Raw genomic sequence first — 144,179 nt, 5'->3', positions numbered from 1 at the left:
TGACCAATGGTAATTCAGGTGACAATATATTAACCAAATTGTAGTTTTAGTACAGTAAACTTTTGTTGGTGAGCTGAATAGAAAGAAGGTGAATCTTCATTGATTCATGTTCTGCATGTTGTTTGTGTTCCAACATTATCAGAAATGAGGATAATGAAAATGAAAAGCACTTCCACACCGCCAGCAATGAGGATAATTTTTATTTTCAGTCAGTAAATATCCAACCTGATTGGTTATTTAGTGCAACGGTATGTAGAATGTCAATTTCTTTGAGCTCAATGCTATGGAGGGAGATGAGTGGATCAATTTTCCCAATATTGCAGAATCAGTAAAAATAATCTCCTAGTTTAGGGGTTGGGGGGTGGGGGAGGGACCATTTGCAATGTGGTCCTAAGATTTTAGCCTTAGTCAAATGATGAGGCATGGCAGGAATCTGGAGTTATTTCATTGTTTTTGAAAAGAGAATTTTGAGAGTCCTAACTCCTACATTTTTTTTTAATTCTACTTAAATATTAAGGCCCCAAACATTCTTCACACTCCCAAATATACGTATCTAGTTAAGGGAATCATGTAGGGATTTGTATAATTTTCCAGCTGGCTCTGATAAGTAGCTTTCTTAGATTATCTGAAACCACATATTTATTGAGAAAGAAAGCCTACCTCCCATCTTTCTTCTTCAGGGAACATCTAATTGATAAAGTTGATAAAGTTGACAATTGCCTCAGGTGGCAAAACAAATGGAATCAGAACAGCTGCAATTTTTTATAGGAATATTACCTAATAAAATATACTAATGTGTGTGTGTGTGTGTGTGTGTGTGTGTGTGTGTATACAGTTAATATTTCGGGTTTCTTCCCATGTAAATGTGAACATATCCCTAAAAGGGTAGAAGCGACCTTTCGACAGAATCTCATCTGCCATCATCAGGCTTATGTGAAGGGTCTTCTTCTACCCTTTTAGGGATATGTTCACATTTACATGGGAAGAAACCCGAAATATTAACTGTACACACATATATACCCGTGAAAACTTATATATATATTTGCAACTACTGTTATGAGATCTGTATGAAATAGTTTCTCTGAATATGACAATTCTGTTATGCCGTATGTAAAATTAGGCAGATTCTAACTGTCCATTGATAATCCACCACCAATCGCAATATATTATTCTGCCTGTCTTTTATTTTTATTTTTTAAATATTATTATTGTTTTAACACTTCTATTTGTAATGCTGGTCTGTGACCATAATAAAAATTGATTGATTGATTCATAGTTATACAGCATTAAATTAACTTTTTTTAAAAGACTGAAAATGACAAATATTCAAAAGAAAGGACAATGGCTCCAAATATTTAATTTTAAAAATATTTTCCAAAACCATATAAAAGCATGTAAGTGTGTAAAACAAGAAAAAATAAAATGTTCAGATTTACCTCAAAATAAATTTTAAAGCCAATTTCAATTTTTGGTGAAATTGTAACTGGAAGAATGAAGAATTCACAATATTATGGATTATTTATTTTATTTATTTATTTATTTATTTATTGCGATTTATATGCCGCCTTTCTCCCTAGGGACTCAAGGCGGCTTACAAAATGACAGCTTCAATACAAATCACAATACAATACCAAATTAAAATCAGTAACCCAATTAAAAACGATTTAAAATTATACCAGTGTACCCCCAAACGGATCAGTTTAATTGGCGGAAGAGCCACGTCTTCAGCTCGCGACGGAAGGAAAGAAGGTCGGGGGCTGTCCTGAGCTCAGTGGGCAATCCATTCCAGAGGGTCAGGGCTCCCACAGAGAACACCCTCCCCCCGGGGGTCGTCAGCCGACATTGTTTGGCCGACGGCACCCTGAGGAGGCCGACTCTGTGAGAGCGCACAGGACAATGGGAGAACGGCTGGAGATGGTCCTGCAAGTACCCCGGGCCTAAACCATGATTATGGTTTAGGATTATGGCTTCAGGATTATGTGGTTACATGCATTTTCAAATCTGAAAGTTTCTAGCAGACTTTTATTTAGCTGTTGCTTGATTACCTTTACCTGCTGCTGAGTTTCAGAGCTGCTAATTTTTAAGAAAGACTCATGGACTGAAAATATAAAATTATCCAATGAAAATCTAAAATACATAACCATTCAGAATATTTTGCCTGAAGAGAATAATTTTGCAGACATGCTTTGCTTGGATATCATACTAACTTGTTTTGCCATTCTAAAACAGGATATTCATTATAACTGGTATGTGAAGTTCCCACATCTGGCACTAAAATAACTTGTCACTGATGTTTATGCAAATCTCTTTAATTGTCAGAAAATAGTTAAGTAGAAGGAATATGGCACGCATTCATATTCATGGGTGTGTTCGCATGAAAATGCTTTGAAAAGATAGATCAATGCCTGAATCTCTTCCTTTAGGCTATGACTTTTTTAAAAAAGAAGGCAACATATTTTTGTGATTTCATTTCCAATTGGGGTTCTTTTTTTTCCATACAGCACATAAGGTAAAAACCTGTATAGGAAAGATGGCCCTACCCAGCCTAGAGATAAAAGGCATAAACAAATGGATATGTGAGATCTATAGCTGATATTTGTATACAGCCAACTGGACATTTGTTCTGGCCCCTGACCTGAATGATACTCTCTTGTCCAATATAGAGGGAGAAGGAAGTGGCACCTTTAGATGCCAAAGCAGATGAACTGAAGGCCAAGGTAGAAGAAAACTAAAAAGCACAAAACCTGATACTTTTCAACAGTTAGAGATTTGCCTGGTGGGAGACCATTGAACAGCTGCTCCACCAAGAAGAGTTTAATTTGTTGTTTCCTTATTGGATGCTTGTTTGTTTCTGTATCTTTTGCCCTAACCCTCCCTATTGATGAGAGCAGCAGAGATTCTGCTAGGAAATAGGAACAATGGCAAAGGCAACTACAGAGGGGGACACCAAAGGGCAGATATCTAAAGCATCGCTGTCTTATTTTTCTCTTGCTCACTGTGAAATGCAGTGCAGATCGTTCTCAAGGATGCATTGCATTAGTCATGTTTTCTTCAGTGCAGATTGCCACAAGACTTAAACAAATGAAAAAGCTGCTTCCTAAGGCATCTCACTTCTGTTCATATACAACTAAGCCAGCATTTCTCTCTGTGATTAGAATTGCCCACTTGAGCTTTGGAGGAACAACAACCTAGCCGTGCTCAAACAGAAAACATGTGCGACACACATTTTAATTTTGCAACGGAAAACAGTAAAGTTTCAATTCATCTCTTGGGCTAATGCTGCTAGGAAAGAATTTTTGTCACCAGGAAATCTTTATAGAGATGACATAGGCTAAGCAATCAAAAGAGTGAACTATTAAGAGAGAAACCATTCAGTCCATTTACAACAACAAGGAAGGCATTCATTCCAGAAGATTTGTTATGCAGTGAATGACTGGCTATGAAATATGCTATACATAGTTATTATTCACACATAATAATTGGAAAAAAATCAAATAGCACTTAAGCAGCACCTGCTCCACAGAGGGTGAATATCATCAAGTGATTATTAATAAAGCAATGCAGTTAATGACGCATCACAGTGCAAAATTTCTTCATACTGAAAAAAACCAACTATTATATGGGTAATACCCAAGTATGACCAGTGAGCAGGATACATCTGCACAAATATTCTTTTCAAGATTATGGATAGTTTTTAAAATTATTGTGAGATGTTAGATCCCATAATATCCATCCTACGTGGGCTTTTGGAAACTGAACCCTAACTGATCTTATTATGAACATTGCTATCAGCATTGCAAGGAAAGCTGGCCATGGGCATTGGGAACAGACTGGCTCTCAGAATAACTCAGGGAAGCGTTTCCTGTTGCTGATCCATCACAGGACAACATTCCTGTTGTGTTGCTTTTGGAAGCCATCAGTATAAAGCAGAGACTTGGCAAATTTCATAGTTGGATAATTTGATGATCATTTCTGCCAGAACAGAATTATAGAAGGGATCAAAGAGTTCAAATCCTATGTGTGAAAAAAGGTTCATATATTTGGATAGTAATATTGGATTATTCTTGCCTTGAACATTGATCCAATTCTTATAACCCAATTGATCATTAGAAGGAAACCAAACTGGGAAATTCACAGTATTTTCATTTACATTTTAGAAGTAATTGTTTTAAATTATTGTACCAACCAGTTGTAATTAATTTTGAACTGTAATGAGCAACATACCTGACTGATGAGAAGCATATCTGAAACCATAAATGACAGAATTTCAAGCTGTGGCTTTTGCTTTATCAGTTCAGAAAAGAAATCTAACATCTTTGGAGCCCTGAAGCTTGAATGTACAGCCGTTTCTAATTCTTCTGAGAGACATGATTTGACTTCTCAAGAAGGAAAATGATGTAAGCAAATAATTTGCTGACTATTTAGACATCAAAAAAGAGGAAACCTATTAACTAAGGATGAATGGGATTTTTTACATTCATAGATATGCAGGTCAACTTGTTGAGAATTTCAGTCGACACAGCCAATTAGCCACAGTACTGTCAGTGAAGTAGGATACAAAAGAATTCTTTATGGTTTTATATAATAGTATAGTGTGTGTGTGTGTGTGTGTGTGTGTGTGTGTGTGTGAGAGAGAGAGAGAGAGAGAGAGAGAGAGAGAGAGAGAGAGAGAGAGAGAGAGAGAGAGTAGAGGAGGGTGTGATTGTATAAAGGACAGGCAGAGGGGGTAATCCTATCTCTGTTCAATAATGGGATGGAAAATTAATTCCAATGAAACCCTGAAAGGAGATGGGAATTAGGAGGAGTTGAGTAATGAAGTAGTGTGAAAGATTTATGTATGTACTGTGTTTCCCCAAAAATAAGACATCCTCTGATAATAAGCCCTTCCCTAAAATAAGCCCTCCCCCCAAAATAAGCCCTCCCCAAAAATATTTAAATGCATGCACAGCTGGTCCCCACCATTTCCTCTGGTTAGAGTTAGGGAGACAGAGCTGGAAATCAGGACTCCTCTTGCTGTCTTACCTGATTTCCAGCTCTGTCTCCCTAACTCTAACCCCAAAATAATAAGACCTCCCTGAAAATAAGGCCAAGGACTTATTTCGGGGTTCAGAAAATATAAGACAGGGTCTTATTTTCGGGGAAACACGGTATCTGAAAGATCCTGAGCTCCCCCACTTCTCCATAGGGGAAGATTTAGGATTGTTCTCCACTATACCTTAAGCTATTCCTGTTCCATGTTGGTGCTTAGCTGAACTCCAAGCTGGTTTAAGTAATTGTTTGCTAGATGTTTAGCCTAGATTGCCAGCACCAGCTACTGCAAAATACAACCATTCATCCACCCATCTCCTGGATAATTTCTAGATTGCAGGTCTAACATTCCACACCAGAAAAGCAATCTCTTTTCTTACTTTGAGCAGATTTTACTACATATGGATTTATTTTTATTTATTTTATTTTATTTTTTATTTTAATTTGATTTATATGCCGCCCTTCTCCGAAGACTCAGGGCGGCTTACAATGTGCTCAGCAATAGCCTTCATCCTTTTGTATATTTATACAAAGTCAGCTTATTGCCCCCACAAACTGGGTCCTCATTTCACCTACCTTAGAAAGGATGGAAGGCTGAGTCAACCTTGAGCCTTGGCGAGATTCGAACCCTGCAGTAATTGCAGGCAGCTGGTCTTAAGCAGCTTAATAACAGGGTGCCTCAAACCCTTGTACTACCAAGGCTCTGGGGAAAAGTGTTATTTGATGCAGTTTATAAAATTAAAGTATCAAAACGCATTTTTATATATAACAATCATTTTAAAATTTTCCTTCCCTAATCACTGCTGTAGCAACTCTCAGACTACTCTGTCTGCAGTTTTATGTTGTAATGTTTCCCTGACAAGAACAGGATCAGTGTGCTGAAATCCAGCATAATTTTTAAAATTATTATTTCTCTTTCCTTGGATTATCCACTTCACTACTTTCTAACTTTTAATAAGGTCACTGTTGCTGTATTTTATTTTATTTTATTTGCTATTACTTGAATTAGAACATTTATCGTAGCTCCCAAATAGCTTTATTTGCAGCTTTATTTGGGCCATCTGAGTGCTTATAAAAAGAAAAAAAAATTGAAGCTCCAGCATTTCATCAACATACTAATAAACTCTTGTTGTTGTTGTTTTTAAGCAAGCACAAGAGACTGGTAGCTCAAGAAAATTGGTGATTAGGAAAAGAAATTGTTTCTAATAGGCCCAACCGGTGACCTATGAACATGAGTCACATGGTGTAATGAGTACATTACTTAGAGATTAATAGTAGTTGCAGCAGAGTTTATGGAGCCAAACCTAGGAAAACACAAGGAAGGACTGTTTATTAATGGGGCAGCACCCACTGATCTGGGCAAGCAGATATTCCTGCCCCTGCATCTAATAGCCAATCAAAGCACAGAGATTTGCCCCAAAGAAGGTAAAGTGTGGCACGCAAACTCCATTACAATACTTTAGATGCTGGAAGCCAGAACCCCACTTGAACTGAGGATAGGTAAAGGACTGTATGGTCAGTTTCTGCCCTCCATAATTGATTACCAGTTCTTGTGACAGCACAATCTGGCAGTGTACATATGCCTTTAGTTCTGCTTTTAATGGGAGAGCAAAAAACATCCCAACAACCCTAGAAAGAGCATCAAATTTTGTTCTTCCCCAAGTTCTATCCTATCAGCATGAAATTAAAAGATCCTTCCAAAATTACTGAATAAATAATAGGGTATCCCACTTGCCTGTTTATGAATTTTGAATATATTGTATCAACTTTCTTACTACATATTCATCTGCAACACTGTCAGATCTATTTATACATGGCATCTGCAAATTATGCCCAAAGAAACTCACAAAAGTTTCATAAGAGATATTATTGCTATCAGAAGATTTGCTATTTATAGATTTTTATCAACAGGGGAAACCATTAACAGAATCTAATTTAAAAAATAGAGATTAAAAATACTTGACAGTTGATTTTTCCAGTATCAATAATTGGTTGTTTGTATGGGAAACTAATTTAATCAGTGTTTTTCCAGAATGAATTTCTGTGCTTTCAATGAAGGAATTGTCAACTGCCTTCTGCTGCTACATGGTTTCCAGAATGCTATTTATGATTCACCTAAAAGGAATCGTACGGATCAAAGCTTTTGGCTGAGTATTTTCCTTAAGAATTTTTGTTCAGACCTGGAAAACTACAATATGACACAGGGAATCTGTTTCTTTTTGTGATTTTTTTTCCTCTTGTGGATCTGTGCCTGAGTAGTTCTGGGAAACTAGCAACCTCATTGTACTTTAATTAGAAGATTTAATTTTTCCCTAGCAACTTGTTTTGACGTAAAATAACAAAGACATCAGAAGCTGTCAAATCAAGCAATTCTGTGGGAAAAACCTGCTTGAAATGTCTGAGTAAGACTATTATTATAAAACTCAGCTTCACTAAGAAGCAAATAAATATGGCAGAATTGCATGTTTTTAAGGCAACAGCAGATCAAACATTGTGTTCATATAATTTCTTATTCATTTGTTTTCACAGACACTGAGTGGACTTTGGGCCAGTCACTCTCTCTTAGCCCAACTTACTTTATGAGGTGAGTTTTGAGTCATTTACTAAAATAATAAAGGTGGCATTAAAAAGTCTTTAGAAAGCTGTGGCATATGAACCAAGCTTGCCTGGAAATAAAGCACACAATAGAACCGCTGTCTTGGGCATTGGGTTGGGACAGAAAATAGAGGTCAGCTCCAGATGGCTGCCTTTCTAGTCCACTATCTGAAGGAACTGCTTCATTCAATTTAATGTTAAGGTTGAATCTTGTTCCATTTTCAGAGTTCCTCAAAGGACACTATAGCTTAGCATGATTTGAACTGCTGGCATTGTCCCAACAGTGCAACAACAAAGCTGTCTGGAGGAGCTGCTAAACCATCCTTTCAGTCCAACAAGGCATGCTTTTATTGGACATAGTTCTTTCCCTTCAGAATGAACATTTCTATCAGCAAAGCATATGAGCCAATAGATCTGCAGAATCCAACATAAACATATCACAACGGTTTGTTAAAAACCCATAACAGCCTACATCCAAACTAAGTAAAAGAAATCATAAAGTGTCAGGCTGGAAAGCAGAGCAATCAAAAAGAAAGAGATGGCTATGTGAAGACTGATAAGAGATTATGAAGAAATTAAACAGCTTTCATGTGACTTTTGAGGGGGCATTTTTCACTCCATTTTATAACAGAATAACAGAGTTGGGAGGGACCTTGGAGATTTTCTAATCCAACTCCTCTGCTCAGGTAGGAAACCCTATACCATTTCAGACAAATGGTTGTTCATTTGTCTTTCTTCTTAAGAAAGTTCAGTCCATCACTCATCAGTTCTATCATCTCTGAATCTTTTGTATTCATGTCCCTTTTAGCCTTCTCCACCAAGCCTGCAATCTTCAAACCATCCTCCTTTTCCTTCACATATGCCACATCTGTTACCCTTCTCTTCCTGTTTCTCTAATTACAATTGTATGGATATAACACCAAACGAGAGAGTAGCTCAGCCATTGCTCTCTTTTTTTCTTCCATGCTTTAGGTGTGCTGTCCTGCTTTTCATTTTTAAAAGCATTTTATTATCATTGGTTTATTAATGGACAAACAGTTTTATAGTATATGTACAATGCTCTAGACTAGAGACATTGGGATATTTTTTTGGTTGTTGGAGAGGATATAGTGCAATTGATAGCTGATAGCTGGATATAGAATAACAAACAACTCTTCCTGCCCATTTCTTCCAAACAAAATCCCTTAAATGGAAGCTACATTAGATTTGAACATATTTAAATATATAAAAAGTATTTCAAAGCAGAACCATTATTTTAGAGCTGTTACAGCTTTCTCCATTCATAGACTGGTTTCACAAAACACATTCATTTCTCTTTTTCTGTTCTACAGTCCGATTTGCATGCCTGGCAGAAAACTTAATCTGATTTTGAGGGAGGAAGATCAAGCACAGTGAGGCTTAAGAAAATCATCATAGAATTGGTAAATATTGTAATAAACAACCAGTAACTTGGAATTGAAATTCCTGTCAACGTTCCAGGCATTAGAAAGACATTTAAAGCTTTTCTGCTCACAGGAAAGGCATTACTTGTGAATAGAACATTAGTCATGAGGTGTTGTGTTTCTCAAAAAGAAAAACATTTTCTTTATTAATTTTGGTTATGCTTTCTGTCCGTTATATTGTTTAAAAACTACTTGTTCCACTTCAGAATTTCCAGAAGTAATTTGCTAGTCTCACAGAAAGAATGTGCCCCAAAGGTTTTTGCTTTTTCAAAAGGCAATTGGGCTTTTTTTCCCCTTGAAGACATTTTGCTTCTCATCTAAGAAGCTTCACGTCTTCAAGGAAAAAAACCAAAGAAAGTCCTGTTGCCTTTTTAAAAAGCACCTTTGGGACAACCATGACCTGGATGGCTGAGAATCTCCATAGACATCATAGAAGAATTTCAGTTCTCTTTCTAAGAGAAGGCCTCCAGAGGGAGCATGACATGTTTAAAGACTTAATCTTCAGAACTCTATGTTTAGGAGTCCTGAATTGTCTGTGAAGGACTTGTAATTCCTTACATTGATCAAATTTAAAAAAATAACTGAACCTTTGTGTTAGGAAAAAAATCATTTCTTCTTGATAGGAAACTCTTCTACAGCACATGCCATCCAGAGGAATCTCATAGAATACAATATCAGAAAACATAACACAAGGCAGTTGGATGTGCCAGGTGTTTTCGCTATGCAACCACTGGTCCTTTTGTAAAGGGGAACTAAATGACAACCACTAAGAGGAGTTTTAGGCATCTTACATGTAAAGATCTTCATGCTACTACTGTAGCAAGATTGCATTTTTCCCATTCCCTTTTGTGTGAGAAAAGTTTCATATTCATCAGTCTAGTCAGCTATCTGTCAGCTACAGATTTTTATAGGTTGAAAGTTTTGAAAGATTAGAAACAGGAACCTGCTATTACTTAGTCATGGCTCACAGAGATCTGGAGTCAATTCTGTACAGGTCCTGTAAGTACTTCTTACTTATTTCTTCCTCAAGGGTTCTTCCTTCTATCAGCAGACCCCTTCTTTTTCCCAACTTCTTTTTATTTTCTAATACTGCAGGCTCACCCAGCATCCAGTCCCCACTGCCAGCCCATTCACTTTTTTGGTCAATGTTCTATGGTAGGTCACAGAACTGTTTATGAACTCTGAACAGTCTGAAAATCATATGATAACTACCATTTATTGTTTTACAATAAATGGTAGTTACCATATGATTTTAGCCTAATAGGTATTAGCCTATTACCTTGATGTCTAACAGATATCATTCACAATTATGCTACATAAGAATATTTAAGTAAAGATACCTCACAAAAAACCTGTGACCATGTCATATACTGTTTTCAGTTTAGCCACTGATACAGTACTAATCTATTCTTCGACATTTCTCAGTGTTTCCCATCCAAATTCCACTTGTTTTCACAGCTGGCTGCTGACACTCCCAGCCAACTTTTATAGCTAATGTTGGTTAGCGGATTCCCAACCGCATACTATTTTTACTGTTTATTTCATCATCTTCTTGGAGTTTCTCATATATAAAGTTCACAGAATTTCCATTTTTCCATACAAAAGTATATTGAATTAAGAGAGATCAAATAGCATGCAATTCTCAGCATGCAATATCTGTTACAACTATATTGATGTACAGTTGAAATGTATCCCAAAATTTCATAGTTTTCTTATTTCCCATGGACTTATTAGTGGCACTTATTTGACAGAAGTCACGACATAGAGATGGAATTTTTGTCATATCTGTTTTTATATTTTGAACCCAAAGTAGAATCAGTAAAAGGATATTTCTTTATCACTTCAGCTGTTCATGTTATTCATTTCTATATAATTCAATTGGCACTGTTGTCACACTATTAATTTTGTGGCTTTTTATTAATGTAATGTATGAATGAAATTATCTTTACATCTTTATTTATTTATTTAAAATATTTATACAAAATAATTCTGTACAAAACAATATACAAAAATAACAATACATAATAAATAAATAAAACTATTTTGCACAACCAAAGTGCAAAATAACATTCGTATCTTAAACATATGTGTTCTTAAACATACAAATTCCCATCCTGGTCTAATTCCTGAAAAAAATAAGATATTGGCTATTATATATGTTATTTGATTAATTGATCTTTATGGTAATCCTAAAAAGAAAATATTTATTATTTTACCTCAGGGCTGCTAAGAATGTGCAATAGTATGGAGTCAAAGATTCTCCCAGATGTGCTCTAAAATGGATTGACATTTCAGACTGCAGTGTCAAGACTTTGCTCTTTAGTCTGGAGGCAGAAGAGATGGCCAATCTCCTAAGGAACGTGAAGAACTAAAATTGGGGCCCCCCATAAGCACCAGCTCTGAACCTTAGATGGTAACTTCTATTCTGCTATGCTGCCATCTCTGCTCAATGTCTTCCAAGTCTGGAAGACTTTTTAAAACTCTTCATTCTTCAAACAGAGGATGATGCCTAGAGAATGTCCTACTGTACACCGAAGCAGAAATTGTCATGTCTTATATTTCACCTCTAGCCCTCCTTAAAGCAAGTTCCTCACTGGGAGCTATCCACAGTGCTGCAACCACCAGCCTTCTTGCCTTGTGGATGCCAGTTACACACAGAATATAACAAGAGGTGGATGACCATATATTTGAATACCACATGCGGGCACAAACAGAGACACACACTCGAAGTTTTTCTTCCTGCAAATAGAAATAGTACAGTTAAGATGGCTGGGTAAAGCCTTGGTCCCTGATGTGTTACTTTACTATGTCCAGAGTCCTTTTATTTCAATATTTATCTACCGCGCTTAGAATTCCGAAACACATGTTGAGAAAAAAAATATTGCTCAGTGAATTTGAAATGGACTAAAGTTGTGCTTCAAAAACACTTTAGATGATTCCACTGTGCTTGATTAGGAATGCTTCCCAGACTAAATCCAAATAACTGTATAATTATTTTAATCAATTTCAGGGCCTTAAAACAAATCTCGTATTTGGTCTGGGTGTAATTTATAGTGATAGTATTAACCTATAAAGATCTTTATGGCTTGGCACTAAGTACCTTCAAAACCAGATATACCTAGTACAATTTGACCCATGTATGTCCAATCAATTTGATCTCACCAGGAAAACCAGCTGGAAGCAGGGTAAAGCGTGATGTGCTCCTTTTACACAACAATTCCATATCTCTGAAATGGATTCCTACTGGAACTTAAGCTAGCTCTTATTGAAGCTGCTTTCTGGAAGTAATTAAAAACAGACCTGTTTCAAAGGAAGTTTAATTATCTTCAAATTGACAATGGATGCTTTAGAACAGAAGTTTATGCATGCCTATAAAACTGCCATATAAAACTGCCATATAAAACTGCCATATAAAACTGCCATATAAAACTGCTATAAAGTTGGGACATGACCACTGAAGTAAAGACAAGGATAGAGAAAGCTTGAACAGCATTCTTCAAAATGAAAAGGGTCTTCTGCAGTCACAACATTAGCCTAAAACTGAAAATGAGACTTGTCAGATGTTACATCTTTTCTATCCTGCTCTACGGAGTAGAGAGTTGGTCTCCAACTGAAAGCCACTTGAAGAGGCTAGAAGCAGATTTACAGACAGCTGTTAGGTATAAGCTGGGTTGACAAAATCAGAAATGAGGAGGTGATAAGCCACCTGGGAAAGCCAAGAGAAATCATCAAGACCATTAAAAAGCGAAAGTTAGAATATTTCGGACATGTGATGCGACACCCAGAAAAATACGACATACTTCACTTAATCCTCCAAGGAAAGATTGAAGGCAAACAAGAGCCAGGCAGAAGAAGAACATCATGGCTTCAAAAACTTAAGGAACTGGTTTGGACAAAACTCAGCAGAACTTTTTCATGCGGCTGCTGATAAAAATATCACCAACATGATCACTGACGTCTGATGATGGATATGGCACAAGAAGAAGAAGATAAAACCACCAAGAGTCCTATGGGATGGTTGGGGGTGAGGAATGCGTAGAAATAAATAAATAAGATAAGGAAGATGAACAAGCAAAAAACAGATCAGAAACACTCTAAAGGAGGCTTATTTTCATATTCAAGCTTGTCCCTGAAATGTATGTAAACATTAATATTTATATAATACAGAACATGGATACATTTAAAACAATTCTATAACTGAATTATTTGCCAATTATTTGAAATGAAATTATTTGCCAATAATTTCCCCAGATTTTTATTTTAAAAACTCAATTTTTCTACAGGATGAATATTAATATCTCAAAGATGTCAAAGATAACTTATAATTCAGCAACAATTAAACTGTCAGATGTAAATGCCTTATTCTCTAATGTGTAAATAATGTATATATGGAACATCAGGGGTTAACTTATTCTTTGGACTTTAATGTATTCATAATTTACCACTCCCATTCCTGGCTCCACCCCTTGTATATATAAGGAGCCATCCTCCCCATTTTACTTGCTTCTATCTTGAATATTCAGCGAATATAGAATGCCTATTATGATTAAAGAAAAATATATTTAAATCTCTAACTTCTATTATCTTTATTGAGTCTGATCCTGAAAATATTGCAACAAGCTGGTAGCAGAGGATGGTTAATTGACTCAATAAGTAATTAAAAATGTCCAAGAAAGATAGGCCCAACACCAGGGCCTACAGCAAAGAAATAGAAACTGATCAAGAGACGATCAACGAATCCACTAATGCGATTTCGAGAGAATCCGAAGAATACACCACTGAAGAAGAAGAACTGATGAGTGAAAATAACGACCAGGAAGAAATCGAGATAGAAAATAACGAACTCAGGTCAGAGATATTAAAAATACTAAAAAGCCAAAAGAATGATGAGAGCCTCATCGCGGACCTCCAGGAGATGCTGAGAAACAGCGGAGCAGCGAGAGAGAAAAACGTCATTAAAGAAAAACCCAAAGATCAAAAAACTGTGAGTGAAATGACTACTGAGAAAATAGTTGTAAAAAAGAAAAGATGTGACATCGCGCGAAATTTTGAATGGCAGCCATCTTGGTTTCAACGAACTTCAAAAGAGAGTGAAGCAGAGCCAATCAAAACGCTCAGTTCAAAATTTCTGGCGCGAAAAACGCTATCAGACGAAGAAAGTGAAAAAGAAGTCTCAAACTCTTCAGATGAACCAAAATCAGAAAGTGAAGACGATTTAACAAAGTCTCAAGTAAAGTCAGCAATGAAAACGCTTTTTGCTGCTTTTGGGCCAAGATTGAAAATTTCCAAGACATCAACAAAGAAGCAAGAAATCAAACCGACAACTCAAGACCTGCACGCTCCCATCCTGACTTCGAAAACGACGACACCCGAGCCCAGAGAGCCATGCCGATTCCGTCCTACACCGCAGACAGAATCGAGTGCCAGCACACACAAGAGAAAGAGAAGAACCGTCGCCATCACCAAAGCCCCAAAAACCGAGCCAGAGACCGACTCATCTGAAGAGGAGCGGATCGAGAGAGCTGAAATGGAGAGAACCTTCCACAACGGCGCCAAAGAAGAAATGAGCAACGCGCATGTGCAAAACTACGTAGACAGCCCCGAAAGACTTGAACTGGCCAGAGAACCGCGCAGACTCGTTACAAGCATCCCAATGCCGTTCTGTAATTTCCTGCACTTGAGAGACCACGGACTGCCTCAGGTTGTAAGTAATGGACAAAATAATGTGGGGAATTTACCCAGTGACTTCCCAAAACTTAGAGTTGATGGCATTAATTTACAAGAGTGGTACCAACAGCTTCAGGTTATTTTTATGAAAGAAAATTTACTATTCTTTATAACTAGTCCTCCAAGAAGACCTTGGACTTTAAAAATAGATTGTTTACATCATAGAGCATTTTTCATAATAATTTCTAGCGTGTCTCCTGCAATGTATCATAGCATCAAACCAAACCTAACTGTATCAGAAATAATTCAATGCATGTTTAATCTATTTCACAGCGATAGCGTAGCCACAACCACAAGAATGTCTAAGGATTTCTTTTCTTCTAGAGTGAAACCAGGGGTTTCTATAAGTGAGCATTTGATAAATCTAAACAAAATAAGAGCTGAGCTGCAATTGAGGGGGGAAGTGATTTCAGATCAAACAATGAAAAGTGTTATTATCAATTCACTTGATCCATCATGGGATAGCTTTATGTCACACTTAGATACCATTAATTTGGGATATTTATCAATAGAAAGTCTATCTAACAAATTGATAGCAGAAGACAATTCAAGAAAAAATCGTTCCAGTAACCAAACAGAACACAAATCCTTTAGGAAAGTAGTCTTTCAAGATAAATATAATGAGGCCTTTAGATGCCACAATTGTGGATCCAGGGAACACAGTAGAAGAGACTGTCCCAAAGTCCCAAGGGAGAGACATAGGCCAGAATATAGGAGCAAATACAATTACAGACAATCTTCCACAGATAGACACAAATATAGAAGTCCACCAAATTACAGAGAAAGTAGAGGGGGTAGAGAAAATTCAAAAGAGAGAAAATCTGGGTCACTAAATGGGCTAAATAAACAAGACAGCATCAGAACACAACAAGATGAGAACAATAATTGGCTTATTGATTCTGGTGCAACAAATCACACCACTAACAACAAAAGTATATTATCTTCATTTACAGAAGATAAGTTTGTGATAAAGGTAGCTAATCAAGAAAAGGTTCAAGTATTAGGCAGAGGAAATGTGACCTTGCCTGGTTTAGGGAAAATAGAGGGGGTATTATTAATCCCAGAAATACCTCACAACATACTGAGTGCTATAAAACTAAGCAGAGAATCTGACATCAATATAGTTTTCTCAAAGGGGAAAGCAACTATAGAAAAGAACAAAACAAATGTAGGCACTGTGATGATAAAAGGGGGTCTACCCTATCTGATAACCAAAGAAAGATGGTTACATAACATTGATTCAAATATGGAAGATTGTATTGAAGCAGATGATGAAAATGTCAGTAACAGTGACAATGATGAATGTAAAATAACTCATGATAACAAAAATACACACAATGAGAAGAAACCAAAAATAGGTAAACCAATTCATGATGAGTGTGCTCACATCTTACATAGGAAGTTAGGACATGCAAGCTTTCCTGTAGTACAAAAAATGACTGAACACGCAGAAGGTGTCAAAATAAAAAATTGTGAAAATTATTTGGAATGCTCAGTATGTAAATCCACCAAACTAAAAACCAGTCCCAGACCAAAAAAATCTAACAGATCAACCAACAATATTTTTGATTTGGTACATATGGACTTAGTTGGTCCATTAACTCCATCAATTACCTATAGAAAACGTTACTTCCTAACAATAGTGGATGATTACAGTCGCTATGGTTTTGTTTACACATTAAAGCACAAGGATGAAACCTTTCAGAAATTTAAGGAATTCTACAAACGCATAGAAACACAACATAATATCAAAATAAAACAAATTATGACAGATAGGGGATGTGAATTCATGTCTAAAGAATTCTCCCAATGGTTAAAGGATAGAGGGATGCTACATTTCACGTCCAATCCATTTTCTGCATTTCAAAATGGGATTGCAGAGAGAAAGAATTCCACACTACAAACCATGATTAGATGCACATTAGAGGATGCTGGTTTAGGCAAACAATTTTGGTCAGAAGCCTTACATTATTCAAATTACACTCAAAATAGGACATGGTCCAGTATTGTGAATAAGACACCATATGAGGTGATGTACAATAGAAAACCCAAATTAGCACACATGCACATATTTGGAGTTACTGCAGACGTACACATACCTAAACAATTGAGGAGAAAGGGAGAAAACGTATCCAGGAGATTAAGATTCATGGGATACGAAACTGGAACCAAAGGGTACAGATTCATTGATAATAATAACAAATTTATAGTATCCAGAACAGCTGTGTTCCATGAGCAGGCCAATTGGTCTAAATTGCACCTTAATGAAATATTTCCTAATAAAAGCAAAGATAATATATCTTGCGAGGAAGGAACAACAGAAAATCAAAGTATTAACAAAAGTAAGAACAAAACCAAAACTTGGACAAATAGTCAGCATAAAATAAAGACAGACACATTAACAAAAAAGGAAGCTAGATATTTGCATGACAACCATAGCAAACCTGAAAGAAATATTAGAAACAATAGAAACCAAATACCAAATAAATACAAAGATTACATAATGCATATGGATGAAGAACAAATAACACCTAATACATATGAGGAAGTATTGAAACTTCCCCGTGAAGAAAGAGAAAAATGGGAACTAGCTATGGAAAAAGAGATGGAAAGTTTACAAGGATTAAATGTATTCACACCTGCGATCGCACCTAAGGATAAAACAATTATAGGTACCAGGTGGATTTATAAAATTAAGAATTTAGAAGGAGGTAATACCTTATACAAGGCCAGACTAGTTGCACAAGGTTATGCACAAAAATATCCAGAAGACTATACTGACACATATTCACCAACAGTGAGAACAGAGAGTGTCAAAACAGCTCTTGTAGTAGCATCTGCACTCAATCTGGACGTGTTTCAATATGACATACAGACTGCATACTTACACGCAAAATTAGATAAGGAAATATATGTAAGAGCACCACACAGTCAATACACTAATAAGAACGAAATTTGGTTATTAAATAAGAGTCTGTACGGATTGAAGCAATCTGGCAAAAGATGGTACGATTGTCTGGTAAAAGTACTTAAGACCATGGATTTCAACGCCACCACTGCTGATAACTGTTTCTTTGTAAAAAAGAGTAATGATCATATTGAATTTGTATTAATTTATGTTGATGATATTTTATATATTGGAAAGCATAAAGAGAGCAGGGAAATCTTTGTAAATAAGTTAAACGAACACTTCTCATTAAAATCACTAGGTAGAGTGAACAAATACCTTGGTGTACAAATTAACAAAACAAAAAGGGGATTCAAACTTACTCAGAAAGATAAAATCATTGAACTCCTAAACAAATGTAACTTAAATAATGCCAAAACATGTGACACACCTATGCAAACTGATTTTCTCAGAAACATTGATGAATCTTCCCCTGAGTTTAAAGACAACACATTTTACAGATCAGTTATAGGTTCACTCCTTTATATATCTAATTGGACTAGGCCAGATATTGCATTACCTCTCAATTTATTGTCAAGATATGTTAGCAGACCAACCTTGTATCATTGGGAAGCTGTCAAAAGAATTTTAAGATATCTGAAAAGTACATTAGATTTTTGTTTAATATTGGAACCCAATAATGACAAAGAACCAAAAATTACTTGTTATGCTGATGCAGATTGGGCTGGTGATACATCATGCAGAAAGAGTACCTCTGGTTATGTTTTTCTATTGAACGATTGTCCAGTTTACTGGTATACTGGTAAACAAGAACTGGTAGCCACTTCTACCACAGAAGCGGAATATGTTTGCTTGTCTAAAGCTGCAAATAACCTTGTATGGTTCAATGATTTGATCACAGATGTTTGGAAGAAACCTACTTTACCATTTATTATGCATGAAGACAATAAAGCGGCCATTGAAATATCTAGATCCGATGCAATTGGACAAAGGTCCAGGCATATTGATATAAAATTTAAGCACGTGAGACAACTATCTCAAGACGGATTCATCAAAGCAATACATTGTGATACTTCTGAACAATTAGCTGACATATTAACAAAACCCTTACCTTCTAAACAACACAAATATTTAACTTCTAAATTATATGTATTATATTGTCCTGAATCTGAATGTAACTGGTGTTGTATAACGAACCGGCATTTAGAGGGGGATTTGTCAGATGTAAATGCCTTATTCTCTAATGTGTAAATAATGTATATATGGAACATCAGGGGTTAACTTATTCTTTGGACTTTAATGTATTCATAATTTACCACTCCCATTCCTGGCTCCACCCCTTGTATATATAAGGAGCCATCCTCCCCATTTTACTTGCTTCTATCTTGAATATTCAGCGAATATAGAATGCCTATTATGATTAAAGAAAAATATATTTAAATCTCTAACTTCTATTATCTTTATTGAGTCTGATCCTGAAAATATTGCAACATAAACATTGTCTCTTTATCTAAAGTGTACATGATAGCACTTCTTCATACGGTCTTTTTCACAGGGACAGGAAAGAATGTGATTTTAAGTGATGTTAATTCCATAGGAATTAACACATAGCAACTGTTAAAATTAATGCTGTCCAAAACTGATAGATATTTGCCAATTATTTCCCCAGATTTTATGCTGACACTACTTATTTTATTATCAAAAACCTGATACTAGGTCTAGGAAATGTAATATGGTCTTGCACCAAGAGAGGTGGTCTTGTATCTTATAACAGGAAGAAGAAGAAAAATTCCTATTGCATTTAAGACTGTTTAGAATTCCACCAAAAAGATTACTAACAAATATTGGAAAGCTTAATGCAGTGTACAGCAGCATAAATACCATTAAAGATCATAACTAGATGAATTGTTTCTTATCAGTTTCCTTTCTCTACTGCTTCAAGTTTATATAATATTTGTTGTCTGTAACATTCGTATGTGACATTCTACTGTGTCAGAAATGAAGAGCAAGAGCATGTTTGTATTCATAGAAAGAGTTGCTAACCAGTCCAAGCCCTTCCTATACAAGTAGTCTTCGACTTACAACCACAATTGAGCCCAAAATTTCTGTTTTTAAGTGAGACATTTGTTAAGTGAGTTTTGCCCCACTTTACAACCTTTCTTGACACAGTTTTTAAGTGAATCACTGCAGTTGATAAGTTAGTAACTCGGTTGTTAAGTGAATCTGGCTTCCCCATTGACTTTGCTTGTCAGGTCACAAAAGGGAATCACATGACCTTGAAACACAGCAATGTCATAAATATGAACCACTTGCCAAGCATCTGAATTTTGATCATGTGACTATGGGGATGCTGCAAAGGTCATAACTTTGAAAAACAATCGTAAATCACATTTTTCAATGCTGTTGTAACTTTGGACAGTTACTAAATGAACTGTTGTAAATTGTACCTGTATATGGCCAGTAAAACAAAAACAAAGGATCACTCTTAGTGATTTAGCAGTACTGTTTGTATTCTTCATGTCCTGTCCAAAAGATTTTACCGTCCCTTTAGCCACTCACTAGTTTCATCCTGTAAACAAAAGCTAAGATATTTACCTGGAATTATTTGATACAAAAATCATATCAAATCAATTATTTGATACAAATCATTGGTGGGTGTGGCCATGGTGGGCGTGGCCTAGTTGGCATCCTGCACCATGGGGAGGGGATTTTTGCCCTCCCTAGGCTCTGGAGGCTTTCCTTGAAAATGGCCTCCCCAGGCTCCGGAGGCCCTCTGGAGTTCCCGAATATCTGGTAGGTCTGTTTTTTGCCCTCCCCGAGCCTCCGCGCATGCCCTGCACTTTCCTGCATCCAATACGGGCTGCATGGGGATTCCTGGAAGGGGAAGGGAGGGGTGGGGCTGCCAGCCAGGAGTGGGGTTGGGGGTTCTCCGAACTGCACTGAATCTTAGCTAGAGGTTCTCCCAAACTCCTGCAAACACCCAGCAGCCCACCTCTGAATACAGCATGTATTCCAAGTACATGTAAAACAGCATAGAAGTTGCTTAGATTTTGCACTCTTTGCTAAATGCTTTGTTCATCTATGCTGCTTTGTGAAGTGAAAACAGCAAGGTGAATGCTGAAAATACAGACACATCAAAGCATGATGCAGACTTTGGCTCTGTACTAGGACTTCTCTCCCCATGCCACATCCTTACCAAATGTTATTCATTGTAGGCAAAACAAAAAACAAAAAAAAATACTGTAAATACTGTAAATAATCTCCACTCTTAGAACTTTTTGAAATTTAGCAAGGCAAATTATATTTGCAAGTGTTGTTCTTTCAATTTTAACCGGTAAAAAAGTCTTTATGGTTTTTAAAACATACTTATTGCACTGTCCAAAACTTCTGTACTTGTTTACTAACTGGCAGGCTTCTTCCTCTTATAAACATTAATTATACTTTTAAATATCAATTACCAAATACCAATTAGAGGTCAAACAAGGAAAAGCATTACAGATGTTGGCAGGCTTCAGTGAGAAGTTTCAGATTTTTGAATCAGATCCTGCTATGAATCAAATTAATCAGCCTCTGACTTGGTTGATTAAAATATGCATGTTTTCTAAATTGCAAATTGGAATCTGAACTTTTATGATAACTGCAAACCCTGGATACAAGACCTTTTGTACTTCACTTTTGAAACTATCTATCTGATCTGTTTGAGGAATAAAGTATTAGATTTAGTTTTCTAACATAATATCACTTTTAATATGCTTATCCCACAATAGTTCCCACATCTTTTGGCCCACAGTAGTTCAACATCTTTTGTTTGAAGTAAAAATAGATATAGCAGAGAGAAAAGTAAAGGATTTTCAAATATTATGCAGTGTTCATTATAAATATTAAGAAAGGGTGATGGACATCAGATACTGGCTAAATATTTACCAAGAAGTAATTGTTTATCAGGTAAAGAAAAGGTAGCTGATAATTTAATTAAGTAAACATCAGTGTGTTTGATGTACTACTTTGCATTAACCAACTGCATATTTAACTAATTAAAATAAATACTAATGTATCTCATTGGTGGTGATGTTTTGACAGCATTTTGTAAAGACAAATATCTACCGTATACTTTTGGGACCAAGAAATACATATATTCAGTCTACTACAATTTGAATGCAGGTCATCAGTTCTTTTAAGGAAGCAACTTAGATAAAAAATAATAATTAAACATACTTTCATTCATATGTGAAATGTTTCTATGTTTCATGAACCAGAAAACTAAAGAAGTTAATTCTGGTCCCAAAATGAAGGTCTCCAGTTAAAGTCTTGTGGCCTGTGCATCATAAAAACAGTGGTTGTGAGATTGTTGAAATCCAAAAGCTTAGAGATTTCAGGGTGGGTTCCCTCCTCCCCTCACCAGCAACCTGATTTTAGCCACAGCACCAGCAACTCTGAACACGCTTTGCATAGTTTGGCTTGTTACCACAAGACCTAATGAAGTATCTTTAAATCCTTGTGATAAAATTACCATTCAGAACTGTCAAAACACCTCCATTCTAGTCCTATGCATTTCTTTCATTTTTCTTTCTCTTAATTTTTTTTTTATGTACTCAGTTATCCCAAAAAAGCATGCACGTACAGGGAAAGGAGTTCTTTTTTTTTTTTCAGCTTGATAGCACATTTGCAAAATACAACTATCCCTCAAACTTGGCAATATTTGCTTCTAATTATTACTGGCCACATTTATCAAGCACACAGAAAACAGTATTTGAGCTCCACAAATTCAGAAGCCTATTTGTCAGTTGCTGAGCTGAAACCACATTGTTCTTATTTAAAATCCTGTACTATATTATAAGCTTTGGGGTTATTTTCAGCTGTGGGCTTTAAATTTAATTTGGCTCACTGTACTAAACTGTTTTCACAATCTAATGCAGAACTTTTGCCCTAAAAGGTCATTTAAATTCATACATGTGTGCATATATAGATAATATTATATAGTATTTATTTATTTATTTATTTATTTATTTATTTATTTATTTATTTATTTATTTATTTAATCTAATTTTTATACCGCCCTTCTCCCAAAGGATTCAGGGCAGTATACAGCCAAAGATAAAACAAACACATATATAAAATTTAAAAGCAATTTAAAAACATATTAAATAATTTGGCCCCGACATCATTAAGAAACAAAAGCAACCCATTAAAATTAAATGTTTAGGCCAGCCCAGCTTGTTGGAACAATAACGTCTTGAGGGCACGGTGGAAGGTGCGTAGGTCAGGGATCATTCGTATCTCCGGGGGCAATTCATTCCAGAGGGCGAGTGCCCCCACAGAGAAGGGTCTCCCCCTGGGGGTCACCAGTTGACATTATTTGACCGACGGTACCCTGAGGAGTCCCTCTCTGTGGGAGCGTACTGGCCGGTGGGAGGCTATTGGTAGCAGAAGGCGATCTCGTAAGTCCATATGTCCATAACTATCCATTAACTCCCTCTCCAAGTCTCTCTTTTTTTACTTTTGGAAGAAAATAAATGCAAATGTCTCTGCTTATTGTGCTGGTACAGGGAATAAGAATGTACACTCAACATACTGAAAAATTATCCAGCAAAGATCATCCATAACAGAAAAAGTTCCAATTTAGCAGGGAATAGAAAACACAAAGCAAATTCCTTTTCATTTCCTGTTGGAAACAATCCTTATATTAAATTTTGTTTATACAGGATCATATAAAATAGAGAACTAATATTCAGTCACTGATCCCTTAAGTTATCATTTCAGAGATATTTCCTTACCTAAACAGAAAAGCAGAATGACTCCAGAAAGACAAAAAATCAGTGGGAGAAGGAGCAACTTCCAACTTCCTGTTCAATGGGGAAGTTGGCAGGGAGCCAACTTCCCCATTGAAGTTTTCCCCATTGGAAACCTTCCGTCCACCCCATCCCTCCAAAAAGGCATTAAGCGTTGTTAACCTAATTTTGTGAAGCTTCTTCTCCGGTAACATCGAATTGTTAACTAGGGCATACAAAACCTTTGCCAGACCAATTCTCAAATACAGCTCATCTGCCTGGAATCCACACTACGCAAAAGTAGACTACATTTTGCAGACCAGGATACATAGTTTGTTCCATCCAGCCGGGTTATCATGGAAAAATTTGCTGCTTGTTCTAGTGCCATCTTCACTTGGATTGTTTATCACAAACACAGTTTGTACTATTCACATTAACTCTCAGTTTAGCTTTTAACAATCCTTGTTAGTTCTGGTTGGCTCTGGGCCCATAACCAATGTTAAGGATATTGGTGTTGTGTTACCAACCAGCAGAGTAAATGCACAAGGAAACATTGCTGAGAGCAATGAATAAGAGTTATGCAAACTGGTTTATCAAAAGCTTACTTTATAGTAGAAAAACAGTCTCATAGTCTTTAAACAAATTCCAAGTCTTTGCCAGTTAAATCAGTCCAGTAGTTACAGATATCTTCTTACCAAACAAACATTAGTTGGTTAGAATAACAAACTCACTCTGGTTCACAAACCACGATGGTTACAGATCCATCCAACGATGATTACAGATAGCAATTCCTCACTATGGCAGCTTATCATATCAGCTTCATCATCAATGGCAGCATATCATAGCAGCAACTGAACATGTTACAATACCTTGCTTAAATACTCTCACAACCAGTCATTATCTAATTACAGCATGACTCAGCATTAAAGTCACATAATACATTTACAGATTAAAGTTACAGTACACATATATTGCCTGGACAACTGTTAGGCTCAAACCATATCCTAACAAATATAATGATTTCACAAAATATTCAATAAGTATAAAAACATCTTCATTCTGTATAGTTCTCCATTTACTTCCATGATTTGTACTTTCCACACCACCCCAAGTCAATATTCTTGCACTATACAATCCCACCCAAGTGATTCTGAAATATCCTATTACATGTATTTTTGTTATGTATTTTGTTGAAATTTCAGAAATGTTTTTACTAAATGTTATTTTATATTCTTCACAATTGCATCTTATTTCTATTTAAAAATATCCAGAATAATTTACAAGCAGAAAAAATAATTTGTCCAAAGTGAATTATAAATGAGTAATGACTGAATAATAAACACAGTTATAAATAATAACTGATTCCTAAAACTAAATGTCAACTTCTGTTAATAATAGTTTTCCATTAATATTTTATGTAGGGGATGACCCTTGCAAAGAATTGCAACTATTTTCTTTTTACTTTTATAAGCTGAAGTTTTGTAACTGAAATCCTAGAAGGAAATGCAAAAGTTTTGGTACCATTTACTCTCATGTAATATGGCCAATGACAAAACCTCCATTTATTTGCCATTTCTTTTTTACAAGATTCAGAAATATCTTTCTACACTCTGCGATTGAATAAATTACTCCTCACATTACAAATATGTGATCTCCATAACTCTCCTAAAATGCACTTTCTGCTACACTGGAAAATTTCTCTGATGTGGCCTAGAAGTTTTGTTTTGAGGTTTTATCAGTGTTGCTCCTGCCAAAATGTGGATTATCTGTATTTACATGTATTTACCATAGGTACTGAGATTCCAACCGTTCAGACATCAAGCGGATCCTATCCCATTAAACCTGATTTGAGACATCTGTCTTTTTGGATGCCTGCACTTGTGCCCATGTGCTGTGTTGGCCTGCTGCCACTCAGTGGCTTCTGCAGTGACTGTTTGGAGGAATTTTTACATTCTACAAAAACAAATTTATCCAAAGAGAGGGAGATGTGTTTATGACCATTTCTGGATGACTGCCACAGAGAAGATTTAGTCTAAGAAATTCTAAAAAGCGAGAGTATCAAATGCATCCATTACTGTGTCAAAGCATTCGTTTGTTTGTCATTTGCTCTACTAAAACAGCAGAAGGGTTGTTTTAATAGCAGGGTTATTAAAGAGTTCCCTACCTTGTTGATTCACCTATAATATATAAGCAGCTTAGTGATTTCATCTGTATTATAAATCCTCCATATTCTTCTGTGGCACGTGACAATCAGGTGCACATCTATAATAGTCTCTATGAACATGGGTGAAACTTAACAGAATGGTTCAAAAGTTAACCTAAAGCAAACTAGATTTTGGGGGAATAGGATGAGTAGAAGTAACAACTCCACAATTCAAAGCTTTTATAGGACATGTAGCAATTGCAGCTTTCTTTGTAGTAACATTGATGAGTAAATCTTAATCTCAAGCTTTTATGAGGATTTTTTTTCCTGTCTTTTTCTCTCTCCCGCCTCCCTCCATCTCATTTGAGCTTAAATCCTGTATCAATTTAACCACTTTGTGTGTTTGATGAAATGAGATGCAGCTCAGAAGAGCTAATGCTTTAGTCAGAAAAGGTACTATTAGATTCCTGACTTTGTCCCATAACCAGACAACGTCCTTCTACAATGTCTGTAATATAATATGCAATCATAATCCTAAAATACATTTAAAATGTGTTTAATGACCTGTAATGTATATTGTGAGTAGGATATGTACTATAACATATCAACTCTAATGCTCTTTCTCTTTCTTTTTTCCTCTCTCCACACATGCACATAAACATACAATCCACGATCTTCCTGCTTTAAATGAAGTTGAGGTTCATCCTTGATTTCTGAATCCATGTCATTACAGAGTTAGCTAAAGTACAAAAACAAAAAAAGTAAAAGTAGTGGGAAGGATCAGATTCTTGGGTGGTGTCCAGCTGGAATTGGCCAAAAATAGAAAGATTCTCACTGCAAATGTGCCATTGGAATGAAGGACTTATTTTTTTTCAGTGTCTTCACTGAAGTTCTCTTGATATAAAGAAAGATGCAAAAGAAAACTACTGGGAAAGGGAGATTTTCTTGTTCCCAGAGATGAGGTTAAGGCCAACATTAAGTAGTTGGTATGAAACAGCACATAGCTCACTCTTGATAGAACCACCAAAACTTTGGAGGATAGATCAATTTGCCATCAACAATATTAAGATGTTTTATTTCTGTTGATCAAGTGAGTGTAACAGGATTCCAACTTTCCAAAATATTGCAAAGAAGACTGTTGTGTGATCTTCCTCTAAAACTAGCTGGTATCAGATAATTCACAAGCAATATATGCAAATATGTGCAAATATCATTCATGCACAGAATCAACAAATTATATTAGTTTTTTAACATCAAAATATTTAAGAATCTCTTACAACATACCCTTTGCTAGAGTTAGAACACAGAAAAATTGGGAAAAGAAATGGCAACCCTTTTCTGACACTGGATTGAGACTAGAGGAGAGGAGAGTTATTTGTTTATTCAAATACAAAAATAATTTTCAGTTTGATAAAAATGTATCAGATAACATGGTTGAAGAATGAGATCCAGATTGCCTATTTGGTAAATAGTGTGCGTCAAATATTCAGGAGAATGAATGCTAAAAACCCCTTCTCAGCTCTCTTCCTCCACAAAAGTGAAGAGTAACTAAATTATACCCCAATCTGCTGGGATGGACAGAGCTTGCAATGCCATATTTTAGTAATAGCTTTTTTCTTTATTTCCCAAAACAGTATACCACCAGCTCATCTCAGAATAGCCTAAATTCATTTGATTCCTTCCCTACTTCAAATATAAAATAAGATTTAAAAATGGTGTGACATAAATTTCTATTAGTAGTACTTCATAATGCAACCCTTACTTGTTTTTAAAGCATTTTACATTATTGATTGTGATTCATAATTGATGACAGAACACCTATTCTATTGATTCAAAACATTATTGTACCTTATAAAAGTCTTGTATCTGGCAGCATCTTCCATTTTTGTATAAACTATGTACAAATTCTTGAGGCATCATCATGATGCGCCTTATGAATGGGATCAGGAATCTAGAATTAAACAGAGATTTTATTGCAGCAAGTGAATCATATTCTCCTCTTGCACAATAATATTACACTGTCATCTATCTCATATTGTTTACACTGGGATTTTCAGTATACAATCTATTCTGGTTTGCATCAAGAATACACATTGGAAAGCATCTTTTCCTCATGATGTATTTCTCAGAAATCTAAATAATTAATTTTTAGAACTTGTGTTTTGTAAGAAGTAACAAAGTACATTTGATTTAATTGCTTTAAAGAGGATAATTGTTACTTTATTTATAACATAAACAAAAGTCTTACAAGGTCTTTACAGGAAGAGTTGAAGTGAATTCATAGGCTATGCAATTTATACATCTGAGATCTTCTCTTATTATAGCAGCTATTGTAATTCTCAGGTTAACTGCCAGGCAGGATTGCTACTCATTTGACATTTCAAATGTAGAAACCAGACTAAATTGTGGAACCATAACTGCAATGTAAATAATATTTATAAATTCTGGTGTGTACAATAAGAAAGAGAAACAAATGACATGTCTCTAGTTGGGAAGGCAGGATATTTACACACAAGATGTAAATAATGAGAAAGTTGGATAATTCAAGAGGTACTGATCTAAAATTAGGTTTTAGATCAGTACAATGTGTTTGGCTGAGTCTGCTTTTGAATATTATTTTGGTATCTAGAACATAACGTAATTATGAAAGGTTAACTAGCTTCTGGTTATAATGATCAGGTTACTAATTAAATATTAATTCTAATCATTTATGATTCTAGTTGAAAGTAGGATGGAAGTATTTTTAGAAATAGTACTGTAAATAGAAAGTATAGTGGACATCTATGAGAACTGTGTTATATGTAAGAATCAGTCAACCTTGTCTGCTAACATTTATAAGGACAGGAATTGGTTACACCTGGCATGTGGTTAGTGACAAGTAGAATGAATCAAACTATTTGAAGACAAAACATCCAAGAAATCTCCTGCATTTGGGACAGAGTTTAAAAGATTATCAGAAGAAAAACTTTCAATATGGCAAAGGTATGTGAAAAGTATGAAGAGGGGAAAGCTAATGCATTGCTTAAACTTCGTACAGCCCTCAGACAGGAGTCAGATAAAAGGAAAAGCCAGTGAAAAAGAGAACATAGGAGTGAGAAATTATTGATTCAGCAACATAAAAAGGTGTCATTGATCAGATAACTCTCTAAACTAATTTTTATGATACAAAAATCAAAACCAATGTTAACAAAGGTAGTGAGAGACTTCAAAATATCTAAAATAAGTAAAAGATTTTATTGGGTCTTTATAATATTATAAACTATGAGTGAAGAATAGGACCTAATGAATGACTTATAAGGATGATATGGAAGATACCTTTCTATGATTCTATCCTACATTTCTCTCTCCCTCCCCCCCTCTCTCTCTGTATCTACGCTATCTATCTATCTATCTATCTATCTATCTATCTATCTATCTACTCTATCTACTCTATCTATCTGATTTGTTTAGTTTGTACAGTTCACTAAAGTAATAAGTTCTCAAGTCAGGCAAACTTACTGTCTCTTATAAATGAGATTACAACTAAGGCAAAAACAAAGAAACCAAATTAAGGTTTAATATAATGTGTGAACCTACTTATTTACTTGCTGCTTTCCTTTGCTCTAGTTCATTAGGGACAGTACTGTCAACAAGGTCAGTACTTGTTTTAGTTTAATGCCCAGAGTACATATACAGCAATTTATCCCTAGCTTTGGTTTTGCTCCCAAAGGGATCAAGAAGAAGTATGTGCTATTTATTCCAGTATTTTAAATAGATTAACTTCTGAACATGAAAAAAGGACATGGATGAATTTTTGTGAACTTCCATAAACATGGAATGGAATCCAAAAGCTACAGCAACATGAAATATTTTGTCTCATGAATCAAATACGTCTGCTAATTTCCCAATTCCTTCCACAACTTGATTTGATATTTCTGGAGATTTTTCTAAAACACTAGAGTGAATATGGAGAAGGAAGTAAAAAGAAGGGGCTTAAAAATTGCTGCACATACAGGGTTGAGTTCCATTCTGCAGCAGCATAACTAAGCCTGTGGGAATGAAGGACAATGACTCCAATCTCCCCTTCTGAAAATCTTCTGATAGTTCATACCCTCGGTCTGCCTTGCTTCCACTGCACAACTTCCAAGATTGCCTCCCCTGAGCGTGAGAAATAGTATTCCAAGAACCTTAATACGGTGATTAAAAAAGTAAAAAGCAAGTATTTATTTCTAGACTGTAATAAACTGGCAATATAGAATAGAAGTGTTTAACTAAAAGTTTCCGCCATTAACATATGATTTAAATTCTAAACAATTCTGTTTTTATTTACTACATTACATTAGTCATTTTAACACTCACCAGAATAGAAACATGAGGTACAAACTGACTGACTGACTGACTGAATGAATGAATGAATGAATGAATGAATGAATGAATGAATGAATGAATGAATTGAACAACAGAGAGGCAGAATGCAACAATGAGCCTTTTAAGAAATAATGCCATAATTGGAAACTTCTTGCCCCGAGTAGGGCTACGTTTCTTTCTGAGCATGTTTATTTGTCTAGCTGACTGTTTTTAAATGCATTCATTTACTCATTTATTATTTCATTGTCTGCCCTTCTATAACAGCTAAAGGTAGTATTCATAGCACCTCTACTCCACTGTTTCTCAGAGGTGAGTTAAGTTTGGCTGAATATATTGATTGGCATAATGTCACTCAATGTCATATTTTTCAGCAGAACAATAATATTCAGTCAGTAGATCAATGAAAATCTGGAAACTACAATATCTGTATCTACTGTATGAGGATGAAACAGAAGCATTGTTCAGACCTGCAAGAGTGGAATCTAGGAAACTAAAGTATGTTTCAATGCAGCAATAATACAGAGAGCAGAAGAGTCTAAAATAAACAGTTTCACTAGAGCCCTATTTTCAAAGTCCCTGTAGATCAGGGATCCCCAACCTTTGGGCTGCGGCCCACTAGTGTGGATGTGAGCTGTTTGCAACAGGGCCACAGGAATGGCAGGCAAGCATGCTCGAGCAATGGGTGAACATGTGCTCATGCACTCCATTTCCATGAGCGGCAGGCACGCATGTGCATGCCAGTCACTCAAATGGAACTGCATGCATGTGTGCACTTGCTGGCCACTCACATGGAACCATCCCCTCTCGCCCCCACTACACCAGTCTGCTGCTTCTGCTTAGGGCTTATTTACTATTACTCAGGGTTGGAGATCTAAATGACATACAGCATTTCTGGAAAATGCAGGATTGTAGCTTGTTTTCCCTCCTCCCTCTCAGAACAGTAGAGTCTGTATCTTTGACCTAAGGTTTTTTGGCTCACAGGGGGAGGATGAAATATCCAGCAGGACTTTGAGAATAATGTTGTGAGAGTTTCCAGAGCTACGGATAGGAATTGAATTAGGATCTTCCTAATCATAATCCAGTATAGTAGATAGTCCTCGTCTTAGTCCTCATTCATTTAATGACTGTTTAAAGTTACGAAGGTGCTGAAAAAAAAATGACTTACAACTAGTCCTCACACATATGACCATCACAACGTCCTAGTCAATGATCAACATTCAGGAGTTTGGCTACTGACATGTATTCGGGAGCTTGGCAACTAGCTGCAGCATCCCAGGGTTATATGACAAATAATAAGGGAAGCCAAGTTTCCCTTAATAACTGCATCATTCGCTTAACAATTGTGGCCAAAAAGATTATAATGGAGCTGAAAAGAAGGTTAGTAAGGAATTGGTGGTTGTTACAGGATTTTGCAGGAGGTCGTCCAGGACAAAAACAGGCCGTGGGGGGGGGGGGCTCCCAGCTGATCGGTATGACTGTTCCTTTTGCTGCCTCCCACCTGATCAATGTGGCTCCCAGTCATGCCCCCTGCAGCTTCCCCACCCTGAATGGCAGCCCCGGCGGGTGAGATCAACCGATTCGCCGAACTACGCAAAAATTAACAACCATTTCAGTTGAATCTGTGCGAACCGGCTGAATCCCACCACCACAACTAGCCATACCATCTGCCCAACCAACAGAGAGAAAGAGAAATCTCCCTATCTGTCTCTACTTAACTAAGTAAAGCTAGTAGTTCTAGCCAGATTGCTAGGTCTGGTCAAAGAAAAAGGAAATGTTTTATGTAAACTGGCCAAGTTGACTAAGGCTTATTTTGAACAAACAAATTGAACATTTAGCAAAATTAGATAATGGGAATTAAGAGCAACAATATTAATATTGGCATTCAGATTTGATTTGATTTGATTTGATTTTGGCAGCACTTCCAGTGATAATACTGTAATTTTCAAGCCATGAAATCAGGAAGGCAATTCAGGTCCTGCCCAAAACATTTTGTATCCTGAGGCTGAGCAATTTATAGTAAAATAATCTCCTTCAAGCTCAGCTTGATTTTAGTAACATTATCTTTTCTGCTGCCATATGAATGTATGGATTCTTCCTGGATGTCTTTTTACTTCCCAATCTGCCCTACAGACCTGATATTTTCTGGTGCTTTCCCATGCAAATAGCAAGCCGAATATTATCCAAGCCTTCATAATGACTCACTATGTCAACAACTACTTTGATACATAAAAAAGAAAGCTCACAAACATGTGCATGTTTCTCTCATAGTGAAAATTCAACAATAATGATAAACTAACATTACCTCACACCCAGTAGTGAAATGTAAAATTTGTTACTACCGGTTCTGTGGGCATGGCTTGGTGGGGGGGGGGGTGTAATGTGACTGGTGGGCATGGCCAACTTTTTTTTTTCACTCTTAAAAACATTTTTCTACAACCTCTACAACCTTTTAAAAGCCTCTGACAATCCCAGCTGAGCCGTGCGATCATCAGAGGTGTTTTGTTTTTTTTACTTTTAAAAGCATTTTTTTGGCCAAAGAGGTTGTAGAAAAAATGCTTATAAAAGTTTTTAAAAAGCCTCTGATGATTGTGCGGCTCAGCTGGACATGGTGGGGGGGGTGGACAGGAATTTTTGCTATCAGTTCTCTGAACCACCCACCTCCATCGCTACTGGATTGGGCAATCCGGTCTGAACCGGGAACATTTCACCGTATCTGGATCTGTTCCAGTCGGGCTTCAGGCCTGGGTACAGCACGGAAACGGCATTGGTCGCGTTGGTTGATGATCTCTGGAGGGCTCGGGACAGGGGTTGCTCCTCTGTCCTGGTCCTATTAGATCTCTCAGCGGCTTTTGATACCATCGACCATGGTATCATGCTGCACCGGCTGGAAGAGTTAGGGGTGGGGGGCACTGTTCTACGGTGGTTCTCCTCCTTTCTCTCTGACCAGTTGCAGTCTGTGTTGGCAGGGGGGCAGAGGTCGTCCCCGAGGCCCCTCGTATGTGGGGTGCCACAAGGGTCGGTCCTCTCGCCCCTTCTGTTCAACATTTATGTAAAGCCACTGGGCGAGATCATCCATGGTTTCGGGGTGAAGTTCCATCAGTACGCTGATGATACCCAGCTGTACATCTCCACCCCGGACCACCCCAACGATGCCCTTGAAGTGATGTCCCGGTGTCTGGAGGCCGTGCGGATCTGGATGGGGAGGAACAGGCTCATGCTCAACCCATCCAAGACCGAGTGGCTGTGGTTTCCGACGTCCTGATATAGTCAGTTGACGCCATCGCTGACTATTGGGGGCGAATCGCTGGCCCCCACGGAGAGGGTTCGCAACTTGGGTGTCCTCCTGGATTCACGGCTGTCTTTAGAAGAGCACTTGACGGCCGTGACCGGGAGGATTTTTCATCAGGTTCGCCTGATCCGCCAGTTGCGTCCCTTTCTGGATCGGGACTCCCTACACACAGTCACTCATGCCCTCATCACCTCTCGCCTGGACTATTGTAATGCTCTCTACATGGGGCTCCCCTTGAGGAGCACGCAGAGGCTCCAACTGGCACAGAGTGCGGCCGCGCGGGTGGTTATGAGAGCAACATGGCGCTCCCGTGTAACACCTCTCCTGCACGAGCTGCACTGGCTCCTGGTGATCTTCCGTGTGCGCTTCAGGGTTTTGGTGACCACCTTTAAAGCGCTCCATGGCTTAGGACCTGGTTATTTACGGGACCGCCTACTACCACAAATAGCCTCCCACCGGCCGGTACGCTCTCATAGAGAGGGTCTCCTCCGGGTGCCATCAGCCAAGCAGTGTTGACTGGCGGCCCCCAGGGGGAGGGCCTTCTCTGTGGGGGCACCCACTATCTGGAACAAGCTCCCCCCGGAGATACGGAGGATCCCGGATCTGCGCACCTTCTGCCGTGCTCTTAAGACCCTCTTATTCCAGCAAGCCGTCCTGGCCTAATTTTTCTCCCCTTTCTTTTAAATTTTAAATTTTAATTTGTTTTAAATTTATTGGAATTTTAATTGTCGTGGGCCAATATTATTTAATTTGGTTTTAAATTGTTCTTAACTTTTGTATTTCTGTATTTTATCTTGTGCCTGTTTACCGCCCTGAGTCCTTCGGGAATAGGGCGGTATACAAATTTAATAAAACAAACAAACAAACAAACACCCCTGCTCACACCCCAAAAATATTTCATTCTGCCTAATGATATCTGGTTTTATTCACGTGCAGAGACTGCATCCCCTTTTATTTCAGTATTATTTTTTTTTTTAAAATCCTTATAAGTTGACATTCTAAAAAGACAGAAACCCTTCCAGGATGTCTCAGTTCCTTGTAGGGTGACAAAAGAACTGTACCAAAAAACAGTTTTAAAAAAAGTAAAACAAACAAAAATTATTCCATATAAACCAGCCAAACCTTTGTAAAAGAGCATCCAGTACTGCCTCGTTTAAAAACAAAAGCAAGGCAAACATACATAACACTGTCCTTCATAACTCAATTAAACTTTTAATTGAAACTACCTTAGTTAACCTTTATAAATGCTGCACCAAATACCTAGTTATTCACAAAAAGGACAGATGTAAACAGAATCCCTTACTGCTGGCATACTATAACATGACTGTATTATGTAAAGTGTTTGCTGTGGATATCAAAGACCACTTGAAAAGTTTTAACTAATACAGGGTGTTTCAAAGTAATTTGCTTTCTTTGCAACACAGATGTCCCCATAAAAGAGATGAACTGTACGATGCTACGCTACCCATGTTTTTCAAGCACTGCAGTGCGTGTCCTGGAATAAACCCAACTTTCCCCAAATCAAATTTGTTTAAAATTTTCCTGACTTCACATGAAACATTTTGGAAATGTTATTGCAGTTACGTGCCATTAACATACTCTTGGATTTCTTTTGTTCTTTTAATCTTTACCATAATTAAGGTATCTTGGATATTCTACTTGTCTGGGCTCTTTTCCATAGCCTACTTCTCCAAATCTTTAAAATTAACCATACTGTTCCCGCTTCATTTGTTGCCTGGTCTTGCCTGCTTTTTAAATATTGCCTGTTATATGTTTAAACTGCAAAGTACCTTACGTTTTTGTGGTGGATGATCAAATAAATATTTAAAGTACACTGCTCAAAAAAATAAAGAGAACACAAGCAGAAGACATCCGAGATCTGAATGAATGAAATAGCCTTATTAAATACTTTGTTCGTTACATACAGTAGTTTTGTGTTCCCTTTAATTGTTTGAGCAATGTATAAACTACTGTATGTAAAGAACAAAGTATTTAATAAGGCTATTTCATTCATTCAGATCTCGGATGTCTTCTGCTTGTGTTCTCTTTTTTTGAGCAGAATATTTATTTAAAGCATAATCAGTAGCAGTAACATAGAAAATACAGAACCAAATAGCACAGTAAACATATGAAGAGATAAATATAGAAAAGCTGTCATCTTAATGGAATGAGAGCCCTTAAAATCACAACAATTAGAGGCAATTGACTAATAGCACACAGATGCCCAAGGTTTCTTCACCTTGATGCTATCACCCTTTGTTCATATATGCTAGCTGGAAATCCTATTTGTTGCCATTGAAATATTTCTGGATGGCATCTCCTGTGTAAAGCTGTGGTAATGCTTCATACCTTATTGGTTCCTCAGTCATTCCTAATTCAATCCAGTCCACTCTATATTTGACACACAACCCTCCTTGCAGTTTCCAATACTACTTGTACAATCTTCTGATGTCTTCCTGAAAAAGCTTAATTCATGCTGCATGAATTCTTGCCTTGAGGAGGAAAAAAGCATAACCTTGAAACATGTTTTTCTCACTCACCAGCCTGGGTGGAAGGGCACATAAATGGATCTTTTAAGCCAAGTGACATGCATCCACCATCTTTAACATCCGTTTTCTTCATGCATAGTTGTCCCCAGAGATTTAAAAAAAAATGATGGACTAAGCTTGTGGAGTAGAATCTATTCTAGAATCTTTTTTTTTAAATTATATTTCTAAGCAACAGTTCTTGAATCTAGGAATATTTATGTGTCAGAAATGTCTGTGCTGAAAACTAACCAAGATTACTTTGAGGACAAAGAGCATTTACATAGGCCTTCTATTGTAAACTGACAATCTACAGCAGTATATAAATTGCTAATCTACAATTTCTAGCACCCCTAAAAAGGTAGCCAATGGTGAAAAATGTTGGCAGTTGTAATACAATAACATCAGGAGTAGCATACAGAACACAGTATCCACCTATGTTCTGAATTTTCCTCAGACTCTGTTCTGTTCTCCATCAATAGTTAAAAGAACACAAAACAGATAATTCATCATCTAATAGAACAATTTTATTATATTGTCATAACCTCAAAATCTCTGCTGGCTAGCTCTAGGTCCCAGCTATTTTTTTCCTAGCATTTCATTGGTGGGGGGCACTGCTTCATATACTTCTAGGAATTAAAATTATTGTATGGCTTAAACTAAATGGATATCTATGTATGCCTTTCTACAAGTAATCAGAAATATTTTAAGACCCTGGACCCTGGATAAATTAGCATATAAATTAAGTATTAATCCCTGTAAAGACTTGTTCTATTAAGATTGCAGCTTCTAAATTGGACTTTGACATGTATGTTGCTTAAGAAATTGCTTGAGGACTATTTTATTGAACAGATATCGGCAACAGTGCTTTGGACATAGGTAATATTGACATAAGAAAAGAGAGTATATACATTTATTAATTTATGGATGATTAATTAGGGGAGAAAAAATGCAAAGTATGTGTGTGTGTGCAGGTTAATGCTGAGTTGTTTATTGGATCTTCTTCAGATTGCAGAATGGATACCATCCTGAGAATGAGATTATGTCCCCAAACAATGTTGTAAATTCTGTTATCATAGACTCCATTTCAGTCGCTTGTGTAGTGTAGAAATAAACACTTAGGGAGAAAATAAAATGGGTCTAGTAAGTAATTTTTTTTTTACGTCATGCCCTATGCAGGAAAAAACAGGACCCATCCTGTTAAGAATGATGGCAAGCCTCGTTTGCAAAATACCTAAAAACAAACTCTAATGGTATTAATCAATAAGAATTACCAATTAAACAAATCATTTTAATTATTAAAAACCATGATGCAACATGACATATAGACAGAGTTCTCTAAAGTGCCAATTTGGAAATGCAGATCCTAGCATGAGGGAACCAGAAGCCTCTGGGTGTTATTCTATGAGCTTGGTATTTGGCATGGGCTGGTAAAGTACTTTAGTCTCATTCAGGATAATAGTCGGGCTGAAGAGCACAACAGCATCTGAGAATTGTTTCATTATCAACTATAGATCACTGTCTTTGTGTGCCAGGAGTGAACAATCGTCAGCAAAAAGGTTTTCTTGAATGATTGTATGGAAGTACTTTATTTAAGCATTCAAGCAGAGGTCAAAGAAAGAGCCACCCAATAGATATCTGATGTACATTCTTGCCTTCAGACCCAGCAGACCATGTAACAATACAAATAAAGAATATTCAAATGGCAAATTCAGCTGATGTATCATCATTATAAAACACCTATCCTGCACTTCCAATGTGCAATGTAACTGCTTAAGCTGATCGTTTTGAAAAAACAATCCTTATACATCCTTCTTGGGGATTTTTTTCTATTAATTAAAATAACAATTTGATAACAAAATTGCTCTGTGCAGAGAATAAACAGCAGAACAACATCTGTCATGATTAGCCTGCCAGAAACTTGCATAATGGAATACTAATGAGATCAGCTGAACTGGTGAATGTTAGAGGAAAGTGTTTGAAAGATGCATTTAGGAATGTTACTCTGTGGTTTGTATAATTGCAACACAACTATGAAACCTGGATTATTGATCTTTGCAGGTTATATAGCCTGCCTTCCTTACTTCTTCCCTCCTTCCCTCCCTCCCTCCCTCCCTCCCTCCTTCCCTTTCTTTCCCAAAAACAGTACTCAAAGATGATACACTCAAATTTTTACAATTGTATAGAATACTTGGCTTTCCCTGGATTTTAACAGCCACCTTGAAACTTAAAGAACAGGCAATGCAAATTTCAGGTCTTTCATCTTTCTGCTGCTGATTTATGTCTGATTTCCCAATGTGGTTTATATTTGAAAGAGTAATCAGTTCTGAGCTGCATCGCCATAAATGACAGTCAGTAGCTAAGTGACAATCAGTTGTTGCTACCAAGGACCTATGTGACTCCAGGCCTTTGTATGTTTGTGAAGTACAATTATTGTCTATCTAGGTCAATGAATACTTTGCTTGCTAATTGTTTTGAGGTCATTCCAATTAAAAACAGAGAAAGCTAACCACTATTTCATTTCAAATATTATCCAATTTTTTCTCTATATATTTATGATATAGTAGTACTATCAATAGAAAATATATAACTCCATTTTTCTTCTATGAAGGGAAACACATTGTCCTACTAAGGCACTGGATTCACCCATTCAGAGTATTATTAAACATGGCCTTGACTGGGTTGTAACCTCTTATTTAAAAAAGTGAGAGAACTGATGCTTTGATTATGCCAGTTAAGTTGTGTACATATTGAATGTACTGTGAGGCAGAATGAATAAAACAATATAACAATGACGCTTAAGGAATTATTGCTGGGTATGACTGATTGACAAGATGCAGTGTTTTAAAATGGAGGATTGGGGTTAGAAAATGCAAAGATAAAAGACTAATACAGACTAAGAAGAATTTTTAAATTAAAGAAGAAAAAGTAAAAAAGTGCAGAGAAAAAAAGAAAAAAAAGAAAAAAAAGCTCTTCAGGGTCTTCTGGAAGGCCAGGAATATTGGGGCCTATTCTATAGAATAGAATAATTATTCTTATACCACCTAGTTGAAGCAACTATATCAGTAGTGGGTTTCAATTTCGGCTGCTACAGGTTTGCTCGTGCGCATGCACAGAGACATCTGGGCGGGTGGGTGCAGCTCCCGCCACCACCACTACCAGTTCGCCCGACCCGGGGAGAACCAGTAGCAACCCACCACTGAACTATATGAACCATTCATCAAAAACCATATAAATATGAATAAATATGGCAAGCCAATCATAAAGAGCTCCCACATTCAAAAGTACTGTCTTGATTGCCTTGCCCAAGACCAGTACCAAGGAGAAGGTATACTACAGCACTGGGCACTGTCGAATAGAAAAGAGTTCTTTATTTATAGAATAGAATTCTTTATTGGCCAAGTGTGATTGGACACACAAGGAATTTGTCTTTGGTGTATATGCTCTCAGTGTACATAAGAAGAATAAAATACATTCATCAAGAATAAAAAGATACTAATAAGCTATCAAATCGTACTAGGAAACAAATAAAAACAATATAAATTGAAAGATATAAGAAACATGGTTATAGTAATAAGTGGAAAGAGATAGATACTAGTAAGGAAAAGAAGAATAATTGTAATACAGAGTAAATTATTTGACAGTGTTGTGGGAATTAATTGTTAAGTAGAGTGCAGTGCTCTATATCATCGTTTTGAGGGTAGAAGTTGAAACAATTTATGTCCAGGATGTGAGGGATCTGTAGATATTTTCACAGTCCTCTTTTTGACTCATGTAGTGTTCAGATCCTCAATGGAAGGCAGGTTGGAAGAAGGACTGTCTCTGGGCCTATATCCCCTTGACATCTCATAGGGAAGATAGTAAGCATTCACTCCTTATATGTTAACACAGACTGGGCAAATTCTACCTGGAGGAAGTGATCCAAGCATGTTTGATTGGACTTGGAAGCCTAGTGGACACCACCCCTTAGAACTAATTGTCCATTCAAGCTGTCAGAACATATGATAGCTAAAAATATATGCAGCATTCACATAAGGATTAGCAATTAATGAGCTTCTGGAATGGGAGACTTTACATCTTCTACAATAAAAATAAAAAGGTTTATAAAATCTTAAAGTCCAACATTATCATATATAGAAGTTTATGTGGTGAGAAGTGTATTAGACTCTGAGGTGATGAGAGCCAGTTTGATGTAGTAGTTAAAGGCATTAGGTAGAAACTGGAAGATTATGCGCTGGATGACTTTGGGCCAATCACATTCTCTCAGCCGTAGGAAGAAGCTAATGGCAAACCTCTTTTGATAATGTTGCCAAGATAATTGCATGATGATGGAGTTGTTCCCAGCTACTGATAGCACAGCCCACTCCAACCTACGTCTTTTTCTAATAGGCTTTGTGGGAGACTATTAAATGCTCTAATGAAGAGTATTATGTCTACCACATTCCTTGGTTAACTTAATTGATACTTTATCAAAAAAAGGAAACCAGTTGGCTTTGGCATGTCCCGACAAGTAATATTTTTCCTCTGCTTGATTACAAACCCAATTGCTTAACAATTCATTCCAAAGTTTTGCATAAAACAATGTCTAATCATAATGTAACTTTATAGTTGTGTATTGTTGGTGGAGAGAACATACAAATGACATGTAGGAAAATAGGAACATAAATCAATAGAAATAAAGCTTAAATTCGTAATTACTGTGTATAACATTATCATCGGCACTAATAAAAGTACCTCTGATATAAGGGAGAAAAGGAAGGAAATGCCACTTAGTTCAATTTACTGTTTGGTAAGAAGATACATGCTGAACCCTAAATTATCTTTTGTAGTCTGGTTATGATGGTCCATATCTCAAAATTCTGCCCTCTGCTGGATGGAATCAGAAATGTTAAATTAAATTATGAATATTTGTGATTGGGAACTGAGGGCTGTCTGCTCTAAAGCAAGAGAGTTCATAGTTTATTTTGTTCTAGTCAAGATTTCCTTATATACCGTTTCTTCTGTTTGCACATCTAATACCTATTTAGTTATTGTCAGCTGTCTTTTCCCATTACTTGTATTATGGATCGTTTCCACAGCATTTCAACATTATCCTTCTATTTTCTCTATAGTTGTCACACAAGAAATTTGTAAAAAAAAATATTTTGGAGATGTAATCTATGAAAGAAGAGACCGCTCACTTAATATTAAACATCTTTTGGTATAGTTGATGCAACAAGTCACTGTGGGCGACTTGGCCAGCCATTTAATATATAAATATATAAATTTAATATTTATACATTTATATATTTAATATATAAATTAAATATATATAAATTAAAAAATTAATTTAATTTTTTAAATATATAAATTAATATATAAATTTAATATATAAATATATAAATTAAAAAATCATTTTAAAAATGATTTAATATATAAATTAATATATAAATTAAAATATATAATATATATTTAATATATAAATTAAAAAATCATTTTAAAAATAACCAAAAAGTGCTCCATATTTGAAGCTCCATGCAAGAGCGATACCATTTGACAATCCAGAGAACTCTTAGACACCAATGTCTACTGATGACTGTCACCACTGGACTGGTCCTTATCTTGTAATAATCTGGTAGCCCTGGTATTATCACAGACATGGGAGAGATTGAGATTTTCAATGGCAAATAGGCCAACCTTCTCTCATCCTGACGCTACCAGATGGATCAAGCAATAGCTCTGCTGGCCTAAGAATTCAGGGACCTGAGTCATATAGACTGAGTCATATAGACCGCAGGGCATCCTCTTTGGAAAAAGCTGCATCAGACCTAAAGAGCATCCAGTAGCCTCTATGGAATGGCAGAGGGATGGTCTCTTTAACAGTTTTGCCGATGCTTTATATTATATAAAGGAATGGTAGCCGGCTTTGTTACTGGCATCTGATCACATAATTTGCTATTGTGAGATACTAAATACACTGTGGGGTGTAAACTGGCTTTTAAAGAGCGCTCTTTGCATTCTTTGATGCAAGACTGGGATGGTGATTTCCTGAGGTCTCAGCATTTCCTTTTTTTACTGTCTCCCTATTCCCCCTTTTCCTCCAAGAATGGGTGTGTGTGTGTGTGTGTGTGTGTGTGTGTGTGTGTATATATATATATATATATATATATATATATATATATATACATACATACATACATACATACATACATATATCATATATATACACATATATACATATATACATATATACATATATATACATATACATATATGTATATATATATATATATATATATCAGGTGGAGATTCTCAGTCATCCAGGTCATGGTTGAGGACATAATGTTGTATGTATTTCCTGAAGTCAACTATTATCCACAGTTTTGCTCTTTTGGATGCCACAAGCCTTTCACGCAATATATACTAGCGAACATTGGTTTGATTTGAACAACACGCTAAGCTACCAAGTAGCAAATCATATCAGGATTCGCTGCAGTGTCTAAACGTCTCTCTACTATTTTGACCGCAAGACTGTATGTAAGCTTGTTACCCATCTGGAAACCGGTTCGGCAATTATGCCTAAGAATTCCGGACCACGTCGAAATGCCATTCAGCTGGAATTCGGTTCAAATCGTAGGGACTTCCAAAAGCGCTTTTCGCCCTCGATTGGATTCAGTCGGTTTGCCGAGTCATTTCTTCCCATTTTAGTCAATACTGCCGAGTCTTCTTCTTTTTTTTTTTTTTTTTTTTTTTGCCTCAGCGCCACTTTAAAAAAAAAAAAAAAAAAAAACCAGCCCGAATTCCCTGCTACTCGAGACTCGAGACCGGCGAGATCCTTCGACGTGACTCCCGGCGACCGTTATTAAAGCCTGGAGATTCAGCTGGAGATTTAGTAACTGGATGGTTCCGCGTTTCGTTCGGCGCTGTTTCGAATCCTAACCGGTCCCTTGAATCAGACGTGACCAAGAGGGAGACAAACTTCGGACTCTCCTCCAGTGCACGCTTGAACTGCTCTTCACACCAGGCCAATGCCAAAGACCCGCCCGCTGGCCGGCAGGGGATGGCAGGGGGCGGGGGGTTCTCCTGGGGTCCAGCCTCCTCCCTCGCTCAGAAATTGGAAGGCTCCGGAGTCGTGGCTCACATTTCCACTAATCCTCCTCAGGAGACGGGATTTGAGCGCGTGCCTCCGGAGCGAAGCAAAGGAAGCCCCGCCGAGCAGCGGGAAGAGCCTGCTCGGGCGGCCTCGGTCCGCGACCAAAGCTTTCCTCAAAGAGTCAAACAGGCTCCCCGTTCGGCGCCCGGGCGACTCCGCGCAGCTCTCCCCGGACGCGCGTTTTATGGCGCTAGGACCCAGGCAGAGCGGAGCGAGTTCCGAATGAGGCTGCGGCGGCCGTGTGAAAGTGAATGGCTGGGGTGCGTCGGGAAAGCGGCCACGGAGCAAGGCGCGTTAGGATCCCCGGCGGGCTGGGCAACGGCGCGTCCAGCGGCAGCAGCAGCCCCTAGGGGGTCTCTCTCCACCTGCCCGCGGCCGCAGCGCTGAGGTAAGTTGAGCCCGCCGGCGTTTGCGCGGGAGAAAGTCCGGGCACCGGGCGCCCTGGCGGGAGTAGCGGACTCCCGCGATTTCTTTCCTTAGGGCTGAAAAAAAAAAAAAGCTTGGCGGTCGTGCGAAGTGAGGCACCGGCCAACTCTGAACCTGCCACTTCAAGCAGCTAGTCCCGTTGGCTGCGGCCAACATTTTGGTGGAAGATGTTGGGTCTGCCAGCAGGAAAGTCTATCTCCTGTAACATCTCCCAGGAAGACATCTGGACGTGGACTCGGAGAAGCAGCTCTTGTCCCTTTAGGGGTTTTACTTCGTTTTCAATGGCAGCAAGCCCCCCTCCCCCACGCCGCCCCCCCCCCAGTCCTTTCTACTTTTTAATCACCAGACAGACACTAGTCGGATTGCATTTCTGCAGTCAGGTTCTCCCCCTTCTTCCCTCCCCCCCCCCGCCACCACCCCAAAACTCTCTGCTGTCTGCGTAGCGAAAGGATGGAAAGTGAGGGCGCTGCTCGCTGTGTCTTGTTTGATGATCAGGCTGTATTTTTAGAAGAGAAACGCCAGACAGGGAGGAAAGAGGTGCGATCCGTTGAGAGAAGTTGCTCTCTTTTTGTAGCCTGTCGGAAGTTTTTATGGTGTTTTTTTCTCCTCCCAAAGGATGTATAAAATGAAGGACAAGAACATCCACTGGAAAAGAGGAAAGCCACCATATGAAGGTCTGTAGGAGATCACTGGGAGCTGAGCATGGCTATTGACAATAACAGGGAATTATGCCAGAGGATGGAAAGACTACAGGATGGAGTAGAAATGAAACAATACTGTTTCTGGTGCCATTTCAGGGTAAATTTTGATGCTGAAAGTGGCTTAGAAGTTTCACAAATAACTACACTGGGAGGGGGGAAGGTTGATCATAAACCATATTTCCTACTGTTGATCATTATCAGTGTGTAATATCCGCATTTTTGTCAATGAGTGAACAAATTAATATAAAGCACACATATGTGTAATACTGTGAATAAAACAAGAAGATTACAAATTTTGCTACCGTTTTAAAACCAACAATAAGAAAAGCAGTATAAATTATTGCTGTTCCTGGCTATGACAATCCTGGACATGGCATCTGAAAATCCACTCTGCTTTATTTTTACTGGAACTAACTTGTGGCTTATATTGATTACATTTTGGTCATGTCAGTAGCTATTCTCATTTCCTATTATTCCCTATGGATTTTAGGTGTTTGGTTTTTTTTTTAATGTTTCCAGTGGACATCCTGTTTCCTTGTCCAGTCTGAAATTTGCACAGATAATTTATAAATAGTTGTATGCTTGCTTACCAGCCTGGTTTTTCCAAACCCACTGCTTGGAAAGTTGAAAACTATATTAGTTAAGCTAATCATGTAGTCTAATATCTTAGTGCAGATGAGAACATAACTACACTTGATCTCCTGGTTGTTAAAATGCACTAAGATTGCTTTTCCTTGTGAGAACTTCACTTTTGTGGATAACTTAAAGTTGCCTTGTTATTACAATGTTTTCAATGTAGCATAATTAACTAATATACATTATAATAAACTTCTATGGCTTTATGAAGCTTTCTTATATCGTTTAAATGAAAATGAGAATCATGTCATTAGGGTCCATAGAACTCTTCTTGAAAAAGATTTACAAGTCTTATCTCATTCTCATGACAGGGATACTGATGCACAAAAGGCAATCTAGTCTTAATGTCAGATGTCTAAATCATTGCTAAAAGATCTGGGGAACATCTGGAAACATTGTTGAGCAATACAGTCCTTTTCAAAGGACTATAATAATTGTTCAAAACCTGAGAAATGCAGAGAACTTGCCCTAAAGGGACAGCACAAATTTTGGTGCTTCTACTATGTTGTGCTTTCACCAAGTTATTATATGACTACAAGTAGCAACTGTAACTTGAAAAAAAGTCATTCATTTTATTTGCTTTAATCCCTTAGACAGAGTAGCTTCTGTATGAATAGAAAATGCATAATTACATTGTTGCGGAAATTATACTCATGTGGATCTGAATGCATATTAGTACTATTGTTTAGATTTCACTTGAAATTAGGTATATTCAAAGATTCATCCTCTGAGTCTAATATAAACTTTTACAAGTCCTAGAAAAGAGGTGCATTTGTTACAACTAAATCATTTAATTTTGTTGCCTTGTGGCCATATTGTAATCACTAAACATTTTTGCTTAGCAATCAAAAGCTAACATGCATAGAAAGAATGAAAAACAGCCTTGATCATATAATGTTAGCCCAATCTTGGGAAATATAACCCTCCCATATCATGTTTTCTTTAAAAAAAAACATAAAAATAATGCCCTTGTCTACTTTGCTGTTAAAGCAATGGTGACCTCTACTGGAAATCTCCACCTAACCCAGTATATGCCCTCTGTAGTAAGCTGATGAGTGCTTCTGAAACAATTCATACTTAACAACTTCCATTTAAAGCAGATATTAAACAAATCAATCAAATTCTAAATTCCATTAGAATTAATGCATTTTATGTCTGCCAAAATATACATGGAATCATGTTTCTAAAAAATTGAAACAAGCCAAAACTAGATTACCTCTGCAGATATGTTTTTGGTTTATGTATTGAGTTGTGGCTCAGTTTATACATAAGATCTAATTTTCAATTATATCTTCTACCAGAAACCCTTGTGATTCTTCATAGTAAAGGAGTAACTGTAATAATAAAATAGAGTATCAGGGGAAAAACACTTTCCATTTAAATATCTCATTTTTTAGAGAAAAATATTTTATTATACATTAAAAATTGAAAATTGTGTTCTAGAATTAATTCACTGGTAGAAGCAGGGGAAATACCCATGCTTTGTGCTGGGAGACTAACGAAGTAGATATGCAATGGCGTTCAGGAAATTAAAAGAAAATGATATATTTTTTTCCCGAAACACCATATGACTGTCCATTAATATTGCTTGCTTGCTAAATTTATCTATATTTTGGTTTTAATTTCCTGAACAAGTAAAACTTAAATAGAAGTAGACAACATATAAGATTGTACATGATGGTTGATGGAAACAAGAAATAGCCAAATAGCATGGATTTTAGCAATATCAATAAACTAGAGTTTAAGAGATAAACTCTGTTGATCCAATTAGATTTTATCTGCCAAAGAAATAGCTATTGGTTGGTTCAGAATAGAAAGTTAAATTTGCTAAAAACTGCTGTTCTTAGAGAATAAGTGAGCTATTTGTTAATAGAAAATAACCAAATTGTGCTGTGATACTTAATATTAAGCTAAGAAAAATATTCTAAAATTTGTTTAAATTATAGCTTTTACAATGTATAAATGTTCTTTCAGAACTAATTGGGAGAAAAATGGGGGAATGCAAAAGGAAGTCTGCCATTTCAGTCAGTTTCAATGCAGTGACTATTGAGTTGGATGTACCACTAATTCATCTGTCTGATATTATCTTTCTGGCATTTCTTCTCTGTGTAACCAGGTGTCTTTTTGGCCCTCTGACAGTGGCATATGTGGCATTCAGTTGGAACCAAAGGCAGCATTTCCTCTCTAGCTAAGACCGTGGCAGAATGCTTTAGTCTGTCACTTCCAAAAGAAGGTTAAACTCGATTGTTACAATTCTAAAATCTGACATCCCTCCCTCCTTCTTAACTCATGTTATTCATGTAGTATATTCAGTGTGCCATGATCAGTATGTACTATGGTTATCTGCCTTATCTTTAAGGGTCTCTTAAATAAGGACGGGGAATTTTTAGTTGCTTCTCGTTTTAATGAAAAGATATCCAGTGCGCACTTCCCAATCTGATACATGGACAAAGAAGCAGATATACCTTGATATATCTTTATGTTTTGAAGTTTGTGGTGCAGTTTGCCATTCAAAAACTGTATATGATGATCAATGCATCGCATTTATTTTGTATTTGAATCCCTTTTTGAACTATCTACAGGTATTAATAAACGGTATCAAGCTGCGGAATTAGTTATTCCTGGCATTTTATCTCCTACAATTTATCTTGGAAATTTTCATTTTTCTCATTCTTTTTCCTTACACTCAGAATTAGACAAATAGGATTATATATTTATATTTCTCATATATCTATATCAACATAAAACTGTAAGACATAATATAATTAATTTATAACATTTTCATATATTTGAAATGTCATTATATTAAGGTGTTACTAGACAACCTGTGATTTGCAGGATCATTGTTTCATAGATATTTCCTTATCTAAACAGAAACAAAATGACCAGTAGAAATGGCAGCAAGTTCCAAGCTCCTGCTGGCTTCCCCATAGCTGACTGTTCTCCAGCTGCCAATGGTAGAACTGGTCTACAATCTGGAGTGCTAAGGTGGAACCGATGTACTGAACCTCTGAGTGGCAGTGCAACAGCATTGAAATGATCACCAATTTGCCAAATTTAATCCCTCAGGAGTCACAAGTCCAGATGTTGGAGACATTATGTTAAGTTAGCCGTAGTTCAAAAAATACTACCTTATGATACAGCCAGTTAAAGGTTACAGATACAAGAGTTTGAGTATTGTATAGACTGACCACTTTGAATGCATCATTCTTATAGCCCCAAATCAGAAAATTCAATTGATTTTTTTAAAGTATACAACATTCTGAATATATTCTCATACTTATACATTTTTCATTTTATTACTATAGATTTTTTCTGATTTTAAAACTATGATGAATTTAGCACAATGCATAAATATAGCTAATTCATTTCTCATTGAATGATTTGCAGCTGTACTTTATATATTTTAGTATTAACCACATAGAAGATTAATTTCCTTATCTCTGGAGAATGAGACATAGAATAGAGACTGTGTATGATGCTTAATTGTGAACAGAGACACATTAGACAGAGATACAATTTACAACTTTTTTGTCTGTAAATGAATAAAGGCGTAAACAATCTGGAATTGTTTTAGTTGAATTAACAACATTAACAAGTGAAATCTAAATATGTATTTCTTTCTAACTGAAATGCAATGTGAACTATCTAAACATTAGCTTGAGAAATGTTTTACTTTTATAGCATATGCAAGAGTAAAGTCAAAGAGCAAGATATGTAGGAGAGAATTTGCACGAAGTTGTCAACATGTTTATTGAGACAAGCCACTGAATTTAGCATGGCTTTTTAATGGTGCGTTTGGATTGCTTCTTTAAAATAGCATTAAGCATACACTTTAAGCAAATAATTAGCTTCTGTTATCTAAAATGTATTTTGGTTGTGGAATTAACTTTTTTTTTCATAAGAAAATCACAAAATAATTAAAGACAGGTAGCAATTTAATTACGAGGGAAGTTCTGGTGTTTCTTTTCTTTATTGATGTTGGGTCTTTTTTATGTTTTTAAACATTCTCTATGCAAAAAGATGCAAAAGAAAAATATAGAAGAAAAAAATCACAAAACTGTATTTACCAAGTGTACTTTAAAAACCCTGCCCTTACATAAATGATAGTAGTGTGGGCCAATTTCTCAATAGTCTTCAAATCAAGTTTCCCAGGAATAAAAGTCTTAACTGAATACAGAAAACAGAGTGGATTCATGAGATTCTTGTAAGTCTTACAAAGACTGAATATCAATCAAACCTTGTACATTTTTGGGTAGATTGTAAAAGCAAATACCTTCCAATTTCATTATCTGTCTGTTTCTTATCAGCTATTAATATACTCTATAGTTCAAAATATTGCACATATCTAAAAAAAATCAGGGACAAAATTAATACGTGAAATAACATTTTATCCAAAAGGTTGTCACGTTAAAATCAAGAACTTAAACAGTAGCATTTTGAGTACTACAGTTCTAAAAATTGGGTGAAGTATAGATTTTAACTCTATGAAAATGTGATATGACTGCTAAAAAGGTTTCCACTGACATTAAGCATTACACACTCTTGCTCTTTATTCCATGTCTCTCTGTACTCTCCAATGTTTAATTTAATGTATTTAACAACACTTTTTACTATCTATTTAAATATATTGTTTTATAACAGATATATTCAATTCTATATTACCGGTACTAAAGGAAATTCTGAAGCATTTAGAGCTCTCTGATATCTAGATGTTTATACAATATTTTAACAGAAAATATTGCCCCTCTGCACTTTCTAGCAAATAATACTTGTGTTTAGGATGATTTGCACTAAGGATCCAAAGCTCAAACAGAAGAGGTTTCTGAGGGGGTGCCTGCTTATACTTTTATAAAGAAGCTGTGTCTTTCCATAGCTAATGTTGTAGTCATTCCAGTGGCTACAATCCCAGGAAAATCCATATTGAAGTTAAGAAGATGCTGTTCTCTCTTCTTACATTGCAACTTCTCAGATAACAAAAATGGCCATCTAATTCTTTTATTTGATTTATGATATGTACATAAACTCTACATTTGACTCCAAAGTCCTCCAGAAGAATAACTGAATTGCTCTTTTCAAGTTTGAGTTCTTCCTTCATGTCAGTTTTGTTTTGTGTTTCATGATAACACCAGAAAAATACATGCATGGTTAACCCTAACCCTATGTACATCCATCCATCCATCCATCCATCCATCCATCCATACATACATATACACACACACATACATATACATACATATATGCATGCATGAGTGCTTGCATGCGTGCATATTAGGACTCTCAAACCTTAGTGTCTAATGCAAGAGATTAAGGCTCTCAGGAGTAGTTTAAATTGTAGAGCAATTTGCATTATTTTTACATAGAGTGTACTATATGACTTTAATGTTTTTAAATTAGATGAAACAAACTGGAATCAGTAAGGTTACATCAGTGTTACTGAAAAGGTGGCTGCATTTTAAATTTACTGAGGGAGTTGAAAGGCCACTTAATTTAATTCCCATTCCTGAAAAGTATCATCCAACTCCTGTTTGAACAGATCCACAGATAAAAGGTACCGTTGCACGTCTGACTACCCAGCTCTATTGTGAACTGCATGTGTTATTAGTACATTTGTTTGAAAGTTTAATTTAAATCTGTCCTCTTATAAGTTAATTGGATTTGATTGATTGGCAGATAAGTCTTTATTTTTCTTTGGGGAGAAAACTGCTTTCATGCCGTATTATATTCTTCTATTCTAAACTTGTGCAGTTTCCCCCTGTTGTCTATAGAACTTATTTTCTGACTACTGTCAGTTTTTGTTACTTTTCTGTGAACTCATTTACTATATCTACAGTCTTCTCCAACCATGTGTTGGGCTATGATATCCATCATGGCCAAATGTTGGTCTATATGTGTCTTAAACTCTCTTACTCAGATATAAAATTATGTCTGTGATATTCCTTGAATGTACTTTTGTGACATTTATTATGATATGGGTTTCAAAATGGAGCTCAAAATGTAGTTAAAATATGAAATTATTTAAAAGCACTTTCATTCTAAAGGACATCATAACAACGTTTGTGAAAAGTCCAGGCTTCTTGGAGGTTTAGTTCAACATATATGGTGGGTCAACAGATTGAAGGAGGCCGTCTGACATCTTTTAAACTTAATTTAAATGTTTTATGTTAAAATTCTTACCAAATGAAGACAAACTTTGTAGGCAATAAAAACTGTAAAATACTTTAAATAATATATACATGTTGGTAGCAAACAATATTTTGAAAATCTAGAAAAACTATATCCTTGGATTGCTCTGTTTCTGTTTTTCCATCTGTATGTGTCAGTGTTCATTTTAACAAACTTCTTTATGAAGAAAGAAATATTTGTATCCCAGGACACATTCTTTCTTCTCTATCCAAAGATTCTGACTTTATGGTATTACTGGATTTATAGGAAGAGGGGCCCTTTGGCAAGTGGCCATATCAAATTCCACATGATTACTCTTTCCAGATTATTCAACCAAAGCTGGAAAGGATAATATGTGTTGTAAGAATATATTCTGATTAAATTGCTAGAACAGTGGACAATCATAGCCCACATACTGTTTACTGACTTGCTTTATGTGGTATCCAAGTTTCCAAACCATAATTGTATTAACGTGAACCCCAAGGAGTTTATTTTAAAACAGCAAATTATCTACACAATTACTTAGTAAAGTTTCCACTATTCAATGTTCTTAAAAGTGAACATTTTAAAATGTCAGTGGATGCCTTGAAAGGTAAAATATGATTATGATGTGTTCCATAATTATTTACCTTGCCTAAAACTTGTTTCATTACTGATAATTTATTCAAAGTTTGCGTAATGCAATTAAGACAGAATTTTGTCTTCAACATATATAAATCATCTATTAAAATTGAGCTCATATAGTTAGAGAGTAATAGCTGTATGCTATTGTTGAAGGCTGTTTAAAACATAGACAACTGTTATGTGTATGTTGCATAATTACTTTTCATAATTAATCTTTCCTTCCAAAATGGTGTAAATACTTTAGGCAGTAATGCTGTATAAATAGTAAAGATATTTACTGGTAGAACTTATTTGATTATAAATATGGGATATAAATCAAAAAAATAATTAAACAAACAAATGATATAAATTATTCCTTAATATTTTTGACAGGCGGATAGAAAATACCATAGTGGTGTTATCAGTGTTATCATCATCACAACTTAGTGTTTGGAAGTCCTATTACAATTCTTATTTTAACAGAACCAGTATTTTCCCTTTTTCTTGTAGGTGCAGGCATAACAACAACAACAACAAAATCACAAATAAGATGCCCGAGAAATCCCAAACTAGTGCTGGGAAACTCTGTAGTTCTCATTGGGGTGAAATAAGATAAGATTAAATCCTGGCAAATCAGAGCTGCTCTTTGGCTTCTGTAATTCCTATGGTAAGAATCCTGCTAAAGAAAGTAGCTTGTGAGTTTCAGATCACCTGGTCTCTTGGCTCCTGCAAGCTGTAGAAGGAAGCAAGGGTAGGGAGGCTTCATCCAGGTTTAGTTGGTGTCCTATTTGGACCAGAATTTCTTAGCAATGGAATCTCACACCTTCGTCAGAACTAGGTTGAATTACTGTGGGATGTGTTGAGGGCTGAGATGGAAATGAACTCAAAGCTGCGGCTCATATAGAATGTGGCAGCCAGTTTAATGAGAGTATCTGACCAGTGTAGACTAATCCTAATCCTTGAGACCCTGCATTTGTTATCACTGTGCCTCCAAGCCTGCAGAAAAGTTTTGGCTATTGCCCTTAAAGCCCAGTGAAGCACACTACTGAGAAATATCTGGCAATATCTTGTCAAGAAAAAAATTACCCATCTAGTCCAGAGATCTAGGTCTGTCATACGTACCCTGCTTTGTGGCATTCAAAGGGCACAGAATCACCAACAAATCTCCTTTGTCATGTCCTTCAGCCTTTGGAGTACTCTTAACCATAGATTCTGCTTATTTATAATAAGAAAGATAAAAACAATTTTGCTAGAACGCTCTTTCAGGCCTCAGTAGTTCTTAGGAGCCTTGATCATGTGTTTTTATTTTGGGAAGGGTAGGTATTTTAGCTTATGGTAAAGACAGTCCATCTCATTCACAGAGTCCACAACCCATCAGGGCTAAAGCAGGCCATATATACTGAAAATAAATAAATACATAAACAATAGTGAAGAAAACAGATTTATTCTCTTAGTAGGAGGATGTTTTGTGAATATTGCGTATTTTTGTTATAAGATTGTCAATCATGTATTTGAGTTCTTGCAAAACTTTTAAGTGAACTGGTATCCATCCAGTGATTAGTCCTTTGTGATTTGTTAGTAAAGACTCAAAGTTCATCTCTTGTAACCTCAAGTTGTCAGTTCTTTCTCCCCTCTTCCTTAAAAAATACCTTCCTTATATAACTCACTAACTTTACTTTCCTGGTTTTGTTTTTGTTTCAAATTTTAGAAGTACAACTCCTGTTTGCTTCTAAAAGACTTTCTTGGCATAATAATAAGTTTGTCAAAAGCAAAATAATAATGCGCTAGCAATAGCTGCCACTGAAGTCAATAGTATTAAGCACAGAATTGGGGATTTTCTTTCTGCTGTCCCGGTTCAACTATAGTTTCGCTGGTAGTCAGTTATCAGAGAATGCACTGACTTCCAACTGAACACGTTCAGGCAAAGATACAGGAATTCACCCACAGCAGATATAGTGATTTATTTGGCTGTGCTTTGGGGGATTTTCCTCTGTCTTATTTAAACGTGACAACCATTAAAAATGAATGAGTATGTCTTTCTTTCTCACCAAAAATTTTCTTTAACATTGAAGTGCAATAAACATGACTACAGCTTGCAACCTAACAATGGATCATTTATTTTGTTTTTACTTCTATGACAGGTTACAATTTGGAGCTATTATTTTTTAAAGCTTATTTGTTTTCACAAAGAGATGGTGATTATTTGGAAAACTGATTAAAAAATTATACTCTGACAGTTTTGGACCACATGAAGGAAATTAGCGAGTTTTCTTGTATAATGAGTGGTGAATTACTGCGATCAATATTTAGAGACAAAACACTATTCTTTTTTACATGATAACACAATGAAGAGGATTATAAATGCTGTGTTTAGGGGGGGAGTATGAGAGAGGTAGACGAGTAAAAAAGTTTGGTAATGTTAGGGCTGGATTTCATTTAATGTTTTCCCTCATATCTCATTGAAAGAAAGAAGGCTGCTCATCTTTCTTTCTTTCTTTCTTTCTTTCTTTCTTTCTTTCTTTCTTTCCTTCCTTCCTTCCTTCCTTCCTTCCTTCCTTCCTTCCTTCCTTCCTACCTACCTACACTGATGGCTTTAGGTTTCATTCATGTCCTCTCCAGTTAAGTAGATCAGTTAAGTGCAGTTAATTCCACTTAAGTAACTCAATTAGCAAGTTTGAAAAAGTGTATATTTCATATCCTGGAGAGCCAGTCCAGGTTTGTTTCAGAATGCAATTACTGTATTTTCATTACTGAGTCATTGCAAGTACTGTCACACTATCAGTTTGTTATGGTTATCCTGATCTGCATATTATGCAGGTGCATGGATGAAGAATGTCTGAGTTTTGAATAAATGAAACATTAATCAATTCCACTGAGAGATTTGTCTTTTACTACTTTTTTTCTTATCTGGTACTTATTTTTTTCCCCTGCAGTCTCCTCCCTTCCCTTCCCTTTTTCCCAAGAACTACCTTGATCAAAAACTGGTCTGTTCCACATTCCAATCCATTCCCCATATGAATTTATCTGTTGTAGCTCACAATGTCATGCTATTTTCATCAATAGCTACTACATTATTCCTATTTCTCTTCATTTCACAGATGCACAATGTATTAGTTTCCTTTCTTGTATTCATTAATTCATACTTTTTGCCATTTATTCCTCTTCTCTTTCAAGTCATAATATTCCATACACCATACTCTTCACCGAGCAGGGTCATAGGTAATGACTTCTGCTGATCATGCCTTTGGATTACCAAAGCTTTCATGTCTTGCTGTATACTAAGAATGAGAAAGAGTAGATTAAATTATCAGTCTTAGTTATACATGTGCAGTTGTATCAATAGTACTAGTCAGTTTGATACTTTGGGAGCAATAGACCCAAAGTTTCCAGTTTTACATCAAGCATGCTCACACTAATTTTTTTAAAAAAAAATCTCTACAGACTTTTAAGTCATAATATAGTTTCCTACATCACACCAATTCAGATGTATATGACTCTTGTGATACACTGTACTACACTGACTCTTGTGATGTTTAAAATATTAATACTAAATCTCAGTTTATCTTGGTAGAGAAGATTGCAGAGCATTGAACTTCAATTATTGGGACACCTTGTAAACTTTATATAATATAATATCCTGGTAAATGATTTATTTGGAAAGTTTTTCAAGCAAAATAAGCAACACAGAGCTAAACAGATTAGTTGCCTGACTTGTAAGTTTCTTCATATGCTTAAATGTAATGAGAATGATTAGGAAATCCTATAATAATAATTACCTAATTATCTACTGCAAATTGTCTCCTGCTGTAATATGCTTTACTTGCGGTAGATGATCTAATTTCTTTATTCTATGTATTTAACTATATCATTTTCTAGTTTTTAAGACTGATGATAGTAATCAAAAGGGAACATACATTGCAGAGGATTTAATTATCATATATGCAACAAGATTTCCAGGGTAGAGGCTGGGGTTCACAATAAGAGATAAGATACCTTATGTCACAATTTAAGTAAATTTCTACAAATAAATACAGGTCAGAATTCTTTTTTCAGATACTAGGAATGTTATTCATTAATTCATCCATTGATTTGCTTTGATTTATATACCTTTCAACTCGTATAGATGAACTTGAACAGCTTACAATAAAATAAATGAAAATAAATAAAATAGATAATATAAAATAAAAACACATAGCAGCCAAGAACCATAAAATAACTATCAACAAAACCAAGATGGGCTGTCTCACACTTCTGTGGCACTAGACGTGGGGTCAGAACTAATCTAATCTCAGAGGGACTTATGTTTGAGAGGGTGGGTGCCATGGCAATAAAGGCCCACCTCCTGAGTCCCGCCAGCTGACACACGTTGGCAACAGTGCTTGGAGCATATTAGTAAATATTGTAATCATCATGCTTGCACTGTATTAGGGTTTAATTTATGAATTATCGCACTACTAGATAGAAATTAATGTGTCAAGAAATGAACAGCCTTGAAGATTTATCATGTTCCATCCAGATGAAAGCTACTTCAGAAAGCAAACTAAGTTGATTGCAGTAACTGATAGAACATTTTTGGGAGTTGTTCTTTTCTGTTTGGAAGAAAATGTAAGTTTGTTTTGGATGAACAATTAAGAATTACTGTGTAATATACAAAAACATCTTTAAAAAATATGAACAATTAGTCTTAGTGAAATAACTATTGTGCTAAAGTATTACAGACCCCTGAACGCAGAAGTATCTAATATCAATTGAACACGGGCATAATACCCAATTTTAAAAAATAGCTCAGAACTAACACTATTTTCATAAGGACTATTATAAATAATTGAGATCTGCAGCTTTGATATTATTTTTTTGTGTTTTAGAAACAGAAATATTGCCACTATGCCAAGCTAATTTACTCCAAGTAATCTTACTAACTTCATCTGAAGCAGTTAAAAAGTAAAGTTATATGTTCTAATCTCAAATATGGTAATAGTGATAGTTAGCATTTCTCATATAATAGCAATAATTACCAGCAAACATAAACTTTATTTGTGTTGAGATCTGGTTTGGCGTAGGGTTAAAGGGAGCAGTCTAGAAACTGAGAGAGCATGACTTCTACTCCACTTTAGACACAAAGCCAGTTGGGCCAGTCACTTTCAGCCGTAGGAAGAATGCAACAGTTAGTCACTTCTGAAATCTTGCCAAGAAAATTGCAGGGACATCAGTCTCCAGGAATCACCACTGACTAGAAGACACAAAATAAATAAATAAATAAATAAATAAATAAATAAATAGATAGATAGATAGATAGATAGATAGATGATAGATAGATAGATAGATAGATAGATAGATAGATAGATAGATAGATAGATAGATAGATGATAGACGCTATAGACCAGGGGTGTCAAACTTGCAGCCCGCAGGCCATATGCTGGCCCTGTCCCTGCCCAGTTTAACGAAGGAGAAAAAAGTCCCGATACGTCACGTGATGCCACCATGATAACGCAAGTTATATAGCACCCCTGCTATAGACCAACAAATATGGAAGACATTAGGTTGGGAAATGCTGCCGTAACATTCTGCTGCAGTTTCTACTCATTCTACTTACATTCTTCTGAAAGAAATTATTACGACTGGTAGATGTTTGTATTTGCAGTCATTCAACCAGCCATCAAAAAAGTAAGGAAATATTACCTAGTACGCTGTTGCCTTCTATTTAAATGTGTACTGTGAATGAAGGATAAGCATATATACTGTAACTCCAAGCTTCTTTTTAACATTTATTTTTAAGTAGTATAAATTACATCTTTTGATCTGGATTGCCTCCTCAAAGCAGTTTATAATAATTGAAAACAAATTTCAATACATTTCACATAACACAAAGAAAATTACAATTAAACTCGTAAATGTTACACAGCAGGAAAACAAAAATAAAAGCTACTTGAAACTGACAGGACTTTATGGCTTTGTATAAGATAGTAACTTTTCAGTAATATGGCCCTCTAATCAGATGTTCTGTGAACAAAGTGGGAGCAGACGAATAAGCTTATTTGTGGAATAATGCAATTCATAAAACAATACTGTACAAATCCATCTTTTTTAGGACTTAAGATGAAAGTAAAATTTCAATTTGTGCTATTTAGGCTGACACTAGCATTCATTTTGAGCAACAGTACTTGGCTCTGACTTGGCTACCTTATCTAATATTAAGAAATTAGATAAGATAATTAGATTTTTCCTTCAGGAAAAATATTTGTAGCTGCCAGTATAAATCTCCTGTTAATGAAGATTAAGTTATGAGATTCTGTTATTTTTGCCCTTGCATTGACTATGTAATAAACTAAAACTATTCACACAGAGCTGGTGTTAAAAATGAACTATGTTAAAATAGTGTGTACAACATTGCTGTAGGGAAACATAAGCACAGATATCAAAATCTACCTCTGACTAGTGATAGTCACGTAGGCTTAATTCTAAATCTTTAAACATAAGTAGCCTAATTAACCACATTTTGAGAGAAAGCTGCTGGCATTTCAGCAAAATGCTCCATGCATGGAAAACACAGATGATAAGGCCATGTGAACTGATCTTGTTCCACTGCTTTCAATGCTTTTATTTATTTTATATCCATATGGTTAAAATATTTTCATCAATTATCATCTCCCTTGTGTGGATACATTCCCTTTTCTCTATGACAAATTCACAGCTGATCATGGCCCATTCACTTTTCTCACTATTTAAATGGTGTCCCTTTTCACCATCTCATTTGTCATGTAATATTTATTGTGAACTGCTATAAGCTAAACGCCCTGTGCCTGTGAAGTGGTCCCATGCTAATACTCTGCATAGATGCGGCTTGAAATATTTTTTTAGTTACTCATTTCATTGTAACTTGCTAGAGTTAAAGACTTCTGAATAAAAGTAACCATATTTAACTTTCAACATCTAAAGGCAAAGATAGGTTTGTCTTTTTATAAGGAGGGAATTTAGTGCTTTGGTAGTGCTTGTTACGATTTTGTCTGTAGGCAAATAACAGTAAAGAACTACTCAGAAGTAATTCCATGTATAACTCTTGGTTCTTTGGGCCTGACTTTAATCTTGCCCAGCCAAAGCAACTATCTGAATAACTATTAGAGATACTCTTGGGAATTGCTAGGGAGGGTCCACCTTGGCCCTCTTCCTGACTACCAGACGTTCCAAGCTCCACTGTCTCTTTACCCTCTTGGAAAGAATTCCTCCCTCCTGGGATTCCAGACTACATTCCACCACAATTAGTTGAAATGTCAAGGAGTTCTGGAGGTCAGAAACAGCCATTGAGAAGGCTTCATTCTGCGCTTCTATAGTTTCCACTGATGCATTTTTTGTGTGTGCGCAGGTTCTCCTAATGTGTGCATTTTATATGCAGTCTTTGATTGGAAAACTATATTGTAAAGTTTGAAATATAGAGAAAACCAAAGGATTCAGTAATTGTGTTCCATTTTCATGTTTGTTCAGGAAATACAATCTAATTTTGTTTTGGGGTTTTTTTGTTTTGTTTTTTTAATTTGATTTATATGCCGCCCTTCTCTGGAGACTCAGGGCGGCTTACAATGCGTTAAGCAATAGCCTTTGTATAAATATACTTTTGGATATTTATACAAAGTCAGCTTATTGCCCTCACAAACTGGGTCCTAGCTGATTGATATTAAAATGTAAACTATACAGATTATGTGGGAAGTCTAATATTTGCACTATAATACAACATTCACTATTCACTTCACTATTTGTTAGAATTTTAAAATAGTTGTAAATTTTAAGAGCAGTTCTGCTTTTAATTTTAATGAGCTTAACAATTTAAAAAACAACAACAATACAGCCCATATACCTCCTCCTTGAATCAATATTTTTATTTTATTTTATTTATTTATTTGGTCAAGCACGTATTAGATAATATATATAAGTATAAACATGAGTTGAATACATGAAATGAATACAAATAAAGGGAACATTAGGACAGGGACGGTATGCATGCTGGTGCGCTTATGCATTCCCTCTTAGGAATGGGGTGAGGTCAACAGTAGACAGTCTTAGGTTAAAATTTTGGAGGTTTGGGGATGAAACCACAGAGTCAGGTAGTGCATTCCAGGCATTGACCACTCTGTTGCTTGTCGTATTTTCTGCAATCGAGTTTGGAGCGATTCACTTTAAGTTTGTATCTACTGTATGCATGTGTATTGTTGTGGTTGAAGCTGAAGTAGTCATTGACAGGTAGGACATTGTAGCAGATGATTTTATGAGCTACGCTTAGGTCATACTGAAGGGGGTGTAGTTCTAAATTATCTAAGCCCAGAATTTCAAGTCTGGTGGCATAAGGTATTCTGTTGCGAGCAGAAGAGTGGAGGACTCTTCTTGTGAAATATCTCTGGAATCGCTCAATTGTATTAATGTCTGATATGCAGTGCGGGTTCCAGACAGATGAGCTCTATTCGAGAATTGGTCTAGCAAATGTTCTGTGTGCTCTGGTTAGTAGTGTAATATTACTGGAGAAGAAGCTACGTAAGATTAGGTTTACAACTCTTAATGCCTTTTGGGCAATGTTCTTTGGCACTTAGATCATTAGATATGAGTACGCCAAGGTCCTTGACTGAGTGAGGGTCATCTACAAGGTTGTGTCCACTCAGCTTCTATTTTGTGTTCTGATTCTTTTTGCCAATGTGTAAGATAGAGCATTTGTTGGTTGAGATTTGGAATTGCCAATTGTTTGACCATTCTGACACAAAGTCAAGATCTTTTTGAAGGGTAGCAGCATTGTCGGTGGTGTTAAATAGTTTTACATCATCGGCGAAGAGAACGTAGTTGCTTATAATATGATTGCAAAGGTCATTTATGTAGTGTTGGTCCTAGAACGCTGCCTTGCGGGACACTGCTGTTAACAGGTGCAGGATTTGATAGGGCGCTCCCTATTTTGACCATTTATTTTCTGTTTGACAGGAACGCAGCTATCCAATTATGAAGGGATCCAGAGATGACATAGGATTTTAGTTTTAGAAGTAGTTTGTCGTGTACCACTGAATCAAAAGCTTTACAGAAGTCTATGTAAATTGTGTCTATTGCTTTGACCTGATCGAGTTTTGTAGTCCATATGTTTCTGCAGTGTGGAAGTTGTAGATTACAGGATAATTTTTTTCTGAAACCAAATTGTTTGTTAGAGAGTAGGTTGTTTGTTTCTAAGTGGAAGGTAATGGATTGGTTAATGATTGATTCCATGACTTTGCATGTGACACAGCATAAAGAGATTAGTCTGTAATTTTCAACTAGACTGGGGGGGCCCTTTTTGAAGATAAGGATGACCCTCGCTAGTGACCATAGGCAGCTGGTTCTGAAAGATTTTTCAAAGATTATGCTTAGGGGTTCAGCTATAGCAGTGGAAAGCTTTTTTAAGAAGTATGCACATATGCATATACCAATGCAAATATGCATTGGTATATTCTGAAACTAATTTCACTATGCCTATATGTCATCTTTGACTTTGGCAGGATCTAGCAATTAATTCACTAGGTAATAGTTATCTCCCATCTTCATGGTTGGAAAATGTGTATAGCTGCAAATAAATGTTCTTTTGTTTTCAATATAGTATACATTTTCCAGAATAGATACCTCCACACAAAAATGGTTTTCTGACTCTTCTAGAAAATCTTACTTAGAATCAATATATCTTAATAGTTTTAAGAGCTGAATGAATTTAAGGTTTTGTAATGCAGGTTATGAGTGATGTTTCTTGTACAATAACAACCAATAAATGATGCAGGTCTGAAAAGTAAAAGAAAAAGAAAGTACAATCTTCTTCATCATTACTCAGCATAACTTACATCCCCTGTTTAGAGGAATTGACTAATAAGTACAGTATTATTAATACCATTCTGAGAGCAGGGAAATTATTTCCTTGTTTAAAGAAGGCACCTTTGATCACTTTTTAAGAAGTCCTTCCTTGATCTTTCAGATACAGGCAACTATGGGTTAGTTTCTTCCATGATTGGACAAGGAAATCAATACAAATGTTTTTAGATTGATTTCAAATAAGTTTTAGGGTAGGCTGTGAGGTTGAGACTCCTTGGTCATTCTGATGGACGATCCTTGGAGGGAGATAGAAAATTATTATTGTTTCAGTTTTTGTAAATTTCAAGATCTTTATGGACCACCTGGAAATTTTGGGAATTGAGAGTATTGCTGTTCCTATCATGAAATTTTCAGATAGTCTCATTCAGAAGTTGAGTAATCTGGTCCCTCAATATTGTCTTTGATATTTTTTTTACACACACATGAAATTGCTGAGTGTTAGCTCTGCGAAGTAGAGAAAAGAAGTGTATCTAGGACTAGCAACGCTATGTTTATTATAAGGTTACATTATGAAATCTTGCAAGAGTAGAAGTATTTCTCCCTTGTTTTCCTTTTACTCACTAAAAAGTTAAGAAGGGCCCATTCTGAAACATTTCCCATGCCATCTTCCCTTCCATGGGCTGAAACATCTTTTACATGCCAGTTGTCCAATTTGTGGCTCTCTCTCCTGCCTCACAATTTTTATATACAATTTTATTTTACTGTATTTTATAATTGTGCACCCCACCCTTCTTATGCTCATATTCCTACTGAATATGAGATGTTACTATTTTAATGTGTTTTATATATTTTATCACCTAAGGATTTTAATGATGTGCTCTAAATATCAAATTAATAAATAAAATATTCCTTCCGTCCCTTCCTATAGTTCCACTATTGCATATTGCTAGATAGAATGACATGTAATATTTCTCCATAATGATGATTATTGAATAAACTGAAAAATCTTGCCAATCCTATCTACATTCCGCAGAATCAAAACCACATTTAAGGGGCTCAGGTCCTGCAGATATTATTAACCTACAACAGGCTTAGAAGTTACAGCAAATGATAAGTTATGTTGGAGTAATATTCATGTTATCTGAAAGGCCACAAATTCTGTCTTCTTGATCAATATTAAGAAAAAAAATAAAAACAGTGTCAAGAGAGAAAATATTAAAAATCTGATTCCTATTTTTAGAAAAGCTGAAATTTCATTTGTGATGCAGGTGCACAAACAGTTAGTGCAGTTAATCAGATAGACCCTGAAATGTATTTCATCAGAGGCTGTTCATTCCTATCCTCTTTCACAAATTCCCTGAGGGAAATGAGATTACTATCATAATTAAAACATTTATATGATTATTATTGCTATTAACATACAATCTACCAAATAGTTCTGATTCAATTTGATGCTTCTGATTAACCCTTCCCAAGGATCTGGGATAGTTAAGAGCTATTTTAGTGTGAAAAGAACTTATGAATAGCATCCTAGTGAGCAGTGAAATAACCTAATTTCCATTAGTTCCAATGTGAGTTAAATTAAGGTAATTGTGCACTGCAATCCTGTAGATGGTTTCTTAGAAGTGAATCCCATTTTACTTGGGTGAAATTTACCTACAAATAAATAATTGCACCATTGCATTCTTAATGTTTAATTCAAGCATGTTCACATTTCTTGAATTACATTCTGCAGATTCTTTTATTTTTGTTGATAAATATGTCTTTGTTTTGTTATGAAGGTTTAGTTTAAGCAACATAATAGTCCAGTTAGTTCATGGTCTTCTAGGTCTTTCTAAATGCAATCCCTTCCATTCTCTTCCTTCAGTTGCATTTGATTCAAAATACCCCACCAATTAAATCTACTTAGTATATGGATGGAGGTCAATCAGAGACTTCTATGAACTTAGATTACAGTGAGAAGTTGGATAAAATCCCCAAAGGCAGCAATGGCAAGTCATTTCTACATTATTGTCTCCCACTACCTTCTGGTATATAATGTTACCAGAAGTCCAGCTAAACTAGAAGGAACATTTGTATTTTCATGGAACCGAATCCACACTCCATTTGTTATATCTGTGTAAGAGAAATATATGCTTAAAAGTTAATCTATTGAGTTATAAAGACAAAAATGCATTATATTTTAAAAATTGCCTTGAAAAATCCTTTAGGAAATGTGCTAACAAAATGACTGCTAATTCTAATGAAAATGCATTTACATTTTTGACAGTTGGGGAAACTGAAGGAAATTAAAAGTGACAGATCTGACATCTTTAAGAGCAGATGTAATTGATGCAGCAATTTAAGATGAGTAAGAGCCGTTAACCAACAGGGTTGTTATAGGAAAATAAGGATAGGAGTATTAAAGATGTTACGCACATTCAGTTATATATTTACAAAAAACCACCTTACTCGGAACAGCTTACATCCTCCGACGATACCTTAACAGTTCCTAGGTCCTTGGTTAGGACTCGAGCTGCTGAGCTATTAACCAGCCTCAAAGGCTGTGAATCTCACTAAAGATTAACCAATAAATAAATAATAATAATAATAATAATAATAATAATAATCCAGATTATGAATCAAATTGAAGATTAACTATAATAATAATATAGGTAGTCCTCATTTAGAAACTACAATTGGTTTCCATTTCTGTTTATCTAGACGTGACAAACTTGTAAGTGTTCAGAACCAAATCTGACATCTATTATCTAGTAACTCTGCTTGTGCAAAGAAATTTAGACTTGCTTTGCAAAAGTGAGCTGCATCTTGAAGGCAACATGATTCTCTTCACTGAAAGTGACCTTGGCAAAACAATTTGGGTCAGTAACACAGAAGAAGGCTTCTTTCAACCTTCCCACAGAGCACTGGCTAAGGCTACGCAGCATGCACCAAAGTCACTCAGTTTGGAAAACTTCTGGAAGCAGAGCCTCTACATTCCATGCTAAAAGTTCTGTTGAAAGATCCAAAAGACAGTCCAGCATGAGCAGCTTTGGTGTCCACTCTGGCATTGCCTATAGTGTTTGATCAAGCATCCCAGACAGACTTCCAGCCCATGTGAAAATACATGGTACATCATCACCACACAGTGTGAGGTGAAACAACACAATCATTTTTGCTTTGGTAATAAGGAACAACGGTGTTTCTCAAAACAGTTTTGAGGATGCCTCATTTGAATCTTTGCTGAAACAAACATTCCTTTGAAACATTACATGGTTCTATTATACAGCCCATTTCTATCAACAGATACCAATTCAGCTTCCTTTAAGACCATCTGTTCAAAACGAAATGCCTACAGCATGCAAGAAATCATGCATTTTAAAAACACCATATATCAGTACATGCAATTCTCTCTCTCTCCCTCCCTCCCTCCCTCCTTCTCTCCTGAAGGCATATTATCTATAATTACTTGGGATTGGGAATTTCCTTTGCTTAAAGAAATGTCAAGTATAGCATTTTAAATAGTATCATTTATACTGCATTTATTTTGCTTAAGTCAGAATTCTTAGCTATTCTAAAGCAGATAGTGGTAGGATTATATATGAAATTCTGTGAAATGCGTCTCTCTGCATATTTATCAAAGAAGATAAGATTCATAAATGATTTTCACAGCAGCAAATATGTTTTAGTAGAGATCTCAGGTAAACCTGCCTCGTTTTTTCTAAGCAGATTGGACTGAAATCCTTCAGTCTGATTGCTTTAGGAATTGTGATTTGTGTGGCTGGATTATTCCTGTAAAGTTATATGATAGAGATCAGAGTGATGACTAAACATGGGGCGTTCATAATGGACATCTGGATTTTTTAGCAGCATTCATCATTGAATAATTGTATCCTTCTTAAGTCTTTGCCAATTTCAAAAAATGGGGCCTGGATGGTGGTGATCGATTAGATTATCAATAGCAGAAACGTCAGATGAACATTTCTACAAAAAACTTTGTAGGGGATCAAAAGATTTATGGAAGAAATTCCACTTCTTTTTAAAGTTTTAAAGTTATATCAGTCTTTCATTTCAGGGGATTTTCTACACAACTGAGTGGTTAAATTAAAATTGACATTGCACATTACTTTATTGCTTGTTACCCAGCATTGTTTCCAACAATCCATTATAATTATTTTTCTCCAAACATCAAAGTTTTTATTTGCTTTGTATGTTGAACTCATACAATAGACCTTGTTTGTTTTTTTTCAAATAATATAGCCAAATGATTGTGCAACATTAATATTGAGATAAATATGCTTTTACATACATTTTCCAGAAAACCTACATCTTTGATCAATGGCTACTAATATTAATGACTCATATATAGAATACCTTAAGTAATAATTCCTGGAAAAAACATTGATAGAGGTGGCCTTACTTGTGTGTTCACAGCTTGTGAACTTTCCAAATTCACTATTTGTACTATTAGTATCACTTTATGGCAGTTTGGCCTGATTTGACAGGTTCTTTCTTATCTTGATTAATGCTGTGGAATTGCTGTTCCACTCCATGGATTTTGGCATAGGTAGCCTTATAAGAGTCTTATTTATTTATTTATTTATTTATTTATTTATTTATCTATCTATCTATCTATCTATCTATCTATCTATCTATCTATCTATCTATTTATTGTTTCGATTTATATGCCGCCCTTCTCTGGAGACTCAGGGGAGCTTACAATGCGTTAAGCAATAGCCTTCATACTTTTCTATATACCTGCTTAGTAGGGCTTTTGGCCCTCCCTAAGCGGTGTTCTTTTTTATACAAAGTCAGTTTATTGCCCCCACAATCTGGGTTCTCATTTTACCTACCTCGAAAGGATGGAAGGCTGAGTCAATCTTGAGCCTGGTGAGATTTGAACTTGCAGTAATTGCAGGCAGCTGGTGCTACTTAACAGCAGTTTAGTCTACTGCGCCACCAAGAAAGAGTCTACTCTTTCTTAACATTCTTAACATTCATTCTAGTCAATATGTTATAAAAACTGCTGGGAAAAATATAGATATTTGGATGATGGATATAGTTTTAGTTGTCTATTGGACAGAATAGGGTCATTAAACAAGTTAGGGTATGTCATTAAACTGTTGCCTGGGAACAATATGCAGATGTACAAACCAGGGGTGGGTTCTAAAATTTTTTACTACCGGTTCTGTGGGTGTAGCTTATTTTGTGGGTGTGGCTTGATGGTCATGTGACAATTATTTAGGATTTAGCAGAGGTACTGGTCTACCAGGCTATTAACTGCTTGCAGAGCTGTACCGATCTATCCATTTATTTTTGCAGGCACCGGTCTACTCATGTATTTTTGCAGGCACTGGTCTACCCATTTATTTTTGCAGGCACAGGTCTATTCATTTGTTTTCTTTTAACACTGATCGGCTGTAGGGCAGTCCTTTGAAGCCCCGCGGCAAGAGTTTAAACAGTTTCTTCCCTCTAGCCATCAGCTGGAACTCAGGAAGCAGCAATAGATTGGGGGTGAGGCCAAATAAAAGGTAAGAATAACGCAGGGGATGGGGGCAGGGGGGGAAGAACCGGTTCGGTGATGTCATATCGTCACCGCTACTGGCTCGGCAGAACCGGGAGGAACCTATCACTGGTACAAACTAAATTTTGATCCAGGAGATTTGAAAGTAAAATTGATTTGGTCTTTCTGTTAATCCAAGAATAAATGAATAGCAAAAAAAATGATGAAACCTTCCCCCACTCCTGGTTATTCATGACTTAATCTGGCTGAATTACATTATTATGGCATGGTCTACAAAGGACTTCCTTTAAAGAGTATCTGAAAACTCCAATTGGTTCAAAAAGTAGCAGCCCAATTATTAGCAGATGTACGCCATCGCCATATGGAATATATTACACCAGTTTTCTTACATCTTCACAGGTTGCCTAATATTATTTAAAGCCTTGAACAGTCTAAAAACAGAATAACTGAAGGGCTACCTCTATATTCATTTCACATGGAAATCAACATCATGGCTATGCTGCTTTTGCCATGAAAAATGCAGGAGGGAGAGACACAAGTTGAGGCTTTTCTAAAGGCAGCATGGAATCCTCTCTTGGGGCAAGAAAAAAATCTATCTTTACTGAAACCTTAGTGTAAAAATGATTTACTAATATGTATGCACACAAGAGCCATAGTAAACTAGATAGCAATATACCTGAAAATCTTATAATATTTTTCTAGTGAATGGATTCTTCTTTTTAGATACAATATAGTTGCCGTTATAGGTTTGAGCAGGTGAGTCCTTTAACACCTTGATCTCTTGCCTTGACATGAGGTGAGCAACTGGATTAAGTCCCTGCTATTTCCTTGACAATTGTTTAAGGAATGATTTGCCACTTTCTAAAGCTAAGAGAGAGGTAGTTACCCCAAATGGCCAAGCTGGCTTTTTACCCAAGGCAGTAGAATTCACATCTCCTGGTTTATACTCCGGTGGCTTAAACCATTACACCAAATTAGTTCTCAATTTTAGGATAGGGATCCCAAAAGTTGCTTTTCAGGCACATGCAAGAATTCATGCTAAATATAAAAGTTGGAGAGAATTATAAAATTATTCTGAATAAAAGATATGTTTAAGAGAAGAAAGCTCTTAGATCTGCTTTCCCAAATCTGAACAGTCTTTGTATTGACTGAGGAATATTGGGAGTTACATTTCACAATTTAAAGGTTGTTGAGATTGGAGAAGGCTGCCCTAGATCAACAAAATTTGAATCCCATTATGTATATTGGGATATTAAAGTTCAATTTTCAAAAATACGAGTCTGGACAGTAGTAGGATGGCAAGGAATTAGGTTTGAAAATTATATGGGAAATAGTTATCAACAACTAATTGAATCTGATGTTTTCAATGGCACCTTTAAAAATTAGTATCAGAATAAATAATAGCACCTAGCAATAACGTTTAGACTTATATACCGCTTCACAGTACTTTACAGCCCTTTCTAAATGGTTTACAGAGTCAGCATATGACCCCCAATAATCCGGGTCCTCATTTTACCAACCTTGAAAGGGATGGAAGGCTGAGTCAACCTTGAGCTGCTCAGAATCGAACTCCTGGAGTATAATTTGCATTTCATCTTTTTATTGAAATCTGTTGCTATGTAATATATTTAAGCATTTTCTTTGGGGCTCTACTTTACTTCTGGAAACCTTACAAGAAATGAGGAAAACAGAAAAAAGTGAGGTGGTGTTTAAGAGATCATAGGCGTTAAGCAAATTTTCAAGTGGTAGTGCTCAAGATGAAATAGATCTCACAAAACCTACACATTTACATTGGTAAAAGGTATGTTTAATTTTCTAGCCACTTTGTTTAATAGTCTTATTACAATATATTAGCATAGAATAATTTAAAACTTTAATGTTGTTGCCTTCAAAATTAATATCAGACATAAATTACCAAGTACAGGTAATCCTCAATTTACAACTGTAATTGAGCCCGGATGTCATTATGGTCATTAAATGGATCTCCATGTAACCACATGACTGCACCCAATTTTGCAACCTTTTTTGCAACCTTTTTTGTGGTTTTTAAGTGAACGCTGCAATTGTTAAGTGAGCATAGGATCATTAAATGAATCCATTTTATCTGATAGACAGGTTTTATTGGAAATCAGATATAAACACCAGAGATCAGCAAAAAAAAAAAAATCACAGTCAGGTGACCATGGTTGCCAAGCACTCCAAATGCAATCACATGGTTGGGGGGGAGGGGAATTATAGCTGTCAGAACTTTAACATTGGATTGTACCTCTCAGGGGGAGGGGTCTGTTGTATCTTCAAATAGTTGCTAAGTGACTGGTCATTGAGCAAGTATTACTTGTAGTTCTTAGTAGATTTTTGTCCTATAAATATTTTAGCTGTGGTGGGTTGCCCCCGGTTCGCACCGTTTCTATAGAACTGGTAGCAAAACTGGCAGGAGGCTCTGCCCACTGACCCTAATGTCATTAAATGCTTCTGATGTCATCAAAATGCTTCAGAAGAGAGAGCACGCAGTCCCATTGCGAACCAGTAGTAAAGGCAAGTGGAACCCACCCCTGTATTTTAGAGCTCTAGAGCTGCTAGAGATTTCATATTTTAGTTATCTTACAGTTTGTGTATACATAGATCTCTGAATTCAGAAGGTTCCATTCTCAAACTGATAAGCTAAAGGATACATATAGACAGATAGTAACAGTTTCAAAGGAGATCAAACAAAGATAGAACATGTATACTGAAATACTGTACTGTAGACATGTTCAACATTCAAGACACCATATAAAATATTCTGTCCTTAGAAGAACCTCTAGGGCAGGGCTATCAAATTTACATCATCATGGCGGCATCATGTGAATTATCAGGACTTTTTTCCCTCTGCTAAACCGGGCATGGGTGTGGCCAGCATGTGACGCATCCGGTCCATGGGCTGGGAGTTTGACAGCCCTGCTCTAGTGCCAGTACTAGAAGATGAAGTTAGATCAACACTTTGGTTATTTCCAAATTGGAAGGTTAGAGGAACTGATGGAATAGCCACAGAAATATGGAAAGCATCAGAAGAATCAATAAGGGTTATAACCCAGGCTACACCTACAGTACAAATCTGGAGAACAACCAACTGGTCAACATGGAAGAGGTCAATCTACATTGCAGTGTTTTTTAAAATGTGTCTTAACAGTGAAAACTATCATACAATACCCTTAATTTTACATGCTAACGAAATAAAACCTAAAGTCATCCAATGTAGATTACAGCCCCATATGGAAATAATGCCAGATGTTGAAGCTGGCTTTAGAGAAGATATTATTGCTGATGACGACTGGATTATTGAGAAAAACAAAGCACATTCACTCTTTGTCCATTATGTGCTTGATGACCACATCAAACAGTGAAATGTGCTCAGAAAAATGGAAATATTGGAATACTTAGTGTCTTCACAAAAAACTTATATACAGGTCAGGAAGCCATAGCATGATAGAACATAGTGAAGCAGACTCTCTTCAGGTTGGTAAAGGAGTATGATGCCTTATTTATTCAAGCTAATCTCCCAGCAACAAGGTGGATGGACTTAGTTACAGTGGCAATGAGTTCACTACTAGTGGAAGACCTGAAGGACCAGGTTAGACATAGATCATCATGGAGAAAATGTGGTCACAGCAATTTGGTGGCTCATAATCAGAGAGGGAGGGAGGGAGGGAGGGAAAAAAAGATCTATAATTCCATATTTTTAAATATGGTTTTATGCTGGGCTTGGAATAATTGAGATTTAGTTAGATTTTATTCTCCTTGTCCATGCAGCATTTGCTATCATATTTTATACTATATAAGGTACAAAGTTGCTGCCAAAAAGAATAAAAAATACAAACAAAATCTTTTTTGATAACTTTCTGAATAGTATCAGGTGTTATTCTGCCATTTGGAAAACTTTTCTTTTATCTGCTGACTCTCATACCTTAGGCCATAATTTTTTGGTAGCTCTGAAGAAAAAGATATCTACAAAGTATTTTGAGGGAAAGTGTCAAAGGAAACCTCTGTCTCCTCAATTTGTTAAGTTCCATTTTGCTTTTATTCTCACTAGTTTCTTTTTCCAGGCCTCATTAATGTATTCCATGGGCAATAAAATGACCTGTTTTGTGAGGTCTGTAGCAGCTGCTTTCCCCCCAGCATTGGCAAACAAACAATGAGAACACCCAGTCATCCCTGTTCCCAGGTTCTGAGGAGGTCACGCCAAAATTCAATTCAAGCCTGACTTTCTTTCTACCTCCCTGAATGAACCAAGCAACAGTGGGTGGCCTGTGCTGGGCTTGATACCTTCATAGGGTTCCAGCCTAGAACTAAAGGTATTTCTGGTTTGAATAGGATTCCTCTTGGTTTTTGATTAGGCCTCAGTTAACACAGCTGGAAAGCTTTGTGAATAAACCAACTGTGCTGAAGAAACATTCTCATGGACTATATTATCTCTCCACATTAGAGGAATTATTATTTGTATAATGCCGTCTTTCTGCACGTGCCTCCTACAGTTCTGCCCATTAGGTGTATTTGAATGGTTGATAATCTGATCTGTCAATTCACATATTTGCTCTATCATGCTTTTGCATCATACTTCAACATTATTTTTTAAAAATTCCAGATGTAACTTGTCTCAACAGACATATATTTTGTACCCAATTTCCTGTTAGTGTATGCAACTTTCCCCAGTATATATATTTATATATATATCCCCAATATTTTCCTTTGCAAAATTCCTCAGATGAATAGATTTGTTAATAAATACCATAATGAGAAAAATTATGTACAGTATTAGACAGATAGTCGTGTAACCATCAGGAAACTCCATTTGCAGTTTCATCAAGCAACAAATATTTAATATGTAATTTATTTATGATACACACATAAAATACCTTATCAGGAGGTAAAATTGCGTGGTTAGGTACAATATATTTACTGGAGTATATACATTTTTGTACGTAATCCTTGGATACAGAAGTTTATTCAGAGATCTGCACTATCTGAAGAATTATTACATCCTGCTTTGTATTGTAATCCAAAAAATGCAGATTAAATTAATTTTCCAGAATCTCGGCCAGATAAAGAAGTAATAGCATTCACTACTAATTTTGGATGCATTATAGAAAAATGATAAACAAGGAAAATAAGAAATTTAACTCCCCAAGGCAGAACCAAGATAACAATGAATAGAAACGTACTTTACATGATAGAATTACTGTAGCAGTTTGCATTTGTGTCTGGAATACAAATCGTGTGTTTGTTTGTGTGTTTGCATGTAAATTCCAGCAAACGTAGATTTAGATTTCAAATATGGAAGGATGAGTACATCCTCAAAAACGCTTAAATGTTCTGAATTTTCAAATACCCGTACCTACCTTTCTTATCTGAACAGAGCCCAATGGATATTGGTGCCCAGCATATTAAGTTAATGAGACTTTTGGATCTTTATGGTAATTGAATCAACACCTACAAACAATTTAGGAATTTAAATGAGCAGCAGAAGGAATGTAAATACAACATTGGCATTCAAATATGTTTTGGCTTGTAATTTTTGAAATCTGACTTTTCCATCTGAAAAGCTACAGTTGTTTTGATTAAAGGCATGCTGCAGTAGTGTTCATATGGAACATAGCATTGCCTGCAAATTGATATGGTCACATAACATGCAACTTTAAACCTAAGTGCAAAAAAAGCAAATATATGTACATTCACCAACTACCATAACTTATCTTTATTTATATTTAACTGTAGAATCTCTGGAATTTAAGCACGAAGGGTAGTGTGGATGGTATTTTTTGTTTTGATTAACTTCTGTTTAGAGGAAAAACATTAAATTATCCCTTTCGACAACTGACTTCAGGTTATACAACAGAATATAATTAAAACCAACTTAATGAATCTTTCATCATATATAGCTACTTCTAGCTTGTTTTTAAATAACATGATTAAAACCAAATCAAAAATTATATGAGCATTGTTCGCACAGAGTAAATGTTACTAAGTTTTGAATCTGTTCATCTATTTGAAACCTACATTGAACTAAATGTAAAGTAACTCAAGCTCCCACTAGATTTTTTTAATTAATTTTTTCCAAGATTTTGGGTTGTAATATGAGGCAACAAAGAGAGAATTCATGTGGTAGAAACAGCAAGTCCCTAAGGTCTCATATGGATAACAGACCTCTCTCATTTAGGAACAAGAAAGAATCTCCTGAACATAAAGAGAGAGCAAGTATGCATCTGCTATAAAGAAAAGATACTGTAAAGGGCTTTGTTCTGGAATTTTCCTCCAAGGTGCCCAACTCCATAGTTTAATGGTAGAATTGTGAGATGAGTGAGATCACCTGTGTTTATAAACTAATGCTAGGCTTTGAAGTAAAGGTTAATGCACAGTGATCTATTTACCTTTAACAGTTTCTTTGTTATTGCATCTGCTCAGAAACAACAGTTTGCCAGTAGCATCGGAGGCTGCTTTTCTCCCTGTACAAATGGCAGTGTGTAGGAAAAAAAAGCTTTTTCTCCATCCACTGTGGTCCTAAATTCCCCTCCTACCTCCTTTTTTTTTAGAAGCACATAAAATGCAACTGCATATTTCTCAGAGTGTCTAATTTGTGGGGGAATTAATTGAGGAACGGCTTAACCAGCAAAACTGAGCTACATAAATCCCACAGCTGTAGCAGGTTGAGAACATTTTTCTCTGCTTCTCTTTCTGCCGTATTATCTACCTGTAAAAGTAGAACTTGCACAGCCAAAATGTTCACCTGTCATTCCTCTCAATGAATTTGGCAAGTCAATGACATACGGCATTCAATATTGCTGGAAGCAGCAGGTATATTTTGGCAAATATTCAGTTGACAATGTTGTACCATTGTACCGTTGTACTACTACTTAGCCCATGTGCCAAATTTTACAAAGTGAGCATCTTCACTATTAGCACAAGTATTTTGGTTGGGGCAAACCCTGTTTTGGAAATGAAGGTAATGATATATTTTAAGTAAATTTTGCAGTTCTGTGAAGTCTCCTTGCCATCCTATAGCCCTTTTCTATAAGAAGTCAGTTGTATTCAAAAAAAGTATTCAGCTGTTGAAGTTGTTGAATGCAAATAGATGGAAAGCCTGGTAAGATTTTATTTTCTTTTTACTCTGTGAAATGCAGGTGTTTTAACATTTGAGGACCAGAATATTTGCCAGATTATTTGGGTGACACATGACAAGAATCTTGGAATGTTGTCTGAATATCATGTAGCCAAACCAACAAAAAATATACAGCTACATGATAAAACTGTAAAATTATTGTTTCAAATTTCATTGGAAATTACTGTGAACTTCCTACAGTGAAAACCATTTGAAACATTAGTTGTAAATTACAATTTCCCAGGACTGATATATTTATATAGATCTTTTTTTTGAAGTAATTGTAAGCCTATAATTAAATACAACTGAATTTCCATGTTTCATGTCATGAGGCATTATTAACAGAATAGCAGAATAAAAGAGCAGAATAAAAGGCCTTTCAAGGCCCTTTTATTCATCCACCCTTTAAGAGAAGAGCAGGTTCAACACCCTGCTCTTCTCTTAAAAATCTCCAGTGTTGGAGCATCCACAACTTCCAGAGACAAGCCAATCCATTAATTGTTCTCACTGACAGAAAATTTCTCCTTAGTTCTAGGCAGGATCTCTCTTTGATAACTTTCCCTTCATTACTTCCTGTCCTGCCTTCAGGTCCTTTGCAAAATAGATTGATCCCCTATTCATGGTGACAGCCCTTTAAATATTATAAAACTACTATCATGTCATCCCTAGTCCTTCTCTTCATTAGATTAGACATTCCCAGTTCCTGTAACTATGTTCATATGTTTTAGCCTCCAGTCCCCTAATCATCTTTGCTGCTCTTCTCAGCATTTTTTCTAGAGTCTCAAGGTTTTTTTTGTATCATGGTGACAAAAACTGGATGCAGTATTCCAAGTGTGATCTCACCAAAACAATATAAAGTGACACTAACACCTCATGTGACCTTGATACTATCCCTTGATGCAGCCCAGGAGTGTATTGGCATTTTTGGGAGTTGCAGCACACTACTGACTCATATTTATATTGTCCACTAGGACTGTTAGATGCTTCTTACAGTTACTGCTATTGAGCATGGTACCACCCATCTTATACATGGGTATTTGGTTTTTCTTGTCTCACTGCTGAATTGCATTTTGTTGGATATGGCCCAGTGTTCAAGTATGTCAAGATCCTAAAGGATCTTCTAAAGGGTTGGCTGTTCCCCCTAGCTTAGTGTCATTTGCAGATTTGATTTGTTCCCCTTCTATCCCCTCATTTAAATCATTTATGAAGATATTAAAGAGTAATGGGCCTAAGACAGAGCCTTGAGGTGGATCTAGGACAGTGATGGCTAAACTTTTCTGGACTGAGTGCCCAAAGCATGTGTGTGTGCGCAAATGTGCACGTCCATGTGTGAACCCCAAAATGCAATGCATGTGTGTGCCCCCCACGCATGCCCCCCACCCCCCTGCACATGCACGTGCACTCCCGTATGCGTCCCGCTCCCCATGCATATGTGTGTGCCCCACATGCACCTCCTACATGTGTGCATGCCCCCCGCATGTGTGCCACCCAGCGCATGCACATGCACCTCCTCATGCACATGCCTCCACATGTGCAGCAGAGACCTGAAGACCAGCTGGCCGGGGGGATGCACGCACGCATGCACAGCAGAGCTGAGCTGGGGAAACAGCTCGTGTGCCCACAGAGAGGGCACTGTGTGCCACCTCTGGCATGCATGCCATAGGTTCGCCATCACGGATCCAAGACAACTCACCATGGCCAACTTGCTGCCTCCAACTTGCCATGGCCAAATTGCCACAGGACAATTCAACATTATATTTATCGTTTCATTTGGTTACTTTTATTATTGGTGTCTATGTTTTTGTCAGAATTATTGTAACTCTTGTATTTGTGGATTGCCTTTTTTTATTTTATTATTATTGGTCATGGTTCCATTAAAATCAATTTGGTGAATTGTCCTTCAGTGAGTTGTCCCATAACAAGTTGGCCATAGTCGGTTGGCTGTGGCAAGCTGGCCCATCCGCCTTGGGGTATCCCACTGCATATTTCCCTCCATGTAGATGTAGTTTCATGGTTTTGGAAATGCTTGATGAATTTTTGCAAACATATTTATATTTTTTCTTATTTGAAATGCTTTTCTAAGTTGACATTTTTGTTCAGTATTTGAAATATAATTAAGCATTTTGTGATTCTGTGTTTAAACTTCTCAAAATTTGTATTTTTCCCACCTCTTTTTCTTATGTTATACTGCAAAACAGTTGAAGAATGAATCTTGCCATCAAAAATATTTTCAGTTCCTCTCCTTCAATAGTTTTCTGAAATATTTTGTTTGCCATGTTAGCACTTTAAAAATTCTGGTACTAAGTACCTTGACAGCATCTACAACAAAGAAATATTTTAGACAGTCACATAGAGTTCGTTTTTTTATTGAAACGTGGTTTGGAAAATAAATGGCACAAAGAAAAAAGAACAGTTCCTTTGTATTCTTAATTCATTATGTGTTTCTCCATCCTTTATGCAGTGCAAACATTTTACAACTATTAGGCTTTTCTGTTTCTTTTCAGAAAAACTCAAATGGCCTTTAGAAATTAATTCAGTTTGTCTTTAAAGTGAATTCATAAGCATGGCTTTTGCATCCATAGTTATAATTATTAAGAATTTTGTGGCAAATTCTTAACTTCAATTTAAATACAGTGCTAAAATTATTACCCAAATCCTTTCCAAATACAATACGCCTAAGCCTAAGTGCTGGATATTTATGACCCCCATAGATTAATGCAAGCAATACCTGAATGTATATTTAAAGCTCAGGTGAATCAGATACTTCATTTGTTAGTACTTTTTCCAACCTGATGCCTGCCCAATATCCTGAGACAGGAGACAGAGGAAAATTCACTTACTTTGCAAATTTATTTAATTTCACATTTTCAAAGCTAGATATGTATTGAAATTTAATTAGCCTTCAAATTTCAAATTTTTCTGAATTTTGCAGTTTCCCTAAGAAGGCAAGAATTATTAAGGGAAAGCCTGCATAAAAATGCATATATTCATGAAAAGTATATAGAAACTGACATTTCATGTCTATTCTCAGATATGAATAGAATAGAAAGTAAAATGATAGTTCTATTGATCATTAGTGATTTCAATTTTACTGATCATTATGACTTCAATTGTCAGAATTCCAGATAGGAAATCATTAAATTTGAACATATATAGAGGACCTCAGATTAGGAAAGATTAATTTGTAACATGATCTTGATTGAGGAGCCTATGACTCTCCAATGTTGCTAAACTTCAATTTCCAGCAATTCTAGATAGTGTGACCAGTGTTGAGGAATGCTGAGAACTTTATTCAAGAGCATCTAGAGGCCACAGGTTCCCCTGTCTGACAATATGAAATGTTAAATTTAAGATCTCTTACAATTACTGTATTTTTCCAACATTCTCCTTATCTTCTTTGGTTTGCCAAATGAAACTATTTTCAATTTCAGTTCCGGGAAAGAAAAATTCATATGTCCTGCTATTTTGTTGCTTTTATCAGACATCAGTTCAACACAATATTTTTTTTTTTCACATCCCTACTTGATTTAATGGAACTTATATTTATGAAGAATGCCTATTTTTAGCATGAGAATATTCAGAAAAAAATGGCAAGAAAGAATTATATTTTTTTCACAAAACATTATTGAATTTCAAAAGAATATAAAATACAAAAGAACAAAGGAAAATGATGCAAAGAAAAAAGAGAAATAGGAAAAAAAGGAAATGGGAGGTGCAGACAAAAAGAGAACACAGCTGTAGAAAAAAGTAATTTCTGACCTGTTTTCAATACAGACATAGCATAAAATACACTGACCCTTACAGTGAGCTAATGTAAACCAAAGCATACAGTACTTCAGTAGTCATAAACTCTTCTAGTCATCAAATTCCAAAGTTAAAATTTAATTTCTTTCAATTTCAAGCAAAATGTCCAAAAGTGGTTTACAGAAAGCAGAAATGAAGCTAGATAAAGCCTTTTCGTTAATCAAAACACTTAATTTCACTATCTTTGCCAACTACATTAACTTCACCATCCATCCATTGTTGGTATTTATGTGTCCTTCCATCTCTCACATTAAGAAGCCTTGTTGCTACTACCATATAAAAAAAAGGGGGGGGAATCTATTTTCTTCCCATTTGTTTATCCATCTAACAAATCTAGGCAAAGGGATGGAAGAATTATAGAATAATAACTGGTTTCTCTTGACCATCCAAAGAAGATTAGAAAATGTGAAAATGAAAACAGGCCTGAAACAACAGGTGCTAACTTCAGTTACTTGTTTAGCGTGGCAATCCAAATGAAGGTATCCACAAGAAATCCAAGCTAGCCTCGGCTTGAATGCTTGGGACTCCTCTGCCTCTACTATCAATCTGCTTTTAGGATTCTTTAGTACTTCACTGCAGTATGCTTTTCTTTAACATGAATTCATTATTCCATTCCATAACTCAAACCTTGCATTCTGGAGTTATAAAGAACAGGTCTTAACTCTTCTCAGTGAGATTTTTTCACTGAGTATTTAAGAGTTCTTAGAATTCTTTATTGGCCAAATGTGATTGGACACACAAGGAATTTGTCTTTGGTGCATATGCTTTCACTGTACATAAAAGACAAGATACATTCATCAAGAATCATACGGTACAACACTTAATGATAGTCATAGGGTGCAAATAAGCAATCAAATCACATTGTATCGTAAGGATACAAGCAACAAAGTTACAGTCATGCAATTATAAGTGGGAGGAGATGGGCAATAAGAACGATGAAAAGACTAATAATAATAGTAATGCAGACTTAGTGAATAGTTTGACAGTGTTGAGGGAATTATTTGTTTAGCAGAATTATAGCGTTCGGGGAAAAAACTGTTCTTGTGTCTAATTGTTTTGAAGGTAGGAGTTGAAACAGTTTATGTCCAGAATGGGAGGGGTCTGTAAATATTTTCACAGCCCTCTTTTTGACTTGTGCAGTATACAGGTCCCCAATGGAAGGCAGATTCGTAGTAATTGTTTTTTCTGCTGTTCTAATTATCCTCTGAAGTCTGTGTCTGTCTTGCTGGGTTGCAGAACCAAGCCAGACAGTTATAGAGGTGCAGATGACACTCAATAATTCCTCTGTAGAACTGTATCAGCAGCTCCTTGGGCAGTTTGAGCTTCCTGAGTTGGCGCAGAATCATGCTTCATCTATATTCTCAGGTTTAGCTATTTCCAGTTCCTTCAACCTCTGTCAGACTTAGTTCCTGGTCCAAACAGGAGAGAGTGCTTAAAGTAAGGTTTGACCAATGCAAAATAAAAATCATTTCCTATGATTTGCATACTGTTATGTATCTAATTTTGGAGGGAAATTAGAGCGGGAAAAATCTCAATGCTCATTGTTTAAGACACTTGGAGAGTAGCTATATAAGGAGAGCTGTTGAACTGCAAAGTTGCTGGATTCTCACTGTACATTAAAGAGTTGTTGTTCACTTCGATCTGGCTCCTATCTCTTCACTCGCCCTATTTAATACATACCAGTGATGGCCAGCCTTTTTGGCACCGAGTGGCAAACTGGAAGGTGCATGCATGTGTGTGCATGTGTGCACGCCGGAGCACTGGAAACCCGAAGACTAGCTGGCCAGCGCACACATGCCGGTTTGGGGGCATTTTTGGGCCATTTTCAGGCTGTTTTTTGGGCAGTTTTCAGCACCTGCAAAGACCAGCTGGCGACAGTGGATGTGCCCATAGAGAGGACTCTGCCTGCCACCTCTGGCACACATTCCATAAGTTTGCCATCACAGCTATATACTGTTAATATAGCCTAAAAGTGCATTTGGCTTTTTTATATTTAGTCAATGCTAATTAGAATGTCATAGAGTAGGTTACTCTCTTTCACAATACCTAATTCACATCAGCATTGGTTTTCAGTTTTTAATGCAGTTTTTGATCTAATTATTTGTTATTATAGTTTTTTTCTCTGATATCATACATCAGAGAACTGGAGCAGGTTATACTTTCCATAAAATAAAACATAATTAAAATCAATATCTCTAATACATATTTAGCTTGTAATCGTGTAGTATTCGAAGATACATTTCATAATCACTATTTCCAAGTCAGAAATTCTTCATTTAATTTCCTCTTTCTGTTAACAGAGTGCATTTGTTTCTGTCAAAGTTCATTTTCTTATTTGCAGTTCTTTTCTGTAAGCTAACAAAATTGTTTTGAATGTTCTTTCAATTTTCTGGGATATTAATTATCTCAGGCCATTTGCAAATTTGATAAGCATTCCCACCTCTTCATTTGTTCATTTAGAAAATAAATATAAATGTTGATGAGTAGAAAGCTGAAGGCTGGGACTTAGGACAACCCACTTGTTTGAGAAAGACTCACTGATAAGCATTCCCTCCCTGGGTATGCTTTTGAAGCCAACAATGTATTAATTTAATTGACATGCCACCCAGCTTCCTATTCAGAATTTCATGTGGCATCTGCTCAAATGGATTGTTGAAATTAATGTGTACATATTGTATTTTATTCATATACCCTGGACATTCTCATTGGCGTTCTCCAAATCTTTTCCAGTTTGTTATTCATATTTGAAAACAAAAGAACATCAACGAGACATGAAGAATTAGTGTATAGAAGTCTGGCTCGTGCTGTTCATCATTCTTGAAAATCACATCTGTCCTGGAGGATATGTACTTATCCTTGAAACTCAGAAAGTGATGGGAGTGGCTGGTTTATTGTAGGCATTATCTCAGCCTTTTGTGTGAAATTATGATTATTTGGCTTATCTCTGCAATTAACAGGAGGATGAGGAGAATTTAAAAGAGGCTTACCTTTTCTGAATAATTTCAACAGTCGGTAGAAAATCATTCCTCAGAAGTCTTAGGCAACTGATAGACATCGGGTTGTTTATAGTTAAAGCATTGCCACTTATATAATGTTATGTTTGCACAATTTCATAAGAACATAAAATGAATTTAGTTAGAAGTAATAGCTTCTCAATTACCACAACCCTAACTCCACCCTGATGATTCATGGAATTTACTATTTGGCCAAGCTTCACCATTCTTAATTGTACAGCTTTTGTCTGTACTACAATAGTTCAGTGATTACTAGCCTCAGTACATAGTCCAGTCCTATTTATTTATTTATTATTTAGGAAAATGTATATGGCCACCCTACTCATCTCAGTGACTCTGGGCAGCTTACAAAAATAAAAGCACAATATAAAATACAATAAAAAGCAATAACCCCTACCCCCTTGGCAACAATAGATTAATTGGATGGTTATTAACTCAATATTCCTAAGGAGAATTGCTAGCTCCTATATGTCAAAGCAAATTCTTATATATTAAAATACCCTATTTAATATAATGATAATGTGATTGTCTTTTAGTATATAATTTATTACTACTACCCTTAGATTTGTTCTTCTAGAAACCTAAAATATAAATTACATGAATTAAGAATGGAAGTGTAATCACATCTGATTATTCCTCCACAAATGGCTAATTATTTGGGTTGCACTTGCTTGGAAAATGATTAGAGAAAAGAGCTTTGAACCTCATGTAAAAGAATTCTTAAAACAGCCCAACTTTTTCAGGCTTTTGTGCAATCTGAAGAGGGAAAAGCCTACTGCTGCTTTAAAGAATTGACTGGCTGATTGACTGATTGACTGGCTGGCTGACTGATTGAATGGATGGATGTATAGGGTACCCAATTCCAAAATGTCTCTGGATGCCTTCATAAGTTAAAATGTTATGTAAAAAATTACCATTGGCAAAAGGACAACAAATCACCTTATTACATCACCTCCAACTTAAAGAGGCCTGCCTGTCCAAACATCTAACCCAAAGGCTGAGGGGAAGGAAATTTTTATGATGATTGGTGGAAGACAGACAAAATGGGGGCTGCATGAATTTCCTGGGGGTGCTGCTCAAAGTGACATATTCAATATAACTTTAAAGCAGCATTTTCCCGGGTCTATTTAGAAACCTGCAAAAGTAGGTGTGCTTTCATAAATAGCAGATAGGTGCTCTGCTCAGATTGTCCAAAACATTTCTGAATGATTTTACATGTGTGCACAATTATACTGATTATGCAAGCAACTTTAAAATGAGTAATATTTGTAAATAATCATTTTAGCTCCTTACTATATAAAATGGATAAAAATGTTTTATTGGGAATTTTGATGTTCTTATCATCTTACAATATGATCTGTGTACATGTGCATTCCATTTATGTTTATATCATATGACCTAGCAATGAAGTTTGCAATCTGGGATAATCCCAAGTATTCCTTGTGGTTTGAGTCTAATACAGGGGTGTCAAACTTGCAGCCCACAGGCCAGATGCATCACATGCTGCCCTCCCCCCCAACCTGGTTTAGCAAAGGGGAGAAAAGTTCCGATATGTTACATGATGACGCCATGACGACATGAGTTTGACACCCCTGTTCTAATAGAGCTCATTGAAGACTCCTACCTTTTGATAAACTTCATTTTAACATAAATACACATTGAGTTGATTTAATTGAATTATTTTTTATTATCTTACTTCTACATACTGTATGCACCAAGACAAATTCCTTGTGTGTCCAACCACATTTGGCCAATATAAAATTCTATTCTATTCTACTCTATCAAAGGATGGCCTCAGTTCCAGTTAATTTAACCAGGAATGCAGTTGACTGAGTGAATTTCTATATCCACTCATTTTAGGAGTAAGCTTAACTGATCTGTGTAGGTATTTGTAGACTACAGAGTCAGAGATGCTTTTTGAAATGTAATAGGAGATGTTTGTATGAAGCAGATCACAAAGGCTACCCAATTAGTCAAAAAGAGAAGTTAGTCCTCAGGATACCTGAGCAACCTCTAATTTCAGATATGTTTGAACAACTGATCAATATCGTATAGATGAAATTGAACAAATAGTTGGAGGTATTTTTTTTTTAACATTTTTATTACTAAGTTGCTCCTACCCATTTGAAATAAGATGATGATATTCACAGAATAAATGTGCTGGGTGGAATCCACAATAGTACAAATGTTTTTCCTTTGCTAGCTCTGTATTTTCTTTTTAACAGTATGGATTTGTTAAGAGTATTTGGCTCTATTCCTGGCTTTTTAAATATACTCTGTTCTCCATTGTTATAAGCGCACATTCTTTCTTGTTTGAACACAACTCTTCCACCATTTATTTTAAAAAACTACTTCCACAGTTCATAGGCAAGCTTGGTTTTCACAGTGCTAAGTTTAGAACTGTTGGTTCAGAGATCATTTCTGTCTTCAGTATCTAATTTGGATTAATTATCTCATATGTCAACAGAACTCAGCAGCGGCTGTGTCACCCTGTTAGCACTTAGAATTGTCCAAGCAACAATACAGAACTCTGCAACCAATTCTTCAGAGAATGATAAGTCCTTAAAGGGATGGGCTGACACCAACTCTTGTTGGTATTTAAAAACGTATAGAATTTTTCACTTTATTTATGTGGATATTATTTACATGTTCAACTTTTAGTCATAAATTAATTTGTAAATGAATCCATGCCAGTTATCAAGTTGAAAGGCATTATTAATAGGAACTGAAATAGAAACATGTGTTTGCTTCTGCCTTGCAAATTCTCATGGGAGAGATCATGAGGTTCAACATTTTGCTCACCTTTTGAGAAAACATCCAGTGTTGTAATAGTCTCTTTAAGGGTGTTTCCCTTTGCTATTCTTTTATCTCACGAGACAAACCTGCCTCCCAGTGCCACCAAAATCCTATCAATGCTTGCATTATAAATTTTAATCTGATTTTTAGAAATAGTTTATACTATCTTCCAATAATGTCATAATCTACAGTTACTCTAAGTTGGCCTGGGTGCTAAAATTGAATACATAAATAACTTCATATCTCAATTAACCACACTTACCTTCCTATGAAACAGAAAATGCATCTGCCCTGTAGTTCTGCTCTGTAGTTCTGCTCTTATAAAACTATTCCTATGTAGAAACAGTTAATTTTAGAAGTCTCAGGCAGATAAATGAGCAGAATGTCTGATTTATCTGGGTACAACCATGGTTGAGCTGCAAAGCTATACACAAAAAACAACCCCTCTCCACAAACCCCTCTGAGAAAAGAAGGTGTTTTAAAATTTGTTTGAAAAAAAATGTTAACCTAGGAAGGCAGATAAGATAATCTCACTGAAAAGAAGAGATAAGGAAAAAATTAAAGCATAATATATGCAGTGCTGTTTAAAAAGAATAAAAGATAAAATTGCCAGTTCTACATTATCCTGATGTATTTACTTCTATAACTTGCATACTGGGGCAATATGCTTAGATTTGAGGACCATATATTCATCTTGATTTGTCAAATGCATGTAAAACATTTATGACAATGTAAGAATCAAAATGTCCTCTGACTTACTTCCTCTGTAACAGCTATTACAGCCACCCAAACACATCTTAAGCACATTTATTTTACTATTTTTCAGGCTGCTCTTCTCCTTTTTGCTACTTGTTTGTATTTCCTTATGATCTCAGACAAATGATCACAGATAATTAAGTGTCATAATAAAAGCCACCATGGTACAGTGGTTAGAATGCTATATTGCAGGCTAATTCTGCCAACTGCCAGCAGTTCGATTCTCACTGGCTCAGCGTGGTCTCAGTCTTCCCTTCCTTTCAAGATTGGTAAAATGAGGACCCAGTTTATTGGGGGGCAATATTCTGACTCTGTAAACCACTTAGAGAGAGCTGTAAAGCACTATGAAGTGGTATATAAATTATTGCTATTAAAAACAAATTATTGTTATAATCTCACATGGATATGAAACCAGTCATAATGGAAATGTGTTGAAATAATTCAGAGAATTGTAGGTTGTTACAATGAAGGCAGTGCTGTGATTAGTCATATTGACTAAATTTGCCATCAAAGATCACAAGGAACAGATAAGCAGGTGGTGTCAGTTTCTGGCCCATGACAGTTTCACCTAAGGCTAATTCACAGACTGATTTACTCCCATTGATGTGCAATATTACTTTTAAATTATTTTTAATTAAATATAAAATAAAATTTAAAACTATGTAGATAAGGAGATAACTTATCATTTGCTTCTAGTTTAGTAAAGCAACGTTTAGCGTGGAAGAATAAAAAATATTTTGGCCAACATACATCTTGAATGGGTGGTACAAATCATTGTAGAGAGAGAATAGGTTGGCGTGTTGAATCAATAGCTCTAGTGGTTGAAAATGTTGGACCTTCTAGTCTTGCAATGGGAAGAGTATTAAACCAGAGAGAGCTGTTGTGCATTCAAAAAGTACACTCATAGTGTAAATATGAAAGGTGACCAAAGTTAATTTTATAAAATAATCACAGAAATGAACACTCAGAATTTAGCATTATAAAAAAAAGTCATTTTGGGGTGTTATTAGGTTCCCAGTAAAGCTTATATTGTTGGGATTTCCCCAGTAATCTACCATCCAAGCATTTTTCTCCTTTTTTTTCAAATTCAAAATTTTACTTTTTAATTTTTTTTTCAAAAACAGCCAAAGTCACATTCTATTGCTACTTAGTTGAACTTAACATTTTATCTTCCTTCCAGTGTAAAATAGCACTTTACAATAAGGACTATGGATTATTAGGACTATGGTTGACCCTATCACCTTTTTTCTATCCTGATCTCCACTTCTTTCTAGACCTCCTGCTTTAGTTTTAAGGGACAAGAAAATAATTTGGCTCTAGTGGACAATTGTAGTTCAGTATCTGCTTTTTGAAGAATACATCACTAATAGATAAAGAATTCTACCAGTTAAATCATTGTTCTGAGATAGTACCATATATCTGTTATCAGCTTCTGAGAGATATAAAAGAAATACAGCTGGGTAAACATCTGTATACTGTATATCTGTCAGCATCCTTGATCAGTGTACTTAACAAAGCTATTATTAATCTTTTAAAAAAATCATTACTAATAATGTTAGTCTGGGTTCTTTCATCAAAAGCAAATAATCAGCCTTTTGCCAACTTTCATCCAAGAGAATTGTAAGAAGATGCTCTAATATTCATTTAATAGCCCAAGTTGTTAAATAAACATTATCTATGGATTTGTTATTGTATTTTTGGCTGAGTTCCTATAATAAAATATCTGGAATCTATTTAATCTAGTAAGATTATTTTTGTCCAAACACTAGCATTAATTGTACAGTTCACAGTGTGTTCAATTTACATATAGAAAAATGCATTTAATGTCTCCTCTATGTCAAATTTAATTCCTAATGGCTTCATAGATACATCTACGTAGTGTTCATAGCAAAACAACAACAACAAAACAAGTGGTTTTCCATAGCCATTTTCTGGCATATTTTTAACTTTCTAATTCAAAGCATATACCGTACACGTATATTATATATACCCAATAGCCCTGGTATTTCTTGTTGTTCTTCCATTAAGGATAAATCAGGTATGGCATGCTTACCTTTTCCTGATCAGTCAACATTGTCTAGTTACTTACCATTTCATAATCGCAAAACACATTTTGTGAATTTAGAAAAATGAAATTATTTATCTTCAATGTTTGCATATTTTATCTTCTTTAATGATTTAAAACTTTCATATGAAACAGGATTGTGACAGGATTCACTACCTTGGCAGTAGTTTGATGGTCCCATGGAAGAGATGTAATTCGAATTAGGATTTGCTCTGTTGTGTCAACTATTACACTTTCTGTTCTTTGAACCTCAATGATCCATGAAGACAAAGATGTTCTGAATTTAATAAACAGAGACCTACAAAGTTGCATAAGAACCAGATTACTAATCATAAAGACTTAGTATGCAAATAAGGGCAAACAAAATGTTCCTTTTGGAATGGCAAAAAGTTGTTGAGTTCAGTGGAATGGAACATGTGATGGATTTCAGAAAATCTTCCTTCCCTTTATTTTATTTTTTTCTTTATTGAAAGCATCACCTCACATGTAAGCTGAGAGAATGAAAATTGCCCATGGAAAAGGATTCTATTCAGGTAAAGAATATGAATGATCTTACCAGGTCCCATTATATAACCACAGAGTGTTCCAAATTGCACTACTGAAATTCAGTCAAACTATTTTGACTGATTTTGCAAGATTAGGTAAGGCTGAAGCTGGTGAGGTAGAAACCAGCATAAGAACATGAGTAAAATGGACAAACGAAGTTTGGCAATTATAAATTGTCTATAAATAGGCTGCTTGTTTGAAAATACTTACTGGAATTCTCTTGTAAACTTAACCCAGGGGTGTCAAACTCACATCATTATGTCATCATCACATAATGTATTGAGACTTTTTTCCCCTTTGCTAAACTGGGCATGGACGTGGCCAGCATGTGACACATCTGGTCCACAGGCCGTGAGTTTGACACCCCTGGCTTAACCCTTCCAGTAAATATTTACCTAATTGTGTAATACTGGTGTAGCTTATGGTGTAAGCAAGTTGCTGAATGCAAGATTGACTAGATGAAATGCCAAGAAGTATTGCTGTACCTGGTATGAAATCAGGAAGCTTGATGCATCCATGTGGTCCCTTATATCCTTTCTACAGCCACCACTCCAAACAATTTCAGTCCAAAATGATAAATTTGCAGGCTCTGACTCCAAAAGCTTACTCATTCTTATGACTGTTAAACACAGAAGCAAGAGAGAGTTGATAACATTTAAAAATATACTGATGCTCTTACAATCTGCTTTGCTACTTGTTTCCAATAAAAACTTATCAGATTCCAATTGATGCCACCTAATCCTATTATGGACAATGTCTTCAACAGAACAAAAGTTTCATGGGTGTCCTTATGTAAAACTTCTGTTTCAAAAGCATACAACCCAACAATATGCCTCTAATTACTCATTGCACACAATTAAATTTTAAATGTATTATGCCTGTTCTTCATGTTTTATATTAGGAGCCAGGACAAACAAATGAACATGCCTACTGTACAAAGCAGGAGAACAAGGAGACTAAGAACTTGAAAAGGAAACTAGTATTAGACTACAAGAAAAATGTAGGCCAATTACAATGAAACAAATTTAAAATTATGACCAACAAATCCACTACATCTTCCCTTTATTAGAGGATGAGTGGAAATATTTTAGACCTTATGTATGCCTAAGATTTAGCACTTTTCAACACACATAGTACATAACCAGGGCTGGTATTCACTTACCTATGCTACCGGTTCGCATGCGCGCAGGACCTTCTGCACAAGTGCAAAGCATCAAAAATGGGACATGATTACATCCGGGCTGGTGGGCAGAGCCTGCTGCCACCCCCACTACCAGTTCGCCCAAACCGGATAGAAATGGCTGAATATCACCACTGTACATAACCAACTATCAAAAATACATTTGAAACAGTTTGTATTTATATGGGTGGTTTAAAATGTAGGCTGATTTTCCTAGCTAGAAACAAACAAAAAATCTATTAGAATGGCATTACACTAGAGCAGGGGTGTCAAACTCAGGGCCTGTGGGCTGGACCCAGCCTATGGGGGGGCTTAAATCTGGTCCGTGGGGCCAGCCTGGAAATATCAAAGAATTGGCCTTTGGTGCCTCTGTCGCACCCTGTTCTGGTCAGCAAAGTGCTGCAGGAGGCCATCCAGGCCGAAAACGGGACATGGGGGGTCATGTGCAGCCCCTCCCCTGTGCCCCATTTTGGCCGGCAGGGTGCTGCAGGAGGTGTCTGTCCTGTCTCCCCCTCCCCATTCCCTGCTTCCCTGCCGGCCCATGGAGGAAAACTGCAATGCTGATCCAGACCTTGAAGAAATCTAGTTTGAAACCCCTGCACTGAGCATTTTTAAAAGCAACCTCCAAATATTACCAATGGTTTTCATTGTTTTCTTCTTGTCCTACTCTGATACCATTTTTAAACATGCTGTGTTCACCTGGTGATTCTAGCCAATGAGGAAGCTGTATAATGAGCATGTATGCATAATCTGTACCCATTAGATGTCCATCTAGTTGTCACACTGTAATATCTTCAATTTCACACTATTGTATAGGGGAAAAAATCTGTGGTAATCCCAGTAATGGTGAATTAGGAATTAGCACCTGTGAATCCATTAGTCTGCTGTCAGATAGCTGAAAGAAGTTTAGAAGAAAACATATCACATTCAAAATGATAACTAAAAATGGTATATTCCTGTCTATGTGATTATATTTAACTATCAGGAAGTCTTGCTTTGTAATTAATCCATAATTGAGATAGTTTTTTTCTGCAGAAATACTGAAGTGACAGGATTTGGGGCTGAGCCAAAGGGCTGTCCCACATGAGAGCTCAATTCTACTCTCAAGCTTTGCAATTCCCTGTTGCCAGATGTTTTCAAAAGCTGCCTGTGCTCAGTTGTGGTATATTTAAAGCTCATTTGTGGTGTATCTAAAACTATCCCTTTTGAAAATGTTGTTACTCTGTGGAGCTTGTGGGTAGTCTGTTTATCCATTTGCACTATCTCTTTCTTCACCTCACCTCCCAGCTCCTGACCCTAACAGTTTTTTCTAAAGGGAGAAGCAGTTTGATGGCTTTTTATCTCCCCTTCACAGAACCTGTCTAGATTTCTTTCCCTTTTTTATTTTGCATATGATCAGGGACCTATATCCAGTGGTGGGTTTCTATTGGTTCGCCCTAGTTCGGGCGAACCGGTAAGCAGCATCAGGAGGCTCCACCCACCCACCTGGACGTCATCACGGATGCTCTGCGCATGCACAGAAGGTTCTGCGCATGCACAGAAGGTTCTGCGCATGCGCAGAAGCGCCGTATGTGAGCAAAGCGAACTGGTAGTGAAGGTAAGTGAAACCCGCTACTGCCTATATCCTTTTAATATAAAGTAAGGATGTTGCTGTTGGGGGTGGGGCTTGAGAGTTGAGTTTTTGTTTTCGTTTGGTTTCCTTTCTGTATGGAATGAAATAAGAGGATTTTTGTTGCTCTAGGTATCAAACTGGCAGCCCCGCAGGCCGGATGCGTCATGTGCACCCTGGCTCCGCAAAGGCAAAAAAAGTCATAATATGGCACGTGACGCGATCCAAGGAAACTTGGAAAAAGTCAGTAATTATGTGAAATCCTTGATTCTTGGTCTCAGTATTTTAAAGTTAGCAGAAATCAATAGCAGATTATCTTCTAACTGCTTTTGAATAAAAATAGTGACGCTTTATTTTTCAAAGGAATTTTTTTCTGGGAAAATTTCCCAGATTTTTTTTTTTTTGTCTTACATTTCGCCCAGCCACCCCACTAAAGAAAGCAGTGCTATCTGAGTATATTCACCTCCATTCTTCATTAAAGGTTGCCATATTCTCATTGATCGTGGGTCCGGTGGTCCTCTTCCATGGGAGTGCTCTTCCGATGACGTCAGATCGGGTCTGCTAGCTGAGAAGCTCCTCCCTTCCTGTAGCCTCCCAGCTTTCAGACTCGATCCGATTTGGATCAAGTCACGGTTTGAGCTGCTCCATAACTTTGGAAGTATTATAACTTTAATTGGATATTCTAAATTGATCCCTGCCTTCCAGCTAATTGGACTTTCTAAATTGTTGCCTGCCTGATTCCCCCAGGGGGGGGGGAATATTTCCCAGCGAGCAAGGTTTCGTCCCGAGGCCGCTGAGGACTGATCGAGGTGAGTTAGCTCCCTCGAGGTGGAGATTTCTCTGGCAGCGAGAGGGGTTAAACTCCCTATGCCGCTGCAGCAGCCCTCAGGCAGGGATTAGGTGGTTGCTTCCCCGCCGCCGCACCAGCTCCAGAAGGGGCGGGGAAGGCGGAGCCTCCACTGCTCCGTTGGGCTGCATCGCGCCGGAAGGCACATGAGCTGGGAGCCTTTCCCTCGGGCCTAATCGCCCCATTCTCCTCCGGCTCTCTCTTCAGCTCCGGCAGGACCGCAGGCAGGGCGATTTTTCCTGCCTGTCCAGCAGCGATTTGGCGCCTCCTGGGCTTTCGCCCACGCGCCTGGAGGGAATTGCAAAGGAGTCAGCACAGTCTAATTGGAACTCATTGCTGCCAAAGTAAGTTTCTCCCTGCGGGGGGGGGGGATTAACTAAGGATTATCCTCCCCTCCTGGATTAATTGTTCTATTTGCCGGGGGTTGGAGGGCTTTCTTCGGCAGACGGCTTGCAGCCTTCCTAGGCCTCTCCAGGGATCCCTGCTCACCTCGTGGCAGCCGCCATTTTGGCCTTTCTGCTCCCTCCGCCATTTTGCATTTCTGCGAGGTCTGGGCCTCTTTCTACAATGGCTTCCACCAGACAGTCTAAGACTAAGAGACAGGGCCCTTCTTTGGACCAACCTGGAACTTCAGCTGAGGTCCCTACAAAAAAGACTAAAAAATCCTCCTCCAAATCTTCTGAATCTAGATCAAGGGAGGAGATGAGGCTGCACCAGGCAATTGAACGTTCAATACAAAAGGCCCTCAAGGAGGCCTCTATTAAGGAAGCTGATGCCTCAGCCTCTATCCCTGCTCGGGCCTCCTCTCCTGTGAGACCTGAATCCATTGCCCAGGCCTTGCCTCCAGCCTTATCCCCGGATGGGGATGGGGCTTCTGTTCAGCCACAGCAACAAGTTAATGAATCTCTCTTTGGGAATCAAGAAGAAGAGCCCTCCAGGGCTCAATCCCCAGGGGGGGCAGGGTTTCTCCTTCCCCAGTCCTGCAGAGTTCTGATAACCAAGGGCAGGGGCCTGTAATTTCCCCAGATTTGGTGGCTTATATCCATCAGGCCATTAAGCAAGGCATTCAGGCCGACAGACAGCGCAGAACAGCCTCATGGGTTTCTGATTCACCCTCTCACATAGATGTGGAAGGTTCATGTCTTATGTCAGATAGGGTTCAACCCCCTGCCAGAGCTCATTCATCAGCTTCTTCTGTCCAAGGTTCTCTCACCGGTGAGGAGGTTAAGGACACTGAGTTGTCTGATGATGAAGACTTATCCCCAGACCAACCTTCTTTCATAGGCCTATTCAAACCTCAATTGTTCAGGTCCTTATTGCACAAAGCTAAGTTAACGACTGGTTTAGGAACACCCCGCCCTAATCCGGCTGGGGAGGGAACTTCTTCAGTGCCTCTGTTTGAGGAACCTCTCATTGAAACCGAAGAGATCCCAGGCCCCAAATTGTTCCGGGATGTCCTCACTAAGCAATGGCTTGCCCCTGCTTCGGGGCCTAGACCCAATGCGTTGGACAAGCGCATTTATAATATGGCCCCGGAGTTTTCCTCCCTTCTGCAGGTGCCCTCGGTGGATGCTCCGGTTGCCGCCCTTTCGACCTCTTCGTATACTGCGGGCCCTCCAGAGGAGAACCTCCGGCCGGAGGAACGCCGTCTGGAGCACGTGTTCGTCAAGTCTCACCAGGCTTCTGCATGGGCCGTCAGATCCTCAATGGCTGCTTCCTTCTTTAACCGAGCGTCCATTCTTTGGCTCAAGCAATTGCAGGAACGTCTTCCAGTGTCTGACTTACGCTCTCAGCAGGACATTACTAAGGTACTGGCAGCTTTAGAGTTTTCGGCCGACGCCACCTTGAATTCATCCAGGTTCACGGCCAAGGCCATTGGGGCAACTATCACGGCCCGTAGACTTTCCTGGCTCAGACAATGGCAGGCAGACGCCAAATCTAAATGGCGTCTGGCGACATCCCCTTTTGAAGGCCCCTTCCTATTCGGGGCTCCATTGGAACCTCTCCTAGCAGAATCTAGGGACAAGCGTAAATACTTACCTTCCATGTCTCGTAGGTCGGGACAAAGATTCCTCCCCTCTTCCTCCTCCTCCTCCTTTCGTCCCTTTCGAGGGCCAGAAGGATTCTCCTTTCCTCGACAAGGTCAGAGGTCGTTTCCATCCAGACAATTCTGCCCCTCCGAGCGTCAGGGGTTCCATTCTCAGCGGGGCCAATCTAGACGCCCCTTCCGTGGGGATCGTGGGCGCTCCCCCCGCAGATCCCGCTGACGGTTCGTCCAGCCTTCCCATCGGAGGCCGCCTGGCCCTGTTTGCCAGCCAATGGGAGGCCACATCCTCGGACGCCTGGGTCAGGGAGACTGTCAGGGTGGGCCTCTCCCTCGAATTTCTCTCCACACCCCCGACCCGATTTCTCAAATGCCCTTTCTCTCGGGATCGGGCTCGTCGGCTCCTGATGGTATCGGCCATTCAACATCTTCTCGAGATTCAGGCCATCGAACCGGTACCTCAGGAGCTGCGCGGACAAGGCTTTTACTCCCGCCTGTTCGTCATCCAGAAGTCGTCGGGGGGTTGGAGGGCAATTCTAGACCTCAAATCCCTGAACCGACGGATCCGATACCGTCGGTTCAAAATGCAGTCCCTCAGCTCCATCTTGGAGGGTATCAGGCCCCGGGGACCTTCTGTCCTCAATAGATCTGATGGAGGCTTACCTCCACGTTCCAGTCCACACGGCCTTCAGGCAGTTCCTCCGCTTCTGTTATGCGGGTCGTCATTATCAATATCGAGCCCTTCCATTCGGCCTATCCTCGGCTCCCCGAGTTTTTACAAAAATCATGGCCGCGCTAGTGGGCTACCTCCGGACTCTTCCAGTAAGGATCCAGGCCTATCTGGACGATCTCCTCGTCCAGTCGACTTCGGAGGATCTAGCGCGCCAGGACTTGGACACCACCCTCCAGGTCCTGGAGAGCCACGGGTTTTCCGTCAACATGGCCAAGAGCCATTTGATACCCACGACTCGCATACAGCACCTGGGAGCCATCATAGATTCGGTGGAAGGCAAGGTTTATCTTTCCCAGGACCGCCTGTCCAGCCTGCGGTCACTGGTCAGGTCAGTGTCGTCAGGGAGACCAGTCTCCCTGGCAGCCCTGTCCAAGCTCCTGGGAAAGATGGTCTCCTGCATCGGGATCATTCCTTGGGCGCGTCTCCACTGCAGGGATCTGCAGTGGTTTCTGATCCCGTTCCAAAAACGTCATCTAGGGACTTCCGACCGCAAGGTCCTCCTTCCCCACAAAGTTCTCCTCTCCCTCCAGTGGTGGTCTTCAGCAGCAGTCCTCAAGGGGAGGGAGTTCAGGGTGTCCCAATTCCTTATTCTGACTACAGATGCCAGTCTCCTGGGCTGGGGGGCCCACCTGTCCTCGTCCATGGCTCAGGGGCGCTGGTCCCAGTCAGATCTGACACACAATATAAACTGGTTGGAACTTCGGGCCATCCACCTGGCCCTTCGGATCTTCCAGGATCAGGTGTCAGACAAACACGTATTGGTACGGATGGACAACGTAGCCGCCAAGGCTCATGTAAACCGCCTGGGGGGGACCCGGTCTCGCCACCTCATGCAGGAGGCCGAGAGTCTGGGAGCCTGGGCGGAGTCTCACCTGAGGTCCCTCCGGGCATCTCACATATCGGGCGTGACAAACACCCAGGCGGACTGGCTCAGCCGGGAGTCAGTGGACCAAGGGGAGTGGGCCCTCGACCCGGGCCTGTTTCGGATGATCACCGACCGCCTGGGCCTCCCGGTGGTGGATCTGTTCGCCACTCGGGCCAATCGCCAGACAGAGAGATTCTTCTCTCGCTACCCGGAACCGGGGGCGGAGGCAGTGGACGCAATACACAGCAGCTGGCCGGCCGGCCTCCTCTATGCCTTTCCGCCTCTGCCTCTCATTCCCAAAGTCATCAGAAAGATGCTGTTCCTCCGGGCGGAGCTCCTGTTGATTGCCCCGTTCTGGCCCCGTCGGCCATGGTTTGCGGACCTCCAAGCCCTGTCCGTCCGTCATCCCTGGCGTCTTCCTCGAGACAAAGTGACTCTTCGTCAAGGGCCGTTACTGCACCCGGATCCGGCGTGGCTTCAGCTAACCGCCTGGCGGTTGAGCGGAGCTTGCTGAAGAAGTCCAAGATTCCTTCTCGGGTCGCCAACACTATCCAAGCGGCTCGACGCCCGTCAACAACACGGATTTACGACTCCACCTGGCGCTCCTTTGTGTCATGGTGCAACCGTCGCTCCATCGTCCCTACGTCGGCCTCCACGGTGCAGGTACTGGTGTTTTTGCAGGACGGCTTTGAGGCAGGCCTGGCCCCTAACACGCTCCGTCGGCAGGTCTCCGCCCTATCCACTATTTTGTGTTGCGGTTCTAGACATTCCCTCTCGAGTCGTTCCCTCATCCGCCTCTTCCTCAGGGGGGCTTCCAACCTTCGCCCGGGTTCTATCCACAGATATCCCTCCTGGGATTTGCCCTTAGTGCTAGACGCCCTCACGAAGGCTCCTTTCGAGCCCCTAAGGTCAGTGGGCCTACATTTCCTGTCTTATAAGGTCGCCTTCCTACTGGCCATAACCTCGGCCAGGCAGATTTCAGAGTTGGCAGCCCTCTCCATCAGGGCTGATCTCTGCGTTTTTCATCCTGACCGGGTGGTACTTAGGTTGGACCCCACGTTCCTCCCTAAGGTGAATTCCCCTTACCACAGGGCACAGGAACTAGTCCTTCCAAATTTTTGTCCACATCCTAGCCTGCCCTTAGAACGAGCCTGGCACTCCCTGGACGTGAGGAGAGCCCTTCGGATCTACATCCATCGGACATCTGACTTTCGGAGATCAGAATCCCTTCTAGTCTCCTTCCAGCCATCTAGTATGGGCCAAAAAGTCTCATCCATTACAGTGGGGCGTTGGATTAGGGCCACCATAGCCACGGCTTACGGGTCCCAGGCCTTGCCAGTTCCACCCAGGATCACGGCCCATTCCACCCGCAGTGCGGCCACTTCGGCCGCCTGGGCCACCCAAGCCTCCTTGGAGGAAATCTGCCGGGCTGCAGCCTGGTCGTCCCCTACCTCGTTCATTAGGCATTATCGACTAGACCAGTTTGCATCTGCGGATGCAGCATTTGGGCGTAGGGTACTCCAACAGGTCCTCCAGCGGACTTCCTCATCAGCCAGGGCAATTCCCTCCCTATAGTTTCACGCTTTGGTATGTCCCATGGAAGAGGACCACCGGACCCACGATCAATGAGAATGGGCTTTGCCTTACCTGAAAGCCCTTTCTGATTGCGGTGGGTCCGGTGGTCCGCCCCGCCCTGTTATGCCCAGGGCCAATTCGGCGGGGTTCTGGTGTCCTGTTTCCTTTCTTGCAGCTCACCGTGTAGGTCTGCTACAAATCGAATCTCATCAGAAAGCTGGGAGGCTACAGGAAGGGAGGAGCTTCTCAGCTAGCAGACCCGATCCGACGTCATCGGAAGAGCACTCCCATGGAAGAGGACCACCGGACCCACCGCAATCAGAAAGGGCTTTCAGGTAAAGCAAAGCCCATTCTCTCACCCAAGCAAACTTTAGAAATTGTGGAGGATACAAAATGATGGCTAGGTTGCCAAAACTTTGTTACAGGGCTCCTTTAGAAAACAAAATACCTTACTAATATTTATATGGTGATCCTCATATTTGGGAGATTGGTGAGAATTTTCTTTTTTAATTGAAAAAATTCTGTGAAGGGATTCCTCATTTTCTGTACTCAGAAAGAGAATGGCTATATTTGCACAGCTCTATTACAAATTACAGACTTTCCACAGTAAAAGTGAATCCTCAAAACTATAAACCAAATCTGGATTGTAAAATGAGATATCAAGAGTATCAAATTACTGATTCTTAGAGAGTGTTGGAAATCCAGAATGATCATAACATGAATTAAACCCAGATTTCCACCAGAACATTTTTTTAATTCACCAGAATTCTGTTTCACCTGGTTGTTCTAGAGGTTTATTTTTCTTTATTAAGAAATTAAGAAATGTTTTTCTTCCCTAAAGTTAATGACTAAGTACTGGCCATTGGTTATTTAACTGAAAGAAAATCATTGCTATAAGGGGTGGGGGGAATCTAATTTCTGCATGGAATTGTTTGCATTCGTGTTTTTTTAGACTTAAATGTCTAAATTGCATGGGTTTAGTGGTGAGGGAGAGAGTGTTTGGTTTCCTTCATTCTATAGGTGTGGGACAAAAAAGAAACCAGCACTTAATCTTAAGGATTCTTCTACTCAAATAAACCACATCTCTTAGGGTAGATGGGATCTATGGCGCTCTTGTTAACCCAAGCCATTTCCCTGACTAGAGAGTTGTTCTTTGTTCAAGATGTCATGGTCAAATGGAATCAGAAAAATGAAACCCTAGAAGATTGTGAGGCTTTTTAAGGTAAACTATATGTGTATCAAGCAAATTTGGGATAGCAGGTTTTCATTTCTCCTGCTGACCTTTGCTACTGAATTGGTGAAACTCTTGATGATCTAAAACCACTCTTTGATAGACCAGCCTTTATTGTAACCATCCCTATCATTGACATTTTGTCAGATATCAAAAGCATTACAGTTCCCTATTGTTCCCTATTGTTGAAATACAGCATAGGATAGTTATATTATATTAAGAGTATATTTTATGTAATTACAGTGTTTATATATTGCCTCCTCAGAGTTCAAGTCAAGTTGATCGTAATATTAGATGGAATCAATCAGTTGTCACAGTTGACAGAGGCCTGGGGAAGGGCAGGAGTGAGATATGGAAAAGTTAAGGATTCTGTTTATTTCACTTTGCATCAGACCATCAGTGCTCATCTTCAGTTCATGGAATAGTGAAAGACATGATTGCCTGCATATAAAATGACTCAGGCTCAAGATAGCTTTTACCAAAAAAATTAAAACCAACAATCCTGTCCCAGAGTCACTATATTTCAATCTTAAATAATTTCATAAACCAACTTCCTGCAACCTGCTCTTTATCTTTTGGGAATGAAGTCAATTATAGTACAACACATCTCAACTGAATAACTTAGGAGTAAGCTACAATAAACGGTAACTACAAGAAAACAGATTCAAAAACTATAAATCTGTTGAATGAAATAGATATGGAATCCTTTTTGAAAAACTTATGATGAAAATATAACCTTTGTGTCATGTGTAATAAAGGGCAGGCTCTTTCTTTAATAATTATGACTATTTAAAAGTAAATTTATTCAGAAAAGCATAAAAAGGAAAGGGGATATAGATTTGAAGTAAGCAAGCCTTTGGTTACCTTCATGTTAGCAATATCAAACCAGAGTTTAGATATATCATCCAACAATATCACTATACAATCAACCAGTCAGAATAGAGCTGGATGGGACCTTGGAGTCCAATCCCCTGCTCAAGCAGGAGACCCTATACCATTTCAGATAAGTTATTGTCCAGTCTCTTCTTAAAAACCTCCAATGATGAAGCACCCACAACTTCTGATGGCAAGTTGCTCCACTGGTTAATTATCCTCACTGTTAGGAAGTTTATCCTTAATTCCAAGTTGCTTCTCACCTTGATTAGTTTCCATCCATTGTCCCTCTGGTGCTTTGGAAAATAAATTGATCTGCTTCTCTTTATAGCAAGCCCTCAAATATATATGGAAAGCTCAAACAGCTTTTGCCAACTTGGTTCTTCAATTTTTTTATCTACTTAGTTTTCAACATCAAAGTTAACCCTATATAGGTAATTATATGAAGCAATTCCTTTGTAATAAATTTATATTGATGGTTTACCTTGAATTTTTTTATTATAGCTGCAGGAGGGATTTCACAAAGACAAAATTTCAGAGAGATAAATTGTTCATTTTAGATTATTTGCTTTGCATCAAAACCTTCTCAAATTTCCTAGGAATTCATTTGCAAAGATGAAGAATATGAGTTATCCAATTTTAGTTCATAAAGGAACATATTTTTAAGTGTCATAGATTTTTTTTAGGGTAAACGTTTGTTTTAAATAGATACAACCACTGCAAGATGTCAGATACAACCTCTGACTGACATGTAATCCTGCTAATGTTTTGTAGAAGTTAATGATATTTGACTTGTTATGCTAGCATCTGATTGACTACTGCTAAGTAGCTTTTCAGTAAAAAAATTTACATAGGTTTACAGAATATTTTGAAGTATTTGAATATTTCAAATCTTGATATGTATCCAGACAAAGTTCTAGAGAGCTGGTAGACTGCTTGGAATATGTGAAAAGATGTTTTAATCAGATCACCAATAATGAAAGACATATTTTAAGGTTTATCAGTCACTTCATCAAAGACATGCTAAAAAAAGTTATCTACCTTTCCCAGGAATTGGAATAGGCATTATATTGTAATGTTTATAATGTATACTATTATAAGTTATATTTAAAGTTTATAAAACGTTCATCTGAATATTAGAAGGATTAAATGTTTATATTGGTTTGGATATTTGCATTAAGTGTTTGTGCAGTGCAATAATCATTGGTCATGATTTATAATGTGAGTTTTATTTTTAATTGTATTGTTCTTGAACAATACAATTGTTGTATTGAGGGGGAGGGCTCTTCCCCTCCCCCTCCATTCTATTGAAAAATGACATCGTTTGGGCATCAATGGTATCCTACATGAGAAGGCGCATAGATTTGGCTGCTTACTATTAAAAATGATTAAAATGAATATGTTTCATATTGTTCAAATAGGAAAAGCAAAAAAAAATGTAGATCTGGTTTGACAACTGGCAAATAAAGTTTTCATTTTGGGATTCAATAAATTGTTAATCCTTGCAGACTGGATAGATAATACTGAAATACTCACAGATATTGTCCTTAACTTCATTGCTTGATAGAGTTTCATTTATTGGACATATCATTGTTACAGTATCTGGAAAATATACCCAAAAAAAGAATATTAAAGATACTGCTGAATTGGGAATTTTTTTCTTGTTAAAGCAAACTGTGGGTTGAAATAGAAACTTCTGTTTTCTTAGGATGGCAGTCGTTGGAAGTCCTATTCAATTGTTTTTGGCATGAGCCGATGCTAGTAGCTTTGTGTTTTACAATGCTTAAAGTGGTAGATTTTGTGGCAAAAATGTTGTTTTAATAGGATAGTCCTACACAAATGTAATCCAGTATATTTTGCATTTTGTGGGAAGATGAGAACACTTGAATTTTGGCATATGTGTGGAACAAAAAAAAAGATTAATAAAGGCTGTACTCCAAAACATAGATTACAGTATAATGAAATATATTGTTAAGGGATTGGATTGGCTAGGAATCCTTTCGGGATCCCTTCCAACTCTGTAATTCCTGATAATAAAATTTACATTTGGAAAGAGTTCAATAAAACTAGTAGGACTGTTGGAATCCTTTCAAAGGCCCATGCAGAATGGCCAGATATCTTTTGTTATGGAGATTGTTCTCAATAATTGAACTCTTGTGGAACAGACCAAGACATTTGGGAATCATGGCTTAGCTTTCCTCCCTCCTCCCAGTTATGGAATGTGTTAATGCAGAGATCAGACCAAAGAAAGAACAAAACATGCAGTCTTTATTTTCTGAAGCTAGTGTTAAGTAGAGAGTGAGAATTAGAGATTTAGAAACATTTTGGAGGATTTGGTGAAGTTTGTTGGGGTGTTAAAGTATGAACCATCATCTGTTCTCAAACTGCGTGTTTTAAAATGTTCAAATGGTATAAAACCCTACTTGTTTTCAGGAGCCTAAATCTAAAGAAAATAAATATTGTTATCAGAAGCTTTACAGAGAAGAAAATAGATCAGATAATTAGTTTGATTTTCTGCTGATTGGGGATTTTTTTTTCAGTGATTAAAATAGGACATAAGAAACTGTATGTCTGCCTTTTCATGAAAAAAAATTGTCTACATGTTCATTATATGGACCCTTAAAATAGAGCATTCAGGAGTTGTCCCTTTAAACTTTGGAAGCTCTTGTTTGGAAAGATTTAAATTCGTGAACTATTTCAAAGATAATTTCACAGATAATATTGATACTAACGATATAAGTATTGTTAAAATCAACAGTTGCTTCAGTACAGCACTCACTGCAAGCAGTTTATTTGGCTGCATAATAAACTGAAACCAATATCATTTTTATGCCTGATTGTAATAAAAAGTTTGATAATGGAGCATCTCTCCGATCAATAACCTGAGCCTGAGTACCATATATTTCCAGTGTAGGATTCCAAGCTGTGGCAAAGAAGAAAAAACAATATGCCAGTGCATAAACATCAGTTATTTATGACGTGGACCATATTTGAGATAATAAGACTGTAAACACAATATGATTCATTGTCTTAATCAGTTTTGGCAACTTTATTCAAAAATATTCTGCTCTATCTACAGTTTAAAGGAACCTCATTCTGAGGGAATGAATTCCACAAAAAATTATTGTCCTGAACTAATGGAGCAAGGAATTAAGGTTGAATGACATGACTAATTGGACCCGCACACTGGCTTGTGAGGTGAGGCTTTCACCTCAGCAAGAGCATCCCCACTGCTGAAATTGAAAAAGCTATGAGGATTGATAAGGAGAGCCTATTTCAATGGACTCAAGAAGTCAAAACTGGATGAAATGGGCATAAAGAAGCTCATAGGAAAATAGAGGGAGAAGGAAAACAAAAAAAGCAATGATGGAAAACAAGAAGACATGGGATAGATAGAAAAGTGAAATATAAGGAATTAGAAGAGGGGAAAGGATCATGGAAAAATGCATCAGCTAATAAGCTTCCCTTCTGCTGCAAAAGATTTGCAGTTCGGTTTTCAATAGTAATCTTGGTAATTAGAGGGCCCAGAAGAAAGTAGAAATTAGCTTGAGCATCCAAGTTCAGAATCTATTCCGTGCATTGGTGCCAACCCCAGACCTACAGCTAATTGCCATGTTAGCCATAGACTATAATAATAAGGTGACTCCCAAAGTGACCTGAAAAAAGCACAAGACACAGAGGGAGCCAAAAAGGACTCTCTTCCTCTCTACTTAAGATAACTTTAAACTTTATTGTCTTTTTACTTAATACTTGTCTAAGGAGAACATCCAAGTCATCCAATCTGTATTTATTTTAGGAAAACCTTTGACATTAATGAGTACTCAATGGATACAAATGTTTGGTTCCTTGGTTGAAATGTAGGGGTTGTGTGTGTGTGTGTGTGTGTGTGTGGTTTTGTGTCCTACAGATATATCTTTAACTTCATAACTTTAAATTATTTAAATTCTATAATATGTGTGAAACTGAATGATGCAGGCTACTTTTTGAAAACAGGTTGTAGAGGTTGACCAATGTAACATTGTCACCTATAGGGGCATGTGGTTGATGATTCTCCTTTTGCTTGTTGAAATGGGAGCCCATTTCTCAGCACCTGACAGATATTCCATGCTTGGCAAATCTCTGTTCCTTCCCACAGTTTTTTGACAGAGGAGGTACCTATTTTTCCTCCCCTTAGAAAGGGCTTGCCTCCTCCCTTCCAGTCTTAGAGATGAAGAGAGAACCTGAGGATATCCTCAACTGCTTCAGAGGTATCAGTTGAGATCAGTGGTAAGAAGGAAGCTGAGCAATCCAGCAAATTTCTCTATTGCTCACCAAAACTAGGCAATTTTTGTTAATTCCTGATGTAATCTAGGGGTTATAGCTGAGAAACAGCACAAAGTTTAAAATAGCCAGTTATGACTACTTTCTCTCTTGAAAGAGTAGAGAGTATAGTTTGATTATATATTTCAAAACTGCTTCATTTTAAGTTTGCTTGTCTCCAACACCAACATTTTACTTTTGGAGAATCTTAATTAAAGTGATGATATGAGACCAGGAAGATTCTGGCTAAAGTTCTCACTTGATATGGGATTCAGAAGGTGACTTAAATTCAATTATTATCTCGGTCCCATACACTATCTTGAACTCTTTGAGAAATAGGTGATATACATACTCAGCTTAATAAATTGTGACTAAAACTTGTTCTTTGGATGTTTTCAAAATGTTTAATTCCTGTATGTAGCAGATTCCACCAAAGACTTTCATAAGACTCTCCTATAGCACACTTTGTGGACATTTTATAGTTTCTGCTTGTGGCACAATTATTTCTTGAATATTGCCTCTTTTAATTAACTTTAACTACCTTTAGTTTGGAGGCATGCACGTGTTTTTTTATGCTTTTAAAAACGCTTACTGTGAGTTTACAACTAATCGTAAAAACTGATTCTTGACATGTTCCTTTAATTTTTTTAAATAAACTCCTGTGGATTCAGCGAAACTTTTGAAAAAGCAAACAAAGTCAGGTTATAATTTGTTGAAGAATTCGGAATCTATAAAAATTCAAATTCTTTCCGTAAATCACTGTTATGGAACTGTAGACCCATTAGTTTTACTGTAGACTAAGAAGTGCGTTATTTCCCTGAAATCCCAGTCAGTTATTTGAGACTATGCTACTAGCAAAAGAATATGTTATATTTTTTTTGTACATTGCCTTTAGCAGTATGGAAAGTTTTGTTTTGTTTTGTTTCTCATCTGTTTGTATTTAATCTTTGCTTAGCGCATCATTTGAGTTGCAAAGTGCGAATGGTTCTTTTTAAAATAGAGTGTGATTTCCTTTAGATTTATCTATGAAATAACTTTTTTGTCTTTTGTCTTTTTTTGTCTGCTCAAAATACTTAATCACAATGTATCAATTATACCAATAGGTTTGTATTCTGAGGACCCCATTTATATTGTTTAATTATAATTAATACAAAAGAGCCATTTGATTAACATATAGATATGCACACCATTAAATGATTTTTATAATTTGATTGATAGCTTCAGCCTGCTGCTTAATCTGGATGAAAGAATGGATTCTTCTGAGGAGCAAGAGGATTTTAGATTTAGAAGGACATGGTCTAAGGTTCATAGTTTTCTATGGTACAATAAAGTTAAGGTTAATGTAGACTTTAATAGTCATTACGTATATTAGAAGTGGCATATTGACAATATGGAACAGATATAAACCTAGCCTGAGATCAAAAATATCTTCATGGGTTTTAGCAATAGAAGATTTTAGAGTAAAAAACAGTACATAAAGAAAAATGGTTAGCTTATCAAGAGTTGTTAGAACAGGAACATGGAAAGTATAAGATGAAATCAAAAGAGGAATTGGCTGCAGACGATTTAGTTTTCAGTGGTTTTCATATGCACAGAAAAATATTTTAAGGACATTTGAAATTGAGCAGCAGGAGACAAAATTTGAAGTTGAGCCTTGCTGGTACAGTGGTCTAAGCACCCTGTTATTAACACAGCTGCCTGCAATTTACTGCTGGTTCAAATCTCTCCAAGGCTCAAGGTTGACTCAGCCTTCCATCCTTTCTAAGGTAGGTGAAATGAAGACCCAGTTTGTGGGGGCAATAAGCTGACTTCGTATAAATATACAAAAGTATGAAGGCTATTGCTTATTGCTTAACGCATTGTAAGCCGCCCTGAGTCTCCGGAGAAGGGCGGCATATAAATCAAATTAAAAAAAAAAAAGAACCTAGCCCTGCTTGAAAATATAAAGGTAAATGTCAATATTTTGCATTATTGCCTGACTTTTAATGATTTCTTTTTAAATTTTTTGCTAATTTTATTCTAAACAAAAGTTCTGATTAAGATTTTTATGTCTAAAATCTCAAAAAAAACTTTTTAAATGTTGCTATGTTAACATAACACCCCCTTCTTCCACCCTGTTAGAAATACAAATAGCATTTATTGACACACTTAATCTTTTTTTCCTTTTTAGTACAGAGTGATGAATCTCAAATGACTTACAGTAAACAAAACTGATGTAGATCTACTTCAGGGTGTGCCTATATTGTCTTTAAATTTTGTTGCACAAACTATTTTTAATTAGCATATATGTTGACATCAAGAAACTCATTCGACATGTTCTGAATTGCTGTGATGGCCCCAGTGCTTCAACTGAATCTGAGAAATCTGGTGCCTCTCTGAGCTGTAACATATTTAAATGGTTTAGAACTAATTTCCTCTTGCGACACAACAAGCACCTAGCTCTGTTTGTCTCCAACTTTTGTAGCACATTCAGAATGGTGAGGATGGATAGGGATACAGTATGTGGGCTGCATAAATAGAAATAATTATTAGATGGCAATTACAAAACAAAACTCAAACCTGCTGCTGCCATCTTCTGGCTGTCTGTATTTTTGCATGCTGAAGTATCATACCTCAAAATTTAGTTACATTGCCTGTTGGAATTTTCCTTTCTTGTGATTTTAGCAAATATTTTGCATAGAATCTGCAACCATAGCAACCACTCTGACTGATTGATGAGTATCCTAAGATTAAGAGTATTGATTATCTATTAAATGTACTACTAAAAGTATAAATTATCTGAGGAATTCTAACAAAAAAGAACTTTGAATTTGACACAGATTATTGGCTTTAGAAAAATATAACTGCAGGGAACAAGAGGATCTATGGTTTGTCAGAGAGCCCCAACAATAATGACTGGCCTTTGTCTTGAAGAATTTCAGAATGGATGCCAGATCTAAAGATAAACAACAAAGTCTGAATCATTCTCCCCTAAGAGGTTTAGGCTTTTGTCTACTCTGTGCAAGAGAAAGGGAATCTGTTTTCAGAACTTTTACTCAATTGAAACTATGGCCACAATCCAACACGAGATTAAATGCTCTTAAACCCCTTAAAGTCAATGAATCTAAACAGATTTAACTGGGTGTTGGATTTGTCCCATGTTTTATTGTACTGATAGTTTTCTGGGGAAACTGACAATTCTATAACTAATATCAGGTCAGGACTTGCATAATAGCATTTATTCCAGTAGCAAAAGTAGCATTTTACAACTTAGTATCAAGAAGCTTTTAAGAAATTGAAGTAAGTGCAGCTTAGAAGAAATTATTCTTCCGCAGTCTATTCAGGTACCTGTGTCTAATTTAGCAATATCTTTGTGCTGGCCTTTCTGCCTCTTTTTGTGAACTAGTGGCTCAGTGGTGAAATCCATTTTTTTTTAATACAGGTTCTGTGGGTGTGGCTTGGTGGGTGTGGTGTGGCTTGGTGGACATGGTAGGGGAAGGCTATTGCAAAATCTCCATTCCCACCCCACTCTGGGACCAGCCAGAGGTGGCATTTTTCCAGTTCTCCAAACTACTCAAAATTTATGCTACCAGTTCTCCAGAACCTGTCAGAACCGGCTGGATTTTACTCCTGATGTGGCTCATGGCAATCTGGATGCAAGTACAGAGTATATTTCAGCCACTTTTCCTTTTTACATGGATTTTACTGTAGAACTTCCAACTTAGTCCATAGAGATTCTTGTCAGTCTCTGTTCTTCCTACTAATAAACTAAGAACACTGCTTGATATAAGTTATATTCTAGTACTTCAGGAATTAACAGTAACCCTAGTATTATTTCGTTTGTTTGTTTATATACTACCCATCTCACTGATAAAGTGACTCTGGGTGGTGTATTATTTCTTAGCATCCCCACTTTATTAAGCAGGCTTGCTGTTTGAATGACCCTTTCTGCAGTGGGAAAGAAAAAGCAGCATCTGGTATCCACATGGCTGGGCCTCTCGTAAGACAGTGAAATGTCTTAGCTTTACATTTTCCATGGCATTTCTGTATCAGCATATCTCTCCACTCATCTTGGAATGCATGTTTTTCTATGTTGTCTTTGCTCACAATAACATTCTTGGTTTGATCTCTCCTAGGTGCATAGCGTAATGTCCATGCTGTGCTACACTCTGATTATAGCATTTCTGATTGGCATATGGGCAGCACCAAAATCTGAAGATAATGTCCCTCTGGGCTCCCCTGCAACGTCTGACCTTTCTGATACCAGCTGTGTTAAAACTCACGAGGGTCTGAAAACATCTCAAAACACAGATCAGCGCCATCCTGCTCCTCAGAAGGCAGAGGATCAAGAAATTGGATCAGCAGCAAACATCATTGTGGATCCCAAGCTTTTTCAGAAGAGGCGGTTCCAGTCACCTCGTGTTCTGTTCAGCACTCAGCCCCCACCATTGTCAAGAGATGAGCAAAGTGTGGAGTTCCTGGACAATGCAGACTCTCTTAATAGGAATATCCGGAGCAAACGTGAAGCTCATCCTGTGCATAACCGAGGGGAATATTCTGTGTGTGACAGTATCAGTGTCTGGGTTGCCAACAAAACCACAGCAACGGACATCAAAGGCAAACCGGTGACTGTGATGGTGGATGTAAATCTTAATGGTAATGTCTACAAGCAGTACTTTTTTGAGACCAAGTGCAGAAATCCAAAACCAGTTCCGAGTGGGTGCAGGGGTATTGATTCCAGGCACTGGAATTCTTATTGTACCACAACACACACATTTGTCAAGGCGTTAACCATGGAAAGCAATCGGGCATCCTGGCGCTTCATTCGGATTGACACTGCCTGTGTGTGTGTAATCAGTAGAAAAACTGAGAACTTCTGATTGACCATTGATTGCTCCAATACTCACTTTCTCCCCACCCCCTACCTCAGCCTGTAAATTATTTTAAATTATGAGGGCTCTATGATATATTTATAGTTTATACAATGAAATCAATGAATCATCATAATTTATTAAATCCTTTTGAAAACTGAATACATGATGTGAGCATTAATGGCATTTTTTTCCTGTTAAACAAATATTTTAGCTTTTATTTAATATGCTTGTCATAGAAAAGTTTCTGAAAAGAATGTATGGCTGTTTTCAGTGTCCTGCACCTGATCTTTTTATTTAATGTGCAGTTGCTCTGTTACTCTGCACTAGATCAAACTTCATTACATACAAGTCCATTAGGGAAATTCTCCCTCTCCTGGGTCAGAATCATTCATTCATATTACACACCTGAGGAGACGCATAACTGTCATTGTTGTCAGATACGCTGATTTCCTTCTGTTTATACATTCTAAATACTAGATTTGCAACTGACTTCTTGTTAAACTTGTCTTCAGAGCACTCCCATACACATACGTATTATTTTTACAAATAAGTAAAGCAGTGAACATATTGAACATACCTTTTCCCTACAGAAACAACCCTGTGGATTGGGCTGAGAGAGAGTGAGTGGCCCAAGGTCACCTACCTGGCTTTCATGGCTAAGGCAGGACTTGAACTCATGGTTTCTACCTTGTAGCCTGATGCCTTTTTTTTTCAAATTGTATACAAATTTCTTTTTCCTTTTATAGGAAACATTTAAGCAAACATTTTGCTTCCTATTTTATAACATGTAGTTAAAAGCAACTACTTTTTAGTCAACTGCTGGCAAAACTAAAGCCAGCCTGAGGCCAGCTAGATTTACATCTAACTCCATCCCATTTAAATAAATAGAACAAATGTGTCCTGATTGTTGATTCCTCAAGATATAAAATCCAATTTCACACTCTCGTGTTTCAAAATAGGTTCCACTATTTTCAATACATTTTGCTCTTAAGTAAGTATATGTAAGATTATCGTCTCATATGGCAACCCAGGATGTATTGACTTCAGATTTATTCATGCTCTGTTCTATTTAGCAGATTTTCTCCATGGTAAGTAATTGCAAGATTGCAGTTTTAGTTGTAACTGATTTGATTAGGTTTGGGATCAGTGCAAAACTCCATGGATTAGTCTAAACTTTGATGATTTTATACCTTTGTGATAGAATTTTAATCTAATCAAAACTGAATAGACACAAAATAAATAGTAGAAGGTTCCTGAGAAAACAGTCCTTCTGATAGAATAAAAAAGTACATTTTGGTTGATTTTTAGGAATAAAGACCATCCTGGTCCTTTGAACTCAGTGGAAGTTATAGATGAAAATGTTGCAAATGATATTCCTCCCCGCTCCTGCCCAGAACTGCCACCATTTTCTCAGAGGATGAATGAAAATTGAGTACATAATTGATTGTCACCAGCAATTGGAAGATTGGCTGCAGAAAGAAACACAATTGGTGTGCACATGCAGGGTATTTAGAATTGTTTCACCAAAATGTGGTGCTGATTCACTGGAGTTAAAAATGTGGACTTTCAAGCATTTTTTAATATAAAAAATAGTTTAAACTTCCAAAACTAGTATCATCTGCAAATTTGCAGATGATACTAAACTGGCAGGAATAGCTAACACTTTAGAAGATAGGCTCAAGATCCAGATGGCTCTTGACAGACTTGAACACTGGGCCCTGTCTAACAAAATGAAATTCAATGTAGAGAAAAGTAAAGTCTTACACTTAGGTAAGAAAAACCAAAAGCACACATATAAACTGGGGAAAACCAGGCTTAATAGCAGTCACTGTGAGAGGGATCTTGGAGTCTTAATGAACAATCAGCTAAATATGAACCAGCAGTGTGCAGCGGCAGCTAAAAAAGCCAATGCAATCCTAAATTGCATTAACAGAGGGATACACTCAAGATCAGGGGAGGTACTAATACCACTCTATAAAGCCCTAGTAAGACCACACCTAGAGTACTGCATCCAGTTTTGGTCACCACACTATAAAAAAAGATGTTGAGACTCTAGAAAAAGTGCAGAGGAGAACAACCAGGATGATTAGGGGACTGGAGATTAAAACACATGAAGAATGGTTACATGAACTGGGCATGGCTAGTCTAGTGAAGAGAAGAACCAGGGGAGACATGATAGCAGTATTCCAATATTTGAGGGGCTGCCACAGAGAGGAGGGGGTCAAGCTATTTTCCAAAGCACCTGAAGGCCAGACAAGGAATAATGGATGGAAACTGACCAAGGAGAGATTCAATCTAGAAATGAGGAGGAACTTTCTGACAGTGAGAACAATCAACCAATGGAACAGCTTGCATTTAGAAATTGTGGGAACTTCATCACTTGAGACTTTCAAGAAAAGATTGTCAGAAATGATATAGGGTCTCCTGCTTGAGGGGGGGGTGTTGGACTAGATGACCTATAGGGTCTCTTCCAACTCTGTTAATCTGTTAACCATCCATACATGTTGCATTTCAACTGCCATCATTCCCAACTAATATTATGTGTGTACATGCTGGGTGGAAATGATAGGAAGTGAAATCAACCACATCTGGAGAGAGACCCATTGGGAAACATGTTTTATAATACTGTAGATAAATGCAGATGACTTCCTTTGGCTAACTGATATTGGGGTTGGAAATAAATTTGCTTACACAACTTTTTAAAAATAGATTTTGGCAATTTTTTAAAGGAATATAACCCATAAGCAAACTTTCTTTTCTCAGTTTCTCCCCCACACTGGAGAAAGCTTTTTAATCTCCGTGACTCATTGGGGTGAGGCCTATAATGTGTGTTTCAGTCCATTCAGTCTGCATTAAAGAAATCTTAATTTCATTGGTTTCTTTGAAAAAGTAGCATCTGTTTTTAAGAAGCCAATTCAAGATAAATACCATGCAAATTTCAAGTTACAGAGTCTTTCAGAATAGTGAAATCTTCAAGGGAAAAACAATTCAAGAAGTTTAGGAAGTTCTTTAAAAATGTGATAATTAATGCCCAAACTCAAACAATACAAAAGAGAAAAAAAATGGGAGTCACCTGTTGAAATTGGCATAGTTGCATAAAAAAGGTCTCTGATTAACTGAGAAACAAAAAGGACAAATGAAAAGGCATATAGCAAAAGCAGAATATCAGGAAACAGCCTGAATCTATAAGGAAGACTAAGGTTTAGAATGAACTGAGGCTTGTTATGAACAACAAAAGTAACCCAAAATAATCATTCTTTAGATGTGTGTGGAACATGAAGAAAGTCAAAAAATGGGTCGGGTGGTCTGGCTGGTATTGGCTAGGTGGTGATTTGCAGCATGAGGAAGGCTGAACTGTTTAACTCCTAGTTTGCAACTGTCTTTTCACAAAAGGAAAAAAGGTCAATTGGTCAAAAGCCACAGAAGAGAAATGCAAATCAAAATATGTAAGGAAAGAATATCTAGTTATTTGGGGTGAATTCAAGTCTCTGGAACCACATTGATGGTGAATAAGTAGATATTATCTCAGAACCACTGACTATAATCTTTGAACCCCTGAAATACAGGGGAAGTTCCAGAAACATTTGTTAATCTTATTAAAAGGGAGAAGATGGGAAACTAGATTTAACAGCTAGATGAGGAGATAGAAGGGATGCTTATCGAATTTCAAATAATATAAAGGTGGGAGAATAGCTGACACCTCAAAAGACAGACTCAGAAGTCCAATCAATCTTGATATACTTGAATATTGGGTCCTATCCACACTATATATTCAGTGGTGAGATATGTAAGAATCTGAAAAAAACAATTTTACAACATAGATCAGTGGTTCTCAACCTTCCTAATGCCGCAACCCTTTAATACAGTTCCTCATGTTGTGGTGACCCCCAACCATAAAATTATTCCTAAAACCATTGAAAATGTGTTTTCTGATGGTCTTAGGCGACCCCTGTGAAAGGGTCGTTCGACCCCCAAAAGGGTCGCAACCCACAGGTTGAGAACCACTGACATAGATGGTACCTGGCTCAGCAATAGTACTTACAAGGAGTACAATAGTACTTACTTCTGGGTAGCTGCGTATGCCATAAATTAAGCATGGACCAGCAGTAAATTGCATCTGCCAAAGGAGCCACAGGAATCTTGTGCTGCATTAACAGAAGTAAAGATCATGAGAAATAATAGTTCCACTCTATGTTAGCTTGTCATATCACACTGGGTATTCTGTAACCTATATCTTCAATATAATAGAAGAAGGATAGATAATGAATAACTTGAAATAATTCAAAGAAAAGTGTGGTGCTCAAAGACTAAATCCAATGAAGAACAGTTAAAGAAACAGGAAATGTTTCACATAAAGAAAAGACGCCTAAAGGGAGATATGATAGCAGCCTTCCAATATTTGAAAAGGTGTCACATGGTGTTGATTTATTATATAGTATTTGTTTATTCTCCATAGCACCTAAGGGTAGGACAAGAACCAATAGGGAAGATTTACTGAGGCAGGGGTCCTTCTTTCTTTTCCATTCCTATGATTTGATAAGTCTTATGGTGGGGGAAGTTAAGTAAGGTTGCCTAAATAGCCCCTACCAATTCAACAATTCTGTACTGCTGAGAATATTGTATTTTTGTCACAAATGCTTGAAACTATGCTAATCCAGGCTATGCTTTAGATGTGATAAAAATGGCTTAAAAGGTCAATCATAGCATATCTCTGTAATGTTCATATTAAGTCCAGGCTGATTCCTATTGCAACAGCTTTTCAAATATATGTTTGACATATGGAGTGCAATCTTAAAGAAGCATTATTTTTTAGCAGCTTCTCCGGTGAAATTGTAACTGAATTCAATCTTCTCAACTTTTGTTTCTTTGTTTGGTTTGGGTTGGGTTTTTTACTTGAAAACTGGGAAGTTGACTCAAAGCAATTGTTTTCCGTCTCTTTCTTATGGCAGGTGATATCAGATGGGAGTAGGTTGAAACAATCACTCTCAACCGCAAAATAAATAAAATACATACAAAGACATTTTATATTGTGGAAATATTGGTAGCTCTTTAATTTTCTGAGACCACATTTTCCAGTGGGAAAAAAAATTCTCATGAAATGTCAGTTAAAGTGTCACTTTAGAAGAGGATTCTAGGAGATCTACACTGGGAATGGGTCTTAGCCATGGAAGGAATGTATGGGGTTATTTGGAGAAAAGTAAAGGAAAATACGTTTGCAGATATAGTTAAAACACTTCCAAGAAATGGATTAAGAAGAATTCAGGAGCATCAAGCAAATGTTCTAAGGCAGGGCTGTCAAACTCCCGGCCCATGGGCTGGATGTGTCACGTGCTGTTGATGCCAACGCCCGGTTTAGTGAAGGGGGGGGAAGTCCTGATACATCACGTGATGCTGCCGTCACCTCTGTTCTAAGGTGAGAAGTGCTATGTGGACCAGTCTTCTAACCTGGGAGAGAGATATGGTGCTTTGGCATGGTGAAAGCTTGTGAGGTTTTATCAAACTTCAGCTAAGAAATTGCCACCAACATCACAACTGCTGCTCCACTGCTGTCTTTGTAATGAGTTAATCAGAAGCTTGTGTTAGATCTGGCACCTCTTCAAAGAGCTTGAGAACTCTGATAAAGATTCAGTCTCCAAATTGTTGGAATAAATTGAAGGACTGGCAGATGGCATACTTCCAGCCAGCATAGGCTTCTTCCTGCTACACCTCCACTTCAGATTGTTGTCAGCGACAGCTGCCACTCAAGTTCATTTGCAGAAGAGACACAGGTTCTTAAAATGACCAACTATCTTGTATTGGTCCCATTGAATTCAAATTATTTTCAAGTTGGCTAAAAAAACAAACATTTGTATTTTGCATCTATGCCACCTATGGCAATGAGATAAAAATAGTCTCTGCTCTATATCTGCTTTAAATCATAAAGTTCAGAGGAAAATGAATATAAAACAGTTGCATATTCGTGGTATCCTAGGATTCAGTAACCCAATTCAAAATCCCAAATTTAACATGTTGTTTTGTTATGAACTTCATTGTCATATCGCTTTCCAAATGATAAAATAGAGACAAAATAAAAAGAAATATTGTGCCAAATATTTTACATGTTAAAAACGTTTAAGATCCAGAAAATTCTCCTTTGAAGCAAACCATGATTTGTAAATAAAATTTCTAGTAATCTGGTAGATGATGATCTGAACATAGTATTTGGCTAAGATTCAGTTATTTACCATAATAAGTACAATGGATGGTTACAGACAAGCACAAGAATAAATTCATACATCATGCTAAGATGTGGTACATCAATAGTTAAACAACAATTGATTGGCTTTGCACAGAATACTGTCATAAATAATATGATTGGTTTATACTGGATAGTGTCACATGGACAAAAATCAAACTACAAGCATTTGGTGTAAGTCCATAAGTTTCAAATGTAAAATTTACATTCAACCCAATATTAACATTTTTAAAAAAAGTTGTAGAGTATTCCTTTGTAGTCACATATTCTAAGCCCATGATAGCAAACCTATGGCATGCGTGCCAGAGGTGACACGCAACACCCTCTCTGTGGGCACACAAGCCGTCACCCCAGTTCAGCTCTGCCACGCATGCATGCGCGCCTACTACTGACCAGCTGGTTTTTGGGTCTCTGCTACACATACGCAGGGGGCGGGGCAGCAGTGAAATCCAGCTGGATCTATCTGGTTCACATGAACGGGTAGCACCAATGGTGGGAGGTTCCATCCACCTGCCAGGATGTCATTATGTCCCATTTTTGACCATCTGCACATGTGCAGAAGAGGTGCGTGTGTGCATAACATGGGCGCGCATGCTCCTGCGCTCTCCCATGTGGTCCTGTTCCCAAACCGGTAGCAAAGGTAAATGGATTTCACTGCTGGGGTGGGGGCCATGCATGGGCTGCATGTGCGGGGTGCACATGCATGTGTGGGGGCAGGGCACATGTGGGGGCATGGGACGCATGCAGGGGCCATGCATGCATTGCATTTGGGGGGTTCGGATGCGTGCTTTCGGCACTCGATCCGGAAAAGGTTAGCCATCGTTGTTCTAAGCCTTCCCAATACATTCTGGAATCATACATGTTTGCTAAAGGTAAAGTGTGAGTGGTTATATAATTTCAAGTAAATCTCCAAAAGCCTTGTACAAACAATTCCATATTCTTTATTTGAAATTAAGCATGCTTTACATAAATGTGCTTTACATGCTTTAGCTTGCTTGCACCAACTGGAATATTGCAGTGCAAAAGTTGAATGTTTGCCCCAGGCCTTTTCAGATTAGACCTGGTGTATCAATCAATACAAAATGTAATGAAATTCTGTTACTACTTCAATTAAGGGTACAACAGGTACAATTAGGAATAATGTTTGAGAATGAGGTAAACCTGATTCATATAGCTCAGTGAGAAGAGCCACATCTGTGCTGGTTTCCTTATTGTTTAAACAGTGGCTGAGAAATTTATTGATATTTATCAATAGATAAAAATCAAGAAATTGATTAAAAATCAAAATAACTAACAAAATGTGCTGCCATAAATAGTGCTAATAGTTACCACCTTACACCTAAAAATATTACACAAGCCTTTCTTGAGCTGGCTCCTGGCAGATCTATTGGGACTGCAGATCTCAGAATTCTTAACCAAATCTGGCTGCATTTTTAATTCAGACGGAGGAAGCTGATAAAAGCCACAAATTGCTTGGATGTGACTACTAAGCCTGGTGGCTCCATATTAGTTCAGAGTAAAGATGCTTGAGCACTGGTTGCTGGGGAACAGCAGGAATAAATGCTATTGGTCTCCTGTTTTGCTTGTGAACTACCACAGGGGCAATTTATAGTAAATATTTTCTCTTTTTCTGAAGAGCTAAGCACCCAATCAAGAGCTTAACCTTGGCCTGCTTAAGAAAATCAAATAAGAAAAATCACAGTTCTTGTTGCATCCTCAGAAATATCTATGAAATGGCGTTCATTACCTTCAATGCATCAGAGTTTCAATCAAATATTGCTGGCTGATGATGCACATTTTCTCAAAGTTGCCTGTAAACCTCTTACATGCAGTCTAACACAGTATCACACAGTTGTAGCTCCACATCCGTTAAAGCAATACAGGGGAGAAGATGGGTTTTTAAACTAACATGGTTAATATAATTCCCAGATTCAGACAGCCTCCCACAAAACTGCAACCTGAACTGTCCCAGGAAAAATCCTTCTTCCTGGCTTTTGTCCTTCAACCTGGGTTCCTGAGCTCCATTTTCCACAGCACAAAACGGTTACTGGATTTGAAAGACTGACTTTATCTTGTTGTAGACTCTGTCTCTCTTAGTGTTTCTCTGTACAAAATCATCAGGTCAGATCATTTCAGGGGTGAAATGCTAACGGTTTGGGCTGGTTCGTCCAAACCGGTAGTAAAAAATGCTACTGGTTCGCCGAACCGGTAGTAAAAAAATGTAAAAAAAAAAGTTCCGACAATCAGCTGAGCGACAGGTGATCGTCGGAAAGTGGGTTTTTTTAAGCATTTTTTTTACTACCGGAGAATCAGTAGTTAAAAATGCTTTAAAAAGTTTTTTTTTTAAAAGTTCCAACGATATACCTGTCGCTCAACTGATTGTCGGAACTTTTTTTTTTTTTTTTACTTTTTTAAGCATTTTTTTACTACCGGTTTGGGCGAATAGGTAGTAAAAAAAATGCTTTTAAAAAGTTTCAAAAAAGGTTCCGATGATTGCACGGCACAGCTGTGATCTTGGGGACCTTTTTTTAACTTATTTTAAGCATCTTTTTACTTTTTACTACCTATTTGCCTGAACCAGTAGTAAAAAATGCTTTAAAAAAGTTTTTAAAAAAGATTCCCAAGATCGCACGCCACAGCTGATTCCCCACCCCCTACTGTTCTACTTACCTTCCCAAGCCTCCTTTTGGTGTGTACTATGCATGCACATGCAGCACATGTTTTGTGCGAATTGTGCATGCCTTCACGCAGCGCACACTTGGCGCACAGCACACATGCACAGCCAGCGAACCAGTAGCAAACCAGTTCAGATTTCACCACTGGATCATTTGGTCTGAGAAAAAAAAAATTAGGTTAAAGACCACAGCTACAATCTTTCATTTCCCTATTGCAAGCCCACATCCATCCTGTCCACTTGCAGAAAGCATGTGAAAATATCAAATGGTGTTTTTTTTCAGCTATGAATGGGCTAGAAAAAGCTGATATCAAGGAAGACTAATTTTTACATTTATCTAAGACAATTAGATGCATAAAATCCTTTTTAGTGGACCTGCTCATTGACTGTTGCCTAGATTAGATTCTGTGATCTTAATTAAACATGACAACTTTTCGCTAAAGGGATGGGCACGTTTTGGCAGGAGAAATAGTGATGGCTAAACAATATGGAAAGTATTAAAGGAAAGTAGGTATTAGCAAACACTAGATGTATCATACACAGGAGAACACTCTAGTAAGTATGGCATATGCAAAACTATTCTTTCTCTAGCTGATTATTTGCATGATACATCTAAAAACTGGGCATCTAAAACGCAAAACAGGAAACAAATAACACTAGTTATAAGATACCAGATTGGTCTAGATTCAATAGTTCGGCTTATCAATGTACATCAGCTACATGTACATCAGTGGTGGATTGCTCCTGGTTCAGCCCGGTTCAGCTGAGCCGGTAGCAGTGATGATGTGACGTCACCGAACCGGTTCTCTTTGTTTGGGAGCTGGGCCCTCCCACCTGCCCCCACATTATTCCTACCTTTATTTCTTCTTTTTTAGCTCAGCTGATAGGTGCGGCAGAGTGGATTGCTGCGGCTCAGCTGGGCAGAAACCTAATGCAATCGCATGCAAAGCACGTGCACAAAGAGAATCGGTGGTAACGCCGGTTGGAACCTACCACTGATATACATAGAACAAATAGCTATCTTACATTTGCATCTCATTTATTCTGCTGTTCTGAATTTAAAATAAAATGGTCCCTGTTTAAATACAGAATCAGCTGCTATCTTGATAAATGTATTTCCAGGCCAATATTTGCCAAGTTCCAAGAATCTGAAGATGGAATTTATTAGAATTTATTAGTACAGATTAGGGACAGAATTTCATGGAGAAAATCTATAAGGACACTAAGGAGAGCCAGACTGGTGTAGTGGTTAAGGCATCAGGATAGAAACTGGGAGATCATGAATTCTAATCCTGCTTTAGCCACGAAAAATGGGCACTAGGAGTCAACACTGACTTGATGGGGCATAATCAATGATTAATCAGGTAAGCAGAATCAATCCTTCTATAGCCATTAATTTTCCCTTGTAAATATGTCTCCCTGGGTAATTGATAATAGATTTAGATTTAATTATGATTATTAGATAACATTTGCTGGTCACAACTGGCAAATAAGGTTTTTATCTTCTAGTAATGACTCCCAACATTATATAAATACTCTTAGTACCATAGTTCCCTGAAAATAAGACTCTGTCTTATATTTTTTTGAACCCCGAAATAAGTGCTTGGCCTTATTTTTGGGGAGGTCTTATTATTTTGGGTCACATGGAGGAAACCAGAGGAAATGTTGGGGACCAGCTGTGCATGTGTTTAAATATTTTCGGGGAGGGCTTATTTTCATGGGGGGTTTATTTTAGTGCATGAGCTCAAAAGCCCAATTGGGCTTATTATCAGGGGATGTCTTATTTTAGGGGAAACAGGGAAATGAAGAAAGTATGGTCCTCCAGATATCAATGATGAGGGACAAACAATTCAGAACAGAACAGAACAAAACAGAATAACAGAGTTGGAAGAGTTGGGTTGGACTAGATGTAGGGCATCTAGTCCAACCCCCCACCCAAGCAGGAGACCCTATACCATTTCTGACAGATGGCAGTCCAGTCTCTTCTTGAGAGATTCCAGTGGTGAAGCTCCCACAACTTCTGAAGGCAAGCTATTCCATTGGTTGATTATTCTCACTGTCAGAAAATTTCTTCTTATTTCTAGGTTGAATGACTCCTTGATAAGTTTCCATCCATTATCCCTTGACTGGCCTTCAGGTGATTTGGAAAATAGGTAGACCTGCTCCTCTCAGTGACAGCCCTTCAAATATTGGAACACTGCTATCATATCTCCCCTAGTCCTTCTCTTCACTAGACTAGCCATGCCAGTTCCTGTAATCGTTCATTGCTCTACAGCCTTGCATTAATATTATAAGAGAAACATATTATTTCTTGTTAACATATAATCTTAGCAAGTTTCCAGGTTTAGTGAACTTCAAGTGACAATGTAAACTAACTTTGCATAACAAAGTCTGAAGCATAACTTAGCTTTTTTTCCAGCTATGTGTGTACTACATTAGAAAAGTATTTATTAGAAATGTTCAATCTCTGGTTCAAATAGAAAGCATTTAGAACAAAAGTAAGAACATTGTGTGGTCTTGTGAGATTTTCAACAGGGCTTCAAGCCCACAAGCAAATAACTACTGGATTAACGGAAGATGCACAAGTATAAGAGTTAAATCAGTAACAGATTAAGTTTTATCCCTATAATTCTAGATGAGGCACATTGCTCCAGGTGATTTCAAATGAAATAAAAAGAAAAATAATTCAATGCATGTTAATCAAAATAGCCATTCCCCAATTTCATTTTCCTAAGAAACTGAGCTGCTGGCAAGGATTTAATTAAAACATTGATTATATATGTGTCCATTTTTAAAATTGTGTTTCTTCTAAAAATATTACACATCCCCAGCTTTTCATAATACAGCATGAAATTTGCTTCACTTATGTTCTTGATTATTAAATCTTTTAAGGTTTAATTGACCTAAGATAATATGACCAGCACACAAATCAGGGGTGAAATGCTCCTGGTTCGGACCGGATCGCCCAATACGGTAGCGATGGTGGCGGGTGGTTTGGAGAACCGGTAGCAAAAATCCCTGCCCCCACCCCATGCCCAGCTGAGCCGCGCAATCATCAGAGACTTTTTTTTTAACTTTCAAAAGTATTTTTTCTGCAACCTCTTCGGCCAAAGAGGTTGTAGGGAAAAAAAATTCCTTTAAAAGCCTCTGGCGATCCCAGCTGAGTTGCCTGATCGTCAGAGGCTTCTAAAAGCATTTTTTTCTGCAACCTCTTAAGGTAGTAGAAAAAATGCTTTTAAAAGTAAAAAAAAAAAGTTGGCCATGCCCACCCAATCACATTACCCCCACCACCAAGCCACATTTTACATTTCACCACTGACACAAATTATATGAGTATTACTGAGTTGGTTGGTCGAATTGCTGTTCTTGAAGCAACTTGTCACGTGCATTTGTGAAAATGTCAAAATATTACAACTGAGTGACCAAGGGGAAAAAAATGGGTGAGCAAAAGGGAGAGAGAAGCACAGGGCATTGGTTCAAGGTAAGGAAACCAAGAGTATAAAGAATAACTCAGCGGTAATCAGGCTGCCTGGATCGTGGCCAATGAAAGAGAAGTTGGAGGTGGATAGAAGAGATGCAACACAGACCAAAAAACAAACAAACAAAATATACATGTCCAAGAGAGAAATTTGCCATAGTTAGTGTATATGTGTGGGTTTACATTCAGCTTTTTTTTTCACTGAGTTTGCCTTAATACCCGTTGAGGTATTTGAAGCTAAAATTTATCCCCATTATAAAATAAATTTTATTTCAGTATTCACTAAAGGTTAAAGTAGAGGCAACCAGATATATTAGATATCTGATTAACATTATAAAAGCAACATGTTAAATCAGAATGGAGAACCAATAATTAAGTTTTTACCATGCTGCTAGAGCTATTACTTCTCAAGTTACTAAATGGTAAGAACACCACAAACTAATGTCAAGAATTCCCATGAGAAATAAAGGAAGCTTTTTGTGGTATTTGCATAGAGGGTGGAAAAATAATTCAATTCATAAATAAATCAAAGAAAAATAGAATAAGAGTGGAAAAGGAGTTCACAATAGATGAAAAGGCCTTTGTTAATATTTTAGTTTGAATTCCAGAAATCCTACATTATGAACTTATTTTAATGGTTAAATAGATCTGTGATCTGCTGGATGATTGTTTCAGAGATATTTTCTTTCTTCCTAAACAAAGAAATAGAATTATCATGAATGGACAAAAATTCCGAGGGAGTGGGAATGACTTTAGACTTCCTGTTGGCTTTCCCATTTAATTTCTACTGGGAAGCTCCTTCTTTTCTTCCTTGCTTCCTTGCTTCTTTGCTTCCTTGCTTCCTTCCATCCATCCATCTATCTATCCATCCATCTGTCCATCCATCCATCAAGGTTTCATAATTGACGTTGTAGGAAGCTGTCAAAGAAAGTTGCAAATAGTAATCACATGACCACAAGACGTTTCAATATTGTAATTACAACCCAGGCATTGAGCCCCCAGATTGCAATCATGTGATCACAGGAAATCTGTGACAAATAATAGCAATAGCATTTAGACTTATATACCGCTTCATAATGCTTTACAGCCATCTCTAAGCGGTTTACAGAGTCAGCATATTGCCTCCAACGATCTGGGTCCTCATTTTACCAATCTCAAAAGAATGGAAGGTTGAGTCAACCTTGAGCCAGTCAGGATTGAACTCCTGGTGTGAGCAGTGAGTTTGCCTGCATTACTGCATTCTAACCACTGCGGCACCACTGCTCTTAAGTATGTAAGATGTAAGTATGGTCAGAAATATCATAAGTTTGAACAGTAGCTGAATGAGTGGTTGTTAAGCAAGGACCACCTGTATCATTTCCTCTAGTACATTTTTCCTCCCCCATCTTCTTTGATAGCAGGGCAAAACCAAGACCATGATCTACTGCATTAACATTTATTATTCCAATTTGAAGATCAACAGTCCTTTTCCACTTAGTCCCAGGTATTCATTTTATGATAAACTGAGATTATATTGCATTATATCTTAGGGGGTCAGACACCTGAAGAGTTATGAGAGGTGGGGGTGGAGTATTAAACTAAATAATGTAAGTATGATTATTTATTTTATTAAATTAAGTTCTACATGGGGCTGCACTTGTAAAGTATCTGGAAGCTTCAATTGGTTCAAAGTGCAGCTCCTGTATGGTTTTGTGCAGGCCTAGGTGTACATATGTGTAAAAGCGAAAGCTGCTTTGGCTGACAATTTGCTTCTAAGTCCAAGTCACGGTGCTGATTGTCACCTTTACAGGTTATTTGAAAGACCATCTTCTCCCAGTCATAGCTACATGATCTACCACTGTGGAGAGGCAAGAATGCTGTGAGCCCCTCTCTTAAAGGGAGTGCATCTAGAGCAGTGGGTCTCAACCTTCCTAATGCCGCGACCCTTTAATACAGTTCCTCATGTTGTGGTGACCCCCAACCATAAAATTATTCCTAAAACCATTGAAAATATGTGTTTTCCGATGGTCTTAGGCGACCCCTGTGAAAGGGTTGTTCGACCCCCAAAGGGGTCCCGACCCACAGGTTGAGAACCACTGATCTAGAGGGACCCAGAAGAAGGGCCTTCTTCTTGGTGGCTCCCTCCCCATCATCCCCACAGAAATAAGATTAACACCACCCACCCACCATTTTGACACTCTTTTGCAAGGCCCTCAGACCTGGTTTTGCCAATGGTCTGGGAACCCAGAGTGGAATGAAATACATCTAATGGCTTATTGATTGACCAATTGTTATTGCCAGGGAGGTGAGGTGTTATTGCTTTTTATTGTTTTTATATACATATATAAACTCTGTAAACTACCCCACTGTGAGTTGGATGACCATATAAATTTTCTTAAATAAATAAATAAAATTTCCACAACACCCATCTAAACCCAAAAGGTGACTCTAGGCAGCTTATAACCAAATTTGTGTGGAACAGATTTGAGGAAATCATGCATGAAAATGAAGGTGGGGGTATAAATATGAATGAAAGAACTTATATGTATGCATATATGAAAGGAATTCATAAGCTGATGCTAGTTGTGCATTACATTCCAGTGAATGGTGATAATGAAAGAACAGGAATGAGATTTGGGGAAAATTGTACCACGGGAAAAAATTATGCCATTAACAGATAGGAATGGATGGATGGGAGCAAGATGAGAGAATACAGAAATAATGATTCAGCCATTCAAAGTTTCATGTATGAATAAAAAGGGTGATTGTTTGGCGAGTTTATGCTTAGGAGAAAAATACATCTTTGAATAGATAGTTTAAATCTCTTCATGCAAATACAGGCAAAGAAATACATCTAAAAGTATTATTGACTTGATTGTGTACGATGAAAGACTAAGTTTGTGAAAGATATAAGTGTGATGAGAGATTTTGAATGTGGGGAGAATGGACCTGGAACACAAGAGAAGGCACGAAAGAAATGTGACTGAATCTAGAACAACTATAAGAACAATATTAGAGGAGAGATTAATTTACAAACAGAGCAAATGAAAAGTAGACATAGAGAAAGATGACATAGAAGCTGTTTGGAATTATGTTCCAAATATTACCTGTACTGTTATATTAATGTACAGTTATAAACTGTACAGTTATATTAATGGAAAATATGAGAAAAGACAATGGTGAAATGATGAAAAAAATCAGTGAGTGAGAAAAACTTTGCTGCTGCAAAATAAGAGGGTGAGATATATATAGAGACAGGGAAAGTTGCAAATTGTAGTCAAAGAGGGCAAGAAACAAATTTAAGAGAAGCTGTGAAAATCAAGTATAATTCTGATGAAAATAAAAACTGGTTGAGAAATGGATCATAAACCAAGGAGCTTCTAGCAAAATGAATGAAATTAAAAATAAAACTGGTGAGGTGATTTGAATTGAAACCGAATTGAGGGAAACAAAAGGAGTATTTGATATTGTTTTATGGGAACAAGGTATGTTGAAAAGTGGAATTGAAATGAATATTTAAATTTAATGTCCAAGTAAAAATGATGGAAAAGAGGTACTGAGTCTGGTGAGAATGTTGAAAAATGATTAGGTTGCAGCAATACCTAGAATGGAGGAAAACATTTGTTGAAAATGCTAGAACTTAATGAGATGGCCAAACTGATTTGTTTGATAAGTGAAAAAAATATGTTTACTGCTGACCGGAACTTTTTGCTTCTAACAGAAAAATGAATACATGATTTATGGTTTGATGTTTAGATAAAATAGATTATAGAAAGAAGAGTCAGGATGTAAATTTAGAGAAAGTGGTAAATGTATAATTGAATGTATAAGTGCTGCAAAGCAGATTAGAAGATACTTCTTTGTATTTCTTTTTTTTCTGGCACTTTTTAGCTCTCTCTGTCATGTCTTTTTCTTTTTTTCTTCTGTACTCTATAGTAGTTTGTATTAGTGTTTACTTTGCATTTGCCTATAGAAGAGGCTATATGTAGCTCAAGGTTGAACTGTAGATATTTGCACATAGGAAGTTTTAGAGATTAATTACAGGAAACCTCATGTTTACCAACTGCTGCCTTTGAAGGGATGTGTAATAAAATTACTCATAATGAATGGATTTGCTGATGTAGAATGTGATTTGGTTCTTGATTTTGAGACTACTGCACCATTTTTTTTTCTGTACCACCCTTTGACATGAATAGATGTGCATATTATTTAATAACACCATTAGAAAATTGCCCAAGGCACCCAGACTCATTTTATCTTTGCTATCTATTGTCTTATAAAAGATGGATGGATGGATAGAGAGAGAGAGAGAGGAGATGAAAGAGATGAGGGGAGGGGAGGGAGGGAGGGAGGGAGGGAGGGAGAGAGAGAGAGAGAGAGAGAGAGAGAGAGAGAGAGAGAGAGAGAGAGAGAGATGATGATGATGATGATGATGATGATGATGATGATGATGATGACAGTCATATTTGAGTCAGTATTTATTCCTGGCAAGTCCCTACAATGTTTTGGAAGTAAGTGGTTTGCCATTGACTCCTTCTTAGGGTTGAGAGAAAGTGGCTGGCCTAAGGTCATGCTGCTGGCTTCAACTTTAAGGGAGGAATAGAGCTCATGACCTACTTTCTATTCTGATGCCTTAACCACCACACCAAACTGGCTGTCATAGAAGTAACAGAGTCTCCCTGAATATCTCTAAATAATGCTACATTGCTTACAGATATCAAAAGAGTTAATTCCTTAATTGTCTGAAAGAATTTGTGTCCTAGTTATTTTATACCTATATAACTTACATACCTGTAACACCTTTTGTGTTATAATCTAAATGTTAGATTTAAATCACCAGGATAACAGTGTTTTGTTGTGGTTTTTATGTCCTTAAGGAAAAAGTTTTTATATGTTTAGTTATTTAGATTAGGTTTATAGATTTAATATTCATCTTTTTAATTTTTATTAACTTTTATTAACTTTTTTATTAAATTTACTTTTTACTTTTTTATTTTACTTTTTACTTATTTACTTCTTCATGTTTGTATGGCTATTTTATCATACTTTACCATCTTTTATCTTGCAATATGCTGAAAATTGAACAAAATAAAATATTGCTCTTTCAACTTAGTGGAAATTTCAAAAACATGGAGTCTTTTCAGGCAGATGGTCCTAGTACCATCAGCAGAAGGCCCTGCATACTTCCTTTGACAGATTGTTTCTAGTGAGAAAAATACTAAAAATATGGGCAATTATACCCTTCACACAGCATATTACTAGAGCAGAATGATGAAAGATGTCCTTAGAGTCATACAAAAGTATGAAGTATGAAAAGTAAACATACATTACTTTTTAAGTGTTGTATTTAATTCTAGTTCCTTATCATAGGACCAATTTTGATAGGAATCCATAAGCACATTTATTTGTGCTTATTGATTCCGCCGGGGATATTGGGTCAATCAGAACTTTAAGAACCAGTCACAATTACTCTTCATTCAGTGCCATTGTAACTTTGAATAGTCGCTGAATGAATGTTCCTAGGTTGAGAACTACCTATAAGTTGTTATTGTGGTTATGTATTGCAGTCCTAATAATGAGGACACGCTTTTATATGACCAAAAGTAAACCAAAAAATAATTTAATCCCCATATCTGGTTTGTCTACCTCACTGGATTAGTTGGCACAGCAGCACCTATGGTTTAGTTTTAAGGAGAGAGAGGAAAGTCCATTCCCAAGAGAAAACAACTTATTTCTTTTGTTTCAAATCAATTTAATTAATGATCTGATTTCCTCACTGAAACATCGTATTTTTCAAAACTTCAGTGTGCCTGCTATATCGCTTAAGCTATATAATGTTTAACAGGTTCTTTGTAAATCTGATGCTATTCCCATTCCCATTTATAAAGAAGATCTTGTTTGTATATAAATCATCTCTAAAGTACAGAATAAGGATTCAACTGAGTATATTACACATATAAGAAACATTTATTAACTTTCTAGTAGAAACATTAGAGACTGATTGTATAAACTGGAATAATTAGAAACTTAAGCTAAACCTTCCTCTTCTTCCATAAGTTTTTTTTTTTTTAGACTGAACTGCTGATTATTTGCATGGACACATCTGTGCAATTTTCTTGCCATTATTTGGAAATAGTTTGTCTCATCCTTCTAGATTGTTTTGTCATTTCACATGTTATCCCCCCAGACTTTTCCTAATCAAAAATGATCCTATTTCCAATTCAGTAAAGGAAGGGACGGAGGGAGAGGGGGGGAAGGGAGAGGGGGAAGAAAGAAGAGAAGAGAAGAGAAGAGAAGAGAAGAGAAGAGAAGAGAAGAGAAGAGAAGAGAAGAGAAGAGAAGAGAAGAGAAGAGAAGAGAAGAGAAGAGAATTCTTTATTGGCCAAGTTTGATTGGATACACAAGGAATTTGTCTTATTTATTTATTTATTTATTTATTTATTTATTTATTTGTTTAAATTTCTATACCGCCCTTCTCCAAATAGGACTCAGGGCGGTGCACAGCCTAAGTAAAAACAAAGCATACAAAATTTAAAAAACAGTATTAAAATAATTAAATATTCTGGCCGTAAATTAATGCGTCTTAGTGCATACGCTTAGTGCATACGCTCTCAGTGTACATAAAAGAAAAGATACATTTGTCAAGAATCATAAGGTACAACACTTAATGATAGTCATAGAGAACAAATAAGCAATCAAATCATATTAGGAAACAGTCAATATAAATCGTAAGGATGTAAGCAACAAGATTACAGTCATACAGTCATAAGTGGGAGGAGATGGGTGATAAGAATGATGAGAAAATTAATAGTAATACCTTAATAACTGGTTTGACAGTGTTGAGAGAATTATTTGTTTAGCAGAGTGATGGCGTTTGGGAAAAACCTGTTTTTGTGTCTAGTTGTTCTGGTGTGCAGTGCTCTATAATGTCGATTTGAGGGTGGGAGTGGAAACAGTTTATGTCCAGGATGTGAGGGGTCTGTAAATATTTTCACAGCCCTCTTTTTGACTCGTGCAGTACACAGGTCCACAATGGAAGGCAGGTTGGTAGCAATTGTTTTTTCTGCACTTCTAATTATCCTCTGAAGTCTGTGTCTGTCTTGTTGGGTTGCAGAACCAAACCAGACAGTTATAGAGGTGCAGATGTCAGACTCAATAATTCCTCTGTAAAACTGTATCAGCAGCTCCTTGGGCAGTTAGAGCTTTCTGAGTTGGCGAAGAGAGAGAGAGAGAGAGAGACAGAGCGAGAGACAGAGAGAGAGACAGAGAGAGAGAAGAAAAGAAAAGAAAAGAAAAGAAAAGAAAAGAAAGAAAGAAAGAAAGAAAGAAAGAAAGAAAGAAAGAAAGAAAGAAAGAAAGAAAGAAAGATTCTTATAAAACTCATTTTATGCAATTCATAATAGGTTACTGGAGACTTTGGCAACGATGAAAATGTTAAAGGTGAACGGTATTAATTACATACCTGATGACCTACATACAGAAAAATCTTTCTAACATTTCCAACTCTGAAGTACAGGATGCAATTTAAGCAGCCTATGCTCTTTGTTTTAATGTTGATTGTAAATTAAAGGAAATTTGGTGTCATCACTGAGTCAGTTTACAAAGCAAGAATCCCAGATTTGGGCATGCTGTGCTTCTACTTTGTAGTTATCCACTTAACTAGGAGATTAATTGTAAGAGAAACACCCACCTCTGTCTCCTCTTTTGCTAACTATGCATCATACATTATGACTTGCTTAATGATTCCTGGAACAACTTCTGAAAGATTATTGATCTAATCTTTCTTTTTCAATTTGCATAATTCATGTTGCAGAAAATTTCCCTGATGCAATTAAAACCAGAACAACAAAATGGTGCTTAAATAATCTAGATTTGCTCTAAAGCAAAATAGGAAATAGCAAATGGAAAAAACGCCAAGTTTGCAAGTTTGAGCTTAAAACTCACAGGATAGTTACAGTGTCCTTGATAATGTGATAGTAACAAACCACTCCAGGTACTGTACAATGGCTTGATGAAAAATACAACAGGTCTCCTGTATGGGGATTTTTGTTGTTTTTGTTCTTGTTTTTTGTGGAAATAAAAAAAAAATCCTCTTTGGCACAACCATTGAATATGCAAGACCTCAGCCATTTGTTTAACAAGCCACTTGACACCTATCAATGAGAGTGGCATGTCTAAAATCTGAGATTTGTGCTTGGACATATTAAATATGGATTATACTGTAGCATGTTACTTGGATAAATGTTGAGCCAAACACCTGCAGATTATGAAGTAACACTGCTGATCTGCTAAAACGTTATTTGGCTTTGGCTGTCAAATTCCCAACAGATGTAAATGGAATAGCTTGTTAAGAAACAAACAAACTTGATTAGTTACTGCACTCAGTGAGTTCTAAATCAAACATATTATTGTTGTTAGTCAGTTGTTAAGTCTTGCCCGACCCTCTGTGACCCCATGGACCACAGTATGCCAGGCCACTCTGTTCTCCACTATCTTCCAGAGTTCAGCCAAACCCATGCCCACCATATCAATGACACTATCTTCCATCCCAACTTCTGTTGTCCCCCTCTTCTTTTGCCTTCTATCTTTCCCAACATCAGAGTCTTTTCCAATGAGTCCTTTCTTCTCATTTGGTGGCCACAGTATTTGAGCTTCAGTTTCAGTATCTATCCTTCCAGAGAACAGTCATAGTTTTCCCAAAGGTGCTTTTTTTGTTTTCTTTGAAGATGTTTCACTTCTCATCCAAAAAACTTTTTCAGTTCTTCTTCAATTCAATCTGAACTGAAGAAGCTTCTTGGATGAGAAGTGAAACATCTTCAAGGAAAAACAAAGAAAGTTCAGTTGCCTTTTGAAAAAGCACCTTTGGGACAATTGTGGCCTGGATGACTGAGAATTTCCATAGATAACAGTCAGAGTTGATTTCCTTCAGACATATGGCACTAGAAAAACTTCATCCCATTATTAGCTGCAGTTCTACTGGCATTGTGGGATTTCTGCATAAACATAGAACTTAGATTGAAATAGAATAACAGGGTTGGAAGGGACCTTTGAGGTCTTCTAGTCCAATCCCCTCCTTGAGCAGAAGACTCTATACCAGAGATAGTATACTAACCTTTTCCGGACCAAGTGCCCAAAGCGCACACCTGAACCCCAAAATGCAATGCGCATGCAGCCCCTGTGCATGTGCCCCGCCCCATGCATGCATGCACGACCTCCCCACATGTACCACGCACCCCTACACATGTGTGCATGGCTCCCTCGCATGCACCCCACCCCCGCGGATGCGTGGCAGAAAATCCGAAGACCAGCTGGCCAGCGGGAGGCACGCATGCATGCGTAACGGAGCTGAACTGGGGTGATGGCTGACGTGCCATCAGAGAGGGCGCTGCGTGCCAACTCTGGCACTCGTGCCATAGGTTCGCCATCACGGCTCTACACCATTCTGGACAAAAACTGTTCGGTCTCTTCTTGAAAACCTTCAGTGATGGAGCACCCACAACTTCTGGAGACAAACCATTCAGGACTTCATTCCATGAGAGGTTTACAAAGGACCTAATTCCACATGGTGCTTATTTAATGTTGTTTGGTTATGGTTATATCACCCTGATTATACTCTGGTGTTTTATTTTGGTGAATACAAGTTTTATATATCAAATATATCAAAAATTAATGATGAGGACCTTTATTGTTTTTCTGCCATGATAATTTTGATGATAAAGAATATTTTTTCATTAGAGTTTTCTATTTCTTTTCATTAAAGAGCAAGAAAGGTCTTTCCACAGAACTGGATAATTTGCTTTGTAACATCTTTCAAAGGAATGTCCATCTAATGTAATGCAATGTTGTTTCCTAGATTTTATACTTGTCTATTTGTCCACTGAACCATGCCAAACTCAGGAGGACTTGCTTACATGTATAAATATGGTATGTGATTATATAGATTTAATTTTAAAATAACTCATTTTTAAATGACTGTAGGAACATTTGATGATTAGATTTTTTATTGGTTAAATTCTATATAAAACTTTTCACTTGAAAGAAATTTATATGGACTCACAGCATGCAGTGTCTTATGCCTCAAAGTTTTCTTTGCTAATCTGAGTCCTAGCAAAATTATTCCAGTCTTGGGTTTTTTTCTTACATTCCTGTCACAGAGAGATTTTTAAGAATTATCCTGGGTTCTTAATAAGAAACTCTACATCTTCCTTTAGATGGACAAATTTACTCCGTCTAAAGCATTTCCAGTGTGTCTTCAGGGAAAGTGGAGGTCACCAATATCCCAGAAAAAAATATTTTATGTCAATATGGGAACAAGATATTCTATAATTTACTATGCAATTATTCTATCCACCCAGTTATATTTAAAAATACTTCAAATCCTTTAAAAATATAACATTTTTCTCTCACAGACAGTATGTTACTTATCTTGGATGACATCCCAGCATGCATTGTTCTGATGTGCACAACAGGTCAAATGCCTACATATTTTGCCAGAACTAAGTTCTTCTGAAGTACTATAAGTAGGGAGCGGTCTTATTTTATATTTTAAAAATACTTTACATGGACATTGCTAGGGAATGGGGGGGGGAAGAACATGGACAATCCAAATGTATTAATGCTGTGGAGATATTCCATGTGCCTCATGGAGAGAACTGTGGAATGAAAGTCTCCTGGATTATTTGGGCATATGGTCTTTCTATAGATAAAAAAAGAACTAAATAGTGGTGTTATTATTCCTTTAAAAACAAGCAGCTTTTTTGTTTTCCAATTGTTATATATGACAGCCTGTTTAAATTTCCCAAACATCTGTGCTGCTAAGTCTTGGAAAACATTTCTTCCAGATCCTAGCTAATTCTGCTGACTTGTTCAATACTGGCAACAGAAGGGAAAATATACTAGTAATGAGCTCTTCATTTCCCCAGGATTATAGACAGAGTTTGTCCTGTTACAATTTTTTATTATTATTCCACTGAACCATTAATGTATCTGATGCATTATTTGCTGCGCTTGGAATGAGGCCTATTCCTTTCTTTATATCTACCCAAAAAAATCCTTTCATTTTGTGATGTTACCAAGTCAGTGTCTTTTGCAATCAATAATTGTAAAATTATTTTACAATTTTGCACTACCAGGAGCCCTGGTAGCGCAGCAGACTAAAGCACTGTTATTAACATCAGCTGCCTGCAATTACTGCAAATTCAAATCTCACCAGGCTCAAGGTTGACTCAGCCTTCCATCCTTTCTAAGGTAGGTAAAATGAGGACCCAGATTGTGGGGGCAATAAACTGACTTTGTATAAAATATACAAAAGTATGAAGGCTATTGCTTAACACATTGTAAGCCGCCCTGAGTCTCTGGAGAAGGGCGGCATATAAATCAAATAAAATAATAATAATAATAATCCTGAGCACCAAGTCAATTTTGCTACTTCAGAACTAATTCCAGGCCAAGAGGCCATCCAGGGAATTTTGTTCCTCTCAGCTAAGTGAACTCCTTCTCAATAAGTGCTCCAAGCTATTATTTTTCATTTGTTGTTTTATCCCATATTTCTTCTTTATTTACAAAAAACCCTCAAACTTATTTAATACTCATTAATAAATCTCAGGATTATCCTGGAAACAAGAATGTTCTAAAGTTATTTATGGGTATGGTTACTATGTAAATATATCTCTCTCTTCTCTAGCCCTGTTGCTGCTGTTATCAGTTATTGTTATTGTTACTGTTTTTATATTTCTGATTACATAATTATCGAAGGGGGTTGCAATGATAAAAGATACTTCCCTCCCCCTTCAACCATCCCCCCATGTCAATATAAATATTTTGCCTCACACAGCATGTTCCATTCCTGTGATCAAGTAATATGAAAATAATATTGATTGGTCTTTAACATGATATAAGATTTTATTATGCTTGGTTTTTTTTTCCTTGCAAAGGACTAACTCTGAAACTAAACAAAAATGTTTGATAAGTCTATAAAGTACCATAAAAATAAGAAATCCAAAGATAAGTCCTTTCCTTGGGAGAAGGCCTTGTTTTCAGCAGAAATTTAAGAAATAAAGCAAGTTTAAAAAGGTAAGACTGGATTCATAATCAGTAAGAACTACTGTGAAGTCACAGATCAAGTCACTGGAATTACAGAGCAAACATTTTATGGGATTTTAACATACAAACCTATTGATGTCTGGAACATTACTGTAATTGAGAAGATTCATGTTTAGTTTATTCATATAGTTATTCCAAGAGACAATAATATTGTGACAAGAAATTGAAAAATATTATAAAACTGAGATTTACAAGTAGAAATTGTATAAATTTGAAAGAAGTTGACAATGGTACCAATTTTTACTGGAGCACTAGGTAATATGCTATGAGGTGTTAGAATTTGGAAGTATTAAATTTGGAACATAACATATAGCCCAGTCGCAAATAACAGGACTGTTGTATATTAGGCACTACTTTTAAAATGTCTAAACCCCTGGATATGGTTGAATCATAAAAAAGAAATCTGATCAACGTAAACTGTGGCATACAATTAATAGAATTGGAATAATTTTTCTATCCATAAAGATAATTGTGTATGTCCATGTAGAGAAGGATCAAACTAAGAAACAACTTTTTCAATTCTCCTATAATACCATATATTATTCCTTCTTGCTTGTGGCTATATTTATAAGATTAACCTATATATAGTTAGACTTATTAAACTTATTTAAACTTATTAAACATACACACTTATCTATGATCATAATTTTCCCCTAGCTTGTAATTTCAGCATTAGTTAATTAAACTATTTTGCATAGAACAGAAGTTGCTGTACCAAAGACAGTGAAACACTAGTAGATAAATTTTCTGTGCATGCACCACATTTAGTTGAAAATTTCTGACACTTGTCTTTATAGGTCCACCTATGTATATTCTCATGGACAAAGCAAGGTCAGCAACTCTTCTCAGAAAGTCTACATATTACTTGATCTTGTCTACTACTATGGGTGATAATTAAGGCTGTGGCATCTTGCTGCATATAGTACTGTATTTCAAGCATCTAGTTTCCAGATGTATGCTTATATTATTTGTTTGACAAAATTTTGGACAGTAAAATGCTAGCCAGGAAAGACTTTAGCCACAAAACTAACTAGATGTGAATATACAATTAAATAAAAGTTCTAAGAAGATTATATAAGGTTATATATCAAAGCATCAACTTTAAAGAAAAAGTTATTGACTGGTGTTGTCAAACTATCATTATACAGAAGCAGCAGAGTAAATTGAAAAGTTTTATTCTGAGCTGACATTTTTATTGACTTTAGTAATACCAAACTGTCACTCTTTGAACTGATGGAGATAAAAGTTTAATCCAGTTCATTCAAAGCAAGGAGACAAATATGACAAACTTCAGAAACAATTTTCTGGTTTGTTTTTTTTTCTAGAGATAGCAATAGAGCAATCAAGCCTATTAGGATGCCTGATTATACCAGTTATCAGAAAAATATTCCCAGTCTGAATGAAGAATAGATTAATTCACTTCTAGTTTTGTATATAAATACTGCCACATGATAGAAAGACCTGCATATGGATTAGATGACAAATGAATGTATGCTATATCATCAAGAGAGTAAAATAATTGAAATCAAAATGGGCTGGTCATAACAAGAAGAACTGATGGCAGGTGGACCAAGGCAGTCATAGAACGGAATCTCACTTGATAAAAAGCATCCACAAAAGAGACCTAAAACAAGATGGATCAACGACATCAGCAAGTATTGGGTCCAATTGGCAAAAGAAAGCTCAAGGCCATATTGGTTGGAAACATGTGATGGAGAGACAATGGCTAAAATGATAATGGTACACACACACACACACACACACACACACACATACACACACGAGCCAAAGTCCATCAAATTTAAACAATTCAGTTGTAATGTCTTTATGGCTTTTATGAGTACTGCAAAAAATTAATCAGAAGTTAAACAAAATATCTGGTTATTTATTACTTCAATAAGTTTAATCATGTATATTTTTCCAGTTTTGACCCTCCCCAACCAACTACCAAAGGCAATTACAAACACAACAATCTCAGCAACCAATTTGAAATGATGAGGACAAATTTTAAATTTTAAATTTTACCTTAAATTGCTGAGATCTTGCAAGAAAAACAACCAAAATTTCCTCATCTTCTGCCCCAATCTATAGAAAAATGAAGGAAAAAAAGGATAAATGCTACTAACAAGCTACTTTGTACTACCAAGATGGGGATATCTAGGAAAGATATCCTGTTTAGAGTCTTTCAATTAAATAAATAGGTACGACTATGGGCCCATTTGGCATTCCTAGAAAATAAAACTAGTGGGACAGCTGTGCTTTGTTTGAAAATGTGTCCATCTGCTCATTTCTCCTTCTGATAAAATGGTGTCGCATGAGTGGCCAGGTTGTGAGAGTATGCATGAAATGAAACTATCAGCTTTCAGAAAGTAAACTTACTGAATGAGTTCATAAGGAGAGATAACTGGAATTTGACAGCAGAATTCAATGAGGGAGATTAAGGAGGAATCCTTAACAAATAGTTTTTCTAAGTGGATAATAAGTTTTCAGCAAACCAGAAAAGGAAGTAAGAGGCAATGAAAGCTTTTACCTCGGTTCTATCTTAAGAAAAGATGAATGGACATGAGTGCTATGTTATGGCATGTCTGTACATAAGAACAATTTGCAGGTATACTGTAATTGCAGCAAATGTAAGCTTGCTCTGAAGAAGAAAAAGAGACACTGCAGGACGAAATATTTTATGGTACTTCCTTAAAGGGCAGAGGGGATAAAGCTATATCCTACTAAAAGAGAAGAACTTATGGTAGTTTATATAACATAGAAAAATAGAGTTGGAAGGGACCATGGAGGCCAATCAATCAGAATAGAATATAGAATATATTCTATACAGAATATAGGATAGGATAGGATAGGATAGGATAGGATAGGATAGGATAGGATAGGATAGCATAGCATAGCATAGCATAGCATAGCATAGCATAGCATAGCATAGAATAGAATAGAATAGAATAGAATAGAATAGAATAGAATAGAATAGGAATATGGGTGTCAAATTCATGGCATCAATTTGCCGTCACACAATGTTTCGCGACATTTTTCCCATTTGCAGAGCTGAGGTGGCCGTGGCCTGAGTGTGACCCATCCGGGCCATGGGCCACCAGTTTGACAACCCTGAAATAGAATAATCTTCTAGTCCAACTTCCTACTCAAGCAGGAAACCTTATACCATTTCAGACAAATGACTGTCCAGTCTCTTCTTAAAAGCCTCCAGTGATGCTCTAAGAAGTAGAAACAAACACAGGTTGACTGGACCAATCGGCATGTGAAATGTGCTGACTGCAAAACTATAGATTAGGAAGTGACAGAACAACTTTAAAGGCTTTTCAAGTCCACTGACAATTAGTCACATGTAAGGACAAATGATATTGTCTAGAGCAGGTACAACCATGGATTCTGAAGGTACAGGAAGAACCTAGAGATAAAGTGCTGTAGTTTTCCATCCTTCTATTACATGAAAGAGGATTGGGGAAACACTTTGGAGATAGAAAACTACCTTGAACATAGTACTAACAGAAGATACTTAATTCCTGGGATTACAGTTTAAATTACCTGGATGACAGCTGCAGCAAAGTAAATTGCAACTCACAAGGGCTACTAAAAATGTGATCAGATAAAACATGACAGGCTTCAACAAGGAATTTTTGAATTGTTGAAGACTGAAAATGAAAACCTTGAAGTAAGGATTTCAATTTAAGATATATGTCTTTAGAAGGAGCTAAAACTAATAGTCTCTCTTAATTCAGTCAGTGAAAAATCAGGAAAAAACTAGCTCATAAGTTTCTTTATCTTAATCTTAATCTTTATTTAATTTATATACCGCCCTACTCCCGAAGGACTCAGGGCGGTGAACAGCCAAACAATAAAATACATAAATACAAAATTTTAAAAACAGCATAAAACCGAATTAAACAATTTGGTCCAGACAGATTTAAAACACCCCAATCATTTGAAAAACAGATTAAAATTTTCATATTAAAAAGAAAAAGGGAAAAGATTAGGCCAGACCCGCCTGGTAGAATAAAAGGTCTTAAGAGCGCGGCAGAAGGTGCGCAGGTCCGGGATCCTCCGTATCTCTGGGGGGAGCTCATTCCAGATAGTAGGTGCCCCCACAGAGAAGGCTCTCCCCCTAGGGGCCGCCAGTCAACATTGTTTGGCCGACGGCACCCGGAGGAGCCCCTCTCTATGAGAGCATACCGGCTCTTTAATGATCTTTGTTGTCTACATGTTAAGGTACATTATATTATGAGTAACAAGTATATCCAGCATGAGTTCTAATAATGGGAGATAAAGATACTTAATAGATATAAGCAGTGGTGGGATTCAGCCAGTTTGCACCACTTCGGGAGAACTGGTTGTTAACTTTCTGAGCAGTTTGGCAAACTGGTTGTTGGAAGAAATCATTAGGGCAGAGAACCGGTTGTTAAATTACTTGAATCCCACCACTGGGTATAAGGGAGAAATCAAATGATACTTTTTTTCAGAAGGAAAAGATGAAATAGAAAGTTTGTAGGAGTTATTTTGCTGGTCTGGATTCCAATTGAATAAGTATAGTAGTGCTGTAGAAAGTGACTGGATTATAAGAAGGAGCAAATTAAAGCAATACTGTTATTAATGTCTATTGTTGCATATCCAGTGACAGACAAGAAGTGGATTATGTTTTTGAATACAGAATACATTAATACAGAAGTCTAAATTGATGAAATGGAAATAACAGGAATTGGGAAAAGTAGCCAAGTGGTGCTGGAGTTTCCCAACCCTAAGGGAAATCTAAGGAAATGTGTGTTTTGAACTTCAAAACAAGCTGTTTTTAATAAACTGAAAGCAATAAGTAAAAAGGAACAACCAATAGCATAAAAGAGCTTGCATGGAGTAGAAGTTCCCTCAGAGAAATATACCAATTAAATATATTAAATAAATAACTTATGATAATTTTCTTCACTGCTGCATGTATTTATTTTTGCATTGTTTTTAATTGCTATAATTGTTTTAGAATTGTTCGCCACTCAGAGTTACTGGGTTGAGCGGGGTAGCTACAGAAATTAAATTAAAATATTAATAAATAAATAAATAAAAATAAACGTGCTGCTATAAACAATTTCAAACTTTAAAAACGAAATCTGCCCAAATGGAATAAATTCAAAGAAGGCAATTAGGAGGATCAGGGATAAAAAAATGAAATCCTAGAAAAAGAGATCTGGAAATATTTATCCTTGAGAAGAAAAGACTGAAGGGATATTATAGCACCCGAAAGGAAGCAATACAGAGTAAGAAAACCAACACCTGTTCTCTATTATAGTGAAGAAGCGGACACAAAATAATGGATTGAAGTTACAGGTAGGCAAATTCCAGCTGAATGATAGAATTATTTTATATATTTCCATTGTTAAGACCAATGGGACAATGGAACACATTATCTAGAGAGGAGGTGCATCAGAAACCTTCAAGCAAAGATTTCTTGAATCCTATTCCCTGGATATAATCAAACAAATTAATCTATCGCATGCCAATACAGTTTCAAATTTGTTTACTAGCCTACTTCAATTACTTACAGTGTCAGATTATCCTATTATTTTGGCTGCTGAAAATGCTGCAAGTTTGCAAATGATTAACATGTTTTCTATCTCTGACAATTTTCGATATCATTCAATTATCATATGAATCTATGAATCAGTGGTAGCCTAAGTATTAGATCAGCTAAGAGAAACATTTCACAATATGGTTGCATGCCATTCTCTGCAGTTTTAGTCAAGAGAGCAATTGCTCAAAACTGTACAAAAGCTTTTATGCAACACAGGAAATAGTATAGTCACATTGGTGGAGGGGAAATAATTTGCCTTGCCCATTCACAGTCTCCAGGGTGGCTAAATCAATATGAGGGATGAGCTGTAAGTTATTTTAATACACAAATCTCTTTGCCATTGTAGTTTGAATGCCATATCATCATTTGGTAAATCTAGGTGCCCATTATCCTTGGCAGACATGTTAAAAAAAAATTAAGCATATAAAGCAGATTATACACTCTGTGGTTGCCACATCAATTCAGCAAAAGGCACAAGAGTAAAATCTAGCATTGCCAAGTTGTCCTTTCTCTATTTAGACCATAAAAAGAGCACAGCATTTATATTACAAAATGCCCTTGTCTTTTTTTTTTCCTTCAAAGTTCACTGAATCTCAGCTACTATCTTTTCAGAATGGTCTAGTTTTCTTAGGAGCCAAAAGTCTTCTACATCAGGGGTGTCAAACTCAAGGCCCGCGGGAAGGGTCCGGCCCACAGGGTTCTTAGATCTGGCCCATGGGATCACCCTGGAAACAGCAAAAGACCAGCCTGCAGTGCCTCTGTCAGTGAAAACAGAGCTCAGGAGGGCTGGGTATGGGCCCCCCAGGCCCCATTTTTAGCTGCGACAGCCTGCAGCCCCGTACCTGTGAAAGCAAGCTCTGTTTTTGTTGGCAGAGGGCTGCAGGAGGCTATCCCAGGAAAACATGGGGCACAGAGAGGCTGTGAGTGGCCCCACAAGCTCGTTTTCTCTGGTAGAAGGCTAGCAAAACAAACTAAAAACAAAACAAAAGGAGAAATGTTTCCCTTTTTGCATTTGAGCACACAAGACGGGACAGAAAAGGAGAAAGGGAAAGAGGAAAGACACGGAAAAAGATGGGAAGAGAGCAAGGAAGGAAAAATAAGAAAAGAAGAAGAAAGGAGAATGAAGAGAGAGGGAGGGAGGGAGGGAGGGAGGGAGGGAAGAAGGAAGGAAGGAAGGAAAGAAGGAAGGAAGGAAGGAAGGAAGGAAGGAAGGAAGGAAGGAAGGAAGGAAGGAAGGAAGGAAGGAAAGAAGGAAGGAAGGAAGGAAGGAAGGAAGGAAGGAAGGAAGGAAGGAGATATAATAAGAGTGAGTGAGGGTCTGAGGGAAGTCTTGCCTTAGCACTTGGCCACCAAAGGTACCCCAGACACGAGTGATGTTGAGCTGGCCATGCCCACCCCGGGCATGCCCACCCTGGGCCCCCAAGGTCAAACACAACCCTTATGTGGTCCTCAAAGAAATCAAGTTTGACACCCCTGTTCTACATCAAAGCTGCGTATCTGGAAAAACATGCTTATGTATCAAGGTCAGAATATCATTGTCTCAAGTATTTGATTTTTCCTTGTGTGCTTGATTGTTATCTGTTTCCTCTGTGAACAAAATGATCAAACTACTTTGGGAGATCCACCACTCAGTTATTCATACTATATAATGTTAACCATGATGAGTACATTCAAATTATGCTAATACTGGTACAAAGATTATATCTGATTGTTTGACCAATGTCTTAAGATTGGTATCATTGTACTGCACAATGTACATTGTACAAAACATTGTACATTGTTTTGAGCAAGGAAATGTCCTAAGGAAGAAATGTAAAAGAAAAGGTAGTTTACCAGCACCAAAGCCGAAGGTGCAAAGCTCTTCCTTATATTTGAAGATTTAAATTAAAAACTTTGCTTAAATTCTGCAGAATTCTTCCAGGAAAGGTGAATAAAAGCCAAGCTAATTGTCATGGGGAGGAGGGGCTTCCCTAAATCCACTAGGAAATGTTCATTAAGTTTTAAAATGCAGTAATCAAGACCAATGCAGTACTGTGTTGCAGAGTTAATAACCAATAGGGATGGTTTTGTTGCTCTTTTCATGATTTGGTGCACATAAATGAGAAAAAATTACTGTCCTGTAATTCAATGAAGGAAAATAAACTAAACCAAACACTGAGCAATTGCAGGTTTATTCTAAAGTCCAAGAAGTATTCCAACACTCCAAATTATGTTTAAAGATGACTGGCATTGGGTGGCATCTACAGAAGAAGAATGAGGCAGCATCACAAGAGTGCAAGAAAAGTCCTATTCTTTTTGTACATACGTTGTGACATACAAAGGGATGGCATGCACGCTCCTATTGTCATTTCATAAACTATCATAAGTAAATAGTAGAATGTCATCAGATTTTTGCAGTTTCATGGAAGATCTCACAAAATTATGGAAAATTTTGCTAATACAGGTAATCCTCGACAACCACAATTGTGACCAGAATTTTCACTATTAAGCAAGGCAATTGTTTAGTGGTTCAATTGATGTCATGCCCACCAAAATGCACACAGCACAAAATAATAGTAATTGTGTGTTTTGTGAAGCAATTTATGCAAATTACAGTATATAATTTATACCAATTGTGCAGTAACATCAATCATGGAATTTGTGACATCATGTTACCAGATGCTAATGGTAAGAGATCCAATTTTTGATTTAAAGATCAAAGATTTTTGGAAATGGAACCATATGAAGAATCCCCTAATCCCCAAAATTTTAACCTTAGACTGTCTACTGTCAACCTCACCTCATTCCTAACAGGTCTCTAAGGGACGTGCATACCATCCCTGTCCTAATGTTCCCTTTTATATGTATCCATACATATATATACGTATTCATAATTATGTTTATACTTATATCTGTTACCTATTATATGCCTGACAATATAAATAAATAAAAAATAAAATAAATTTGAAGAAATGCATGAATGTAGTGGACAATGACCTATACAGATAGCCAATACAAGAAATCAAATTCCCATCTACATTACACCTAATACCTCTCTCCAGTGCAGACAATTCTCTGCTATTGGCTTCTGGTCTTTGGCAAATTAACTATAATCTTCATTCTTGCCTTCAACCTTGTGATGCAGCTGCCAGGTTCCTTCAAGTGATTTTTAGAGCAAAAAGCTAAATGAAGATTTGTTACAGTTTTGACTTTTAAGTGATACCATGATATCTGGAGCAAGATTAAAGATGAAGAGCCAATTAACAGATTTAGTTTGCATGGTGTTAAAGCCCCTCCTGCTTTTAAAAAATCTGTCACAGAGAAATTTAATTCCTGTTCATGCTTATATTTCAGAACAAAATAAATGTAAACTGTTTTTTCCCCTGTTCTGTTACTGGAGGAATCTCCATTACACATTTCTCTGTTACCTGTTTTAACAAGTTGCAATATTTATGCACATTCACATTTGGCATTGTTTGGACTGTCTTTTGCCAGCACACCAAAAGAAAAAAGATGCAGTGTCCTCAGTTTAATAACCCAGACTGTATAGTCTTTATATTGCTCTTAAAGTTCAAATAAATATTCAAGTTCCTACTGGTTCCATTATTTATTGATTTATCGATCAATCAATCACTTCATTACATTTTTAACTGCTGCAATCACTGAGACTGTCAGTAGTTGTGTAATTTAAAGTAAATAAACAAAGGCATTAAATTCAGTGTCTGATAAAATGAAAATTACAGTCAAAACTATAAATCCCTACCATAAATAAATCAAACAATACTGAGCATCCTTTCGTTCATTGAAAGTTCTCCAAAATAGCTTAGTATTCAACAGGTTCTGGAAGACTATATCCAAGTACTAGATACTGTATGTAAGTCAACAAATATTATCATTTGAAAAATCTAGCTTTTGTCGTACAAATATATTTATATAAACCAGTACATTCTCCCCAAACTTAGTAAGTATAAGACATTGTTAAAAACATGTGATTTAAAGAAGCATTATTCTTATTGCATCTCTGACAAAATGCCATTTTTCCTTTTCTAAACAAATGTAGTGAAGTCCAATATATTTTAAATATTATTTTACATATATGTTCGTAAATTTTCAGATGCAGTCCCATGAATTACTATTATGAGGTCTTCTTGGCACTGCAACCAAAGATAGACAAAAGAACTTCAGGCCACAGTCTCCACTCATCCATAAATCAATTGCCACAAATCTAGAAGGACTCCAAGCCACAAACATGCTGTTTCAAGGGTAATGTCAAGCATAGGAAATAGTACTCAAGGCAGTTCAAATGAATATAAGTTTATTGTATGCTAATGCTCTTTACAAGAACCTGAACTACAAATGGTCAAAGCAAATTGGCGGTAATTAAGAGTCAATGGAATTCAAAGTAGGCTGGAATTAATTCTCTTGTGGTAAAGAAGGGAATTGAGATTGATTATGCATTTGACCTCCCTTGGGCTCAGTCTGGTCATCTCCTATAGGCATGAATAGTTAACAATATAACACTGGGACCGATAATATACTGCAATAAACAAATCACAACTCTGTCTTGCTAGGATTAATATAGGAGTACTAACCTAGGTAAATCTCAGACTCATGTACTATTCTTCTTATTTGCTAAATACTGAGCACTGTTTTGACCTTGGATATTGTGGTTTGAGTTGCTAAATTGTTGTTTTAACCCGGCATGCTAACCAGAGTCCCTTCTGTGAGATGGGTGGCCATATCAATCATTTAAAATAGGCAGATAAATAGCCACTCAATTCACATTTTCACTTTTTGATCTTCTTTATTCAGATGGGAGATTAATAAAGTTGTTTCTTTCTTGCTTTTCCACATATTAAACAACCCATCTATTTGTTCATGTAGCAATGGTTTAAAGTAAGAAATAAGATGCTTTTCCCCCACCTGGAAGATACAATACATTTACTGCTTTCTGTTTTTTAACATATGAACACTTTCTCAAATACTAACGCTCAAATACACCAAATGCTATTCTCAATGAATTCTGTTTTTCATTTCATGCTGTTCTCATTGAAGTAAGCATTGATATGCATCGATTTCTGTTGAAAAGCTGGAATGCGCATGGTATTTTTTATTGTCTTCTGTGTATATTTTAAAAGCCACTTCTATGTTTTTACTAAAAGATAGTAAGTATTGCATAGATATCCACTTCTTTGCTGCATATGTGACCGCTTCACATATGTAAAAATATGTTACCTTTTCTTTTATACGGTGGAATTTTTGAAATTAAAGCTCATGTTATTCAAGGTAGACAGGAAAGAGTAAAAGTACTATGATAGACACAAAAGTTTTTAACTATATATGAGGAAATAAATAATTAAAAACACCCCGAGATGATAAGGCTCTAGCATTGGCACACATTATTTTCAGTGCTCAGATATCTGAAGTTGGACATTTTTTTAAAAAAAACTAATACATTAAATTAAATATAAACAATATACTCTGGTTCTCAGTTCTTAGAGACCTGGTGGGTAGAAGGAGGACCCTGTATTGAAACATAATCTTTCCATCTGGTATCTATTTCAGGAGGAAAAGCTTGTGAGGAAGAACCGGCTTTTATTCTATTTGGACGGGAGAAAATATCCTATTTTTAGATATTACTGAGATTCAAATCTAAATGTTTTTCATGGAGAAAAAAAATGTGGGATTTTTTCCTATTGTTCTCTTTTTTCCTTCTTATCCATCCATAGTTAAGTTCTATTTTTAACTATACTATATTCAAAGATGTGTTGTGCTTCCAAAGTATTTTTACCAAATAAGAATTTTAAAAGTCATGATTATTTATATTTGTAAATATCCCTCTCTGAAGGAGATAGCCAGTTAAGACATAGGAAATATAAATATAAATACATTTATAGTATTTATAAATTCAGGGAATATTTATAGTATTCAAATCAATGGAGGCCTTTTTTCTGAAGATGGCTCTCATCTTCATTTTCCATTGAGAAGGCATTGCTTTAAGTTAATGTGAAAATGATGGGTCATCCAACACTAATTTTTCTAATAGTATTTCACGATGATCTTCTGCTTAAAAAGAACTGGATTTATAGTAAACCTAATATAGCATGTGTGCCTATTTACCATACATCTTAATTAGCATCAGTTTTATTTCTTTAAAAAACAAGTACAAAGCTCAACTTGACTTGATTGCCACTTGTAATAAAGTAAGCACATCCATACAAACATATGTACCGATAGCACATATGTTGCACACTCCCTGCTTTTTCACAGGATAGGCATTAAAATGTAACCTGCCAAATAGTACACCGAAAACACAAGAAATGTGTTGATAGTCTTAGGAACTCTACATCTGGAAATCCTTCACTGGTAAGGTTGAGACAGCACTGAGAAATAAACGAATAGATCGCAGATATAATAGTGTGCTCAAAATGATATACAGACTTCAGTTTAGTTATGGTGTGATGATTAGTTAAGCAGTGGAACTGAAGTGAGTCAATGTTCATGTGTTATAGTTCTTTCATTGTAATATTCATCTATCTTTCCAGAACCCCAGTATAATTTTTGCAGGAATTGCAAAAAATATGTGTAATGCATTTTCACTTTTTCTTGTTTTTTCTACCTTTTAATCTAAAATAATTTCGGATTTTTCTCCAAAGTAACGAATTGTGAAAATCAGTGTGAAGTTATCTAGGCATTTCCATTTTGATCTCCACCTCCATCTATGTTAGCCTTGCCTTCTTCTTTTTTCTTCTTCTGTTCAATCATGCCCAATTGCCAGAGACTGCCTATACAAGTCCCATTTCTTTTCAGAACTTATTTGCCATTGCCTCTTTCCTAGGGCTGAGAGAAGGTGACTGGCCCAAGATCACCCAGCAGGCTTTGAGCCTCAGGTGGGACTAGAATTTATGGTTCTTCCAGTTTGTAGCCTGATGCCTTAAGCACCATACCAGATATCTTCTTTTTCATACTTGAATAATGTTATTTTACAAAAAATCATTTTGATGATCAAATCATCAGACTGAGTACCTCTCAAAATGTAGGTAGATTTAACTCATTTGATTTTAAAAGTAAGCATTTGTATTTTGTTATTTTCTGGTATTTGCTACCTCTTGCTTTTTACAAAAAAATCCATCAAATCTGCATCATGGAATAACGTTTTTATATCTAATTAAAGAAAAAAAATATCTGAAAAT

The 144,179-nt window shown here is 37.0% G+C and overlaps 1 protein-coding gene across 1 annotated transcript; it reads left to right on the top strand.

Moving 5' to 3' along the window:
• Positions 1-43,967: 43,967 nt before the first annotated feature.
• NGF (nerve growth factor) lies at positions 43,968-107,013 on the top strand. Its single transcript, XM_070939873.1, has 2 exons — positions 43,968-44,004; positions 106,224-107,013. Exons 1-2 carry the CDS (start codon positions 43,999-44,001, stop codon positions 106,965-106,967), a joined length of 750 nt encoding a protein of 249 aa, XP_070795974.1. The 5' UTR covers positions 43,968-43,998; the 3' UTR covers positions 106,968-107,013.
• The last annotated feature ends 37,166 nt before the right edge of the window (positions 107,014-144,179 follow it).

Source organism: Pituophis catenifer, unplaced genomic scaffold (genome assembly GCF_029215685.1).
Source record: "Pituophis catenifer annectens isolate HBS135680 unplaced genomic scaffold, rPitCat1.0.hap2 SCAF_3, whole genome shotgun sequence".
Classification (NCBI taxonomy): Eukaryota; Metazoa; Chordata; class Lepidosauria; order Squamata; family Colubridae; genus Pituophis; species Pituophis catenifer.
Note: the sequence above shows the minus strand (reverse complement) of the source record. Positions and strands in the feature narration are given on the sequence as shown.